General features: G+C 44.4%; 1 protein-coding gene across 1 annotated transcript; it reads right to left on the reverse strand.

Moving 5' to 3' along the window:
* Nucleotides 1–20,629: 20,629 nt before the first annotated feature.
* Nucleotides 20,630–72,911, reverse strand: ALCAM (activated leukocyte cell adhesion molecule). The gene is made up of 18 exons (XM_038766145.1): nucleotides 72,772–72,911; nucleotides 71,623–71,687; nucleotides 63,899–63,999; nucleotides 60,276–60,495; nucleotides 54,336–54,400; nucleotides 53,220–53,307; nucleotides 51,692–51,874; nucleotides 47,566–47,690; nucleotides 45,709–45,841; nucleotides 43,663–43,775; nucleotides 40,880–41,015; nucleotides 40,638–40,771; nucleotides 37,272–37,404; nucleotides 33,478–33,516; nucleotides 33,073–33,190; nucleotides 30,784–30,915; nucleotides 24,419–24,535; nucleotides 20,630–23,080 (listed from the first exon to the last, which is right to left on the reverse strand). Exons 1-17 carry the CDS (start codon nucleotides 72,909–72,911, stop codon nucleotides 24,448–24,450), a joined length of 2,013 nt encoding a protein of 670 aa, XP_038622073.1. The 3' UTR covers nucleotides 20,630–23,080; nucleotides 24,419–24,447.
* Nucleotides 72,912–144,179: the final 71,268 nt, after the last annotated feature.

Consider the following 144,179-nt stretch of genomic DNA (forward strand, 5'->3'; position numbering starts at 1 on the left):
GGAGTCACGTCAATATCCTACATATAAATCAAAGGCTAGTTCAGCAGAAAGAGTGGTGGTTCACAAGCACTTAGAACAGTGCTTGGTGCTTTAAAAATACCATAAAAAATCTTATGGCAGTCCCCAAGTTTTACTGTCTAGTCGGTTCACTGATAGCGTTGCATGGACTGACGGGTAGAAAATACAATTAAAAAGGCCAGCAGAGTTGGGGAGAGGCTTCAAGGCAGAGCAGGACAACCCCGCAGCATCAAAATCCATTGCAAATAGGCGGTGGATAAATCAAAAATGCATACTCAGCATGGTGTCCATGCTCACAAAGCATCAGGGCAAGATTAATAATAATAATAATAATAATAATAGCAATGATTGTATTTGTTAAGCATTTACTATGTGCAGCACTGCAAAGCACTGGGGGGATGCAAGGTGATCAGGTTGCCCCACGTGGGGCTCACAGTCTTCATCCCCATTTTATAGATGAGGGAACTGAGGCACAGAGAAGTTAAGTGACTTGCCAGAAGTCACACAACTGACAATTGGTGGAGCCGGGATTTGAACCCATGACCTCCGACTCCAAAGCCCATGCTCTTTCCAGTGAGCCACGCTGCTTCTCTAAGATTACCAACCCCAAGGTCTGGAATGCGGTGAAATCACCAGCGTTGAAGCAACGCTCGCAGCAATGTAGCTCCACCAAAAAAATCATGCAAGAAGGATGGTAACCATCACAATATCCAGGCATCTGCTGTGTGGTGAATTGGAAAGGGGGCGGCTCGTGCCAGCTGGGAAGGTCAGAAAAACCATTTCAAGACAATGGAGGGCAGACACAAGTGATGTAACATAGCTTTGGACTGTTGGAAGATCACTGTAATGAGCAGTTTGGTGGGCAGGAATTGGGAGAGGTTACCTTCCCTTAGTAAAAATGACACAAGGAACTAGGTTCCAAATGGCAGGGCTGAAAACAGTTCCTGTTTGGCACAGATACAGCCAATCAATAAGAATATATGCATATATTCTTATTTATCCCTCTAGATAAATAAGCTCATTGTGGGCATCTACAGCTCTGTTATAATGTATTCTCCCAAGTGTTTAGTATAGCGATCTTCCCACAGTAAGTGCTCAAGAAATACCATGGATTGATGTGCCAACAAAGCAAGGGAGTGCTAATCAAGCCTCTCACGCAAAGTTGTACACCATGGATCAGGTCTCACCATCATCCTCAAAACAGTACAACTACATATACTTGAATCACGGATTTTGCCCCCACCATTGCTGGCCAACACATTTCAGCTAGTGGTGCTCTCACTTTATAAAAAGGAGATTCCTCATGGCTTCCTTTCCCAGGAGGACAGTATTATTGATGGAGACAGCCACCACAGCAGGGATTCCCCTGCCCAACTAGCACTTTAGATCGTAGAGTATTATATTATCGGGGTAGGCCGCCTATGTGTCGTGCCTTATCGCTGTCTGAGAGCCTTTTCAAAATGAATCTTTGGTTCAATGCCAGAGTCCTAATGCCAAAGCTGTTTGTTTTCATTTGCCTAATTGCCCGTGCCAGCCCACCGCTGGGGGCCAGGACGTACCAGGTAATTAAAATCAATACCCAGGAGACAAAAAAAGGAATGCCTCTCAGTGACTAAGGAGGCCAAGGCGGCAGATGTCAAAGGGGGGAAGAGCGGAAGAAGTGAAGATAAATGTTATAGAGGCTCCAGATATATTAGGTCAGGAAGGGAGATTTGTAATTGCCTTGGGGACCCTAAAGGGAATTTCATGGCGGTAAAGTGGACTTGATGGAAAAATGAATTGCATGAAAAGAACCTGCCAGGGAGATTTTTCAGAGGGTAGAGCTGGGTGCTTGGAGATGCAGTTTTTCTACATAGGAGCCCTCCAGGGTGGTGAGGCCTCTGTTTTTCATTTTTTAAATGGAGAAACTGAAAGGCGAGAAGATGTTCCTGTGAGACTAGCTAAAGGAGTGCTGATTGGCCTAGTGGAAAGAGTGGGAATCCTTTGGGAGTCAGAGGACCTGGGTTCTAATCCTGGCTCTGCCACTTAACTGCCGTATGACCCTGGGGCAAGTCACTTGACTTCTCTGTGCCTCAGTCACCTCATCTGTCAAATGGGGACTAAGATTGTGAGCCCCATGTGGGACAGGGGTCCAACCGGATTATCTTGTAAAGTGCCTGGCATATAGTAAGCACTTAACAAATACCAAAAAAAAAAGGAGTGGGATTTAAGGTTCTGAAGATTTCAATCCATGCCTTCAACCCTGCTTTTTCTGCCTTTGGATTTCAACTGCTTCTGGTCCCTGGGACCTGTTTTGTGGCCACCTATGTGAGGAAGCCCCCTCTCTAAGTCCTCCGCTCCACCCTGGGAACAGTGAGATCCCTCTTCCTGTAGCTCAGGGTTCAGTCGGCTACTCTTCTTAGCCCCCGCAGGGTGAGCCGGGTGAGGGAACAGGGTGCGTGACACACCTAGGGACTTGCAGAGAGGCCTTTGAGTCAAGTCCAAAAAAAAGAAGTCGCAAGGTATATGTGTGCTTGTTTTCCACTCTTCATTTGGTTTCAAATTGTGGTGCTTCTGGGTGTTTAGTTCTTTGGCACTCCCCAATAACAATAATAATAATGCTTATGGTATATGATAATAGTACTTGTTAAGCATTTACTATGTGCCAAGCACTGGGGTAGCTACAAATTCCTGCCCCACATGGAGTTCACACTCTTACCCCCAGTTTACCGATGAGGTAACTGAGGCACCAAGAAGTTAAGTGACTTGCCCAAGTTCACAGAGCAAACAAATGGCAGAGCTGGGATTAAAACCTAGGTCCTTCTGATTCGCCGGCCCGTGCTCTATCAACTACGCTATTTAAGTGCTCACTATGTGCCAGGCACTGTACTAAATGTTGGGGTGGATATCAGGTGATCGGTTCGGACACAGTCCCTGTCCCATATGGGCTCACAGTCTTCATCCCCATGTTACAGATGATGTAATTGAGACACAGAGAAGTGAAGCCACTTGTTCAAAGTCACATAGCAGACAAGTGGCAGAGCCAGGATTAGAGACCAGGTCCTTCAGATTCCTAGGCCCGGGCTCTGCCCACTAGGCCACACTGCTTTGTCAGATCACTGGGAGTCCTTGACACCAGAGAGTCGCCTTTCCTCCAGCTTGCCATTTCTGTGGAGGAGACCGTCCTCCAGGGCACAGGCTGGCTGGAAAGTGGGATGCAGCTAGTTTATCCTGCCTGAAAGCATGTCTATATCATGAATAACTGAATTTTCAAGTATGTTCTCCCATCGACTTGTATTTCCACCTGTTATTTAATCACTACTGTGTGCAGAGCACTGTACTAAGTGTCTACTCCAACTGCCGTAGACTCAATGACCCAGGACCTCTGGATAAGTGAAATTCCTCCCACTTTATCATTCCCCCTCGGAGAAGCAGCGTGGCTCAGTGGAAAGAGCACAGGCTTTGGAGTCAGAAGTCATGGGTTCAAACACCGGCTCCGCCAATTGTCAGCTGTGTGACTTTGGGCAAGTCACTTAACTTCTCTGTGCCTCAGTTACCTCATCTGTAAAATGGGGATTAAGACTGAGCCCCCAGAGGGACAACCTGATCACCTTGTAACCTTCCCGGCACTTAGAACAGTGTTTCACACGTAGTAAGCACTTAATAAATGCCATCATTATTATTATTATTATTCTACACCCACCACTTTCCCTCTTCCTTGAGCTTTCCTGTCCTCTGCACTCTACACTCAACCACCTCGTGAGTGCCTGTGTTTTGATGATTGTGGTATTTGTTAAGTGCTTACTATGTGCCAGGCACTGTACTAAATACTGGGGTAGATACAAGGTACTTTGATTTATTTAGTTTGACCTTTGGTCAACCAGTCGGTACTCAAAATAGAAGGTTGGCACCCTTGCCAGTTGTTGTTCTAAATTTTACCATTTCCAATCTGTCCCCAGTTTGATCACGTCATCTTTTTTTTTTTTTAATGGCATTTGTTAAGCACTTGTGAGGTACCAGGAACTGTGCTAAGTATTGGGGTAATTACAAGCTAATCCAGTTGGACACAGTCCCTGTCCCACAGAAGGGCTCACGGTCTTAATCGCCATTTTACAGATGAGGTAGGTAACTGAGGCACCCAGAAGTTAAGTGACTTGCCCAGGGTCACACAGCCGACAAGCAGGAGGGCCGGGATTAGAAACCAAGCCCTTCTGACTCACAGGCCTGTGCTGTATCCATTAGGCCATACTGCTTCTCTGCAACAGAAGACCAGAACAAGTGTCAGAATATGTTTTGCTGCTCAAAGAAACTGTTGCAACTCTGGCTCGTGAGTATCATTGCAAGTCTTTGAGGAAGCCTTCCAGAGGCTACTGCCTAGTGGCTCTGGAAGTTTATACACAAGAAAACATACAGATGTTTTTGAATTGCTTTGCAGTTAACACAGCACCACAACTTGAGAATAAATTTATTGACAGTGTACTCCCCAGAGCATTTAGTGTAGGGCTTTGTACACAGTAGGTGCTCACTAAATGCTACTAATCGATTAAAGAGCTGACGTTGCATATCACTTTGGGTGTCAGACTGTCCACATAGCCAAATGTTGCATTTAGCACCTCAGCTTAATGCTTTGTTGAGTGCTTAGTACAATGATGATAATGATGATGGCATTTATTAAGCACTTTGTGCAAAGCACTGTTCTAAGCGCTGGGCACTGTTCTATGGTGCTTTGCACCCAGCGCCACATAAATATGATTGAATGAATGAATGAATTCTACTACCTAGAAAATACGCTCTCCAAAGAATTGGAAAATCAAATCAAGGTCACCCTCTACAGAATTTTGGAACATTGAAGGGACATTGCAACAACGAGGCGCTAAACTTTGTCCCAAGATGACATTCTACAAAACTGTGATGGTATCAAATCTTATGACATTTTTTGAGTCTTCCAAGCCTTCCTGTCTTGGGTCCAGGCTTCTTCCAGTTTCCACCCTTCCGTGGGGTGGAAAACAGGGAATTGGAATGGTGATGGAGGGTGACTTTTAGAATTCAGACTCCAGGCTCCAGCTGCTGCACTCTAGATCTGCTTAACCCCACCATCAACAATAATCACGGTAAACATTTCCACTTAAACATTGGACTTTTTTATTTTTTGCTCTGCTTGTATTTGCGTGGCGTGTGTTATAGAAAAGATAGGACACTTTTTAATCCTGAAAGAAATTCCTGGATGTCCTCTTGTAATTTCTTCCTCTTTGGAGAGGCTATGCCATTTCATAATGATAATAGTAATAATAATGGTATTTAAGTGCTTACTATCTGCCAAACACTGTTCTAAGCCTTGGGGTAGATACAAGATCACCAGGTTGGACACAGTCCCTGTCCCACATGGGGCTCACAGTCTTAATCCCCACTTTCCAGATGAGGTAACTGAGACACAGAGAAGTCAAGTGACTTGCCCAAGGTCACACGGCAGACATTTGAGATCCGGTTGAGAGATTTGGTGATCGGGGTGGGAGTTTATTGGGGGTTCTTTTATTTTCCTTTGATTTTTCTGGAGCAGTTTGGCTAGCGGGTCTCCTCTGTTGTTAACAACCTAAGCATTTGTTTCCTTGATTAAATGAGAAATAATAGTGCGATGACAAATATAACTATCCAAGTCATAACTAGAAATAGTCAGTTGAAGTGTAGGTACCAAAGAACTGCAGAGAATGGACCTGTCTCTGATACAGAGAGGTGGTCACATCTAGCTCCTGGTTTGTGGTAAAGAAAGACACAAATTTTGAGCTATTAGAGAAGAAAGTTTCCTATTGTAATTGAAGTTGCTAATGTTATAAACTTTATGTTCATCTACTTCCATTGGAATCAATACAGTGGTCAATACAGGGCCATTTGAGGTGGCATTTTTCTTTGTTACCTTGACTGTAGGCAGCAGCAGTGGGTTTCTGTTTCTAATTTTAATGGATAAGCGGATCTCCTTCACCCAGTTATTGAACTCTAAATGGCTTAAGGTCTTTCCAGTTTTCAATATGATTTTAGTGCAATTGAAATGAAATGATCAATTGGGGTTTTTTTTAAAGTGTGGTGCCTGGGTTTCCAGAGAGAGGTGAGGGCATAAGAAGTTGATTTAGTGGATAAATCCGACGGAGTACCTGCCGGGCTATTCTCCCCATGCCTGCCTCCCCCCACTCCCCAGTGAGCAGAGGACGGAAGGCTTTCAACTTGTGCTGGGAGAAACCAGAGGGATGGGATTTCAACAGAGTGGTTTCTTTAGGAATTTGAGAAATTTCGACAGAGAAATTCCTAAAGTGAGTACCAGCTGACCTAGTGCTTTGAAGGCTGTGTCTTGTGATTTTGGATTAAATAAGGGACCCAAGGGGAAGAAAGGTCCCCACCCAGTAATGGAGCCGGATGTGATGCAAATGAAGCAGGGCTGCCTAGTGGATAGAGCATGGGCTTGGGAGTCAGTAGGACTTGGGTTCTAATTCTGGGAACCAGAAGGATGTGAGTTCTAATCCCAGCTCTGCCACTTGTCTTTTGGGTGACCTTGGACAAGTCACTTCACTTCTCTGTGCCTGTTACCTCATCTGTTAAATAGGGATTAAGTCTGTGAGCCCCATGTGGGGCAGGGATTGTGTCCCATCTGATTAGCTTGTATCTACCCCAGTCTTAACACAGTGCCTGGTATATAGTAAGCACACAACAAATAGTAAATAGTAGTAATAATGTGGGGATATATTTCACCATCTGTGTGCTAGTAGTTCATTTATTCACTTGTGTTATCACTTCTATCTGCTCTCTTGCTTTTTACTGAGTATTTTCTTCTTATGTATTGGCCTGTTTCCCCATTAGACTGTAAGGTCCTTGATGGTAGGGAATTCTGTTGGTCAGTTCTGTGTAGATTTCATACAGGAGGTGGTGGTGATAGTGAAGTCCTTTGAGATTCTCGGACAAAAGATGAAAATGCTTAATAACCATGGTCCTGAGAGTGATTCTCTCCTATTTTGAAGGCCTCGAAGTGTAGTTCAGTGGGATCACATCAGACCAAGGAGGAGCAGTGAAGCCTACTGGAAAGAGATGGAACTCAGGCAGGAGGCCTGGGTTCTAATCCTGGTGTGCCCCTTGTCTGCTGTGACCTTGGGCAAGTCACATAACTACTTCGTGCCTCAGTTCCCTCAACTTTAACATGAAGGTAAGATACCTGTCCTTCCTCCCATTTAGACGGTGAGCCCCATGTGCAACAGGGACTGTGTCCCATCTGCTTATATTGTGTCTACTCCAGGACTTAGAACAGTGCTTGGCATGTAGTAAGCACTTAGCAAATTCCACTACTGTCATTATTATTGTTACAAGAACAACCAAATCAATCATATGTATGTTCAAATCTAACATTCTGTCTCCTAGTTCAGTCCCTGAAGGGGCTGCATTATGCCTTTAGTATATTGTCTGGCACACAGTGAGTGCTTAACATATACCGGTATTATTATTATCATTATTACTCTCTCCCAGGCATCAGGGCCTCTGATCAGCCCCTGCCCTGGGCCCAGAGTTTTGGTCTTTCAAATAGGATATGTACCTTCCAAATCCTTGTGAGCCCAGTTAACAGACACTTAAACAAAAATCAATAAGGATCCCTAAGCCGTTGACTTTTCTCAGCAGGCTCTGCTCCAGCAGGGCCTGAATGTTGAGGGAACAAAGTCAAACCAGTTGGAGGCCAGAGTCAAAGCAATCCACCTGGCTTCTCTTTCCAGACTGAAAGGTAAAGGCACAGGAGACTGCACAGTGGTGCAGAAGCGGGGTTTAGGAAATGGCAAAGACCCTGTTGGTCACATAGATAACTCTGTTTACTCATAAGGATTTTGTTAAGGAAGTTAGAGAAGCAGTGTAGACTGGCGGATAGAGAGCACAGGCCTGGAAGTTGAAAGGACCTGGGTTTTAATCCCGGCTCCGCCACTTGTCAGCTGTATGACTTTGGGTAAGTCACTTCATTTCTCTGTGCCTCAGTTATCACATTCATTCATTCATTCAATTGTATTTATTGAGCGCTTACTGTGTGCAGAGCACTGTACTAAGCACTTAGGAAGTACAAGTTGGCAACATATAGAGACGGTCCCTACCCAACAACGGGCTCACAGTCTAGAAGGGGGAGACAGGCAACAAAACAAAACATGTGGATAGGTGTCCAAATCGTCAGAACAAATAGAATTATAGCTATATACACATCATTAACAAAATAAATAGAATAGTAAATATGTACAAGTAAAATAAATAGAGTAATAAATCTGTACAAACATATGCAAGTGCTGTGGGGAGGGGAAGGAGGTAGGGCGGGGGGATGCGGAGGAGGAGAGGAAAAAGGGGGCTCAGCCTGGAAAGGCCTCCTGGAGGAGGTGAGCTCTCAGTAGGGCTTTGAAGGGAAGAAGAGAGCTAGCTTGGCAGATGTGTGGAGGGAGGGAATTACGGGCCAGGGGAAGGACATGGGCCAGGGGTCGACAGTGGGATAGGTGAGAATGAGGCACAGTGAGGAGGTTAGCGGCAGAGGAGCGGAGGGTGCGGGCTGGTCCGGAGAAGGAGAGAAGGGAGGTGAGGTAGGAGGGGGCGAGGTGATGGACAGACTTGAAGCCGAGAGTGAGGAGTTTTTGCTTGATTTGTAGGTTGACAGGCAGCCACTGGAGATTTTTGAGGAGGGGAGTAACATGCCCAGAGCGTTTCTGTACAAAGGCAATCTGGGCAGCAGAGTGAAGTATAGACTGAGGTGGGGAGAGACAGGAGAATGGGAGATCAGAGAGGAGGCCGATGCAGTAATCCAGTCGGGATAGGATGAGAGATTGAACCAGCAAGGTAGCGGTTTGGATGGAGAGAAAAGGGCTGATTTGGCGATGTCACGGAGATGAGACCGGCAGGTTTTAGTGGTGGATTGGATGTGTGGGGTGAACGACAGAGCGGAGTCGAGGATGACACCGAGGTTGCGGGCTTGTGAGATGGGAAGGATGGTAGTGCCGTCTATAGTGATGGGAAAGGCAGGGAGAGGACAGGGTTTGGGAGGGAAGATAAGGAGTTCAGTCTTGGACATATTGAGTTTTAGATGGCGGGCAGACATCCAGATGGAGATGTCCTGAAGGCAGGAGGCGATACGAGCCTGGAGGGAGGGAGGGAGAGCAGGGGCAGAGATGTAGATTTGGGTGTCATCACCGTAGAGATGATAGTTGAAGCCGTGGGAGCGAATGAGTTCACCGAGGGTGTGAGTGTAGATAGAGAACAGAAGGGGACGAAGAGCTGACCCTTGAGGAACCCCTACAGTAAGGGGAAAAAATAATCTGGAAAATAATAATAATAATGGTATTAGTTAAGCATTTACTATGTGCTAAGCACTGAAGTAGATTCAAGATAATCATGTTGTCTCACAGTTTTAATCCTCATTTTCCAGATGAGGTAATTGAGGCACAGAGAATGTAATTGACTTGCCCAAAGTCACACAGCTGACAAGTGGTGGAGCCGGTATTAGAACCCTCAATCTCCGACTCCCAAATCTGTGCTCTTTCCACTAAATCACACTTACTGTGAACCCAGTGTGGGACAGGGGCTGTATCCAACTCAATTACCTTATATCTACCCCAGCACTTAGTATAGTGCCTGACACATAGTAAATACTTAAATACCATTATTATTATTATTATGTCATTTCAGTTCTCTGTGCCTCAGTTACTTCATCTGTAAAATGGGGATTGACTGTAAGCCCCATGTGGAACATGGGCTATGTCCAATCCAATTAATTTGTTATCTATCCCAGAGCTTAGTACAGTGCCTGGCACATAGTAAGCACCTAATAAATACCATTAATAATAATAAAAAAGTGCTGTTAGGGCGGCCTTCCCAACTATTTGGTTAGTAGTTTAGATTTTTTTTTTTCCACAAGGATGATATTTCCTTCTGGGGCTAAGCAGCCTCCTTTTAAACCACAGATCTCTCCTAGGATTCTTTAGCTTGAAGCAGATCCAATTCCCTTCTGCTGGAATCTATTTTTTCTTTCTCAGTACCGCAGACGAGTGAGCTCACGGTTTCTTAGCAATCTGAATTTAGACAAAGTCGAGCGCTAACTTTGACTTGCCCCTGTTCCCTCCCCACCATATACAGTCATTTGCATTAATCACATTAATAACGAAGGAATTAAAATTGCTAGGTTCTAAAGGAGGACATGTCTGTGGTATTAAATGCCGCGTCTCTAATCATCGTGCTCGCATGTTAATTACAAGCTGCCTGAGATGACGGGAGAAGTTCAAGGGAATCATATCCTCGCTGCGTGTTATCATTTTAATTTTGGCAAAGCTCCCCATAATGCAGGATGCCATCTCATCGCAGTGCAGTTTTGTAATCGGAACATGCTCTAATTTAGATAGATGACCCCCCAAAGTCTCTAAATTCACCCCTGTTCGCTGTAATTAGAATGATTGGAGAAGACTTTGTTTACTGAGCTACCTATCAGGGCACAGCAGAAGATGGATTTGTTTACAAAAACTAATTTGTAATTGTATACAATGAAAAGCTCATCTCATTAGTTGTAATGGCGAGCTGTTAATTTGTGTCACCCTCAATTTTGGGGTTTGGGAAGGGGATTTAGAGGAGGAGAAAAAGGGAGGAGGGTGGGAAGGAAATGACTTGCAAATGTAGTTTTCATCTGCACTGGGCTAATTTCTTCAGGCAGGCCAAATGCTACCATTTAAAGGACTCCTTTTCGCAGATGGTCATTTTTGTGTAATAAAGCGCAAGAGCTGGAAGCCAAGCCACGAGAAGAATATTGTGAGCCAACTCTGGAAGGAAATGAAGTCCACTGGGGCAGATTAGTGATTCGTGTGGCTAACCAGGCTGTCCGTTTAGGAAAGAGCTCTTGGTCAGAGGAGTTGGGTCGCGAGATATTTATGAAGAACAACCCCAGTAGAGGCCCGGAATCACCATAACTGCTTAGCTTAGTAGGGACATGTTGAATGCTGGCTGGGAAGCAGCTTGAGCTGGTACCACTGGTTCTCTCAGAATTTCAAGCCAAACTGAGCGAGAAATGTGAAAGCCTACCTGGGGGCCTGCGATGATGCCCCTATTTTTCTCTCCACCCTGCTCCAAGCCTCGGGATGAAACTGCCCACCAGCTCATGAAACAGTCACAACCGTCATGATAATGACAATTAAAGATGATGATAATAATAATAGCATTCATAAAGAGAGATCTGGTGGGGCCTAGTCATCGAATCTGCTCCTCTGACTAGGTAATAGTAATTGGGGTATTTGTTACGAGCTGGGCTAGAGACCATCAGATCGGACTTAGTCCCCCTGCCCCTAGTGATATTTATTGAATGCTCAATTTTTTTTAAGGTGTTTAAGTGCACTCTCTGTTCTAAAGCACTGCAGGAGAGACAATTTAATCAGGTCGGATTTAGTTCCCCATCCTACGTGGCGGCTCAAGCTAAATAGGAGGGAGAACTGGTATTTATTTCATCATGGTCCGAGAGGCATAACAACATGGCCCAGAGTCACAGGACCAGGGTTCTAATCCCGGCTCTGCCACTTGTCCCTGTTTGACCTTAGGCAAAGTCCCTTCACTTCTCTGCCTCAGCTCCCTCATCTACAAAAATGAGGATTTAATATCTGTCCTCCCTCCTACTTAGACTGTGAGCCCCATGTGATGATCTTGCATCTGCCCCAGTGCTTAGTACAGTGCTTGGCATATAGTAAGCGCTTAACAAATACCACAGATAACAAATGCCACTGCATTATTATCACTCCATTGAGCTTTGCTAATTTGCTCAAGATCCTTTCATTCTTTCAGGGAAAACTCTCTCATCCCGGACCGACAAGAAGCGAGTGACTTCTAATCAGACTAATGCAGCATTGTAGGTAAGTTTAAAAACAACAAAACTGTAGGGCTCCACATATTTTCCTGCTGTCACCTCACAAGTGTCTGACCCCTGTGATTCCTTGCCTTGTTCATCTTCTCACTGTTTGGCATGAGCCTGAACAAGGAGAAACCAAACTATTCCCAACACAAAGGCTAAACCAGAGAAACTAAGTGATTCCCTTTCTTTCCAGGCTCAATCGATCAATCAATCATATTGATTGAGTGCTTACTATGTGCAGAGCACAGTTTAACTTCTCTAATAATGATGGTATTTGTTAAGTGCTTACTATGTACCAAGCACTGATCTAAGCGCTGGAGTAGATACAAGGTTATCAAGTTGGATGCAGTCCCTGTCCCACATGGGGGTCACGGTCTTAATCCCCATTTTAAAGATGAGGTCACTGAGGCCCAGAGAAGAGAAGTGACAGTGGCCAAGGTTACATAGGAGACAAGTGGTGGAGTCAGGATTAGAACCCAGGACCTTCTGACTGAAGACTCAGAGTCTAATTTACTCACAGTCTAATTTCTTCAAGGTTCTCAACCTAATTTTCTCAACGTTCTCAGCCTAATTTCCTCAGACTCACTCTAACTAATTTAGGGCTATCGGTCTAGGTTCTTTAAAGAGTCCAGTCTAATTTCTTCCCAGTCTAATTACTTTAAGGCACGTTGCTTGAATATGTCCTATGCATGGATATAAGCTATTTCCAGGATTGCCCTAATGACCACTGACATTAGTTACTAAAATCCAATTAAACTTTTTGAGCAGAGAGGATTTTTTTTTTCACAAGGCTGACATTTGGTGAGAAGTGTGGTGTCAGCGGAACGTTCCAGCTTCAATATCATTTCCACTTTGGGAAAACTATTGGCATACAAGTGTGAGGTCATGTGCATATGCAGACATTGTGTCTGCCTTGGATGCAGAATTGGAGTCAGCTCAGACCTCAGGGGCAGAAAGGGAATTTAGAAAAAAATGTGGGAGTTGCTTCTTATTCAAGGGTCTACTCACTTTGGGAAACAGTCTCTTCCAGGCCATCATGTCTTTGAAGACTTGAATTAGCAACTCCGCTCTGAATATAGGATGTCCATGATGAGTGCCTATATATCACTTAGTATAGTGCTTTGCACACAGTAAGCGCTCAATAAATAAGACTGAATGAATTCACCCACATACAGCTCTCCAGGATGTATAGGTTGCTTTCTTCCCAAATCCTGGAGTAAAGAAAGCTTGTACTCACCCCTTTTGATTCCCTCTAGACTGTAAGCTCATTGGGGGCTTACATTCCTGTTTATTGTTGCATTGTACTCTCCCAAGTTCTTAGTACAGTGCTCTGCACATAGCACTCAATAAATGACTCTGTACATACAGGAGTCCAAATTGTTCTGACATTGCAGTGCATCTCATTCCCCAGACTGGTTTTGTTGGACAACTCCTGCCTCAAGACTGTAAACTCCTCATGGGCAGGGAGCATATTTCAATGGTATGTATTCGGCACCTACTATGTGCCGAGCACTATACTAAGCACTTGGGAGAGTACAATGCAACAGAATTAGCAAAAACTTTCCCTGTCCATAACAAGCTAACAGTCTGCCTACCAACTCTGCTATGTTGTGCTCTTCCAAGTGTTTAGTGCAGTGCTCTGCACATAGTAAGCTCTCAATAAATGCCACTAATTAATGGATTGGTCAAATATTCCCCAGTTTCCTAACGCTGTTCTAGCCAAAACACAGAGTGCAAACACCCACTCTGGCATAAGCGAAGGTTATGTATTTGTGTTTACATACACACAAACACAGAAAGTTGTCCTTCAATTGTGTACAGGTAAACCCCATGATAATGACGAGAGGTATTCTTTGAAAAAGGCAATGGTCTATTGTGCAGGACTTTTTCCTCATGGACCTACAGGTTACAAATTGGAATTCATTAGCAAACCATTGGAAAAATAATGACATGCGTTTATGTGCTATCTACTGTTATATTAAGCATCACTAAACGATCATTGAATTTTTGCCAAGAAATTCAAAGCACATTATCCAGACTTTAGCTAAATGGGGAGTTTTAGTTTGTAAGCTCTTAGAACAGTGCTCTGCGGAGTAAGAACTCAAATAAATACCACTGATTATCTTTGCAGGAGACCTGAAAAGTAGACCTTTGTTCTGCTGATTGGGCTACTGGTTTTCCAACTTTAGTGAAGAGTTTGTCCAGTTTAGATTAACAATAGCTCTCCATTAGCTGTGCCCACCTAATGTTGATCATTGGCTCCAGTCTCTTGTCCAGACTGCTTCTCCATACCTAAAACTGTCCTGGTGATGGTATTTGTAAGCACTGTTCTAAGCGCTGGGGTAGATATAAGCTAATCAGGTTGGGCACAGTCCCTGTCCCACATAGGGCTCACAGTCTTAATCCCCATTTTACGGATGAGGGCCAGAGAAGTTAAGTGACTTGCCCAAAGTCACACAGCAGACAAGTGGCGGAGCTGGGATTAGAACCCAGGTCCTTCTGGATGGCCATGCTCCTTCTCTTCCTGCTCCACCAAACTTGTATTCTCCACCCTCCATAAGTGAACCTCACCAATCCACATACTTGATTCTCCAGGTTCATTCAGTCCATCAGTCGTATTTATTGAACGCTTACTGTATGCAGAGCAGTGTACTAAGCACTTGGAAAGTACAATTCAGCAACAAATAGAGACAATCCCTATCCAACAATGGGTTTACAGCCCAGGTCCTATCTGAATGTTTTTCTCCCTTTCCAGAGTTCTCCCAGACATCAACCTTCTTTTTAGACCTACTAAACGCCACCTCTTGCAGGCTGCCTTCTCTGATTCATGAGTCAGAGGTCATGGGTTCGAATCCCGGCTCTGCCACATGTCTGCTGTGTGACCTTGGGCAAGTCACTTAACTTCTCTGAGCCCCAGTTACCTCATCTGTAAAATGAGGATTGACTCCCCTTTTAGACTGTGAGCCCACTGTTGGGTAGGGACTGTCTCTATATGTTGCCAATTTGTACTTCCCAAGCGCTTAGTACAGTACTCTGCACATAGTAAGCGCTCAATAAATACGATTGATGATGATGATGATTCATCTCCTTATTACATAATGAACAACAACTCTGTCACCTGCTTTATGTATTTCTATCATTTAGGCTCAGGCACAATGGTACAACTGGTTTGTCACGCTTGCATCCCTCCCTTGAAGGGAAGATCTGGACTTTTTTTTCATTTTGGATATATCTCTCCTGGGACGAGCACAATGCTGTGCACAAAATAAATGCTCAGCAGATACCATCAATGACAATACAATACTGAATAGATATTAAACATTGTTATACATTTAAGTCCAACATTCTTTCAAAGCATCTGATGGTCTCGTTTCTATTCTCCAGAGACAAGCTGGTTAGCTCTCCTGAATATTTTCTCCTGATTCAGGAAATAACGTACTTCAGCTTGTCAAGACTTTCCAGCGTTCTTTACCTATCAGTATACTGACCAAGTTGCTTAACCCGCAAATATGAAACAGTCAGCTCTGTTGCTCCCCATCCTCTTTCATCTACCTCATCACCTTTTCCTGCTCTGTAAATTCTCAAAGTGACTGGCCATTTTCTCTTCCCTTTGGCAGAAGAAGAGAGGAGAACTGGAGGTTGAAGATAAGGCTCTAAGAGTGAGTATCTGCTTGCCTGAGTGAAATGTATATATGTTTGTACATATTTATTACTCTATTTTACTTGTACATATCTATTCTATTTATTTTATTTTGTTAGTATGTTTGGTTTTGTTCTCTGTCTCCCCCTTTTAGACTGTGAGCCCACTGTTGGGTAGGGACTGTCTCTATATGTTGCCAACTTGTACTTCCCAAGCACTTAGTACAGTGCTCTGCACACAGTAAGTGCTCAATAAATACGATTGATTGATTGAAAGTCAGTGAATCAATAGTATTAGTGGAGTGGGAGAGTATAATGGAATTAGAAGCTACAATCTCTATCCACAAGGAGCTTATAGTTTAGTGTACCATTCAGATTTAGTAGAGTGCTCTGCATCCAGTAAGCGCTCAGTAAATAGGATTGAATGAATGAATGAATTTAACCACTTGGGTAAAGGAGAGAGAGGTAGGGGCCAGAGGGCATGTGGATTGAATAGACTTAAGACTCTCCTGGTTTACGTTCATAATTCCACCAAGAGTTGGAGGTGGTAATAATGATGATAATAATTATAGAGATATTGGTTAAGTGCTTACTATGTGCCGAGTCTTGTACTAAGCACTGGAGTAGATATAATAATAATGATAATGGCATTTGTTAAGCGCTTACTATGTGCAAAGCACTGTTCTAAGCACTGGGGAGGATACAAGGTGATCAGGTTGTCCCAGGGGGGCTCAGTCTTAATCCCCGTTTAACCGATGAGGTAACCGAGGCACAGAGAAGTTAAATGACTTGCCCAAAGTCACCCAGCTGACAAGCAGCACAGCCGGGATTAGAACCCATGACCATTATATGAGATCATCAGGTCAGACACAGTCCCTTTCTCACAGTGTAAAGGGGAGGGAGGACAGGAGTTTCATCCCCATGTTGCAGATGAGGGAGCTGAAGGACAGAGAAAGACTTACCCAAGGTCACTCAGCAGAGAAGTGGCACAGCTGGGATTAGAACCCAGGTCTCCTAACTCCCAGGTTCATGCTCTTTCTACTTGCTTTTCAATGGCAATGGGTAAGGAAAAAAAGAGAGCTAGAGACAGGGAATGACTTTGAGAGTGGGAAGGTAGGAAAATTGATGTTTCCTTGTGAGTGTTTTTCCCTTGATTTTATCAGCCTGCAAAAGGCTTAATGTCAAGCATCAGATTTCTTGGGTTTCCGTATCCCTATTTATTCTTGTTTTCCTGCCCAAGGAATTGAAAGTTAGGATGTATCCATCTCTTCATATCCGCTATTTAATTTAGCAGATGCTAGTGCCATCTCCTTAACTGAACAATTAGATGAGCAAAAATGAGTCTGAAGGACAGTGTGGTTTTAAATTAATTAGCCAATTAAATAAATGTGGTATTTTAAGTGCTTACTGAGTGTACTGTACTAAGTACTCGGGTAGATACAAGGTAATCAGGCACGGTCCCTGTTCCCCATGGGCCTGAGTCTATGTAGGAGGGAGAGCAGGTTTTAATCCCCACTTCACAGAGGAGGAAACTGAGGCACAGGGAAGTTAAGTGACTTTCCCAAGGTCTCACATATAAATGATGGAGCTGGGTCCTCTCTGATTCCCAGGTTCACTCTCTTCTAGGTCAGACTGCATCCTACTAATAATTGTGGTATTTTTAAGTGTTCTGTACTGGAGTAAATACAAGATAATCAAGTCCCACATAGGGCTCACAGTTTACGTAGGAGGGAGAACAGATATTGAATCCCCATTTTAAAGATGAGGAAACTGAAGCACAGAGAATTGAAGTGACATGACCAGGGTCAAACTGAAGGTATGTGGCAGAGCCAGGAGTAGAACCCCAGTCCTCTGACTCCCAGGCTGGTGCTCTAATAATAATAATAATAATAATAATAATGGCATTTGTTAAGTGCTTACTATGTGCAAAGCACTGTTCTAAGCGCTGGGGAGGATACAAGGTGATCAGGTTGTCCCCGGGGGGCTCAGTCTTAATCCCCATTTAACAGATGTGGTAACCGAGGCACAGAGAAGTTAAATGCTTGCCCAAAGTCACCCAGCTGACAAGCGGCAGAGCCGGGATTAGAACCCATGACCGCTGACTCCCAAGCCCGGGCTCTTTCCACTGAGCCACGCTGCTTCCCTCTAACCACTAGGCAATGCTGATGGAGTCCTGGAGTTTCTGTCCTTTCCATGCAGGTGCAGGCTGAGATAGATGCCAAGTGAGTCTTTGGCAATGCTGGCTATAGCTCAGCACACTCTCCAGCATCATCATCATCAATCGTATTTATTGAGCGCTTACTATGTGCAGAGCACTGTACCAAGCGCTTGGGAAGTACAAATTGGCAACATATAGAGACAGTCCCTACCCAACAGTGGGCTCACAGTCTAAAAGACTCCTCCAGAATGGGCTTGCAGGAATGAGTGAGTCTTCAGAAATTCTTTTTGGCTTTGGAAGCAGCGTGGCTCAGTGGAAAGAGCACGGGCTTTGGAGTCAGAGGTCATGAGTTCGAATCCCGACTCTGCCACGTGTCTGCTGTGTGATCTTGGGCAAGTCACTTGATTTCTCTGGGCCTCAGTTACCTCATCTGTAAAATGGGGATTAAGACTGTGAGCCCCACGTGGGACAACCTGATCACCCTGTATCCTCCCCAGCGCTTAGAACAGTGCTTTGCACATAGTAAGCGCTTAACAAATGCCAATTATTATTATTATTATTATTACATGCCCCAGAGGCAGCAAACAACTATTGGCGGTTAATGGCAGAGCACTTCACAAAGCCCTCAGATGGAAAGCTCTTTATGGGCAGGGAACGCGCGTCTGCAATTTCTATTTACTGTATTCTCCCAAGCGCTTAGTACAGTGCTCTGTACTTAGTAAGCGCTCGATAAAACAGAGTGGCTTAGTAGATGGAGCGTGGGCCTGGGAAACCAGAATGACCTGGTTTTTGAGCCCAGCTTCACCACACGTCTACTGTGTGATACTGGGCAACTCACTTAATTCTCTGTTTACCTCATCTGTAAAATGGGGATGAGGGCATTCTGGGCTTTCCGGGCTCCTTCACCCCACTTCTGACAAGAGCAGCATCACAGCCGATCCCAAAGTCTAGGCTTCCCGATGGGGATTCATTCATTCAATTGTATTTATTGAGCGCTTACTGTGTGCGGAGCACTGTACTAAGCGCGTGGGAAGTACAAGTTGGCAACATATAGAGACGGTCCCTACCCAACAACGGGCTCACGGTCTACGTAGCTGCCAACAAGATGAACGGCACAGCCTCTTTGGAAAGAGTCCAGGGCAGGGACTCAGGAAACCTGGGTTCGAGTCCTAGCTCTGCCACTCACCTGCTGTGAGACCTTGAACAAGTCACTTAACCTCTCTGCTTCATTTTCCTCATCTGTAAAAGTGGGTACTAAGGTCTGTTCTCTCTCTCCCTTAGACTGTGAGCCGAATATGGGACAGGGACTGTGTCCGTTGTAATAATGATAATAATGATGGCATTTATTAAGCACTTACTATGTGCAAAGCACTGTTCTAAGTGCTGGGGAGGTTTCAAGGTGATCAGGTTGTCCCACAGGGGGGCTCACAGTCTTAATGCCCATTTTACAGATGAGGTAACTGAGGCCCAGAGAAGCTGTGACTTGCCCAAAGTCACACAGCTGACAATTGGCGGAGCTGGGATTTGAACCCATAACCTCTGACTCCAAAGCCCGGGCTCTTTCCACTGAGCCACACTGCTTCACGTTGTGATTATCTGGTATCTTTTCTTGCTCTTGGTACATGGAAAGTGCTTAACAAAGGCCATTTTTATCATTGGCAGATGGACTTCTGGGCAAATATTCACACCTTCACGGACCTCAGCCCATTCAGAAAGTTGCAACAGACAGAAGAAACTAAATGGAAAATGAGGCTGTGTCCGTTAGCACCATGAAGAAACAGGTTGGTTCAGGAGATTTATTTTACTATTATTAATAATAGTAATAATTGTGGTCTTTAAATGCTTAGTCTGGGCCAGGCACTGGACTGAGTGCTGGGATGGATACAAGCAAATTGGGTTGGACACAGTCCCTGTCCCACATGGGGCTCACAGTCTTAATCCCCATTTTATAGATGAGGAAACTGAGGCACAGGGAAGTGAAGTGACTTACCCAACGTCACACATTAGACACAGCAGGATTAGAATCCAGATCCTTCTGACTCCCAAGCCCCGGCTCTATCCCTCTATCCACTAGGCCACACTGCTTCCCTTTTCAAAGAGGGTCTGCCTTAGCCTGTGAGGGGCCTCAGCAAGAGGCTCGGAGAGGGAAGTACAGCACTTGACACATACTAAGCGCTCAATAAATACCATTAAGATAAAAAGTGGAGGGTTTTTTTTTGGGTTTTTTTTGAGGTCATGACCTCTGCCAACCTCTACATCACCAGGACTCTCCTCTCCCACCCCCTCTACCTCGGGTCCAAAACTTTTAAGGGAAGCAGTGTTGCCTAATGGCTAGAGCATGAGCCTGGGAGTAAGGAGGACCTGGGTTCTAGTCCCCACTCTGCCCCTTGTCTACTTGGGCACGTAACTTCACTATGCCTCAGTTCCCTCATTTGTAAAACGGGGTTTAAGACTGTGAGCCCCTTGCGGGACATCGACCGTGTCCCAACTGATTAGCCTGTATCTCCCCCAGTGTTTAGTACAGTGCCTGGCACAGTGTAATAATAATAATAATAATAATGATGACATTTGTTAAGCACTTACTATGTGCAGAGCACTGTTCTAAGCGCTGGGGGGGATACAAGGTGATCAAGTTGTCCCACGTGGGGCTCACAGTCTTAATCCCCACTTTACAGATGAGGTAACTGAGACTCAGAGAAGTTAAGTGACTTGCCCAAGGTCACACAGCAGACATGTGGCAGAGCTGGGATTCGAACCCATGCCCTCTGACTCCGAAGCCCGTGCTCTTTCCTTAAAGGGAAAGAGCTTTAGCGCTTAAAGGGTAAGCGCTTCACAAACACCGATCACCGTCCCCAAGGTTGCATAAAGACGTTCAGCGCCCTTGCAACCTACAGAGATGCGTTACGGCACTGGAGACTTTGAAAATTCTTTCCGGGAACTAAAAGGGGAGACAGGCATGTGAAGACAGACTTCGGTTTTATTATCTTTTAGGCACAGACGGGCATGTTAATCCATTTCCACACACGCACACACACAGTTCCTGCAATCGCTGGCAGGGACTGGACCTTGAACTGGGAAACCTGCCTCCGGTTGCCAAAGTGGGTTATATTGAAGAGACGATGTAGGAGAAGCCCCAGAAGGTGAGGACCGCATCCGATCTTCCTCCTTAGCACTGTGGATGGAGCGAGGACGGGGCCGGACTGTTCATTTTCTTCCTCCAGTCTTCCTTGCCATCTCTCTGTGTCTCTCTCGTCCTAGACTGGCTCTATTTCTGACGGTCTGGTCTGTAGGTGCGGACGGCTATTCGAGCATTGAGTTAACTATCCCAATATCCCAAGCCAAAGGATTCCACCATCACCCCATCTTTTCAGTGCTTTCTGCAAATGTACCTCAGCGCTCGGACTTTTCCGGCCTTTCCCCACCCCGAAAGGAAAGAATGTATTTATATATAAGTAATGGGTGGTGGTGGTTTTTTAGTGTTCACGGTTTATTTTGGAAAACAGGTGTTTAAAAATTTAGAATTTTTTTAACAAAATTCTAAAAAGAAAGGAAAAGGAAAGAATCACAGTATTTACAGAGATAACAGAATGGCTTAGCCATGCAGAACAAATGACTTTGGTTCATTTCCCCTTTCACTTTGGTTTAAATGTCGATTGAGATTCAATTTACTTGTTGGTTTTTTTTTCCTGTCAAATGAAACTTGAACAAATCAAAGTTGAGAGGCAATATAATATGTTTTCTTTTTCTTCCCTAATATTTTATACAGCATAGAGTGTATAGGACATTTTATGTATTTAATCCATACCAATGCACTACAGGAAGCTTTTATTAAGACATCAGTCACTACTGCCCAGACATTTCACATTTTACAAATTTACAATAAATGTGTTTCTAAATAATGCAGAAGTGGCAAAATATCATTCCCAATTTCCACCTCCCTTGAATCTTCCATGTGTTGCACCAACTTCTCCTTCTCATTCCACCAGTTTATAAAAACATCACACCAGTTTAGTATTTGTTTTTCCAGATCCTTATCCCGTGAATGAAAATCTATTGTTTGGTTCATTTTACAAAGTTACTGAACCACTGGGATAAAAAAATGGCTGTGTTGTGTTCTCCCAGAAACCAAGCTTCTGCTTGAAAGAGGAAAAGTTTAAAAGTCTAATCACAAGAACACTACTGTCCCATAGTCAGCCTACCTCAAAGTGTCTCCATTTACACTACCATCCTAGAAATTTCCTCAAGCGCAAAACGTGTTTATAAAGTTACAAATTCATATGTAACTAAAGATACGTAGACATTTCATTGTTACACTTCCATGTACGGCTTTGATAAATTATGTACCAGTTAAAAACACTAAATTATCTCAAGGTGCATTCAATATCTGTAGCGTAGTTAACAAAAACACACACGAAAAAAATATATATTCTATTTTTTGTGGAAAACAATGCAGCTTTGATAGTGACCACTGTTATAAATCTCCAATTCTGACTGATATCCTTTGGAATGGAGTGAAGATGTTTCGTAGATAGTGGCTAGAGCGAAGAAGGATTCGAGACGAGGTGAAATTCCAGTCACTCGTAGTGTGAATCGTGGACCTGTGAGAGCAATTTACGGTTTCCAAAACTTCCATCGCTGAATTGGCCTCCCTTTCGGGTTTTGAAAGGAAAATGCTTGGCAGCTTTCTATCGACATAGGTGCTGCCCCAAATTCTGCGGTAATGGTTTTGATGAACGATTGCACTGGTGTGGGGTGGGGGGAGTGCAGATAGCTGAGCGGGACAATGAAAGGACCCTGGGGATTTGGATTTTGGAGCAACCCACTTGTTGCAGATACCCCAAATTTTAACTACCTATTCTGCTCCTCCAACCTGACTCTCTTTATTTACTTTTTTTTTTTTTAGCTGTGTTACAATACCTATCACACCTCCCAAGCCTCCGGCACCTTTCGGTTTTCAGGTCCTTGTGACAAGATTTGAGGCATTACTGATAGCAATCAGAATCAGATATGTTCCTGATCAGAGTGTCATAAAAACAATGGAAATAAAAACATTACACTATACATCGGATTAACAGCAACTCCCAGAACAAAGCCTTACAGTGTATAAAAATAGCTACGTAAAAAATTTACATAAAAGGCAAACCAAAAAAAGAAATCCTCAGTGCAGACATTTACAAAAAAAATTCATACAGAACACTACATGGTGACCTATTATCATGGCTGCCAAAATTTTTTTTTTTTTTGGGGGGGTTTTATTTTTTTAACTTGAGATAATTTTGTCTAAAATCGTGTGACAGCTTGGTAGAATGAACTGCTTAATACTTGAACCATGAATAGCTGTCATGTCTTTGTATGTGTCTTAAATACAATCCACGTTCATGCTTCAATTGGTCTATATGTTTTTTTCTCTGCAAATGTGGAGAAAGAAAAAAATTAATTTATGTAAATGACCACAGGAATCATCAGTTCCCCAGACAACTGTGGTTTGGCACCCAAACATGTAGAAAAAGGCCCCTTCCCTAAATTCCCTACTTATATCTCTCCTGTGATTTTTTTTTTTTGAGATCGTTTTTCAAGTTGGTGAGAACGTTTTGTGAAAAGGCTGTTTTGACCAAATTTCCCCAAATTAACCATTTTATATTATTTCTGCTGAAACTGCTCTCCAGAATCTTCAATGCCTTCATCGAGTGAGACAGTCAGATAAAAGTTAGTGGTCTTTGGGTTACAGCCAACTTGTAAGCTCATCTCTAGACTGTAAGTACGTTGTGAGCGGGGCATGTGTCTGTTTATTGTAATATTGTACTCTCCCAAGCACTTTGTACAGTGCTCTGCACACGGTAAGCTCTTAAGAAATAGGATGGACTGACCTTTCCCCTTGTTTGGGACTGGTATCGGGGCTCAGAATGGGGTAGCCACAATCTCAGCAGGCCCTCCCTTTATTTCTGTCCCTGCCATTTTTTGTTTTGTTAACCACCTGTGGAGGATCTAGAAGATCATTTCACTGTACAACCATCACTGTCTTCTATCCTCTCCTCCTACCCCACAAACAACCTTCCTGAATTCTCTCTTTTCTTTGCCCTTCACCCCTCTTTCTCTCTCTTGCTCTTCTATGTCATACACATCCTCTCCTCCCCTTATCGACTTCCACATGACCTGACTTCTGTTGTCCGCTCTTACTGGGCTCTACACTGTCCATGGGTTAATATGGGCAACTGGCCTCACCGGATTAGTCCCACTGGATGTGAACACACCTTTACCTTTTCCTCTCAAGGTTACTCCCAACGCTTAGCAATGTCTAGATACATCATAAATCATTTAAGGAGATATCTTTCTGGCACCACCTCAGGTGTAGGACAGCAAAGACGGCTTTACGACTACAGTAGTTTTGACTGCACCAGAAATCAATTTTTAAAGATGAGGTTTGGAAAGGTCAAAGCAACTGGAAACTGCCTTTTCAGTCTTACTGGGCTTTCCCTTTGGGCAACTTATTTTGGCTTCGGGATCAAAACCACCATTTCAGTGCTTCAAAACCTTTAAGAACTATCTGTCAGGTGGAACTGGGTTCTTTCCCATTGAGATTGAGGTGTTTTCCTTAATCCCAATATCATTCACGATTTTGAAAGACAGGGTCACAAAGTCAGACTCTTGGATGTCTAACTCAGGGAAGGGAATTTCTCATTACTTATCCGCAAGCTACATTTTAGAATCGTCAATTTTTACAAGTCTGCCTAATACGATCCACCTACCTGGAGCAACCACTGGAACAATGCCTCTTTTAAGCTTCTGATTTGTGGTTGTTTTCTTCGAGCTTCTTGTTTTCCTCCAGATTTCCCAGATCTTTGTTTACGTGCTTGGATGCTGTCCTGAAGGTGAAAGAAAGTGAGTATTGTCACATTTGCCCAAATTTTGCTCCACTGTGAAATTAGGAGGTTGACTTCTAGGCATTTCTGAAACCCACAGTGTTTTTAGGGCCCTATTACTGGCAGAACTTTGGTATGAACAATGTCACGGTCATGTGGCTTGACAGACAAACGGAACCCTTTGCACAGAAATTAGGCCGGGGGGAGATCTTCATAATGGGCACATTATAAGGAAGAGCAATTTCAAATACTTTTGAATATTGCGTATAATATTCAAGTAGGTCAGGTTTTTCTGGGGCTTTTTTTTTTTTTTTGAGGATGGAGGTGGTCTTCCTGCTTTTGGTTCACTCTTGTTCTTTGCAGATTGCTGCTTCCAGAGGACCCCATACCCCAGTATACTCACCTGGACAGCGAGGTGGAAAGGGTCTCTACCTGGACCGAAACCTCTCTGGTTCCCCCCTCTCTTCCCCCACAACCCCGGTGACACCCAACTTGTCCTTTCCATTTAGAGCAAGGACAGAATTCTCTCCCCAATCACTTACTACAGGAAGTTGTTGGGGGATAATGGGAAATTGGGGGATGTTGGACAATTCACCCTTAACCATTAAGCTGAATGCCCTGGAGGGCAGCTGCACAGGATTGCTCCAGGGGTCCTTCTGTCCACTGTCTGAGACAGAATGCTGGCTGGGCCGGTCATGGCTCTGTCCCGGGCTACCATGATTTAGTTCACCAGAGCTAAAGCATTGCTCTAATTTGCCTTTCTAGAAAAGCTGTAAAAACCTCTGGTACCCTCGGATGAAGGAAACTGAAACTGCAGGACCATTTCAGCCAACTGTTTTTCTGAGCCTGCACACAGTAAGCACTCAATAAATACAATTGATTGATTGAGCCTGAACAGTTTTTCTGGAGACCCTCTGTTGAGATGCAAAGCTTTTCTAAACAACAGGAAGAGGTGGCATATGGGTAGCGGAGAGTACTAAGATGAATTCCTGATTTTAAAAGTTATCAGCCACGGCCTTCCACTAAATGAACAGGAAACCTCAAACTCACCCACATGAAAGATGGCTGCCACAGCATAATTTTTGAAGGCCACATGCCATTTCAAAATGCAGATGAGGAAATGTTGAGTGTGACTATGACCAAGTCAATTCCTTGTTTCAGAACTCTCGGTAAAGATGTTTCCTCAGTGGGGGAATTCCTTTTTTATTGTAATGGTAGAGTTCTGGGGGTGATCACCTCATTCACCCTTCCATGGTCTCTTCAGGGAAAGGAAATGATGAGGCAAACTGATTTCTTAGCCCAGGAGCCTGATCTTGATTCAAGCTAGGCCCTGCCAGTGTCAGCAGTCTTTGCCTAAACCTTTGCCCATGTTCCCTAGGTGATGGCTGCCTTCGAGGACTCGTTAAGAGCCTGAGAGAAGCACCCCGACTTTTCAGAATGGAGCAGGCCTCAAGGCCGGCCCTGGTCCCACACATGCCTGGCCCAGGATGACAAAAGGGTGGCAGCATGGCGAATTTCCACAGACTCCCTTGGGAATCCGATGGAGTGTCATCTGGGGAAGAGACACCTGCATCGCAGAGCGTCGTGAAATCGGTGAGCTTTGAGGATTTCTATGGCTGGGATCTAGACTTCCAGTTATTCCTTTGGGGCAGGTTCAGGGGTGAACCGTGGCTCTTACCCAGGCTGCCGTGATTTGATTCGCCAGAGCTAAAGCGCTCTTCTAATTTGGCTTTCTAGAAAAGGTGTGAAACCTCTGTAGCTCTCGGTTGGAGGAAACTGAAACTACAAGACCGTTTCAGCTGATTGTTTTTTTCTGAGTCTGAAAGGTTTCTCTGGTGACCTTCTATTGAGACTTTTCTGAACAAATGGAAGAGGTGGTGTATGGGTAGAGGAGAGAAAAAGCACAGTGCTTCATTCCAGGTAGGACGGAACAGGTAGAATGATGAATTCTTGGAATGTGTCTGTTTATTGTTATATTGTACTCTCCCAAGTGCTTAGTACAGTGCTGTGCACACAGTAAGCACTCGATAAATATGACTGACTGACTAATAAGGTAATAAGAGCTAGCGGTAGTCAATTGGCTGGGCATTATTCTTTGGGGGCAGGTTCTTCTCTGGAAGTTCCCCTGGGAGGGGGAAATTCAGGAAAAAAATCCTGACTTTAGACAAAGACAGTAGAGAGCTGCACATTCCCCTGCCCCTCAATTTTTCTGCAGGTTGGGGTGAAGGCACACAAAGATCACTTTCCTTTTTTTTTTTTTGGTTAAGCGCTTACTATGCACCAAGCATTGTACTGAACGCTGGGATAGGTACAAGGCAATCAGGTTGGACACAGTCCCTGCTCTGGACCTCTTGGAAGAAGTTACTTAGGCAGAACTCTTAGAAGGGTCCAAGGCAGGAATGGTGAAAATAAGAGGCCAGAGGAAGACTAGTGGTATTCTGACCGGACACCTTTTAGTGTCTTATCCACCTCTCCCGCCTGGGACATTGAAGCTGGAGGTCTTGTCTGGTTCCCTAGGATCCAGAGGCGTGGCTGTTCCCACACAACCCAGCCTGGTGGCTGTGAAAGGATCACCACTTCTTCCTCTGTATAGTCATGATACGGGCTGCATTTCCAAGTAAAGAACAGAAGATGAAGGAAACCAGAAGTCAGGGAACTTAGACAATGAAAGAAATTCTCTGATCTCTCTTTCTTCAGGAAATTGAGCAACAATATGTGGCAGCATCTACCAAACTCTGTTGCATTGTACTCTCCCAAACGCTTAGTACAGTTCTCAGTAAGTACCCTTGATTGATTGATTGATTTGTGTGATGGCTAGATCATGCCAGAGTCGAGAAGAGCTAGCTGGTGGGTTGCTTGGAATGCTTCCTGTCCCTGAACTTTACTAAACCCTCTTCAACCTACTGATAGTTGGACTAAACAGCATTTTACAAATTCAAAATTTGGGTGGCACAGGCAGATGAAACTAAATTGTGAGTGTTAAGGTGCACCATTCTGTTTCAAAATATTATCTGAGGGAAAAAACGGACATGAACAAATAGGGCATTTAGGGAAATACCAGAAGGAGGAGGTATTATGATGAGGAACGGTATCAGAAAGGAGCTTCTCCCAGCCTCAGAATGATAGTTTTCTAGCTGTTGTGACCACCAGCCAATTAGAAAAACTGCTGGTGGTTTTTCTCAGGGTCAGGAAGTTGCTTTTTAGTTCATTTTTTTTTAGAGTGGCTTGCTGGTTTCTCTCAGACTGCACTGAGGCCCAGTAATATGTTTTGAACCTGACACCTGCTTGGTGCCAGCTGCAGACTTGGCGGTAGGGTTGTTTTTCAACCTTTTACTGGTTACTCCGAGTTCAGGACTTTTCATTAAAAAGGTGGACTCCCCTCTCCTTCAATGGGTATTCATCTTGTACTTTCCTGTCATTCTAGTCTGGTTTGAGAGTCTCTCACTGAGATCAAGAGTCTTTGCAGAGTCTGGGAGAGTGGAGCGAGGAGGCAGGTAAGGGCTGGAGTTTGAGTCTCCAGGCCCTGATCATCTAGCCGCTGGCTACTGTGCCTCTGGCCTCTTGCTGCCACTGCATAAGACCGAGCCACTGCTTATCTGCCCCTCTTCCAGTGGGTAAACCGATGTAAAACTCAAAACAGTCACTTCTGAGGTTTGTTTCCAGCTTTAGGTTTGGTGGGAGAGAAAATAGAAAACTAACTGAATAAAATGAATCCACCACCTGGGGATTCACAATAGTCATATCAGACTTGTCTCCCCTGATCAGGGCAGGCAGCAAGTGTCTGCTCCCTTGAGCTACCTCAGAGAATCAATCAATGGAGCTTTTACTCTATGTGCAGAGCACTGTACTAAGCGCTTGGGAGAGGACAATAACTTGGTAGGCCATAGCCCTGTTGTCAAGGAGCTCGGAATGGGGTTTTGTAGAAAAGATTCAGGTGACACAGTTCCGCTTGGCAGGCCTGCTGGGGTGGAGCAGGATCAACAGCCAGCTTCCCTAAAAATAATACTAACAATAATAATAATTATGATATTAAATGCTTCCTATGTGTCAGGCACTGTACTAAGCGCTGGGGTAGATACAAGCTGATCGGGTTGGACACAGTCCCATGTTCACAGTCATAATCTCCATTTTACAGATGAGGGACCTGAGGCACAGAGAAGTTAAGGGATTGCTCAAGATCAATCATCAGAAAAGTGACAGAGCTGGGATTAGAACCCATGCCCTTCTGAAGCCCAGGCCCATGCTCTATCCACTAGGCCACACTGCTAAAAAGGTTGAAAACTTTGAAGGATAAAAATGAAAAGATTTAAGAGTTGGCTAGTGAAAACTCCAGAAGTCAGGACTCCGGGGGTGATCCACTCCTTCCTCTTAAACTGAGAGGTTCAGGGGGTGGGAAAAGAACTTTACAAAACTTCTCGAGGTTTCAGTACGCGTGTGCCTGAAATAGATATTGCAACCCATTACCCTGCAGGCTCACTGAGGGCAGAGACCGTGTCTTTTAGTGCATGCCCTCAAGGGTCCCTGCACCCAGCAGGCACTCGTGTTGATGAGCATATGAAAACGCCTACTTCACAGCAGTTATTCTGAAGCTCTGAGACCTGCGTCACAGTAGTTTTATCATTAAGGTCAACGATTCTGCTGATTTTTCAATGAGTGTGGGGCCGATGTGGGAGTAGGGGCTTTAGGGGGACTGAGGATTAGGAAGGGATAAACATCAGCGTTCATAATTAGGGTCTTTTCAACCCCACCTAGAAAATGCTCAGGTCTTGGCAGAGATTTGGGGATGCGCAACTCTGGAAGTGAAAATCTGTTTCGAGTTTCTCTCGTGTCATTCCAATTACAGTCTCAGTGCACAAACGGTTTTGTGAATTTTACATTGGCTGCGTTGGGGAGAGAGTTCTGATTTCTGATTTCATTTCTGATGTGTGAAGCTCCAGGGAGGCAGAGGAAATGGTGTCTAAGAGACAGGGGGCCCATTTAAACCACGTCCCCTCAGAGTGATTCTGTGTCTTTGGACAAGCAACAGTGTTTACTCCTTTACTCTCAGGGGCATGAGAAGGCTAAAATTCCAGAGTCCTCTGAAGGGTTATGGTGAGGATTACTTAAGATTGTAAAGATCTAAGCAAATATAAAGGGCTGTAGAAATCCCACTGCTAATGATAACTATGGCATTTATAACTGCATGCACCAGGGTAGAAGGAGGGTTAGTCTCTGATCCAGTCTCTGATCCATGTAGGATTTCCTGGCTAATCCCCATTTTAAAGGTGAAGAAATGGGGTCACCAAGAGTTTAGGGTGACTTCCTCAAGGTCACAAAAGCCAACTAGTGGCATTAGTCTACTGGCTCCCAGTGCTGTGGTCTTTCCTCTCTTATGCATACCCAAACCACGCTCTGCCCATTATATCAGATACTTGGAGTCGATTTTTTTTTAATGATCAAAGTATTCAATTCTAATGCAATCCAATTTGGGGGCCCTTTCAATTAGGGGATATTTATTTGGGATGAGTAAGCTTGTGGAAACCAGAGGAAGATGCACTTAATCTAATGATGAACTTGTCAGAAAGGCATAGAGCTGGAACATATTACATAACCAAATGTGCTGTATTTAGAATGGGATTTGTAATTTTCAGTTGCCGTACGGTAATAATCCATGAAGTGATAGGAAGAAATGTTGAATTCTGCTAACCATAGAATGGCCAACCACTGATGAGGAACTAGCAATTACAGACGACTGATTAACAGTCTCGGGCCTGCTCCGTACATTTGATCACTGGGTAGATTCCTGCAGTTTAATTTTCAGCTCCATTCAGATTGGGGGTAATTCGTTTTAACCTCTGAATGCATTTGCAATCTGCCACACACCAGTGGCTGTACACGTCCGTTTGAGAGTTCTGCACCTTTAAGTCTGGGTGGCAGAAGAGGGAATCAAAGTTTGATTTGACTCTCACGATTCAACTAAGGCTCCAGATTTTCTGGGATCTCTGATCTTCCCTGAATGGATACTTGGGTAGCCTTCCCGGGATGGGTCCCGGAAATCACAAGGGCCGACGGATTTTGCTTTAGAAGACAACGTTCACAGGGAGGAGTGAGGCATGCACCGTTTGGGGGGATTTTGACAAGGGGGTGAGGCTGACTGACAGCTCTGATCAAGACTGGACACAGAAGGACCCTGGTCAGGCCTTGCTCGGCCGGTGGGAGGGGAAGTGCATCAACCACAACATACAAAAAAAAAAGAGAAAACGTTTTCTTGCCTCACGAGGGTTTGCAACTTCTGAACCGCGGCCTTCTCGGACTTTCCATTGATGTCACTTTGGGGGCAGGGCTTAGGTGAGAAACTGTTGGAGGGCGGGTTCAAACAGTGAATGACTGTTCGAGGGAGTGGCCTGCGTGGAAAGGGAGGTTTGTGATTGGACATGGGGAGTGTCAATAAGGATTTCAGCACTGCTCAGTGTTTTTGTGAGACTGTGGGCTGAAACCAGACTTTTGGCATTTAATCCGGATATGCTGTGATCGCTGTTCTAATTTACTGCACCAAAACATCAGGCCTGCTGCCGTCAGAGATTCAGGTGGAATGAGACAGTTCATCTGAAATATGATAACGGTAGAAAATGCCCTCACAAATATATCAAACAGCAAGGAGGATCTGCATAAACGTCTCAGGATCTAAGCCGTCTTGCTATAGTTTAACGATACCTCTTCCATCGGTGGGTATTCTTGACCTACATCTCCCAATAACACTCATGGAGCTTAGGACCGTGATCATTTCAAGCATAGCTCATTAGATTGCCCTGGGCTGTCTTTGATGTTGGTGAAGGGCCACAGATGTTTAGAAATCAATACAATTGCAAAGCACAACTAGAAATTTGACTCTAGAGGATAGGGGAGTGGAGTGCTTACTGTCCATCACTGTCCCAGTCCACGCCATGACCCCAACAGCATTGACTGGCTGATAGAGTTATAGTCAGCAAGGCAAATCTAAACTAGGAAGATCCACTTTCTGGGTGTTTGCGCTGTGCAAAGCTCAGCTCTCAGTTCAACGAGACTAGGCCTGGAGGGAGAGGCCACCCAGCCTTCTATCATTCAGGACCTGCCTTGTAGCTGTTCATCGGCTTTGAGTCTGTCAGGATGCCCCAGGGTGGATTTATCAAGCCATGTTATTGCCCGTCACCCCAAAGCCCTCCCAGTGACAGAACAGAGGGGACCCCTTCTGACTCTCTTCTAAGAGAAGCAATTCCTCCTAAAGTGTTTCCTCTCTTGTTTGCAGATTTCCTTCGGAAGTCACCTCCCGCCCACCAGGCATGTGGGATACTGGACCTGCTAAGCTTCTTGGAGGCTAGGTAAGAGCGGTGTGCTTTTGAACACCCTACTTAAGTCCTGTACAGGAATTACAGAAGAGGAAAGGAAGACAACTGCACGATGCAGGAAGCAAAAAGGTTGGTTGCCTACATTTCCCCGAGGTCACTGGGGCTTTTTGGTAGGAATTGGCATGCACTGCTGGGGGTGGGGGGGCTATTTTTTTTAAATAATGGTATTTGTTAAGCATTCACTCTGTCTCAAGCACTGTTCTAATCACTGGGATAGATACAAGCTAATCAGGTTGGACCCACTCCCTGCCCCATATGGGGCTCCCAGTCTTAATCCTCATTTTACAGATGAGGAAACTGAGGCTCAGAGTGTGGAGTGGCTTGCCCAAGGTCACACGGCAGACAAGTGCCAGAGCCAGAATTAGTCATTAGCTCCTTATGATTCCCAGGTCTGTGCTTTTTCTACTAGGCCTTGATGCTTCTCTGCTTCTTTAGGTCACTACTAAGAGGCCAAACCTCTCTGCCACCTGTCTCCTTGGTTCAACATGAGAAAATCAGCCTAAGCTTTTCTCTTTTCTCTGACCTTTGGGGAGTTTTTCCTCTCTATTTAAGCAGTACCTAGGATTAAATAAGCTAGGGACAGAAAGTTGTCCTTTTGAGATTTGTAATTACATCCCTTTTCCAAGAAATCACCTTAGAGTAGAGTCACATGTGCTTTACATACCTTAGCCTCAACTAAGGTATGATGAGAAGCCTTTACAATCAGGCACTCGGTCTTTGCTTAGGCAGCTTTAAATCTGCATGGTTTTCCATCTCCTTTTGGCACTATTTTCTACTGTAATATTAGTAAATTTTAAGTACTGGTCTACCTTCTGCTTGGGAAACTATCTCAGGCATGATCACCAGGGTTTTTGTAGGGCGGTTTTGAGTAGGATTTGGCTGGGCTCCCTGCCCCCTTTCTTCCTTTTGAATGACTTCTGAGCAGGAGGGTTAGTGGTTTGTTGCAAGTCCAGGCATTCTCAATCTCACTGGCCACCTGAGTCTAACGAGTACAAATACATCGGTGCCATCATACTGCTTGGGAAATCAACCCCTGGCTCAGTGAGCTTTGAGGAAATCAAGTCTCACGCTGCATATTTTTCCTGGTTGTGCGGTGGAAATCCAGACACCCAAATCTCACTTCAGGGACACGCTGCACTCTAAGGAAACGAGCAAAAGCTAAGACGCGGCTCTTACTTTGATTTCTTCATGTACAGCCAGTAGACGATCCCGGCTACCAGGGCCGCGAGGAGGAGACCCACCACGATCCCCACTATTAGCTTGGCCTGGTCGTTCACCTTCTCTCTGTTTTCATCTACAACACAGAAGACAAGTCCCCCCACGATTATAGCCAGTGCTGGGGCCCATTTAGACTTCTAAATCTACTCACAAGCAGCCCAGAGCCGTTTTCCAAGGTCACATGCAAACTTGAATTGTGTTTTGTAGGGTTTTTTTAACGGTCATCTTTTTTTTCCCCCAACATTCTTACTCCCTCATCTTATCAGCTATTTAATTCGAGTCAGATGTGTGGGAATTAATCGAACAGCAATAATGCTGGAGCTGATAGAGACAGGGAAGAGAAGTCTGCAACAGAGTACCTACCACTTATATCGTCTGTCTCATCTTGTTCTGGAATACTTACTGAAATGAAAAATGTTCATATGAAATTAAAAACAAAATTCTGTTGATAGCGAGCCAGCAGGACGGAGCCCCTCTCCACTCCCCCCCATCCCTCCATCTCCCCACTTCTTCCCCCATAACCAGCCATATGTTCCTGGCACTGGCCACCCTCTGTCTCCCCCCTCCACTCTGACCCCAAGTTCTACCGCTTCTTCCTCAGTGAATGCTCAAGAGACTCATTCACTGTCTCTGCTCTGTCTGGTTCAGGATCTAAGCATCTAAGGACTGGATTATTGTCACTGTCTTTCAGTCGGTCTTCTCTTCCAGCCTCCCCCTGCATTAGTCTGCTCCATCCAGAGCTGCCAGAATCAAATTATGTTCTGCTTCTGCCACCTCTCCATTTATGAGGCTTCAGTGGCTCCCGGGAACCACCATATCCCGTGAAAACCTCTTGCCCGGAACTTCAAGGATCTCTTTCCCTCGGTCCAACCGTTAACTCCTCTCATCTATCCTTCTGCTTCTGCTCCAGCCAAGTCAGTCATGCCCCACATGCTCTCCTGCCACCTGTAATGTGCTTCAGAACTCATTGCTCCTCTCGTTTTCAGTTTCGTTAAACGCTACATTCTCTGGGAAACCTTCGTAATCATCTCCACCTGAGCATTTCAATTTCTCCACTCAACCTTTGTTCACCTCCATCAATTATGCATATGGTTTTCTGTTGCTTGTTACTGACAGGCTATGGATTTGTAGTAATGTTGTCTTCCCCACTTGGCGGTAAGCCCCTTGAGGGCAAGGGCTATGTTGCGTTTATTCCCGATAACACCCAGTACAGGGCTCTACACACAGTGAATGCTCAGTAAATGCTGGAAAATGAACAGATGGAGGAACGAAAGTCACCACTACATAATGGTAATAATTAGTCTCGATGATAAAATGAGGAAAAAATGCATACTTATTGCAATGAGCTACATTACAAAGAAATTGCCCTTATCTGAAAACAGTAAAGTGTCTTGCTTAATCATTATAAGGTTCCATCTTGAAAATATGCACCAATAGTAGTGTGCAATATCATTATAGCCTCACCTGGGCTTTGAATTGCCCTTCCTTCCCAACTTTAAGAAGGTTTTTAGCGTGTACAGAAGCTAGGACTAAGGCTCAGACTAAACTCCAAACCACCGTGGGATTCTAAGAGAGACATTTAACCTCTCTAAATCACGGCTCGGACTTTTTTTGTGGTATTGGTTAAGCACTTACTATATTTGTACCAGGCACTGTCCTAAATGCTGGGATAAATACAAAGTGATCAGGTTGGACACAGTCCATGTCCCCCATGGGACACACAGTCTAAATCTCCATTTTACAGGTGAGGCACAGAGAAGGTAAGTGACTTGCCCAGGGTCACACAGCAGACATGTTGCATAGCTGGGATTAGAACCGAGGTCCTTCTGACTCCCATGCCCTCTAGTCCATGCTGCTTCCTAGGATTGCTAGTGAAAACAGCTAGGTTAAAGGAATGGAAAAGACAAGGCAGAGAAATTGGAAAATACTCTGAACCCAACAGTGATTTAGAGCAAGAAGAGGCTGACTGCCCAGTTTAGTGCTCTTAGAGAGGGGGGCATGGCTGAGGTGAAACAGCATGAGACTTGGGAGTCTTTAGGACTAGAATTCTAGTTCTGGCTTCACTACTTACCTGCTGTGTGACCTCAGACACTTCACTTATCTTTTCTGGGTCTCAGCTTCCTCATCTGTTCAATGGGAATAAAATCTCTGTTCTCCATCCTTTTTAGCCTGTGATCCCTGTGTGGCACAAGGACTGTCTGATCTGAATATCTCCTATCTACCCCTGTGCTTAGCACAGAGTAAGCAATAAATACAATTATAATTACCAGGGATCAAATCCCAGCTCTGCTACTGACATGTTGTGTGACCTTGGGCAAGTCACAACTTTTCTGGTCCCTGTTTCCTCATCTATAAAATGGGAGTGAAGAGAACTGCTCTCCCTACTACTTTGAGTGACCTGATTACTTTGTATGTACCCCGGCATTCAGAGTGCTTATTACATAGTAAGCACTTAATAGATACCATCTGCAGATGATGATACATTATAGGCACTTACAGCACAATTATTTCTGCACAAGTCATTGGAGGGTGGACAGTGAGGAAGGGACTGGTAGCCAGTCTCACTGGGCTAGGTATTAATAACCAAGGTGAGTGCTAAGCTCTGTACTAAGGACTGGATAATAATAATTATAATAATTATGGTATTTGGTAAGTGCTTAATATGTGCCAAGCTGCCATGAATCGGCTAGTAGCTGAGACTGAATCCAGCGTGGCCTAGTAGAAAGAGCACAGGCTTGGGAGTCAGAGATGTGGGTTCTAATTTCAGCTCTGCCACTCATCTGCTGTGTGACCTTAGGCAAGCCGCTTAAGTTCTCTATGCCTTAGTTAACTCACCTGTAAAATGGGGATTAAGACTGTGAGCCCCATGTGGGACAACTTAACTACCTTGTATCTACCCCAGTGCTTAGCACACAGTAAGCGCTTAACAAGTACCATCATTATTATTATTATTGTTAATTCAGATAACCGATCCCTCTGTCCAAATCACACCCTCAGCCACCTCCCCTGATCCCCATTAAGGCAGCTCAGGAAAAGAAAAACATTGCCATCCAGACAGCAGCATCATCACCATCAATCTAATTAGCATCTACTGTGTGCAGAGCGCAGGACTGTGCACTCAGAGGAATTGCAAACAAAAACCTTGCGGTGCAGTCCTCCCCTCCCACCTGCATTCAAATCCCCACATCCGTGCAGGCACACACATCTACAACCATGCAAATAAGGACGAAGAGGATGAGGGGAATGAGGGAGAGGGCTGTGGAGGAGAGAAGCGGGGAGGTATCCCTGGATGTGCTGAGGGTTTTGCCGCTCATTTGGGGTCCCTTGGATGGATTCTGAAGCCTGGACCCCACAGAATCTTTCCCAAAGGCACATGGTACCTCTCCCAGGATCTCCCACGAACTCCTTCCATTTGGGTTAGTCACTTTCAATGTTCAGACAGCAGAAGAGGAACAGACCAGGGATCAGGGGGACATAGGAGTCTAGGGTCAGGGTTTATGCCCATAAAATACCCAGCTATGCAGTGTGCCACTTGTGGGCAAGGAACGTGACCACACTTTCCAAGGACTTAGTGCTCTGCACACAATAAGCACTTATTAAATACGATTGATGGATTGACCACATCAAGTGGTCAAGAGGGTGGTCAACCCTCCAGAAGATTTGGGTCACACGTGGAGGACAACAGGCTCTTAAAGTCCATGCCCCGCCCCATAAAGCCGAACCCAGTGACCTGGCTAAGTCAAAGGTCATGAACCTAGACTTAGGGATAAGTGACTGGATGGGATCTAACGGGCTTAAATCAAGCAGAATGGGCAGGGATAAGGAAAGGGTTTTTTGAGTGGGATAGATTGGAGAAAACTTCACTGCATTCTACAATTTATTTTATTGTCCATCTCCCCCTCTAATCTGTACACTCCTTGTGGGCAAGGATCGTCTATACCTACTCTGTTGGATTGTGCTCTCCCAAGTGCTTAGCACAGTGCTCTGCACACAGTAAGCACTCAATAAATGCCATTGATTGATGGATGATGCTGCTGAAAACAAAGCAGTTACCACAACGCACAACACAAAAATGGAATTAAGGAGTTTGATGGAGGAAGGGTAACTGTAATACATGTTTTTTTCTTTTTGTAAAAGGCCAGAAATGAAATACTCACTAGCAGAGACATTCAAGGAGTTTACAGTTCTTTCCAGCTGGTTTTCCGCTGCACACGTTAATGTAACATTCTCTTCAGGGGAAATGATAATTTTACTGTAATACTTGCCATTGACATAGGGGGATTCTTCTGTCTGCAAATGGAAATGAGGAAATTCATTTAGAAAGGAAAATTAATGAGACTGAAAACACACGCCTCGTTCTTAGGGTATGTGTGAGGAAACATCAGTCATTTTGGAAGTGAGAATCATGCAAATATATTTACTCCGTTTTCTCACAGGTAATCTGGTATAATGCACAAAACACACGATTTCCCTTTTGAAGTGTTTCAACGTTTAGCTGTTTTGTGCATTTCCTCAATCCTTTCGAGATTGGTGATTATGGAGTTCAATGTTCAGGTGCTGAGCTATTCGACATTTGCATGATTTGAAGAAACTATATTCCCAGATATACTTCGTTGGAAAAAAAAATTAGAAATGAAACCAAGGATTCTAAATTCACAGTTGCTCTGTGGAAGAGGGACCTACGTTAGCCACTGGTTCCAATCAGAAATCCTTGGGCGACTCTAGACTGTAAGTACGCTGTGGGCAGGGAATGTGTCTGTTACATTGTACTCTCCCAAGTGTTTCGGGACATTGCTCTCCACACAGTAAGCACTCAATAAATATGATTGATTTATTTTATTTAATTAAGGAAGGCCTGAGGCTGATGTTTCCACTTAGTACAGTGCTTTACATACAGCACTTAGCACATACCATTGATTGATCTGGGCAATTCTCTCACAGTTGACAATTATAATTATAACTGTGGTATTTAAGTGATTCCAAGCATTATACTGAGCAGTGGGATAGATAAGATCCCACTACATGTTGTTTGGCCATTCTTCCCAAAACTCCGAATCATTTCTGTAGCTCAGTCTCACTTTTTTTTTTAAGCAGGGGAGATATGATTCCAAATGACTTGCTGGTTATCTGCCATACCCTCAAACACTCCCACTTCCCAAAGGAATATTTCCTCTCCTGGGCCTTGTTTGCCCATGATGCACTGAGTCAGGATGTTAACTTTTCTTTTCTTATTTCTAAATTAAATTCCCAAGCCCTAACTCATTTGTGTTTCCCTGTGATTGCCTCCAATTTAATGGCATCCTTTTGGAAGTTAATTGTCCAGAACTAACTGCAGCTGAACTCGATCTTTTCCTCAACATGTTTCACATACATACACACACTCTCTCTCCCTCTTTCCTCTCCCTTTTGCCATTCACCTCTATGCCCTCTCTGTGTCCACTGGTTCTTTGCATTCTGTCTCATGTTTTCCCTCAGGCTTCTTGGCTCTGAACTCGTCAAGACTGAATTTAGCCTCTTTTCCAATCTATATTATCATCCTATAAAGGTTTCCTCTGCTCTCACTTATCATTTAGCTGAACTGGAGAGGGAAACGTAATCCACAGTAATGGAAATACAGCGTAACAAGGATCGGTTTTCCAAATGAAGCAAGGGAGACAAGGAAAATTGGAAAAATGGTGAAAAGGAGGTCATTAATGTTCATTTTTGGACACTGAATGAGTTTAGCAGCATCTTCTAAACCTGCTTAACCTTCTTCTTAAATCTTAAGGTTAAATCTTCTTAACCTGCAAACTACACACTAGCTACCCTAGTGATAATAATAATGGTATTTGTTAAGTGCTTACTGTGTGACAGGCACTGTACTAAGTGCTGGGGCCCGCTGTTGGGTAGGGACCATCTCTATATGTTGCCAACTTGTACTTCCCAAGCGCTCAGTACAGTGCTCTGCACACAGGAAGTGCTCAATAAATACGATTGAATGAATGAATGAATACAAGCAAATGGGTTGGACACAATTGCTGTCACATTTGGGGCTCACAGTCTCAATCCCCATTTTACAGATGAGGTAACTGAGGCACAGAGAAGTGAAGTAACTTGCCCAAGGTCACAGAGCAGACAGGTGGTGGACAAGTATACGCTACTAAAAGGAGGCTCTTTAAGCCCTAGAGCTTAGGTCAGAAAAGCCTCAAAAGTCGAATAGCCTATTTATTTTATTTTGTTAGTATGTTTGGTTTTGTTCTCTGTCTCCCCCTTTTAGACTGTGAGCCCACCGTTGGGTAGGGACTGTCTCTATATGTTGCCAATTTGTACTTCCCAAGCGCTTAGTACAGTGCTCTGCACATAGTAAGCACTCAATAAATATGATTGATTGATTGATTGATAGCCTGAAAGACTTTCTGTTTGAAAGCCAAAAGGGCTGACCATTTCAGAGGTTTACGATCTTGAACCCTCAACATTGGGCTGGAGGCTTGTCCTATGTAATGAAAGCAAGCCACAACCTATGGCCAAATATTTGTGGGAAGAGGGAGAAGAGAAGAAGAAACCAAGGAAAGGGGGAGGCAGGAGGAAAAAAAGGGAAAGGCAAGGGAGAGGGAGGAGAACAGAAGATAAAATGAGGAAAGGGGAGAGCAGCAGAGGAAAAGGGAAAACTTGTTGTGGGCAGGGAATATGTTTGTTCATTGTTATTGTACTCTCCCAAATGCTTAGTACAGTGCTCTGCCCACAGTAAGTGCTCAATAAATACAAGTGATTGACTGACTGATTGAAAGGTGATGAAGGAGAGGGAGGGGAGGAGAAGAGGACATGAGGAAAGGGGAGAGCAGGAGAAAAAAACATGTCCTGGATGCAGAGACTGAGCCTCTGACACCAGGCTCAGAAAAAGGGGAAACCCATGGACAAATGGGTGGGTTCAATTTTCCATCTCCTCTTTCTTCCCACTTGGACCCACATTCTGGACTATCCTCTGCCTAGCCTCATACTTTGGCTCCAGCATACACAGACATAAGCTTGATGGCAGTAACTAACTGCTCTATCCTCCATTAGAGAACAATTTCAGATAGGAGGCTTCTTAATGTAAAGGGGCCTCTCACTATATTTTAATGCACAGGTTTATGATGTGGAGAAATGTCTGCCTAAATGGGGACACCAATTGAGTTTCTGGAACTGGTGAACCTGGAACAACTTCCTTTTGCTTTCTTTAGAAAAAGATCATGAGGGAGCGCTTGTCACCCTGATACCTCTTCCTTCCTGGGTTCCCCGAAAGAGAGAGAACAGCCAATTTCCTGAATGACCTTAGGTAAGTCACTTAACTTCTCTGGGCCTCAGTTACCTCATCTGCAAAATGGGGATTAAGAGCGTGAGCCCTAGGCGGGACAGGGACTGTGTCCAACCTGATGAACGTGTATGTGCTCCAGCGCTTAGAACAGCGCTTGGCACATAGAAAGAACTTAACCAGTACCATTATTATTTCCAATTTAATTCTCCGCTTCGGTCCTCGTCCCATGCAGGGGAACGGAAATACTCGCCTTGTTTTTGACGCTCCCGCTGCCTGTGATTGTCCACTGTACTGCCGGCTTTGGAAAACCCTCCACGTGGCAGGTAATGGTCTTAGACAATCCGCTCGGATCTGTTTTCTTTGTCATTTTGATTTGAGGCTTTCCTAAAAAGAGCAGCAGCATCATATTGAAAACGTTGCGGCGGATGACACCCAAAGCCCGTTCCCGGTGACTTCTGCCAACTCATTCCCCCCCGCTGCCGTGAGGATCACCTTCCACGGTTAGGGTCAGTGATTCCCTTTTCCGTAAGCCCTCCACCTCCTGGAGGATGGTTTCACAGACGTAGAGTCCGGCGTCCTGGTAGTGGAGACTGGAGAAGGACGGGCTCGTCCGCAGCCTGGTGTTATCCTGAGGTAAACGGAAAGTTGATTATTTGGCCCAGCTCAGTTGACTGGGTGCCTCTTTACGCAAGAATAATTAAGATCTCATGTAATAGTTCTTGACAGGCTAACGATCGATTACAACGCCCATCTGTGGCATGAAAACCCAAGGGTATGCCTTGCCCTAAAGGAGGTGTTCTCCTGAGGAATCAAAGGAAGGAAAGGGGTGGACATTAATGGAGATAATAATAATAGTGAGTGGGATTTGTTATGTGATTACTATGTGCCAAGCACAGTCAGTGAATCATATTTATTGAGCACTTACTGTGTGCAGAGCACTGTACTAGACATTTGGGAGAGTACAGTATAATGAGACACATTCCCTACCCATAATGAGCAGGGAGGCAGACATTAATATAAGTAAAGATGTAATAAATTGCAGCTATAATAACAGTAGTAATGATGGTGGTATTTGTTAAGCACTTACTATTTGCAAAGCACTGTTCTAAGTGCTGGTGGCGATACAAGGTGATCAGGTTGTCCCACTTGGGGCTCACAGTCTTAATCCCCATTTTACAGATGAGGTGACTGAGGCACAGAGAAGGTAGGTGGCTTACCCAAGATCACACAGCTGACAAGTGGCGGAGCTGGGATTCGAACCTGTGACCTCTGACTCCCAAGCCTGTGCTCTTTCCACTGAGCCACGCTGCGATAAGCACTGGGGTAGACACAATCCACTCTGCCGGTCTTAGAGCAGCGTGGCCTACTGGAACGTGCACGGGAGCCAGTGGACCTGGGATCTAACCTTGACTCCACCACTTAACTGTTGTGTCACCTTGGGCAAGTCACTTAACTTCTCTGTGCCTCAGTTCCCTCCTCTGCAAAATGGGGATTCACTAGCCATTCTCTCTCCCATTTAGATGGTGAGCCTCATGTGGAACCTGATTATTTTGTATCTACCCCAGTGCTTAGTTTGCACTTAACAAATAACACAATCATTATTATCATTGTTATTATTAAAGGCTTGCAACCAGAAGGGAGAGGAGGTAGGCCCGGTATACAAAACACAGTGCCCATGCACAAAAGGGTCAAACCTTGGTCTCTGCTGAACTTGGTTCAGCATTACATTAATGTAATTAATGTAATGTAGTCTTCTAGACTGTGAGCCCGCCTTCTAGACTGCGAGCCCACTGTTGGGTAGGGACCATCTCTATATGTTGCCAACTTGTACTTCCCAAGCACTTAGTACAGTGCTCTGCACACAGTAAGCGCTCAATAAATACGATTGAATGAATGCATGAATGTTTCCTGGGAAGTTTCAAACCCTTTTCACTTCAACTAATGCAATTATGTTATTTGTAATCTTAACCCCCAGTTTACAGAGGAGGTAACTGAGGCCCAGAGAAGTGTAATGACTTGCCCAAGGTGACACTGCAGACACGTGGCAAACTCAGGATTAGAACACATGACTGATTCCCAGGCCTGTGCTCTTCCTTCAACTGTCAAAGGGGGATTAAGACTGTGAGCCCCACGTGGGACTGGGAATGTGTCCAACCTGATTTTCTTGTACCCACCTCAGTGTTTAGAAAAGTGCTTGGCACATAAGGGCTTAACAAGTACCCCAATTATCATTATTATTACTTCTGTGCTATGTGACCTCAGGCAAGTCACTCAACTTCTCAACTCCTTCATCTGTAAAAACGGGAATTCAATCCCTGTTCTCCCTCCTACTTACACTGTGAGCCCCATGTGGGATCTGATTATCGTGTGTCTACTCCAGCGCTTGGTACCTAGTAAGTGCTTAACAAATGCCACAATTATCAACATTATTATGATTCTGCATCCTCTACGAGCAGCCAGAGTGGCTCTGGTCCTCCTGGCCAGGTGGAATTAGCACTGTTGGGTAGGGACTGTCTCTATGTGTTGCCAATTTGTACTTCCCAAGCGCTTAGTACAGTGCTCTGCACATAGTAAGCGCTCAATAAATACGATTGATTGATTGATTGATTGATTAGCACTGCTGACAACTATTTAGCTGGGAGCAAGGGTTAGGGCTCTTCCAGCCACCACCCTGCTGCAAGCCAGGAGTCACCGATATCTTTAATAACAATAATAACGGCATTTCATCATCAATTGTATTTATTGAGCGCTTACTGTGTGCAGAGCACTGTACTAAGCGCTTGGGAAGTACAAGTTGGCAACATATAGAGACAGTCCCTACCCAACAGTGGGCTCACAGTCTAAAAGGGGGAGAAAAAGAACAAAACCAAACATACTAACAAAATAGAATAAATAGAATAGATATGTAAAGCACCAGGGTAGATAAAAGCTAGTCAGTTTGGACACAGTCCTTGTCCCACATGGGGCTGGCTCCCAGTCTTCATCCCCATTTTTACAGATGAGGTCACAGAGGCAAAGAGAAATCAGAGACATTTCAGAGCCAGTTGTGGGCCTAGTGTGGCCATCCCCTAAATTAAAATTCAGAGCAAATGTGATTTCACAGTGCAGCGATGTTTCTCCAAGGACTAATGAAGGCTCCTCCTTCGAAAGGATGAACACACACATGCAGAGAGGCAGGTGGCCTCAGCCTTCTTTCCTGGATGGGGCGAACTATGAAAAGAGGGGGAGAGGAGGGCGGTTCGAGGAACTGGCTGCTCCAGAGAAAAGGATCTTACTTTCGTCCAGGTGACCGTGGCGTTCCTACTCGAAGATATGGTGCAAGACACAGGCAAAGCGTCGCCGAGTTGCTTCGTGACCGCCCCGCTGGGATTTAGGGACAAATCCAGATCTGTGAGGAAGAGGAATCGTGTGAAACTCTGAGGTGAGGAGAACTGCAGATCCATTTTGGGGGGAGGGGAGGGTGAGAACCCACAGAGATCGATCAAATTGAGAAGCAGCAGAGCCTAATGGCTAGAGCACGGGCCTGGGAGTTAGAGGACCTGGGTTCGAATCCCAGCTCTGCCACTTGACTGCTCTGTGACCTTGGGCAAGGCACTTCACTGCTCAGTGCCTCAGTTCCCTCATCTGTAAAACGAGGATTCAGAGTGTGAGCTCCACGGGGGATATGGACTCTGTCCAATCTGATTTGCTTGTATCTACCCCAGAACTTAGTACAGTGCCTGATTCATAGTAAGCGCTTCGCAAGTATCATAAAATAATAAACAAAAAAATGGCAGGCTGATTTTGAAACCTGGGCATCTTCTTCTTGGAAGTCTTGAAGTGTGTGCTGGAGATAACGGAGGCAGATAAGTGGGGAAAGTCTCCCACTAGGTAGTAATGGTTGAAATTTGGAAATCAGGAATAATCAGACAGCCAACAGTAGGCTGAAGAGAATGGCACAGTCTGATATTCCTTTTGTACAGCACCAACTGCCAAGAAGGAGCTTGCAAGGAGGGTTTTGCCTGTGAAAGATTAGCTACAGAAGATGACCTAGTCATCAGAGAAGCAGCGTGGCTCAGTGGAAAAAGCCTGGGCTTTGGAGTCAGAGGTCATGGGTTCAAATACTGGCTCCACCAATTGTCAGCTGTGTGACTTTGGGCAAGCCACTTAACTTCTCTGTGCCTCAGTTCCCTCATCTGGAAAATGGGGATGAAGACTGTGAGCCCCTCGTGGGACAACCTGATCACCTTGTAACCTCCCCAGTGCTTAGAACAGTGCTTTGCACATAGTAAGCGCTTAATAAATGTCATCATTATTATTATTATTAGTCAGCATGTCATTGTTTTAATATGGAAGAGAAATCTGGGTGTTGGGGGGGGGGTGTCCCTCCTTGCTGCTTTACCTACCCCCACAAGCCCAGCCTGTTGGCTTTAAGGCACTTAGTGAGCTCTCCCCCTCCTACCTTACCTTGCTGATTTCCTACTTCAGTCCACCCCAAACACTTGGCTCCTCTAAAACCAAACCTACTCACTGTACCTTGATCCCATTTATCTTGCCACTGACCCCTTTCCAACTTTCTCCCTCTGGCCTGGAACTCCCTTCCTGTTCATATCCAATAGATCACCACTCTTCCTACATCCAAAGCTTTATTCAAATCCCATCTTTTCCAAGAGGCCTTCCCTGACTAAGCCCTCATTTCCCTTCCTTCCTCAATCCATCAATCAATCGTATTTATTGAGCGCTTATTGTGTGCAGAGCACTGTACTAAGCGCTTGGGAAGTACAGGTTGGCAACATATAAACTTTGTTAGCAACAAAGTCCTCCCCCTTTTGGGTCACTTGGATCTGCGACCTTTGGACATTAGGGGGAAGGAACACATGACAGAGTGAATCCCACCCTTTGGGGGTCTTTTTTTATGGTATTTCTTATGGTAGATCCAAGTTTATCAGGTCCCTGTCCCACGTGGGACTCGCAGTTTAAATACAAGGGAGGAGGACTTTTTACATTTTACAGTTGAGGAACCCGAGGTACAGAGAAGTCACGTGCTAAAGTCTGGGGTTCAAGCCCCAGTAATACCTCTCTCTTACCTTGTGCCCAATAACACTATCGAATCCTCATAAACATACAGAAACCAAGACACTGTTCTTCATGAAGAGAGGCTCTCTGGGTTGTTACCTTCCTCATAGTTAGGAACTGATATACCTTAATTAGGTTGGGCACAGTCCCTGTCCCAAAAAGGGCTCAAGGCTCTGATGGGAATCTTTCAGGCTGTCAGAAGAAACCTGGGGTGAGCAGGTCTGGGAGATCACTCCCCCAGAGCTCCTGCTTGGTGCTGGACTTACAGTGCACAGTGATGGTGGTGGATGCAGTCATGCCTTCTTTGTCCGCCAGCGAGCACCTGTACTCTCCCGTGGCATTGCGCCGCACGTCCATCAGCAGGAGGGTGTCTGAGCTCCTTATCCCATCCGGCTGGCCCTGAGGAGAGAGTCCAAACAGCTGACGATTCATTCCCCCGGGGCGCTAAGCTCTGAGCTTAGCATCCTGGACTGCCTGCGGCCCACGGCCCTCGCTTCTGAAAACGGGAGACCACTTTGAGAAGGGACGGGGGATCGCTGGGTGAAATTTGGAAACAGTTTTTTTTTATAGCTTCCTGTGCTGCTGTTTTCAGAGCCAGCCCCCTGAGATTCTCAGAGAAGTAAATATGTGGGGACCCCGGTTTGTGAGGGGAGAGGACAGGAAGGAGCCCCACTAGAAGTGGGCTGACTCCCCAGGCTCAAGAGATGGGGGCTTCCACTACTTTCACCTTCCAGGAGAGCAGTGCCCAGGGGCTTCTGCCCAGTTTCCAGCTGGGGGAACCACATCCAGTAGTACTGGGTTCGAGTCTCCCTACCAGAAAAGCAAGAACAAGACTCTCGTCCTTTGATTTATGGCCGTTGATCAGCTCTCTCCTCTACCTATCCTTGCCCAATAAATCCCAGCCCACGCATTTTGCTCCTCTAATTTCAACCTACTGACCGTTCTTCCCTCTCATCTCACCAACAATCCCTTCCTCATGTCGTCCCTCCCCCTTCACATCCGGCAGACCACTGCTCTCCCCAACTTCAAAGCCCTTCCGAAGGCACACCTCCTCCAGGAAGCCTTCCCTGAATTAACCTCTCATCTACCCAGCCTATTCACTGGCCCTCCTCCCGTGTCATCTACACACTTGGGTCTTTCAGTACTTTGATACTCACCCCACCTCACTCATTCACATCTCCTTATATTCTCTGCTTCCCCTACCTGTAATGTATTTTCACATCACTTTCCCCCACTAGTTTGAAAGCTTCTTGAGGGCACAACTGTATTAAGGTTTCCCAAGCTAATAACAGTAATGATATTTGTTTAGCACTTACTGTGTGTCAAGCACCGTTCTAAATGCTGGGGTAGATACTCAGTCCCTACCCCAGATAGGACTGACGGTCTTACTCCCCATTTTACAGATGCGGCACTGATAAGTGACTTGCCCAAGGTCACACAGCAGGCGGAGTCAGGATTAGAACCCAGATCCTTCTGACTCCCAAGCCATGCACCCAGTAAGTGCTCAATAAATACCACTGATTGCTTGGCTGAATTCCTTTTCTTCATGAGGTGATGTTTTTGGCCTTCTATGAGCAGCAAAATCATTTTGGTTTTTCAGAAACTCCCGCTTCTCTGTGATATTTTACTGATAGCAGTATAACTTTTGTCATTTTAGTGAAGGTATAGGTCCCAGAACACAGAGTGTCAATAATAAGAAAGCCTACACTAGATCTCACAGAATACCCCATGGCTGTTTTAAGACCAGGCACAGATCGGGAGGGATTTTCTCCGGGTTTCTCATGACCCGACCTCATTTATTGTACTCTCCCATGAGCTTAGTACAGTGCTTTGCACACAGAAAATGCTCAATAAATACAGTTGAATGAATTTATGTTCCGTAAATACATTCAAACCACCCCATAAGGTGCTTGTCTGACCACTGGAAGTGGTCATGCTCAGAGTTCCTCAGACTGCAAGCCCCACATGGGACAGGGACTCTCTCTACCCTGATTATAGTCCATCTATTCTACTACTCAGTACAGTGCTCGACACAAAGTATGCACTTAAATACCACAATAAGCATTATTATTATCACCACTATTATTATTAGTTATGGCCAAGTTGGAATAAGGACCACTTACCGGAAGGAAAAACAGATATTCTTCTGGAGGAGGGTTGCCATTTCCTAAGCATTTCAGGGTGACATTATCCCCTTCCTTGATGATATTTTTGGGTAGCACCTGAATGGTCACCTTCTCTGTGGGATCTGAGAAAATAATGGAACCAAGTTAACTCCTTTTTTTCTCAAGGACCAAATCATTCTACACATTCAATATAACTGACAAAATTATACCCCATTTTCTTAAGTCGCAGGAAATGGTAATTGCTTAAATATATCTTATTTTAGAAAGATTGAAGTTAATAGGTACTTTCCATAGTGAGAACTAAACCTGGTTAGAACAAACTACAAAGAGAACCAGTTATATAAAAATCAATTTCTTCATAGCAAAATTTCGCTAACTGGAGCGGGAATGACCGTAATTATTTTATGTGTAAAATACCAGTAGGAACAATCTCCCTCTATGATTTCATTAGAAGAGAATTTAACCATATTGTGTAAAACACCGCTTGGAAGTTCTCAAACAGCCACGCAAATCACCTAAGCTCTTCGAGCCCCAGTGCACTTGGAGTTTTTTTTAATAAAAATGGAACTGGCATTAAACAGCACAAAAAGGTGTGCCAAAGACTAGCCCGCTTTCTGAAAGATGGATATCATGTACAAAGATAGACCCACCATGCAATGAACAGAACTGGGTGTAATATAATTCTGTCCCATTCAGTGGAGCCAAGACATAACTTTCATTCCACTTTGGTCATTTTTCCCTAGAAAATAGGACTAGAGGGTATTCTTTAATATGTGCTGCCGCTCCCAAGAAAAATGCTCAAGGCATTCAAAGGCAGGGTACCACTGACCAGATCTTGAATGGAGACCAAGATGACGTATATCAAAATTTAAAAAAGAAATGACTTTCGAAAACTTCATGCCATCTTTCCAACTCTCTCAAATAGTCTGAGGCATATATCCTCACTTATCACATCTGAATGGGAAATCCCACGAGGCACAGGGTGGGTGGAAAGAATTATTTTAGCATTCCAGAATGGTGAAGAGATTGGGGACCCAGTGTCTTGGGGGTCCCTGGAAGGTTTGCAGGTATGAACATCAGCTAAGGGCAACACCGCCATCATATTAATGAACCAGTAAACTCACCTTCCATGTCCTTCTGAAATCAAACCTCCTCCAGGAGGCCTTCCCTTGTTAATTCCTAATCAGTCAGTCAGCACTTACTTTGTTCAGAGAATTGTACTAAGCATTTGGGAAAGCACACTATACACAATATAAAAGAGACATTCCCTGCCCCCAAAAGAGTTTACAGTCTAGAGGGACAATCCTAATCTACTTTATATCCCCAACAGCTATCTCAGCACCCCCATGCCAATTAAACAACTAAGTATTCACAACTCCCTGTAAGGCATATGTATGAAGCTTTTTTTAAAAAAAAAATGGTATTAAGTGCTGACTATATGCTAAACTCTGGGTTGGACACAAGCTGATCAGGTTGGACTCAGTCCATGATCCACAAGGGGCTCATGGTCTTAATCCCCATTTTACGGATGAGTTAATGGAGGCACAGAGAAGTTGTGATTTTTTCCCATGGTCACACTGCAGATAAATGGCAGAGCCGGAATTAGAACCCATGTCCTACTGATTTCCAGGCCTGTGCTCTATCCACTAGGCAACTCCTCTTCCCTATTCAGAATGAGCATACAGCTACAGATAAACCCATCTGGGTCTAATAACACTAATTATGATGTCATATTAATTAAGTGCTTCCTCTTTGCCAAAGCACTCGGCTACGTCCTGGGGCAGATATGGACAATCAGTTCAGACACAGTCCCTCTCCTATATGCAACTCACAATTTAAGAGGTGGGGAGAACAGTTATTTTATCCCCGTTTTACAGATGAGGAAACCGAGGCTCAGCAACTGGCCCGAGTTCAGCCAGCAGGCCCTCCAGTGTTTTGGTCTTCTGTCATTTTCTTTGCCTGGCTCTCCCCATTGCAGTCCCTGCTCTCTCTCACCGACCTCTCTGGCCATTTACTGCCTCCCCAGTTTTCCTCTGTCCTGAAAATCCTTCCGCTTCCCTAACAGATTGCAGCTCTCTGCTCCTTGCTTTCCCTCTCCCATGTAATCTCCCCATCCCAGCCATCCTACAAGCCTCCTTTCCCTCCTCAGTCTGCCTTAGCCAGTTTCCGAGAGCTTCATTCTCTCCCTAAACAACCTCTCTCCCCTATACTGCATTGGTACCAGAAACAGACTGATCTGTGGAGGAAACTTTGTCTCACACAGCTGTTACTTAGACTACTGAGAAAGCATTTCTGCGATGGAGACAGTGCCATCAGGGTTTTCAAAAACAGCCCCACCAGGATACCCAAAGGGGATGGCCTCACTGGTTAGTTTAAGGCACAGGACAGAGGGTCCAGGACTTTCCCCATGAGCACGGGGAGTCAGAAGTTCATGGTTCTAATTCCAGCTCCGCCACTTGTCTGCTGTGTGACCTTAGGCAAGTCGCTTCTCTTCTCTGAGTCTGTTACCTCATCTGTAAAATGGGGCTTGAGACTGAGCTCAAGCCTGTGAGCTCTGTGACTGTGTCCCATGAGGGACAGGGACTGTGTCCAACTCGATGTCCTTGGATCCACCCCAGTGCTTAATACAGTGCCTTGCACATATTAAGCACTTAACAAATTCCATAAAAAAAAAGACAACATTGCTTGGGAGGCATGGTTCCATACCATAACATGGACCCTTTGAGGGTGTCTGAGATAAGCAATCCACTGTCTCAAGCAGAAAAAGGAATTAGGGCAGTCTGACCCACAGGCAAGAAGCAGTGTGGCCTAGTGGAAAGAGCCCGGGCCTGGGAATCAGAAGATCCTGGTTCTAATCCTGGCTTCTACTCTTGCCTGCTGTGTGACTTTGGGCAAGCCACTTCGCCTCTCTATGACTTGGTTTCCTCTTCTGTAAAATGAGGATTCATTACCTGTTCTCCCTCCCCCTTTGACTAGAATAATATAATAGTGATAATAATGGTGGTATTTGTTAAGCACTTAGTATGTGTCAGGCAAATTGGGTTGGACACAGTCCCTGTCCCTTGTGGGGCTCACAGTCTTAATCCCCATTTTATAGATGAGGTAACTGAGGCAAAGTGAAGTGACTTGCCCAAGGTCACACAGCAGACAGTGGTGGAGCTGGGCTTGGGGAAGCAGCGTGGCTCAGTGGAAAGAGCCCGGGCTTTGGAGTCAGAGGTCATGGGTTCAAATTCCGGCTCTGCCAATTGTCAGCTGTGTGACTTTGGGCAAGTCACTTAACTTCTCTGGGCCTCAGTTACCTCATCTGTAAAATGGGGATTAAGACTGTGAGCCCCACGTGGGACAACCTGATCACTTTGTATCCTCCCCAGCACTTAGAACAGTGCTTTGCACATAGTAACTGCTTAATAAATGCCATTATTATTAACCTATAATTCCCAGGCCCATGCTCTTCCCACTAGGCCATGCTCCTTCTCAGGGCCCCATGTCTATAAGCCCCACGTAGGACAGAGAATGTATGTGTTAACTAGTAACTACCTCAGAACCTCAGAGCTTAGTATAGTGGTTGGCACATAGTAAGCAATTAACAAATACCAGAATTGTTATTAATATTACCTGTTCATTAGGAGGGAGAGAAACAGGCTGCCAGATAATTTCCTGAACACAGGGGGACAGCTAGAACTTCTGTTTTCTCTTAAGCCATATTTACTCTTTCTTTTCTTTTAAGAAATGAGGTTTACCTGTCTACCTTTTATTCACCTGATCCCAATTCAAATATTGAAGTGAGAAAGTGAGGTGGAAAAATGTACTGTACTTTCCCCAGTGCTTAGTACAGTGCTGTGCACATAGAAAGCTCTCAGTTAAAACCACTCATTGATTGAAATGCTGAGCGTTTTTTTCCAGGAGTTGATCCTTAGAGGTCTTCAGAATAGTGCCATACCACCCCTAACTCACCCTCCCTAAAATTTAAACAAAATTCTCCCATCCGCCACCCATCAATCTCATAACTTGGCTCTCCAACAGACCGGGCTCTCGCGTTTGGCCCATCCCCTTCAAATACCCCTCACTTGGAGAAGACTCTCTGGGTGAAGGTATTCCGGGCAAGCAAGTGCGAACAACTTACAGTAAATATCAAAGACTGCCGGGTCGGACTGGATTGTTTTCCTGCCGGAAGGCCCAATGTAGGAGATGGAGCAGGTGAATGGAATCTTAATGTCGCCTTTCGTAGTCTTGTACTGCAGAGTGGAAGTCACGGTGTGAAGCTGGGTTCCTTGGTCCACGTATTTGTGTGTATCGATGACCACAGCTGAGAAGACAGAGGGCACCTGCTTTAGGCTCGCTCACCCACCTCGATTACTGTAGCAGCCTCCTTGCTCACCTCCCAGTCTCCTGACTCTCCGAACTCCAGTCCATATTTCCCTCTGTTGCCCTGATCATTTTTCTACAAAAACGTTCAGGCCATGTTTCCTCACTCCTCAAGTACCTCCAGTGGTTACCCTTTTATCTCTGCATCAAACAGAAATTCCTCACCATTGGCTTTAATACATTCAATCACCTTACCCCCTCCTACCTCACCTCACTACTGTCCTAATACAACCCAGCCTGCATATTTTGCTCCTCTAACGCTAACCTTCTCAATATACCACCATCTCATCTATCTCTCTGCCAACCTCTTGCCCACATTTTGCCTCTTCCCTCCCTCCTCACACCCGACAGATAATTACTCTCCCTGCTTCAGGGCCTTATTGAAGGCACATCTCCTCCAAGAGGCCTTCCCTGACTAAGTCCTCTTTTATTCACCTCCTTTCTGCATTGCCCTGATTTGTTCCCTTTATTCATCCCCCCTCCCAACCCAACACCACTTATGTACATATCTGTAAATTATTTATTTATATTGTCTGCCTCCCTCGCTAGGCTCTAAGCTCGTTGTGGGCAAGGAAGGTGTCCATTATACTGAACTCTCCTAAGCACTTAGTACAGTCCTCTGCACACAGTAAGCACTCAATAAATATGATTAACTGACTCTCAACCTTCCTGTGCTCCTGACATTTGGGGGAGAATGTCTCTTTGGGCTTGGGGATTGTTCTGGGGTCCTCCACTGTCCCTCACCCACCTTCAGGGGGGACCAGGGGAAAAGCCCAAAATTATGGCTGTGGTTCAAGCAGACTACCTGTGTATTTTCTCCCAGCGCTCAGCACATCGTAAGTACTTAATAAATGCTATTGTTCTACTACTATGCCAGGGACCTCGGGCTGGATCCTGAAGCACAGGAGTCTCCCTACCGTCAGCGAGGTCACGTCTCTCTTGGGAGGCTGGCGTTCAGCGTGAGTTGTCACGGGGAAAAGACCTCTCCCTTTCCAAACCTCTCACCCCTCTTGTCTGGAAGACCCGTGGAGAGGAAGTGGAAAGATCAGAAGTTGTGACATCCTATCCTTTCCGATGAACGCCTACGCTCCTGCCCCAAACACAAATGCTTTCCCCATCACCCTCCTGGGGGAGCACAAAACCCTGAAGGCGACCTAGCAGACATTCAAATAAGAGTGCGTGAATGTGAATCCAACAGGATACCTCCTAAAGGAACAGGAGGAACTTGCAAAGATTACCAACCGCTGCAGTGTGTCGGAAGAATTTTGAGTGCATCTCCAACTCACCTCCTTCTAAAGGATACAGGACTTTCCCGTTCCTGTACCACGTGATGTTGCCTTCGGGATAACTTTCTCGTGAAACACATTCCCCTAGCTGGAAAACAGAGAGGGTTGCAGTCAGCTAGTTTATTTTTGAAATAATCAGTGATTCGGAGGAGAAAGGGAAGAGGGGCAGAGGTCCTAAATCAGGACTTGCTGTGGGCAGAGAATTGCATGTTATAATGTATTCGCCCAAGCACTCAGTCCAGTGCTGTGCACACAGTAAGCACTCAGTTGTCCTACTGCTCCAGAGGGGAGTGTGATATATCTTGACAGGCAGTGCTGGACTCAGTCAAGAGGCTTAGCAGGGAGGAGAGGAAAGAAGAGGATGGAGAGGGATACAGCAGCAAAGAATATGGCCTCTCGTGGATTTCTTTCTTCCAAACTTAAAGTTCATTCTCCATTAAATTATTTAGACCGTGAGCGCCTTGTGAGCAGGGATCGATCGATCGATGGTATTTATCGAATGCTTACTGTGTGCTGAGCACTGTATCAAACACTTGAGATAGTACAATAAGAAAAAGTTGGTAGACACTACCCCTGCTCTCAAGGAGGTTAGTTTAGTGGGGGGTTATGTCATTTACTTTTATTGTCCTCTCTCAAGTACTTAGCTCAGTGCTCTGCACAGAATAAACACTTAATAAATAGCATTGATTGACTGCTTCTGCATCAGGTGGAGATGGGCATGTGGAATGTTTCCCATTTAGAATCCAAAAGGGGCACTGAGTTCGGGTCAAAGAAATCAGTCTTTTTGGGCTAGGGCTTTGGTTTTGGTTAGGGACCAACTCAGATAGATCTGTTTGGATATAGCCTTTAAGGCCAGGACTGTGTCTACGCTATTGTGCTTGCCCCAGCGTTGAGTACAGCGCCCTGCACACAGTTAGCACTCAATAAATACCACTGATTCAATGGCTGCAGAGACAGAATGAAGCGGAAACAGCCAGCCAGAGGCTTTTGACAAAGTCTGAAAATGGCAACCAGAGGTCACAGCAGGATGCCTGCCTCAACCCAAATTTGGCCAGTAACAGGACTCCAAGAGAGGCTGCCACAAGGAGACAAATTGATCGGGAGACACGGCCTTACCATTTTCAGCTGTTCTGTCTCCAGGAACTTGGATTGGTTGACAATTTCAGGTTTGGATGGAGGCTCTGAAAGTTTTACAAAAAAAGGAATGTCCATCAATAAAATGCAAGTCGGCAAACCCCAAAATGTCCCTCCCCACTCCCAGCCCCCACCCCAACAACTAAGCCAATAACTGGAGGGACTCCAGGTTGCACCTGGCCATCCAGCCAGGCTGTATTTTGAAACACCACCTTCACCTTATTCATTTCTGATGCCCCTTGAGAACGGGCATCATTTCTACCAACTCAGTTATATTAATGTAGGAGCAGGGAAGCTGGAGTGGAAAGAGCATAGGATAGGAGTCAGGAGACCTGGGTTCTAATCCTGACTCGCCACTTGCCTGTCGTGTGACCTGGGCAGGTGCCCAGACTTTCTCTGTCCTTAATTTCCTCACCCGCAGGACTGAGATTCAGTATTTGTCCTCCCTCCCCCTTAGACTGTAAAATGGGGATAAAAAAACCTGTTCGGCCTCCTGCTTAGACTGAGAGCCACATGTGGAACGGGGACTGTGTCCAATCAGATAATTATTTACTTATTTCTTTTAATAATATATATCAAGCATTTACTACGTACCAGGCACTGTTCTAAGTGTGGGAAGATACAAAATAATCTAGTCAGACACAGTCCCTGTCACCCCTTAGGGCTCACAGTCTAAGTGGGAGGATGAAACAGGTTTTTTAATTCCCATTTTACAGATGAGGTTACTGAGGCACAGAGAAGTTACGTGACTTGCCCAGGTCACACAGCAGGCGAGTGAAAGAGCCGGCATTAGAACTCAGGTCCTCTGACTCCCGAGCCCATGATCGTCCACTAAACCATGCTGTTTCTCTCTTTCACGTCTGCTCTGGTACTGAGCACAGTGCTTGGAATACTTGGAATACAGAAAGTCCTTGATTCATACCATTATCGTTATATTAATTATCCAAGATCAGCACTGTACTAAGTGCTGGGGTGGATACAAGCAAATCAGGTTGGACGGTCCCTGTCCCACATGAGGCTCACAGTCTTAATCCCCATTTTACAGATGAGGGAACTGAGGCCCAGAGAAGTGAAATGACTTGCCCAGGGTCACACAGCAGACAGGTGATGGAGAAGAGAGCCTCATCAGTGAATCTGCAAGTAGTTACAGGAGGCATCCAGCTGACCCCATGAGTCTGTTTTTCTAATGGTTGAATGTCCAGGGGTAATAATAATGATAATTGTGGTATTTGTTAAATGCTTACTAAGTGCCAGGCACTGTGCTACGCGCCTAGCCTTGTTGGCACATAGGAAGCCCGGAGCACATGGCTGAAGCAAGTGCAGTGAGAGCAAAGCCCTCCTTGTCTCTCAAAGCACAGAGACCAGAGAAGCAGTATAGCCTAGTAGAAAAAACATGAGCCTGCGAGTCAAAGGACCTGAGTTCTGATACTGACTCTGCTATTTACTTGCAGTGTGACCCTGGACAAGTCACTTAACTTCTTATGCCTCAGTTTCCTCAACTGTTGTCCCTGACTGTGAGCTTTACTGTGGAACAGGGACTGTATTCAACCTGTTTAACTTATATCTACCCCGGTGCTTAGAAGAGAGCTGGACAGACAGTAAGTGCTTAAAAAATACAATTATAGTAATAACAATGATGAGAAAAAAGAATAACACTAAGGGGATGTTCCCATTTTCCACATTCCATTTATGTCCCAACTAGCCTTTGGGAAATCAAGCAATATTGACCTCCTTTTCGTATAGAGGGTCTGTGTGGGGGAAGAGGGGTGGAACTTGGAAGCTGGGCTTTTCCCTTCCCCTGGCACTAGCCCACAGAGACTAGGCTGAGAGACTTCTTTGTGCCCACTGGCTGGTGGGGCAAGAAGGCCAGGAGCCAGCTCTCAGGGAGAGTCCAAGAAGTAGCCAGAGGGGGCAAAGGATCTTGGCCGGTTTCCCCACTGGAAAGCACAGCTTCCATCTGTGGGGTTAACGCCCCGCGACTGGATTTCCCGCTTGTCGCCTTCGTTCTCCCTCCCAAGGGACCCGCAGCAAAGGGTGCTAAAGCTATTTATCAATCCCGACTGTCAGCTGGAGTTTGAGGCTGGTCCTTATTTTAGCACATCTCCTTGGCCCGGAGCGGAGTCATCAGCGCTCTGCCCAGGGCCCGGGGAAGACAGAGCAGATTCTGCTGCGGCTGTGGATTTCTGCCTGCATGTTGCTAGGAGACTGAGCGATGAGAAACACAGGCCTGATTGATGTGCCCGGTGACTCTCGGTTTGCCTGCCATCTAGACCCCGCGTCACATAAAAGCATCCCTGTCGCAGCTGGCAGTTTGACCAGAATGGTGGAGGGTAAATGCAGTTTTTGAAATGCAAAAGCTCCTCTCAGCCCCAGCAAACTTCACCTGCATCGAGGGCAGCTCCCTGTCCTCCGCCCAAGCCGGAGGGTCTCCCGGCTGCCACTATAAAGCATCCTTTTCTAGAGTGTGTAGCTTGTCTATTTAAATTCTCTGGCCTGCAGCCAGGAATGCAAATTCTGTTCCTGAGAGTCACTTTGTTTGTCGCAACATTCAAAGTGGCTGGGGGAGAAAAATTTGTTTTCCCAATCCGAGAAATTCTCTAGTCTCCACGAGCGGCTTGCAAACCATATTTAACGGGATGGACTGAAATCTCTTTGAGGATAACTTGCAAAATTATCTCAGAAACTTTTTCACAGATTACCAGAGACAGAGACCTTGGCGGTCATGTCCGAATGCGTCCCTTGTTCGGTCACGGTATTTCATCAGTTATCTAAAATGGGTCCTTTGCCATAACTGATGGATTTCAGTAATTCCACAACTCCCTCCCTCCCCCACCCCTTCTCAAATTTGCCTGTCACCCCTCAGAGTCTGGTTGTTTTCATTTTATCCTGACAGGGTGCCCAAATGATTCTTTATTGCTTTATACCCCAAAGCTGGGTTTTCTACCACGGGTTTCTTAACCTCCCACCTTGCATCCATCTTCCTTGTGGACAAACAGCAGCTCGAAATGAAAGAGGGAAGGTGGAGTTTAGGGCCGCATTTTTCTACTAACTGGTTCCCAAGGCCATTGGGTTCCAAGTGGGGTCATGGCCTAGTGGATACAGCCTATGCGTCTGGGAGTCCATAATCCCGGCTCCACCACTTGTCTGCTGTGTTACCGTGGGCAAATCACTTCACTTCTCTGCACCTCAGTTACCTCATCTGTAAAACAGAGGCTAATTTTGGGAGCCCCACGTGGGACAGGAACTGTGTCTAGCCGATTATCTTATATCTACCCCAGCGCTTAGTACAGTGCCCGGCACGTAGTAAGCGCTTAACAAATACGACAACAGTGGGTCAGCCTGGTCACCGCCAGGACCGAGGAAGGCAAATGGCCAAAATTTGATCTATGTCAGTCCTGAAAACCATTTGAACATGAATCGGGGCTGGCATTTGGACAAGGCGTGATAAAATGAATCAATTTGAAACAATGTAATTTATTTTCCCAGGTCCTTTCTGGACACAAAGGTTTCCTTTGTTTGTATAAATCCAACTGAACCCCCATAATGAGTAAGCTTACAGAGCCTCAGGCAATTTCTGTCTGGTTCTATGAACCTGCCCCTCCGACTTTCTCTCTATTTATTCAGTAACCCTGAGGTGTTGTCAAATCAGAATCCCCAACTGGTTGCTTTCCTATTTCAGAAAGCCACTTAGGCCAATCGGCATTCACAGAGACCTTTTCCTAAATTCCTCCGAGGAGATCACTGTGACGTGGTTTTATTCAGAGTCTAGAATTTAAAATGGTTTCTCCTGAAACTGAAAGCTTCTGGATGCGCTCAGCCATTCCCACGGGCAGTTTCAATCCCACACTTCTCTTCTGGAGAGACTTTGGATGGAATTAAGAGAACAGATAAAGCCTGTGACACTAGGCTTGGCTCTCCTTTGCTGGTGTCTTGAAACAGCCAAACTCACATGGAGAGCTAGAGTCCTCTGCCTCCTAAATACTTAATTCTGACCTCTCAGGTGTCAGCTCATGTCTTTTCGGCTGGGACCATGGCCACGAAAAATGGCAGCTAGAGAGTACCTCTTCCTATTTACCTGTGACAATAAATATAAAAACTGTGGTGCTCCATAGAGCTCCCAGTCAAAAAGGGAGGGAGGACAAGTATTTAATCTCCATTTTACAGATGGGGGAACTGAGGCCAGGAGAAGTTAAGTGACCTGCCCACAGTCACCCAGCAGGCAAGTGGCAGAGCTGGGATGAGACTGCTGATTCTCTGACTCTCAAACCTGTGCTTTTCCCACGAGAAGACCACACAACATCACCTATATTCAGGAAATAAGAGTGTAAGATCCTATTGTTCTCTCCTAAGTGCTTAGTGCAGTGCTCTGCACGCAACAAGCGCTCATTAAATACTGCCGATTGATTGGTTTTCCCATATTTGGTGAAGAAAAGTTCCAGTCAGTCCAAGTTCTGAATGACTAAAAGAGCTGCCCCAGTGAACAACAGTTTGCTAGTCAGAAAAGTGGTCATATGTGTGGACGTCCCTTGTCCAATATAGCTATGCCAGTCAGTCACTCAGTCAATTGTATTTACTGAGTGCTTACTGTATACAGAGTACTGTACTAAACACTTAGGACAATAAAATGATAAATGGACACATTCCGTGCCCACAACGAGCTTACCATATAGAAGACTGTGAGACCTCTAGACTGTGAGCCCGCTGTTGGGTAGGGACCGTCTCTATATGTTGCCAACTTGTACTTCCCAAGTGCTTTTAGTACAGTGCTCTGCACACAGTAAGTGCTCAATAAATATGATTGAATGAATAGAAGGGGAGACATTCATATAAATAATTATAGATACTGTACAACTGGGAAGGGGGATGAAAAAAGGGAGCAAGTCAGGGCAATGCAGAAGGGAGTAGGAGAAAAGGAAAGGAGGGTTTAGTCAAGGAAAGCCTCTTGGAGGAGAATTGCCTTCAACAAGGCTTTGAAGAGGGGGAGAGTAATTGTCTGCTGGATATGAGGAGGGAGGGTGTTCCAGGCTTGAGGCAGGTCATGGGCGAGGGGTCAGTGGAAAGACAGACAAGATCGAGGGACAGAGAGGAGCATTAGCATTAGAGGAGCCAAGTGTGTGGAATGGGCTGTTGTATGAGGCTAGCAAGATGAGGTAGGAGGGAGCAAGGTAATTGAGTGTTAAAGGGGCTCTCGTAGGGTTTATGCAAAAGGCTCCTGGAAACTGTAGTCAGCTTGACTTTGCCAGCCGCCTCTCTGCTTCAGGAGGTCCAGAAATCTCCTGGTCCCTGAAAGCTCCTTTTTATTCTTTAAATGGTATTTTTTAAGTGCTTCCTGTGTTCCAGGCACTTTATCAAGCACTGGGGTAGATACAAGATAATCAGGTTGGGCACAGTTCCTGCTCCACACGTGGCTCATGGAATTAGTCTCCATTTTCCAGATGAGGTAACCGAGGCCCAGAGAAATGAAGTGACACAGCACAGCATGCAAGTGGTGGAGCCTGGATTTGAACCCAGGTCCTTTTGATTTCCAGGTCCGTCGTGCTCTGTCCGCTACGCCATGCTGCTTCTCGAGGAAGTTACACAAGGCAGAGCAACAGCAAACATCTCATCTCTTTACCTCTCCAACTCCTGGGCTAGATGGGTAGGTGTTTTGTTTTCAGAATCACCGGCACGGGTGAGTGGAATTGCGTTTTTTCAGAAGGCTGGCCTATGGACGCTGAAGAGAGTCTTCAGAATATAATTGGGGAGAGTAGCTACTGTTCCCACCTGACCATTATAATACCTCACCCCCTGGACTGTAAGCTTCCTGAAAGCAGGGACCATATCTACAAACTCTGTTGTACTTTACAAAGCACTTAGTACAGTGCCTTGCACACAGTATGTGCTCGATAAATCCTATTGATTGATTACATCGAAACCACTTACTGTACACCTTGACGACTGTGGCTGCCTCAAATACGTTGTCCTCGGTCACCAGCATGCACACAAATCTCTTTTCATCCCCGATCCTTGCATTATTGATGGATAAGGTGTAGTCCTCTGAGAGAATTAATCTGTCTTTGTATTCCGGCACTTCATCGTACTGCACATGTTTCTTCGTAGAGGATCTGAAGGCGATGAATACTGGGGTGCCATCCGATCTTTCCTACAAAAATAAAAATTCAAAAAAGTTTTCAGAACTTTGGGTCCAACGCAAGCATAAGCAGACATTTTGGAATCATATTTGGGGCAATCTAATTTCTTAGGGCACTTTCTGCTTGCTAACAAATTGTAGTTTCAGTGAAAGACACCAGTCGATCCATGGTATTTACTGAATGCTTACTATGTGCAAGAACACTTTATTCAGCAGTTGAGAGAGTACAGTATAACAGAACTGGTAGACAACTTCCCTGCCCACAAAGAGTGTATGATCTAGAGGGAAACTAACAAATGATTTCTGAAATCATTCCTTTAAGAGGGCAACTGACTTGTGTTCTTCTACAGATTTGGGCTGGCTCCCTCAAGAAGAGGCAAGGGAACACCTCCATACACAAAAGCCTTCCCTGAAGCTATACAACAGGAGCCAAGGCTCTGCACATAGTAAGCGCTCAATAAATATGACTGAATGAATGAATTTGGGAGATAAGAAGGGCTTGTTCTGTTTTCAAGAGAGAGAGACCATACAAAAGGGAGTTTGGAGCCCCAGCTCTGAGGGGAAATGCCAAGGCACCCAGCTTCTTTCTCCTCAGAGTTTAATTGTCTCCACTCAGATCGGCTTAGCAGGTTGGCCTCTCACTGAAGCATTTAGGAAAATGTCTTCAGGGCTGGTGAGAGTGATTATTTTCGGATGAAAATCTACTGCTGGGGGCATGGTCTCCACCTCCAGCATCTGAGTTCGACCAGGGAAACTCTCAGATGATAAGCTTCATTGTCTTATACTATCAGATGCTGACTTCAACCCTCCAAAAATGCTCCTAACCCAGAACAACGCATTAGTCCCCACGATGGAGCGCCAATTCCCAGGCTTGGGGGGGGGGGTTGCAGTAGCCTGACCTGGGTCTTTCCAACTTTCCTTTCTCCCTTTCCCTCTGCCGTGGCTGGCACAGAAGAGATGGGGCTGGGAACGTCATTTTTTAAAAAAAAATGCTATTTGTTAAGTGCGTACTAAGGGTCAAACTGTTCTGAGCCCTGGGGGAGGTACATATTAGGTTGGGCACAGTCCTTGTCCTGCATGGGGCTCACACTCTAAGTAGGAGGGAGAAAAGGTAACCCCATTTTACAGTAGAGGAAACTGAGGCACAGAGAAGTTAAGTGGCTTGCCCAAGGTCACACAGCAAGCAACTGGCAGACCCAATTTCTCATTGCTTCCCCCCAACCTCCTCCCCATAATCCACACTGACACCTGGGAATACTTTTAAGCCTGGGCCATAGCTCAGCTTGGAAGAGGAGAGGGCAGAGAGGAGGGGAAAGGAGGGAAGCGAAAGGAGGGAAGAAAAGAGGGGAAGGGAGGGAAAGGAGAGGAGAGGAGGGGATGGATGTGGGGGGAGAGGCGCTCTAGCAGGGCACCCACTTGGGTGCCAGGGATGGCTGCCCCTCTTGCCCTCTCCTTGGCACCCTCCCGCCCGCCAACTTTTAATGAGGTTTCCAGTGACCACTCTCAATTCCTGATCAGTCAAACACATGTGCAAGCAGGGGGTATGGCAGAGGGGTAGGTGGATTAGGAACTGGGCTGAGGAAAATGCCACGGATTCTTCGGGCCACCTGTTTCCCTAGACTTCAGAGCTGACGGCTGCTGTTGTTTCTGAGCCCTCTGTTACCGGCTCAAGGGAGAATGATTAGCTTCCTGAGCCTGGGATTTCCCTCGGCTAAAAACCGACTCATCAATCAATCCATCACAGTTAGTGAGCGCTTACTGTGTGCAGACCACTGTACTCAGTGCTTAGCGAGGGTCTTCAACTGCTTTGTTTATCTCTATCTCCGGCTATGGGATGGCAAAATGAGGAGGGCTTCCAGTAGTTTCTCATCATGCCTTCAGAGGATGCCATAAGTTAGACTATAAGCTCGCTGTGGGCAGAGGAACCTGTCTACCAATTCCAGTTATATTGTAATAACGATGGTATTTGTTAAGCACTTACTATGTGCCGAGCACTGTTCTACTCTCTGAAGAATTTAGTACAGTGGTTTGCACACAGTAAGTGCTCAGTAAATACCACTGAGAAGCAGCGTGGCTCAGTGGAAAGAGCACGGGCTTTGCAGTTAGAAGTCACGGGTTCAAATCCCAGCTCCGCCACTCATCAGCTGTGTGACTTTGGGCAAATCACTTAACTTCTCTGTGCCTCAGTTACCTCATCTGTAAAATGGGGATTAAGACTGTGAGCCCCACGTGGGACGACCTGATCACCTTGTAACCTCCCCAGCGCTTAGAACAGTGCTTTGCACATAGTAAGCGCTTAATAAATGCCATTATTATTATTATTATTATTATTATTATTTATTGACTGATGGTGGCCAGCCATCAATCTCTGGGGCTAATCTGATCTAGGAAATTTGCCAGTAGCCTTTGTGTATGTGTGTGGGGAATGGATAGCCTTCAAAACTCCAGGAATTGTTCCAGTTCCCCATTTAGTAGACTAGTAATACCTCCCTGTGCCAAGAGGAGGGGAGGGCAGGGAAGAGGAAGACTGTGAGCCCGTTGTTGGGTAGGGATTGTCTCTATCTGTTGCCAAATTGCACTTTCCAAGCGCTTAGTACAGTGCTCTGCAGACAGGAAGCGTTCAATAAACATGACAATGAATTGAATGAATCTCCTCCAAGAGGCCTTCCCTGACTAAGCCCCCTTTTCCTCTTCTCCCTCTGGCTTTTGCATCGCCCCGACTTGGTGCCTTTCATTCATCATCACACCCCCAGCTCCAAAGCACTTATGTACAAATCTAATTTATTTATATTAATGTCTATCTCCCCCCTCTAAACTATAAGTTGAAATGGGCAGGGACTGTGTCTATTATTAGATTATACTCTCCCAAGCACTTAGAACAGTGCTCTGCACAAAGTAAGTGCTCGATAAATACCAATGAATGAATGAAGAAGCAGTGTGGCTCAGTGGAAAGAGGCTTGGAAGTCAGAGGTTATGGGTTCTAATCCCGGCTCCGCTGCTTGTCAGCTGTGTGACTTTGGGCAAGTCACTTAACTTCTCTGTGCCTCAGTTACCTCATCTGTAAAATGGGGATTGAGACTGTGAGCCCCATGTGGGACAACCTGATCACCTTATACCCCCCCAGCACTTAGAACAGTGTTTTGCACATAGTAAGCACTTAACAAATGCTATTATTATTATTCTTGTTATGATGATGAAGGAAGGAAAGGGGAGAGGGAGGAGATGAAGAGAGGGTAAATCTGGGCAAGTCTGAAGCTGCCACTCCCAGAAAGGTTCTTACTGCTCCAAGAAGAGGTAATAATAATTACAGTACTTGTTAAGCGTTTAATATGTGCTAAGCACTGTTCTAAGTGCCGAGCGCTGCTGTGAGCACTGACAAGGCATTATCGGCGAGGTCCAAGAAGGCTCCACTTACGTATTTCCACTTTCCAAACATGAGACTCTGAGGTACTTCGAGGTGGCAAGGCATGTTAATGGTATCTCCGTACACTGCATTTACAGTGTGCACTCCACGGCCTGAGTGGGGAAAAAAGAGAACAGAGAAAAATGTTAGTCCTTTCCTACATCCTGATGCAGGGTCCAAATGAGTGTTGGCAAAGTGGGTTACTTCCCATTAGGGAAATTGTTTTACCAGAACGGCATTAGTATCGGGGAACAAAATACTGACTGGGTTTGCTATTCAAAATGAAAAGATGTTTAAGGTTTTGAAAGTGTGTTAGCTCTTATTCTGTTCATAGTATAAGTACCGTTGATTGGTTGATTAACCAGATTGAATCAGCATGTAGCTGCAGAATCCCACAGGCTGTTCATACCTGGAAACAAATCAATCAGTGGTGTTTATCAAACGCTTACTCTGTGCAGAGCACTGTAGTAAGTGCTTTGAAACCAGGCTTGAGACCAGGCTTTTTGTAGAGAGCAAAGACAGGAAGGTATTCACAACTTCTCAAAAGTGTCTTAGTCTTTGCAAACCCCCTACGAGTGTGGTCTGCGGGGGTCTTCTGAGAACAAACAGCTACTACAGTTTCAACAGGAGAAGCTACAGCTCATGTGTACTTAAAGCAGAAAAAAAAAAACTGGGAAGAAAAAACGCACATCAAATAAGAGAGGCCATTCCAATCCCACCATCCCATCTTTGTTTCTGAATAATGGCAAGATATATGGTTAGAACAAGCTAAGGATCTCCCTTGCTGTATTGTACTCTCCCAAACAGTATGGTGCTCAGCACACAATAAGCACATCATAAATATCAATGTTTCATTGTTTGATCGAGGGTTTAGCTCTGGCTAACTAAAAATCAAACACCCTGGTGGGGCCACCATGAGTCAGTCAACTGTATTTACTGAGCACTTACTGTGTGCAGAGCACTGTACTAAGCGCTTGAAAGACTACAGTACGACAATATAACAGACACATTTCCTGACCATAATGAGCTTATAGAGAGGGAGAAAGACACTATATGAATAATAAATACTATAAATAAATGATAAACAAGTGGTGGATAGAAAGAACTTTGGTCAATCTAATTCAGAGTGTTCAACTCGATTTGCATGAATCCACCCCGGCATTTAGCACGGTGCCTGATGCATAGTAAGCACTTAACAAATATCATTATTATTATATAACGGAAGAAAATAGAGTGAAATGTGTTTAAGTTGACATGCCAACAGACACAAGAACACACCATTTTTATAGTACTGGATTTTGGAGCGGGAGGGGCAATTGCAATATGGAACCCTCATTGAGGGCAAGGAATGTGTCCACCAACTCTGTCATATTGTACCTTCCCAAGTGCTTAGTACAGTGCTCTGCAAACAGTAAGCGCTCAATGAATGCCACTGATGACTGGTTGATTGGAACCCCCATCTGGCATCGTGGCTTGCCTCCATTATGACAATTAAAAGGGCTACGATATATTAAAATTAAGCACAGCCTGATTAGTAAGCGCTCAATAAGTACGATTGATGATGATGACTACCAGGCCCGTGCCCCAACCCCATGCAGCAGACAAATGGCAGCAAACCTTGTGACTCCCAGGCCCATGCCCCATCCCTATGCAGCAGAAAACTTGTGACTACATTTTAGACTGTGAGCCCACTGTTGGGTAGGGACGGTCTCTATATGTTACCAACGTGTACTTCCCAAGCGCTTAGTACAGTGCTCTGCACACAGTAAGCGCTCAATAAATACGATTGATGATGATGACTACCAGGCCCGTGCCCCAACCCCATGCAGCAGACAAATGGCAGCAAACCTTGTGACTCCCAGGCCCATGCCCCATCCCTATGCAGCAGAAAACTTGTGACTACATTTTAGACTGTGAGCCCACTGTTGGGTAGGGACTGTCTCTATATGTTACCAACGTGTACTTCCCAAGCGCTTAGTACAGTGCTCTGCACACAGTAAGCGCTCAATAAATACGATTGATGATGATAACTACCAGGCCCGTGCCCCATCCCTATGCAGCAAAGCCTTGTGACTGCATTTTAGACTGTGAGCCCACTGTTGGGTAGGGACTGTCTCTATATGTTGCCAACTTGTACTTCCCAAGCGCTTAGTACAGTGCTCTGCACACAGTAAGCGCTCAATAAATACGATTGATGATGATGACTACCAGGCCCATGCCCCAACCCCATGCAGCAGACAAATGGCAGCAAACCTTGTGACTACTAGGCCCATGCTCCATCCCTATGCAGCAGAAACCTTGTGACTGCATTTTAGACTGTGAGCCCACTGTTGGGTAGGGACTGTCTCTATATGTTGCCAACGTGTACTTCCCAAGTGCTTAGTACAGTGCTCTGCACACAGTAAGCGCTCAATAAATACGATTGATGATGATAACTACCAGGCCCGTGCCGTAACCCCATGCAGCAGACAAATGGCAGCAAACCTTGTGACTACCAGGCCCGTGCCCCATCCCTATGCAGCAGAAAACTTGTGACTACATTTTAGACTGTGAGCCCACTGTTGGGTAGGGACTGTCTCTATATGTTGCCAACGTGTACTTCCCAAGTGCTTAGTACAGTGCTCTGCACACAGTAAGCGCTCAATAAATACGATTGATGATGATGACTACCAGGCCCGTGCCCTAACCCCATGCAGCAGACAAATGGCAGCAAACCTTGTGACTCCCAGGCCCGTGCCCCATCCCTATGCAGTAGAAACCTTGTGACTACATTTTAGACTGTGAGCCCACTGTTGGGTAGGGACTGTCTCTATATGTTGCCAACGTGTACTTCCCAAGCGCTTAGTACAGTGCTCTGCACACAGTAAGCTCTCAATAAATACGATTGATGATGATGACTACCAGGCCCGTGCCGTAACCCCATGCAGCAGACAAATGGCAGCAAACCTTGTGACTACCAGGCCCGTGCCCCATCCCTATGCAGCAGAAAACTTGTGACTACATTTTAGACTGTGAGCCCACTGTTGGGTAGGGACTGTCTCTATATGTTGCCAACGTGTACTTCCCAAGCGCTTAGTACAGTGCTCTGCACACAGTAAGCGCTCAATAAATACGATTGATGATGATGACTACCAGGCCCGTGCCCTAACCCCATGCAGCAGACAAATGGCAGCAAACCTTGTGACTCCCAGGCCCATGCCCCATCCCTATGCAGTAGAAACCTTGTGACTACATTTTAGACTGTGAGCCCACTGTTGGGTAGGGACTGTCTCTATATGTTGCCAACTTGTACTTCCCAAGCGCTTAGTACAGTGCTCTGCACACAGTAAGCGCTCAATAAATACGATTGATGATGATGACTACCAGGCCCGTGCCCCAACCCCATGCAGCAGACAAATGGCAGCAAACCTTGTGACTACTAGGCCCATGCTCCATCCCTATGCAGCAGAAACCTTGTGACTGCATTTTAGACTGTGAGCCCACTGTTGGGTAGGGACTGTCTCTATATGTTGCCAACGTGTACTTCCCAAGTGCTTAGTACAGTGCTCTGCACACAGTAAGCGCTCAATAAATACGATTGATGATGATAACTACCAGGCCCGTGCCGTAACCCCATGCAGCAGACAAATGGCAGCAAACCTTGTGACTACCAGGCCCGTGCCCCATCCCTATGCAGCAGAAAACTTGTGACTACATTTTAGACTGTAAGCCCACTGTTGGGTAGGGACTGTCTCTATATGTTGCCAACGTGTACTTCCCAAGCGCTTAGTACAGTGCTCTGCACACAGTAAGCGCTCAATAAATACGATTGATGATGATGACTACCAGGCCCGTGCCCTAACCCCATGCAGCAGACAAATGGCAGCAAACCTTGTGACTCCCAGGCCCATGCCCCATCCCTATGCAGTAGAAACCTTGTGACTACATTTTAGACTGTGAGCCCACTGTTGGGTAGGGACTGTCTCTATATGTTGCCAACTTGTACTTCCCAAGCGCTTAGTACAGTGCTCTGCACACAGTAAGCGCTCAATAAATACGATTGATGATGATGACTACCAGGCCCGTGCCCCAACCCCATGCAGCAGACAAATGGCAGCAAACCTTGTGACTACTAGGCCCATGCTCCATCCCTATGCAGCAGAAACCTTGTGACTGCATTTTAGACTGTGAGCCCACTGTTGGGTAGGGACTGTCTCTATATGTTGCCAACGTGTACTTCCCAAGTGCTTAGTACAGTGCTCTGCACACAGTAAGCGCTCAATAAATACGATTGATGATGATAACTACCAGGCCCGTGCCGTAACCCCATGCAGCAGACAAATGGCAGCAAACCTTGTGACTACCAGGCCCGTGCCCCATCCCTATGCAGCAGAAAACTTGTGACTACATTTTAGACTGTAAGCCCACTGTTGGGTAGGGACTGTCTCTATATGTTGCCAACGTGTACTTCCCAAGCGCTTAGTACAGTGCTCTGCACACAGTAAGCGCTCAATAAATACGATTGATGATGATGACTACCAGGCCCGTGCCCTAACCCCATGCAGCAGACAAATGGCAGCAAACCTTGTGACTCCCAGGCCCATGCCCCATCCCTATGCAGTAGAAACCTTGTGACTACATTTTAGACTGTGAGCCCACTGTTGGGTAGGGACTGTCTCTATATGTTGCCAACTTGTACTTCCCAAGCGCTTAGTACAGTGCTCTGCACACAGTAAGCGCTCAATAAATACGATTGATGATGATGACTACCAGGCCCGTGCCCCAACCCCATGCAGCAGACAAATGGCAGCAAACCTTGTGACTACTAGGCCCATGCTCCATCCCTATGCAGCAGAAACCTTGTGACTGCATTTTAGACTGTGAGCCCACTGTTGGGTAGGGACTGTCTCTATATGTTGCCAACGTGTACTTCCCAAGTGCTTAGTACAGTGCTCTGCACACAGTAAGCGCTCAATAAATACGATTGATGATGATAACTACCAGGCCCGTGCCGTAACCCCATGCAGCAGACAAATGGCAGCAAACCTTGTGACTACCAGGCCCGTGCCCCATCCCTATGCAGCAGAAAACTTGTGACTACATTTTAGACTGTGAGCCCACTGTTGGGTAGGGACTGTCTCTATATGTTGCCAACGTGTACTTCCCAAGTGCTTAGTACAGTGCTCTGCACACAGTAAGCGCTCAATAAATACGATTGATGATGATGACTACCAGGCCCGTGCCCTAACCCCATGCAGCAGACAAATGGCAGCAAACCTTGTGACTCCCAGGCCCATGCCCCATCCCTATGCAGTAGAAACCTTGTGACTACATTTTAGACTGTGAGCCCACTGTTGGGTAGGGACTGTCTCTATATGTTGCCAACTTGTACTTCCCAAGCGCTTAGTACAGTGCTCTGCACACAGTAAGCGCTCAATAAATACGATTGATGATGATGACTACCAGGCCCGTGCCCCAACCCCATGCAGCAGACAAATGGCAGCAAACCTTGTGACTACTAGGCCCATGCTCCATCCCTATGCAGCAGAAACCTTGTGACTGCATTTTAGACTGTGAGCCCACTGTTGGGTAGGGACTGTCTCTATATGTTGCCAACGTGTACTTCCCAAGTGCTTAGTACAGTGCTCTGCACACAGTAAGCGCTCAATAAATACGATTGATGATGATAACTACCAGGCCCGTGCCGTAACCCCATGCAGCAGACAAATGGCAGCAAACCTTGTGACTACCAGGCCCGTGCCCCATCCCTATGCAGCAGAAAACTTGTGACTACATTTTAGACTGTGAGCCCACTGTTGGGTAGGGACTGTCTCTATATGTTGCCAACGTGTACTTCCCAAGTGCTTAGTACAGTGCTCTGCACACAGTAAGCGCTCAATAAATACGATTGATGATGATGACTACCAGGCCCGTGCCCTAACCCCATGCAGCAGACAAATGGCAGCAAACCTTGTGACTCCCAGGCCCATGCCCCATCCCTATGCAGTAGAAACCTTGTGACTACATTTTAGACTGTGAGCCCACTGTTGGGTAGGGACTGTCTCTGTATGTTACCAACGTGTACTTCCCAAGCGCTTAGTACAGTGCTCTGCACACAGTAAGCGCTCAATAAATACGATTGATGATGATGACTACCAGGCCCGTGCCCTAACCCCATGCAGCAGACAAATGGCAGCAAACCTTGTGACTCCCAGGCCCATGCCCCATCCCTATGCAGTAGAAACCTTGTGACTACATTTTAGACTGTGAGCCCACTGTTGGGTAGGGACTGTCTCTGTATGTTACCAACGTGTACTTCCCAAGCGCTTAGTACAGTGCTCTGCACACAGTAAGCGCTCAATAAATACGATTGATGATGATGACTACCAGGCCCGTGCCCTAACCCCATGCAGCAGACAAATGGCAGCAAACCTTGTGACTACCAGGCCCATGCCCCATCCCTATGCAGTAGAAACCTTGTGACTACATTTTAGACTGTGAGCCCACTGTTGGGTAGGGACTGTCTCTATATGTTGCCAACGTGTACTTCCCAAGCGCTTAGTACAGTGCTCTGCACACAGTAAGCGCTCAATAAATACGATTGATGATGATGATGATTAGGATTGATTACTTTCTAGAGGCTGGGGGCCGAAGGAACAGAAGACAATCCACCAGATGGAGCTCAAGAAACGTAAGCCGAGGTCACTAACACAGTTTTTTTTCAATAGAAAAGTAGTGTGTCCTACTGAAAAGATCAGGGGCCTGGGGGTTAGGGAACCTGGGTTCTAATCCTGCCTTTGCCCCTTGCCTCCTCAGCGACCTTAGGCAATTCACATTACTTCTCTGTGCCTCGGTTCCCACATCTGTAAAATGGGGACTTGTTCCCCCTCCCTCTTAGACTGTGAACTCCATGTGGAACTGGGCCTGAATCTAACCTATCTTGCAGCTCTTCCAGCACTTGGCTCATAGTAAAGGCCCAACAAATATAATAACAATAACAACAGTAATAATCATCCCAACACATTGTTATTATTATTATTGTGGTATTTGTTATTATTATTATAATTATTATTTGCCAGAGGGTAAATGGGCTTTTTTTAAATGGTATTTGTTAGGCGCTTACTATGTGCCAAGCATTCATTCATTCAATCATATCTATTGAGCTCTTACTGGTGTGCAGAGCACTGTACTAAGCACTTGGGAAGTACACATCGGCAACATATAGAGACGGTCCCTACCCAACAACGGGTTCACAGTCTAGAAGACTGCACTGTTCTAAGTGCTGGGGTAGATACGAGGTCATCAGGATGTCCCACGTGGGGCTCACAGTCGTCATCCCCATTTTGCAGATGAGGTAACTGAGGCACAGAGAAGTTAAGAGACTTGCCCAATGTCACGCAGCTCATGCTCTTTCCATTCAGCTACACTGCTTCTCATAGGGCTTAAATTTTTTATCTCATTACACACAATCCAAACTTTCAAGGGTGGAGGGAACAGAAAATTGAGGGGAAAACATGTGCAGAGTTCTTAAATCCCCATTTTTGTTTGTTGCCAGAACACTCCCCTATCTCTGTCCTTTTCCCTGAGAATGAAAATCAGCAAAGCGTCTTGCTTTTATGCTTTTATGTCAAGAGTCATGATCTCGGGATTTCACACTGCAGTTAAACCCACGCACAATCAGCTCTTAGAATAGAGTTGAGACCTGATTCCACAGGAGGAAGCTAAGAGATCTCTCTGTGGGCCCTTCATTGCAGTACGCTCTCTTTCCCTGGGAGACTCACATTTCGGGCCCCTGAGGATTGCCAAGGTAACAAACATGAACCTCCAAAAATTTAACCAACAAAAACCAACCACTTTAAGGAGTGGTGATGAATAAACTGCTTAACTGGCTTTAGATATGGACTGCTCTCTCATGCCACAGATCACACCTTACAGAATCTTGGAAGAAAGGCTTATACATATATTGGTAAACTAGTAAGCGTAGCATAATGAAGGAAACTTTCTACAAAGGAAAGTTTCTTTCCTAAAGACTGTATACCCCTCTTTATACTGTAAGCTTCTCCTCTAGACTGTAATCTTGTTGTGAGGGAGAATGTGTGAGGTAATTCTGTTATATTGTACTCTTATCTTGTCTTACGTTGTGGAGTCATCTCCAAACCATAGCCACTTCACAGACACATCTCTCTCAGAACGCCCTGCTCTCCATCTGCAATCCTTCTAGTAGTGTATCCACATAGAGTTTTCTTGGTAAAAATATGGAAGTGGTTTACCATTGCCTTCCTGTGTGCGGTAAACTTGAATCTCTACCCTCAACTCTCTCCCAAGCCGTCGCTGCCCCGCACAGGTGTGTTTTGACTTGTAGGAGATTGCCTGCCACTTGCTCGCCATTACCCAAGCTACGAACAGAATTGGTATGCCTCTGCTTGACTCTCCCTCCCATTGCCAAGACTGGTAGATCACTGGAAACTCTCCAGGTGCAATCCTGAGAGGGAATATTGTACTCTACCACTGCGTTTGATAAATACCACTGATGACAATGAAGATTATGCTTGACACATAGAAAGCATTTAAATGCCAATATTATTATTATTGCCACCCAAAGGCTTTCTCCAATCACACCTCCTCCAGGAGCCCTTCCTTGACTAATCACTTATCTTCCCCTCCCCACCCACCACTTCAACATTTCTGACCTTGGAGTACTTATAACCCTCCCCAGCCCTTCTTATCATTTTCTCCTACTAGTAATTGATTTTAGTATCTGGCCCCCTTTTGACATTGCAAGCTCCTTGAGGTCCTTCCTCTAGACTGAAAGCTTGTCCTCTAGACTGCAGAGCGGGGATTAGAACCCAGGTCCTTCTGACTCCCAAGTCCTTTAGGCCATGGTGGCCAATTGGGGCCCACATCACCTCTCATCTTCAACCTGCCTTAGCGCCACTTCTACCAGAGAAAAAAAGGGCTTGTTGATCCCAGACTCCTGGCCAAGCCATAGTTGGGGAATTGCCTTTTCCAGAATTCCCCCTGCAATTTTGTTGGGTAAATTATTCATAGCCTCGCAGAGTGAAGACTGTCGGGCTATACTGCTATCACTGTCACATCATCCCCCTTGAAGTAGCTACATTTCAGTGGAGGTGAAGTGTATGTATAGTCTCTAAACGGCTGGAGAATCCTTCTATACTAAAAGTGTTCCATAAATGTGAGACGTTCTTATTAGTTATTATTATTACTACCACTGCTATCAAAATGTCAGGGCAGGCAATAAAATGTGGAAAGGCATTATACTTTAAGAGAAATACGTAATTATTTAAGTATTCCTACACAGAGACATTAAGCCAAAGATGAAGAAAAATACAGCCTGGAAAACCCAATAGGAGAATTCAGTTTCAAGGCAACAGGGGAACCATAGGAGTCAAGCCAACCAAATGGGCCTGAATGTAGACGTGGAATAAACACCTTCAATCCCCGATATTCAGATATGTGAACATGGGCCATTCCCAGCCATGAGAAAACTATTGGAAAGTAACCATATTCAGGGGACATCTCTCCCACAGTGGGGATCATTGGAGCGAGCCGACAGGGAAGAATGCAGTTTGGGGAGTCTGAAGACCTGGTTTCTGATCCCAGCTCTGCCATTTGCCTGCTGAATGACCCTGGGCAAGTCACTTCAATTTTTTCATCTATAAAATGGTGCTTTGATACCTGCTCTTCCTCCTACTTAAGACTGTGAGCCCAGTGTGGGACAGGATCTGTCTTGGACCTGATTATTTTGGACAAGTGCTTGGCACATAGTATGAGTTTAACAAATAACAGAATCATTATTATTATTATTCAATACTCATAGGTTTTTTTTGCTTCAAAAAAAGGCTAAGGACTTGTTAACTTTCTGGACAGATCTTCACGGGGAGGAAATGCTGGGTCCCAGAATCCCTGGAATGCTTCGATGGTGGGGTGAGGGTGTGAAAATGTGAAAGGACTCTTTAAACAAACAATCTCTCCTTTCTTATTGCTTGAAGGCAGTGGCCTCTGTTTCTCTGCTGTTGACTACTAGCTGTCTATGAAGCCCCGGCGGAGTGGTTTTATTAATTCATTCATTTAATGGTATGTACTGAGCGTTTACTGTGTACAGAGCACTGTATTAAGTGCTTGGAGAGTACAATACAGCAATAAAGAGAGACAATCCCTGCCCACAATGTGCTTACAGTCTAGATGGGGGGAGGCAGACATCAAAACAAGTAAACAGGCATCAATATAAATAAATAGAATTATAAATATATACATAGGTGCTGTGGGGTGGAGAGTCCCCCCAAAAGCAAGCAAGAGACACTTCGTGTGGATGGGATGACTGCCATTATTACCAACAGCCCTTATACAGGAAAACAGGTTCTACAACATCTGTAACGTGCCTGCTTATTAAAGGCTTTCTCCAGGGAATATCGGAGTTGGATAATGGGCCTACAGTAACTGCTCGGTGGTGGTGTGTATGGGCAGAATCCAAGAAGCCAGAATAAAGCCAAATTCTCACGAGCATTGTAGTCGGATTGATTCCCACCCCATTTATAAATGAAACCCCCACCATCCAGGCACACAGAGTTAAACAGGTATGTCCATCCCGCCGCCCACCACCAATTCCCCAACCACCATCATTTACAATCAAAGATGATCAACGCTGATGGAGACAGATTTGTGAAGAACAGATAAACACCAACCTGATCGATCGATTACACAAATTGAATTAGCGGAAGGTTTGAAGCTCCCCATATGACTCAGACAAAATGGGAGGCTTTAATTGTTCTATTAGCAGAGAGGGGATTTTTCCCGCTACTACGCTGGATTGATATTTCCTCAGAAATCTGGGGCGAAAAATTCCATTTCCTGAGGAGGAAATGGCGGCCCACAAGGAGAATCGAGGGCTACGTGATACGTCCAGCCCTGTGCTCCAACTCTGTCTTTGACAGGGGCATCGGGAAATCCAAATGGGATAATTCTTGTTGGGATCCAGACCCCTTCTCTAGCAGAAGAGGGGTCTAATGATGGCCAGCCTCTGTTACTTTGCAATGTAAGCTGCCTCACCCTCAACCTCATTCATTTTCCTACTCTTCGGTTAGTTTCACACACTCAGCTCTTCAAAGCACACGCAACCACCTGCATCTAGATAAAGCACGGGCCTAGGAGACAGAAAGACTTGGGTTATAATCCGCTACTTGCCTGCCACGTGACCTTGGGCCAGTCACTTCACTTCTCTGTACCTCAGTTACTACATCTGCCAAATAGGGATTAAGGCTGTGAGCCCCACGTGGGATGTGGATTGTGTCCAAACTGATTAGCTTGTATCTACCCCAGTATTGTGCCTGGCACATAGTAAGCACTTAACAAATACCATTTAAAGAAACAAAAAAGGCACCTGCCTTTAGTAATAAGATCAAAAGGAATGTGAATGAATGTGAACAACAAATAAATTTCTGTTCCAAGATTCTGAATATTTCCCTCAGCCTCAATGTCCAAATGTTGGTATTTAAGAGTGCCAGGCCTGATTAAACAGAGAATAATGTTATTTTTTTTTCCACCGGCATTTTACTATGCAAGTTGCCTAGTAGTCTGAATGCATTTCAATTATCCTGGCCAAAATAGTATTTGCACTGTATTCATGAAAATACTATCATCAACACTACAGGCATGATATTTCACAAAAGACTCTAATTAGGTCTTCTGAAACTCTTGGCGATCCTCACTGTCTTCAGAAAGCAGACAGTTGGGCTACTATTAAATTTGGTTCCCACAAATTATTTCATGCTAACAAATGACATCTTGATCCCATTTTCCTACTCGGTATATGCTAACCAATTCGTTTAACAGTGCACAAGTTCAGAGATGCCTCGAAATCATTTCTGATACCCTTTGGTTCTCCCCTCTCCCGCCTCTGACCCTCACCAAGCAAGCACCTTTAGGCAGCACTGTCTTATCTAATGATCATGATAATAAACCAACAGTGGGAGATGGCATTATCTTTGACTCATCTCTTTCAACCCTCATATTCAGTCACAAAATCTTGTCAACTCTACCTCCACATCACCACCCAAATTTGCTCTTTCTCCATCCTAACCGCTACCACACTTGTCATTTCCCACCTTGACTAGTATATTAATCTCCTCACTCCCTGTCTCCAGCCTCTCCCCTTTCCAGTCCATACTTCAATCTGCAGCCTGGATCATTTTTCTAAAAAAAATTCTACGTGTGTTTCCCCTCTCCTTAAGCTGCTGCATGGATCATTTTTCTAAAGAAAACTTCTATGTGTTTCCTCACTCAAGCTGCTGCCTCAATCACTTTTCTAAAAAAAAATAAATTAAAAAAAAATCCTTCTATGTGTGTTTCCTCACTACTTAAGCACCTCTGATGCTTGTCCAATCATCTCCTCCTCCTCACCTTCGGATTCAAGGCCTCAGTCGGCTCTCTCCCCCTTACTTATCCTTGCTCCTCTCCCACAGTCCAGCCTCCAAAGCTTGAGTCCTCTAAAACCAACCTACTTATCTTCTCTTCATCTACCACTGACCCCTTCCTGACACCCTCACTTCTGCCTGGAATTCCCACCCCCTACACATCCGACAGACTGGCATTCTCTCCATCTTCGAAGCCCAACCAAAATCATGTCTCCTCCAGGAAGCCTTCCTGGACTATACTATCATCCCTCCACCCTACTTCCCCACTCCAACCCTCACGGCACTTGCATTCTTACTCATACTCAGTTGCTTGCTTTCCCTGAAATTCATTTTAACAACTGTTTCCCTTATTAGACTATAAGCTCTCTGAGGTCAGGGATCATGTCTACCAACTGCATTGTGCTCTCCGAAGCACTTAGTGCAGTGCTCTGCACACAGTAAGTGCTCAATAAATCCCATTTGTTCACTGACCGACAATGCCAGGAATTAATGATTATTAACGAGGAAGTCACAGTTCTACCATGGGTTAATTGTCCAAGGAATGGCCCCCTCACCCAAACCTTCCCATCGTCCTTTGGCGCCTCCCCCCAAGGCTCTGGGGGCCATCAATCTGATCCACTATCGGCACAGCTCATGACCTTCACTTCTTACACTCTAAAACCTTTGCGTTTGGGTTGGCTGATTTTTAAGCTTATGCTAAGGCCCTCTGTATCCAATTCGCCTATCATCCATCATAGCTCAGGGTGCCAAGGCACTATAAAATATTTACATCAGTTAAACAAGCCACTTGGCCCTTTCTCCAACCACACACCTGTTACTCTGAGCCCTGGTGTCAGAACAATCAAACTCGTTACCTCAATCTGGGCTAGGTTTAGTGCTAAAGCAGTTTTAATGAAAATCAACGCCGTACACCACATTATCCAGAGGTTATCTGGGGTAGAAGCAGTCTTGCCTAGTGGAAAGAGCACAAAGCTGGCAGTCGGGAGACCTGGCTCCACCTCTTATCTGCTCTGTTAGGTTCGTTCCCTCACTGGCAAAATGGAGATTAAATACATATTTTCCCTCCTCCTTGCACTGTGAACTCCTTGTGGGTCAGGAGGCTGTGTCTAACTGCACTGTATCTACTCTTGCTCTTAGCACAGAGTAAGTGCTTAACAAATGCCACCATTATTATTATTTCCCTTGAGACTGAACTGGAATGTGTCTAATGCTTAACTCACAAGACAGCCGCTCCCAGGGAAACATGGCCAAAGTTGTGAGTCAAGGGGAAAGTCAACATCTCTGACTGGTCACAAGGGGAGACGGTGCTAAAGATCTGGGGGCAGTTTGGTCACCCATGTTTCTCAGGACCAGAAGGAAAATCGGAGAGTTGGGGCCTGAGGAATTTGGCAGATTCCTCTTTCGGGTTCAGATTCCTTGACATTATTGGACCCAAAGTTCCTGAAGTCGAGGGAACCACCTCAAGGCGACATACGAGATGATGCTGGGGAGGGTAGGGGGGTTCAACCGTCTCTGGGAAAGTGAAATGGCCATAAATAATAATAATAATAGTGTTGGCATTTGTTAAGCGCTTACTATGTGCAAAGCACTGTTCTAAGTGCTGGGGTAGGTACAAGGTAATCAGGTTGTCCCACGAGGGGCTCACAGTCTTCACCCCCATTTTACAGATGAGGGAACTGAGGCCCAGAGAAGTGAAGTGACTTGCCCAACATCACACAGCTGACAAGTGGCGGAGCTGGGATTTGAACCCATGACCTCTGACTCCAAAGCCCATGCTCTTTCCACTGAGCCATGCTGCTTCCCCTGGTTTCTTGTTTCCTCAAGTGTTTGTAGTTCTCTTCATTGCGACAGATTTATTTGTGTGGTTCAAAGTTTCCGAACCTCAACATCATTCTGTCCCACCCCTTCTCTTAGGTCCAAGGGATGAGGATCAGCATCACCTATGCTCCTTGAGGGCAGGAGGTGTGTGTAGTAACCCTAGCTGTACACTCCCAAGCACTTAGTACAGTGCGCTGCACACAGCAAGCGCTCAGTACATAACACCAACTGATCTAATTTGATCTGTCTGCCTCTCTAAAATGGAAGCATGTTATGGCCAGGGAATGTCAGCTAATGCTGTTGTATTGTACTCTCCCAAGTACTTAGTACAATGCTCTGCACATAATAAGTGCTCATCAAGTACGACTGATTGATTGATAACCATGTTTAGGGGAGAGGGAAGTAGATGCACCACTCTCAAATATACCCGATGACTCTTTGCTCACCTGGAAGTAACAGGCAAATGCTACAAGTATAAAGCAGATTAAGCAATGTAATGTTATACAGAACCTTTTGTGGAAATAATGAGTGTGGCATTTGTTAAGCACTTAGCATATGCCAAGTACTCTACTAAATGCCAAGAGAGGTGTAAGTTAACAGGGCCAGACACAATCCTTTCTTTCTTCCCTTCAAAGCCCTACTGAGGGCTCACCTCCTCCAGGAGGCCTTCCCAGACTGAGCCCCCTCCTTTCTCTCCCCCTCCTCCTCCTCGCCATCCCCCCCGCCTTACCTCCTTCCCCTCCCCACAGCCCCTGTATATATGTATATATGTTTGTATGTATTTATTACTCTATTTATTTACTTCATTTGTACATATGTATTCTATTTATTTTATTTTGTTAATATGTTTTGTTTTGTTCTCTGTCTCCCCTTTCTAGACTGTGAGTTGGGTAGGGACCGTCTCTATATGTTACCAACTTGTACTTCCCAAGCGCTTAGTACAGTGCTCTGCACACAGTAAGCGCTCAATAAATACGATTGAATGAATGAATCCTTGTCCCACATGGAGATCACAGTGTGAGGGAGAATAGGCATTTAGTCCCCATTTTAGAGATGAGGAAAGTGAGGCCCAGAGAAGTTAAGAGACTTGCCTAAGGTCACACAAGCAGGCAAGTGGTGGAGGCGAGACTAGAACCCAGGTCCTCCGCCACCCAGGCCCAGAAGTCCAGAAAATCAGAGCATTTCAGCAGGGCTTTGGTGGTGAAAGGGAAGGTGGGGGGTCCTGGGTCCCCTCTCCCTCACTCCACAGCCATATTGCTCCCCTCCCAGAGTCTAGCTCCACTCCCGAACCCCGGACCTTGGAAACAAGCACTCCGGGTGGGTGAGGGCTGGGGGTTTCACATGAAGAAGCAGCGTGGCTCAGTGGAAAGAGCCCGGGCTTTGGAGTCAGACGTCACGGGTTCAAATCCCGCCTCCGCCAATTGTCAGCTGTGTGACTTTGGGCAAGTCACTTCACTTCTCTGTGCCTCAGTTCCCTCATCTGCAAAATGGGGATTAAGACTGTGAGTCCCACATGGGACAACCTGATCACCCTGTATCCCCCCAGCGCTTAGAGCAGTGCTTTGCACGTAGTAAGCGCTTAACAAATACCATCATCATCATCATCATGAAATCGATCGACTTAAGGGTGTCCACTGCTGAATCCGAGCCAGGCCAGCTCAGAGCTGGACAAATGGTCATCCCAGCTGGGAGGCGGCGCGTGAGTCACCATGACCCAGCTGGACAGCAGGGTTTGAAGCACTGACGGGGTGTTGGGGATGCGGGGAGGGAGGGAAAGGGGGAGCAAGGCTACCTGCTGTCTCGGGACAATCTCACCGAGAGCCCATGACGATCGGCCTCCTGCCACGAGAGAGCCCAGAGCCAAATGCCACCTTCCAGCCGCCCTGGCCCACAGTCCACTGAGATAACCACCCGGGAAGTTCTCCACAGGCGGCCTAGTCGTCTAATCAGGGTGAAGTCTTTGGGGCCCGATGTGTGCCTGCATGCCTACGTATGTGTCTCTGTGTGTGTGTTTGTGAGTTTCAGGACAATGGTACATTCCCATAATTCCTCTTGTTCATCCCACTGCAGAGGGGCTAATTCACTCAGTCCATCTTTCCGTCAAAAGGGGAAAATTCTCTGACGATGAGTTCCCGCTCATTGCTCTGCCTGATATCGACACATCTCCAGAACCCTGGCGCTTAAAAAACGTGGCATTTCCTCTTTACCAAACATGCTGAAAAGAGCAGAGGCAAACAACGGGGGGGCTGCTGATGGAAACAAGAGTCCCTCATTTTTCCACATTGAAAAAGTGACTCCAGGAGGGCTGACCTGTTTGTTATATGAGTTACTAGATGTTTCCTTTAAGAATCTCTTCTCTGTTTTAGATTTGAAATGTTCCTCTCATCTCCTCCCCTCTCCAATTAGCAGATCAACAAACCCAACAGCCAAAGAAAGGACAAAGGAGGAATCAGTCAATCGTATTTACTGAGTGCTTACTGTGTGCAGAGCACCGTACTAAGGGCTTGGGAGAGTCCAAATATAACAAGTCACTTTACTTCTCCGGACCTCAGTTACTTCATCTGTAAAATGGGGATGAAGACTGTGAGCCCCAGGTGGGACAGGGACTGTGTCCAACCCAATTTGCTTGTATTCACCCTGGTGCTTAGTGCAGTGCCTGGCAATATAGTAAGCCAATTTTGCCAATGCCAATTTATGTTGCCAATTATGTTGCCAATTTGTACTTCCCAAGTGCTTAGTACAGTGCTCTGCACATAGTAAGCACTCAATAAATACGATTGATGATGATGATAAGCACTTAATGATGACAGTATTTCCTAAGTGCTTACTACGAGCCAAGCACTGTTCTAAGCACTGGGGTAGATACAATGCTACCAGGTTATCTCACGTGGGGCTCACAGTCTTAATCCCCATTTTACAGATGAGGTAACTGAGGCACAGAGAAGTGTAGTGACTTGCCCAAAGTCACACAGCTGACAAGTGGCAGAGCCGGAAGTTGAACCCATGACCTCTGACTCCTAAGCCCGTGCTCTTTCTACTAAGCCACACTTCACTAACACCATCATTGTCATCAACAATATCACAGAGTTCACGTTCCCTGCTTAAAACAAGGAAAGTGTGGACGGAGGAAAGAACTGAAGGTCATCTTAGAGTTGGGGCTGGTAGTTTGATTCAAAGCCCAGTATGGTGCAGACAGTTGCCCTTCCATTCATTCGGTGGTATTTACTGGGCGCTTACTGTGTGCAGAGCACTGTATTAAGCGCCTGGGAGTGTAACAGTCAACAGACACATTCCCTGACCACCATAAGCCCGTCTGTAGCCATGGGACAACTCCAAGGCAGCACTATTCACAGCTTGATGTGCTTTTCTGTTTTCCCTCTGGGTTCGACAGAGCATAAGAAACAGAATGCTTCCCATGTCTCCCCCATTAGGCAATAAAGATTTGTTCAAATAATCAGATCACGAAGACAGGGCTCGTGTCAGATGAACATCGATTTCTTTGCTAAATAAATGGACACCGGTAAATTACTAACTACCTAGGGAGGGATGAGAGAATCGCCTCAGTCTGCTCAACTGACGTAGGGGTATTTGGTCCAGGAAATAAGGCAGAGATTATTATTATTATTATTATTCTTAAGTGTGTTTGATCGGTTTGAAACATTTGTGGTGTTAGGAAAGACTACAGGCGGGGCAGGAATTGAACACAAGCAATTAAAAATATACACAGTACCAGAACGTGGGCCATTATAATATAATTTAGAGAAATTCCACTCAAATAACTGAAGATACAGTTTATTAGAGCTAGTGAGGAAAATTTAGAACATAGTTGCACACTATAAAAGGGATTTGATAGTAACATTCTTGATCACAGACTGAATAAGCGCTTAGTACAGTGCTCTGCACACAGTAAGCGCTCAATAAATATGCTTGAATGAACACTTTTTCTACACAATATTTTGAAGACAACATTATTGTATTTCTTAAGTGTTTACTAGGTGCTTACTATTTACTTGAAATGCAGAACTATTCATCAAATCTTAAAGTTTCTAACCAACTTCTTGGGCAATGGCACCTAAAAGGACTGTTCTTTGACTTCATGTCTTAAAACCAGAGATTTCGTATCTCCTACAAAAAACAGTGGCTGTGACTGTTTACACAAAGGGCAGCTAATACTGGAACTTGGCAGAAACACATCAGACCCTGTGTGAGAAATCACAAACCTGCCAGGCAAACAGAAAGGCTGCCTTTCCATATTAACTCTAGTACAAAGCTTGAGACTAAATAAGCAGAGACCAGGGAAGGCAAATATTAACTCTTGTGATGTTAGGAGTCCGAATTTCAAAGCCTAGTTGGCTAATGTAGAGTGGATTTTGATATTAACCCACGCTGGCCCTTACCAAGCCCACCGTAAATGCAGAGGGAAAATACCTAAACTACAGCCATATAGATTACAAAGCACGCTGCTTTTTCTGTTTTACAGTTGGTAAATTTCTGAATCGGTTTTAGAGCAATTTCAAAAAGAGTGGGGGAACCAGAGCTGAACAGCAGGTTTAGCAAATGGCAACTTTCCCGAGAAAATTCCCCGGTGAATTTCTCCAGTCAGCACCTCTACCACAATGGTTTTGGCTACGTGGAGAAGGCATGCGTTTCTGAAGACAGTTTTTGCACAGAACAATGCATTTTTTTTGCCTGAATCGGCATATAGCAAGCCTATTTTTTATGGCATTTGGTACGTGCTCACTATGTGTCAAACACTGTTCTAAGCGCTAAGGTTAGATTGGCCACAGTTCCTGTCTCACATGGCGCTTACAGTCTTAATCCTCATGTTACAGACGCCATAACTGAAGCACAGAGAAGTGAAGTGACTCGCCAAGGTCACACAGCAGACAAGTGGCAGAGCTGGAATTTGAACCCAGATCCTCTGAATCCCAGGCCTGTGTGCTATCCAATAGGCCACACTGCTTTCTCTCCCTGCTCGGCTACCCTAAGAGGCAACCCCACAGAGCAGGGAGAAGTAGCATGGCCTAGTGGAAAGAGTTCAGGCCCGAGAGGCAGAGGACCTGAGTTCTAATCCCAGCTCCAACACGTCTGCTGTGTGACCTTGGGCAACCCACTTCCCTTCTCCGTGCCTCGGTTCCCTCATCTGCAAAATGGAGATGAGACCGTGATCCCCCTTTGGGATGTGGACGATTGTGAGCAAGCAATGGGTCTACCAATTCTATTACACTCTACTCTCCCAAACATTAGAACAGTGCTCTGCACACCACAGGTGCTCAATAAATGCAACTGATTGACTGATGTTAAATACCATTTAAAAAAAAAAAAAAGCACTGACAAACTATTACCTCTCCTGCAATGCTGGCTGCGAATATGGGTGATCCGCTCACCTCACGGGCTAGGAATTCTGGGCTTTTCCATGCCAAACCTGTGTGCCCTCATCCCTCTGCTGTCCTGGATCGCCTTAGGGCAACCCTCCAGCTGAGACAGCCTAGGAGAAGGGTGAGAACGGAGCCACAGCATCACACGACAATTTACAGTGGATTGCAAATTGTTTTACTCTTGTCCTTTCCTCTCAAGTGCCCAGAAATGGCGGCTATCCAGTTCAGCCCTCTGGCATGGAGGGCATCTAATATAGTCCTCTGAACACAGGGATGGCCCAGTAGAGCCCGCTGGATTTGGCGAACCCCCAGTACAGCCTTCTAAATATGCCAGGTGCCCAGTGGAGCCCCTGAACATGCCAGATGCAGGTTCATAAACAGTAGGCACCCAAGGTTGTGTCCAATACAGCTGTCAGAATATGGCAGATGTTCAGTACAACCCTCAGAACAAAGAGTCCAGTACAGCCCCGCTGAATATGGCTAGGGCTCAGTTCAGCCCTCCAAAAACAGCGGACACCCAATACAGCTGTCCAAAAATGGCAGACGTTCAATACAGCCCTCCAAAAACAGAGGGTATCCAATACAGCTCTCGGAAAGCATGAGGAGCCCAGCACATCCTTCAGAACATGGCATGAGCTCAACTGAGCTCTCCCAAAATGGTGCCAACCCAATACAATCCCCTGAAAAGAGCAGATGCCCATAAATCCCCCTGAACACAGGGGGCATCCAATATAGCCCTCAGAAGATGGTGGACGCCCAGGTCAGCCCTCTGAAAACACAGGGCAGCCAATATAGTCCTTGCACCCAGCACAATCCCACATCTCTGTAAAGATCTGAAAGCTTCCAGTATAGATTGAAAAAGCCCAAAATGACAGCTCTCTGGCCAACTAACGCTTTGAAGCCTATTCCCCTCCCAGGCTCCATCTCTCCTAAAATCACCAGCTCTTCGACTGGAAAAGTTGCCACCCAAACTGATGACCCATCTGAAATGGGATTTCATTTTTTTACGGTCCTTGTTCAGCGCTTCCTATGTGTCAAGCACCGCTCTAAGCGCCGGATAGATACAAGCTAATCAGAATAGACACAGTCCTTGCCCCACATGAGACTCCTGGTCAAAGCAGGAGGAAGAGGAGAAAACTGAGGCACTGGGAAGTGACTTGCCCAAGGCCACAAGGCAGGCGGGTCACAGAGCTTGGATTCGAGCCCAGGTTCACTGGCTCCCAGCCCCGTGCTCTATCCACTAGGCCACACAGCTTCTTGGGGGGGTTCTGCAGCTGCAGTTCTTTGTCAAGCAGTGAGAAGGAAGGCCCGGGTTGCTCATTCCAATTTCCACGTACCCTAATTTGGACCCGAAGCCTCCGATGAGCGTGTCATCAGGCAGGGAGAGAATGAGCCAAAACTTGGCTGACATTCAGCTTCGCATAAATCAATGGAATTTGGGCACCGAAGAGCTTGATGCGCCACTTGGGACTTATTAAAGTTTACAGCGATGGCGTAGCCTGGATCTGATTTTGTAATATCAGTGACCACCATCACGTCCTGCCTTCTGCCAGGGTTCAGGGGTCCCGAGGGCCCCGAAGCAGCAGAGCAGGAGATGGCTTCTGCTCGCACAAGTGCCCGCTTGTCCTTGATCCAACCCGCTTCTTGGAAATCACTGAGGTGGCTCAGTCCGGATTCTTAACATTTCACAGGCTCTCGCTGTCTCTCTTTGGTGCTCTTTTAGACTGTGAGCCCACTGTTGGGTAGGGACTGTCTCTATATGTTGCCAACTTGTACTTCCCAAGCGCTTAGTACAGTGCTTTGCACGCAGTAAGCACTCAATAAATACGATTGATTGATTTGGTGTGACTCAAAAGCGTCCCTCTTGCTGTTAGAACTTGGGGCCCCGTCTCAAGAGTTCACGCAAAGAAGGATAAATGCATGATTTTTGCATTTCAAAATTATTTGCATCTCCCATAAAAAAATGGTCACCTAATGAAGTCAAGTCTAGACTGTGAGCTCGTTGTGGGCACGGAATGATGATGATGGTATTTGTTAAGCGCTCACTATGTTCCCAAGCACTGTTCTAAGCGCTGGGGTAGATGTAAGGTAATCAGGCTGTCCCACATGAGGCTCACAATCTTAATCCTCATTTTACAGCAGAGGTAACTGAGGCACAGAGAAGTTAAGTGGCTTGCTCAAGGTCACACAGCAGACAAGCGATGAAGCCAGGATTAGAACCCATGTCCACTGACTCCCAAGCCTGTGCTCTTCCTACTAAGCCACGCTGCTTCTCCAGCCACGCTGTGCTGATGTTTTACTATACTCTCCCAAGCACTTAGTACAGTGGTTTGCACATAGTAAGTGCTCAATAAATACAATTAATAATTACTTAATGAGTCTTTGATGTCTTTTCCCACTCCCTTCTGCATCACCCTCAATTTAGATTTGCTTCCTTTTTTACCCCTCTCTCAGCACCTGCGCCAATCCATAATTTATTTATATTAATGTCTTTCTCCCCCTCTAGACTGTAGGTTCGTTGTGGGCAGGGAATGTGTCTACCAACTCTGTTATAAGTGCACTTTCCATTCATTCACTCAGTCATACAGAGCAGTGAACTAAGCTATTAGGAGAGTACAATATAACAATAAACAGACACATTCCCTGCCCATGAGTGCAAATGCTTAGTACAGTGCTCTGCACACAGTAAGCATTCAATAAATATGCTTGTTTGCTTCACACTCTGATCTCAGACAGCGGGGCAAAAGTGATGTTTCAAAATAATTAATCACAGTAATTGAATGCTGACTGTGTGCAGAGCACTGTCCTAGGTGCTTGGAAGAGTTAAAGCCAAAAAACTTCGAGATACACATTCCCTTCCTACAAGAAGTCTAGAAGGGAAAACAGAAATCAATACAAATAAATAAATTATGGATACGTACATATATGCTTTGGGGCTGAGGTTAGGGTGAATAAAGGGTAAAACTCCAAATCTGATGGATGGAATCTTTACAAGCTATAATGTGGAAATGCACTGTGACCATTTAACAAAAAAGCCCTTTCATTAAGAGGTGTGTCGGAAAGATTCTCTTTCCCACTGTACTTAGTTTGGAAGATTTTTATCAGCATTTTCCCCACCGTCAATTCCTCTCTGTAAACTACTAATTTTAAGGAAAAAAACTATAAAAATGATTGGTGAATGCAAAGCTCAGCTTTCAAGTACAGGAAACGTGGCTCAGGATAAATTAGCATTGGACTTCCACTTCCTAAAACTAAGGGAAGAAATTAAATTCTGGATTACCCTGGCTAACGCAATATAAAACGGAGAGAAACAGTATGATTGTATGAGCGTTTTATACCTCCCTACCCTTCACAAACCTAAACAATTCTTTTAAATAATCAAATAGCAATTTTTAACTCAGGCAATGGCATTCAGACAGCCGCTTGGACTAGTGGTAAAAACACAGTTCACAGAGCCAAGAGATCCAAGTTCTACGCTTAGCTCGGTCACTGATGCTGTGCGTTCTTGGGCAAGTTACTTAACCTTGCTGTACTTCCATGATCTAAGCCATAAAATTGGGCTAAAGTAGTTGTCTCTACCTCAGAGGGATGGACTGAGAATAAAGTTGGGGATGGCTGATGTTAAATCACCTTGAAAATGCAGTACACTGTTTCATTATCTTCAAGCTGTTACCTAAAATGAGCAGAGGAGGATGTCAGTGATGTCGAGGGCTGGAAAAGGGGAAAGAAACTTTCCTTGGCAAACCAGTAGAGTAAATTTCTTGGGATGTGGAAATCATCTAAAATATGATCCCTTACTTGGCAGAGGGCTGGCTATATTGGGAGCTCATTGGGAAAGATACACCTCTGGGTTGGTATTCAGTATTGCAGTGGAGCCTGTTAAACGACTTTGATGGGAGAAAAATGAGCCGACAATTTACTGATGGACTTTCAGCTCTTTAAGATGTCTCAGATCAAGAAGATTGCAATTACTACATTTTGATTCTTCTGAGGGCCAGGGTCTATGTCTAATTTCCCCCTGTGCATTCTTAGTAGTGTTCTGCTCACAGTAGGTGCTTAATAAATGCTATTACTACTAATTATCAGCCATGTGCCATAGATCGAGAGCTGGTTTCACAGGATTATTGGGATTAAAAACCTGAGAACAATTCATGGGACCATCAGATATTTCCAAAGACACTTAGAACTTGAGCAATCAATCAGTGGTATTTATTTGAGCCCCTCACTATGTGCAGAGCACTGAACTAAGCACTAGGGAGAGTACAATACAATAGAAATAACGATTGATTGAATTAGTAGATGCTTTCCTTACCCATAACAAGCTTACACTTAGTCACAGATCATCATCATCAATCGTATTTATTGAGCGCTTACTATGTGCAGAGCACTGTACTAAGCGCTTGGGAAGTACAAATTGGCAACATATTATAGTTTACCGCATAATAACCACTTAGTAAAATTAAATAATAACGACATTTGGTAAGGTCTTGCTAAGTGCCAGGCCCTGTACTAAGTGCTGGGGTAGATGTATGATAATCGGGTCAGAAACAGTTTCTTTATCACATGGGGCTCAGAGTCTAAGTGGGAAGAGGAACAACAGGTACTGAATGTCCATTTTACAGATGAGGAAACTGAGGGACAGAGAAATTCAGCGACTTGCCCAAGGTCACACAGCAAGCACCCAAGCTCCGTGACTCCTAGTGCAATACTCTGCACATACTAAGCACTCAATAAATACGATCAAACTGATGGATTGGCTCTGAGCATCTGCGCGGGACATTAAGCAAGGCTAGAGATGAATCCCAGCAGGCCAGAAGAGGAACCGGAAAGCCAGCTGAAGTTCCTCTGAAAGACACCATCCAGTTTGTCAACTGGGCTCTCGTTCCCAGGGAAATCTGGGGAAAATAGGTCTCTTGCAGTTTATGCTCCAAGAGTAAGATTCCTGCTTTTCCCTTCAGTCTATAGGGGCTCAGTTCTGCTTCCAGTAGAAAAGCAGCAGGCCTAGGAGTCAAAAGACCTGGGTTCCAATCTTGATTCCACCATTTGTCTGCTCTGTGACCTTGAAGTAAATTACTTAACTTCTCCAGGCCTCAGTTACGTGATCTATGAGGATTAAGGATGTTAGCTGCATGTGGGACAGGACTGTGCCCACTCTGATTCTCTTGTAGCTAGTCCAGTTCTTAGAAGAGTGTCTGGCATACAGTAATAATAATAGTAATGATAGTATTTGTTAAGCGCTTACTATGTGCCAAGAACTGTTCTAAGCACTGTGGTAAATACAAGGTAATCAGGTTGTCCCAGTGGGGCTCAGTCTTAATCCTCATCTTAGAGATGAGGTAACTGAGGAACAAAGTAAGCACTTAACCAATACCGTAAAAAAAACCCAAACAATTTAGGGACCTGAATTTTGTCACAACCAGGTTCTACCTACATTTCCCTTACTTGAGATCTGGTTTCTAACACAACAACACTCCCTGCCTTAAGGAAACTGCCCCAATTTAATTACTTCAATATGCCCTGTTTTTCTTTTTCTCTTCAAATCAATGATTCCTGCCGAAAGTCAACTTGGCTCCTAGGCAGCAGATGTTAACCCAAATCTTCTGAAATCTGATGGCGGGAAGAATTCCCAGAAAGCAGCAGCAAGGCCTAATGGGTAGCGCAGGGTCATGGGTTCTAATTCTGGCTTCACTAATTGTCTGCTTTGTGTCCTTGGGCAAGTCACTTCACTTCTCTGTGCCTCATCTACCTCATCTGTAAAATGGGAATTGAGACTGTGAGCCCCCGGTGGGACAGGGACTGTGCCCAACCCAATTTGCTTATATGCATCCCAGTGTTTCGTACAGTGCCTGGCACATAGTAGGTGCCTAACAAATACCACAATTATTATCATTATTGTCAATTCGTGGATGGAAGAAAGCCTTTTAAGTTTTTTCTTCAGGCCCTTCAAAAGGATCCCCTTGTAGTTTGACATATTTGGGGCTTCTTTATATTTGTTCTAAATTTAGCTTTTCCAGCCCTCCTCCTTTACCCTTAAACCACCTACCAGGTTTTGATTTTCTAACTCGAGGGATGATTTCCCTGACATCACCCTGTAGAATCCTACAGGTTTAATCATTCATTCAATCGTATTTGTTGCGTACTTACTGTGTGCAGAGCACTGTACTAAGCGCTTGGGAAGTACAAGTCGACAACAGCCCCATGAACCAGATAAATGATAAAAAAGCCTATTCTTGAGAATGTGGCAGACCGCAAAGGTACAGGCTGACATAAGGCAGTACTCTGAGGGGTCACTAAGGCCTAGGGTTACTGTCCTCTAACTCCTCCCCAATGCCCTTGCCTAGAGGGAATACACAACTGCCGCTTGATTGTTACTGAAAACCCCCCATCTTCTTTATCCGCCTCGGCTGATGGACTGAAATGACTCCGAAATCAACCAAACAAGAAAATCCATCTTGAATGAGGGTCAAATGAATACACAACTGCCACTTGATTGTTACTGAAAACCCCTCATCTTCTTTATCCTCCTCGGTTGACAGACTGAAATGACTCCGAAATCAACCAAACAAGAAAATCCATCTTGAATGAGGCCCTCCCCGAAAATGGTATCCAAGGGAAAGAAAGAGGAGGCTAAAAGAATGAGAAAATCAGCGACGGGCCATTTCTCTATCCAAAATATTCTCTCTCCCAAAGAAAAACACCAGCTAATTAGGACAGATCTCTTGCAAGACATCAAGTTAATCAACAGTCTATTTCATGAACAGAGGAGACACCTGAAGCATTAGGAAACTAATTAATCTGATATCACCAAAGCTGGACCTTTCCTTTCAGTTAAAATCACAGGTTGAGTTTCCAAAAATATCGAAACACTTACACTTCTTAAAACTCATTAATAAGCTAAACCTCGGCTGGAAATATTTCCGAATGGCTTGGAGTACAAAAGTGTTTCAGAAAACCCTCCTTTGGCAGATGATGCTTCCATAGCAACTGTTAACCTTTGCTAGACCCTAACCCCACCCAAAATGTGAAAAAAGCGGCCTGTCACTGTCAGATAAGTAGTGAACAGGAAGGAAAATCCATAATGAAATGTTTCCAGAGTCAAAAACATCCTCTAAAATTAGGATGAATTTGTCTAAAACAAACCAAAAGGTCTAGTGGACCCGAAAATATCGGTCAGTTAAAGGGTGGTGGTGAGGACTCCAATATTTTGATTCTAATGTTCCTAGATGCTCACTACACCGAGACTCCTCTTGGACTTGGCATACCCTAGCATGACTCCTTCTTCAGATACCAAGGGCCAAAATAAATCTCGCTCCATTTTCTACGGCCGCCTTATGACCGGATAGTCAATGGCTTCTACTCTCTTCCCATGACTGGAATCCGCTTAGCCACCACCACTGCCTTGGGGAGGGAAATCCCAGACTCTGGGTCAGCCTAGAGTGAGTGAGGGGCCATCTCCAAATTAGGGAGGAAAGCGAAGTGAGAGGGAAAGCAAGAAGTAGACTGAGGTAGAAGAAGAAGATCGATCCATCGACCAATTGTATTTATTGAGTGCTCATTGGAGGCGGAGCACTGTACTACGCACTTGGAAGAGTACAATATAACAGAGTTGGTAGACACATTCCCTGCCCACAGAGAGCTTATAGTCTAGTGGGAAGAGGAAAAGAGGAGATCAGGGGGTGGGGCAGAGAAGGGAAAGTGGAGGAAAAAGAGATGGAGGCAGAATAATTGGGGAGAACAGAGAGAGGCAGGGAAAATAGAGAGCGGAGAAGGAGGAGGTAGAGGATGCTTCCTGTTCATTTGCCACCAGGAGAAGTCAGAACGTGGAGTCAGAGGGAGATATGAGAATAATAATAATAATAATTGTGGTATTTGTTAAGCACTTGCTATTTACCAGGTGCTGTTCTATAGATACAACATAATCGGGTTGGAAAATTATCACAGTCTTCATCCCCATTTTACAGATGAGGGAACTGAGGCATAGAGCAGTTAAGTGGCTTATCCTAGGTCACACAGCGGGCAAGTGGCAGAGCCGTGATTAGAACCAGGACCGTGCTCTATCCACTAGGCCATTCTGGGCAGGTCTGGTTCCACTTAACAAATATCATAATAATAATAATAATAATAGTGCACTTAATAATATTAAGTGCAGAATATTGTCTGAGGCACACAATAGATGTATAAGGTTTTAATCCTTCACCTCAAGGAATTAACAATACAGAATGGGAACAGATCACATCATAACAAAGAAAATGCTGTTTTACTCAATTTATCATCCCACCCAACATTCACCCAATTAATTAATTCCTGCGGTTAGGTATGCAAGGCCAATTAGAGCAATCACATCTAGGAGACCAACCCAGTTTAGGCCAATGCGATGTGCAAGCTAGAAAATTAATTGGCTCGAGAAATATACCACCAGAAAAGAAATAAAACTTGCTTTTGGCTGGCTAATCGGAATTAGGGAATTCACGCATCTTCATCGAGTTCAGTTCGGAATTCAAGTTTGGAGAACTATAACTAAACTATTTTATGTCTTGGAGCCAGAATTTGGAAAACTTGAAAAAAACCCTCACCTCTGCTGTAAGAGAAGGGTGATTTTTTTAAAAAATGGTATTTGTTAAGCGCTTACTATGTGCCAGACACTGTACTAATTTGCTGGGATAGATACAAGCTAATCAGGTCGGACACAGTCCATATCCCACATTGGACTCACAGTCTTCAACCCTATTTTACAGATGAGGTAACTGAGGCACAGAGAAGTTAAATAACTTGCATGAGGTCACACACCAGACAAGAGGCAGAGCCAGGATTAGAACCCATGTCCTTCTGACTCCGAAGCCCGTGCTCTATTCACTAGACCACACTGTTTCTGTGACTTTAGCATCATTAGTACAAACATTCCTAAAGAATGCAAAAACCAAGAGTTACTGTGTGTGAAAATCTTAAATTTCAAGCAGCACGGACTAGTGGAAAGATCTTGGGCCTGAGAGTTAGAGGACCTGGATCCTAATCCCGACTCTGCGACTTGCCTGTTGTATGACCTTGGGAAAATCACTTAACTTGCCTCTGTTTCCTCAACTGTAAAATGGGGTTTCAATAGCTGTTCTCACTGCTACTTGAACTCTGAGCCACATGTGGGACAAGGGACTGTGGCCAACCTGATTAATTTGGATCTACCCCAGAGTTTAGAACAGTACTACTACTACTACTAATAATAATAATGGCATTTGTTAAGCAGTTACTATATGCAAAGCACTGTTCTAAGTGCTTGAGGGATACAAGGGGGTCAAGTTGTCCCACGTGGGGCTGACAGTCTTAATCCCCATTTTACAGATGAGGTAACTGAGGCTCAGAGACGTGAAGTGACTTGCCCAATGTCACACAGCAGACATGTGGTGGTCGGAATTCGAACCCATGACCTCTGACTCCAAAGCCTGTGCTCTTTCCACTGAGCCACGCTGCTTCTCTAGTAAGTGCTTAACAAATATAATGATAAAAATAGCAACACATTTCACTTCATTCCCCCCCGCTTACCCCCTTCCCTTCCCCACAGCACCTGTATATATATGTATATATATATATATATATATATATATATATATATATGTATATATATATGTTTGTACAAATTTATTACTGTATTTATTTATTTTACTTGTACATATCTATTCTATTTATTTTATTTTGTTAATATGTTTTGTTTGGCTCTCTGTCTCCCCCTTCTAGACTGTAAGCCCACTGTTGGGTAGGGACCGTCTCTGTATGTTGCCAACTTGTACTTCCCAAGCGCTTAATACAGTGCTCTGCACACAGTAAGCGCTCAATAAATACGACTGATTGATGGATTGATTCAAAAACATCTGATTTATTTGGAATCTACCATCAGTATGTTCCGGGAAGGGAACACGTCTACAGACTCTGTTACATTGTACTCTCTGGAGTGCTTATTACAGTGCTCTGCACACAGTAAATGCACAACATGTATGATTGATTGTGTTGGTGTCATGGGCATTTTTCCCACTCAAGGAACAAAGGATGCCAAGGGCTCTGTAAATAGTGACCCATTTAAAATAATAATAATAATAATAATAATTTTGGTATTTATTAAGTGCTTACTGTGTGTCAAGCACTGTTCTAAGTGCTGGGGTAGATACAAGGTAATCAGGTTGTCCCATGTGGGGCTCACAGTCTTATCCCCAAGTTACAGATGAGGTAACTGCGGCATCGAGAAGTTAAGTGACTTGCCCAAGGTCACACAGCAGACATGTGGCGGAGCCAGGATTAGAAACCATGACCTCTGACTCCCAAGCCCATGCCCTTTCCAATAAGCCATGCTGCTTCTCAACAGAATCCTCTCTTAAAATGTGGCTTGCTGTAGTAAGTGGATCTTCCTGTCTTCCAATTTTATTCATTCATTCTTCAATCGTATTTATTGAGCACTTACTGTGTGCAGAACACTGTACTAAGCACTTGGGAGAGTATGATATGATGATAAATAGACACATTCCCTGTCCACAACTAGCTGACAGTCTAGAGGGGGAGGCAGATGTCAATATAAATAAATAAATTACAGATATGTACATAAGTGCAGTGGGGCTGGGTTTGGGGGGTGAATAAAGGGAGCAAGTCAGGGTGAAGAAGGGAGTGGGAGAAGAGAAAAGGAGAATTTTAGTTAAGGGCCATCAAAGAATATGCTCTAAGCAAATTTACTATTAGCTTATTTAGAGGCGTCGGGGGCTACTAATTAGAATCCAAGGAACATTTCTTTAGGGCGAAGAACAGTGACATGGTAACTAACTTCAGGGAGCCTCTTTCCACAATCTTCACTCAAGAAATAAGACTCCTTCCGCTACCTCAGCAGCAAGCGAGGAGGCAAGGTTCTAAAACCCACAAGAAGGCCCAGGAACAGAGCATGGCTGTAACCCGGCACCAAACTTAAGACAACTGAAAGTCTGCCAGGCACAGAGACTCCAGGGCAAGATAATTTCCTCAGGTTTCTTTCCGGGGAAAATGGCTGTGATCCAGCCACGCACACTGACTGGGAAGAGAGAGAGCCCCCAGCAGTGTTCTGAGCAATGAGCGAAGGGGAAGGTTAACACCACCGGCTTGGGAGGAAATGGAAGTCAGCATGAGAGCCAAAAAGCTGTTTCACAGTCCCCCCGACAGGCTGCCGATGTGCCGGCGATGGAGAGACCCAGTTGGATAGTAAAGTTCAGCCTACAGCTATGTGACAACATGACACCCAGCTGCGGGGTTGGGGAGGTGAGAGAGCTGGAGAACGTAGACTCCCAGCCTTGGTGAGAGAAGAGGAAAACTCTCCATTTGAAGCTAAGCAAAAGTTCCACTGTGCAAGAAGCACTGAACTGTTTCTGGAAGCAGAAAAACAGAATTCTACATAATCAAGTCCCAGGGTGGGTGGGTAGGAGGGGCAGCACATTGGGCTCAATTACTACCTCTGGGTGACATTCCCCATTACCAACTTCTGGGAATGACTTTTACCAACAGGACAAATGAAAAGTTCTCACTTCCAAACTTCTCGCTGATGGATCACGGAAGGAGTGCAGCCTAGTGGAAAGATGCCCTGGGTTCTAATATGGAGCCTGCCGTGTGACCTTTGGCAAGTCACAACTTCTCAGTGCCTCAGTTTCCTCATCTGTAAAACGGGGATTCAAAATCTGTTCTTAGTTTGCAAACCCCATTTGGGACAGGGACTATGTCCCACGTTGATTATTTTTTTGAATCTACCTCGGCACTCAGAACATTGCTTGACGTGCTTGGCGATTATTTTTATTATGATTAATAAGCAGCTGGTCAGACTCAGCACAGACTTGATTTGCAAAAATCATTCTGTCTTCGGCCACCATGACACCCAGACACCTGTCTCCCCCATCTTAAATGAGGCAAAGATACCCCTGAAATTCCTCCAGCTGCTATCCCAGCCCCTACCCATATTTAAAGATATGCAGATAATTTTTCTGGGATTTAGAGGTGAGTCACTCTGGGTTGTCTTTGGGGAATGACAGTGATTTTTATGGACAGGTGGCAACCCTGGAGAGAAACACATGCCACAACCCCTGCACCCTGCCCCTTTCCCCCAGCCTGGGGAATCCCCACCAGGACAGCTCGCTTGGCTACAGAAGGACAATGGCTGTTTCACATCGACAAAGAGCTTGTGCTCCCAGGACCAAGAAAACATGAGCCATAAAGTGATTTTTCCGATAAAGGGCGCAGGCATAATTCTCTTTTTGATTCCTGTTAACTACACTGGGGGTGGATTCTGAATTAACGTTCATTTTCAACTCAGGAGAGGCGAAACCTTTTAATGTAACTTCCAAGCGTTGCTCGAACTGCAGGAAAATGCTTCTGTCTTCAGGTGCCTGGAGTGATGGAAATTCCATTCCCCAATATATTCTTTGACCTTTTTTTTATCCTTCTCCTCTGTTGAGAATGATTCATTGTTGTCAAAAAATATATAAAAAAAGCTCGATGGTGCTTTTCTAGATTCAGGTGGGAAGAATATTTTATGAGAGTACTTTTCCTCCAAAAGTACTGTACAACTTTACTTTCCTGACTATTACTTTTAGAAGTTCAGCAGAAGAGGGATAGCTTGCTTCTCCATCAATCTATGGTATTTATTGAGTGCTTACTCTGTGAAGACTACTGTACTAAGCACTTGGCAGAATACAATGCAACAAACTTATACCTGTTAGAAATAAACTAAAATAGAAAGACTAGAAAAAAAGTTAGACTCAGCCTATTTATTCCTTCCATAACTACAAAGACCTAGAATAGAAGCAAAAAAATAATTTTAATCTTCTTGTGGGCAGGGATCATGTTCTGCTTAGCACAGTGCTCTACATACAGTAAGTGCTCAATAAATACTATTGATTTTTTTAATGGATTTTTTTAAGTGTTTAGCATGTGCCAGGCACTGTATTAAATGCTGGGGTAGATATAAGATAATCAGGTTAGACACGGTCCATGTCCCATATGGAGCTCACAGTCTTAACCCCTATTTTACAGATGAGGTGATTGAGGATGACAGAAGTTAAGTGACCTGCCCACAGTCACACAGCAGACAAGCGGCAGAGCTGGGATTAGAACCTAAGTCCTTAGACTCTCAGGCCTGCTCTCTTTTTATCAGGTCACACTGCTTCTCTAAATAAACAAAATAAATTGCTTGTGTCACTCCCCTACCCAGGACAGCTTGCCTATTCTGCTTTGCCCAACCACCCCATCCCTAATAATAACAATTGTATTATGAGGCACTTAGTATGTGTTCAGTGCTCTACTAAACATAAACACTGGAGTAGATACAAGATAATCAGGTTGTCCCACATAAGATCCACGATCTAAGGTGGGGAAGGAGAACAGATATCTAATCCCCGCTTTTACAGATGAGGAAACAGTTAAGCGACTTCACCCAGGTCACAGAGCAGGTAAGAAGTAGAGCCTGACTTAGAACCCAGGTCTCTTGATTCTTGGGTTGACTGCTCATTTATCTCTTTCCTCGCCTGTATATAAGTTTGTATATATTTATTACTCTATTTATTTATTCATTTTACTTGTACAAATCTATTCTATTTATTTTATTTTGTTAGTATGTTTGGTTTTGTTCTCTGTCTCCCCCTTTTAGACTGTGAGCCCACTTTTGGGGAGGGACTGTCTCTATATGTTGCCAACTTGTACTTCCCAAGTGCTTAGTACAGTGCTCTGCACACAGTAAGCGCTCAATAAATACGATTGATTGATTGATTGATTTCCTCCCCTTTCTCTGAGTGAGCTGAGCCACACCCTGTTTTATGTTGGGTCTGTACCCTTTCACTCTGCCTCCTTCTTTGAGACTTTCTCAAGCTCTGACCTCTATTTTTTAAATGGTATTTGTTAGGCACTTACTATGTATTAGTACTGGGGTAGATACAAGCTAATCAGAATAATAGATACAAGATAATCAGGTTGGACCCAATCCCTGTCCCACATAGGGATCAGCTTAAACCCCATTTTACTGAAGAAGTGACTGAGGTAGAGAGAAGTGAGGTGACTTTCTCAAGTCACCTAGCAGAGAAGTGGCAGGGCCAGCCTTGTGGTTAATTCACTAGGTCACGTTCCTCTCACATCTTCCCCTCTGACATGCATAACCCTTCCCGACACAGCCCATAATAATAATGTTGGTATTTATTAAGCGCTATGTGCCAAGCACTGTTCTAAGCGCTGGGGGGGATACAAGGTAATCAAGGTTGTTCCTCTTGGGGCTCACAGTCTTCATCCCCATTTCACAGATGAGGGAACTGAAGCACAGAGAAGTTAAGTGACTTGCCCAAAGTCACACAGCTGACAAGTGGTGGAGCTGGGATTTGAACCCATGACCTCTGACTCCCAAGCCCGGGCTCTTTCCACTGAACCACACTGTTTCTCTAGCCCATCACTAGCCAAAATCTCCCAGATCAAAGCCTACCTCAATAAACCTCCCCAATACTTCCCTTGAGTGGGGAGGAATAGAAGCAGGTTTTTTTTCTGTCACAACTGCTCTACCTCTCCAGTTGAGACTGCTTACAGGAGTGATCCAGCGCTTAGAACAGTGCTTTGCACATAGTAAGCGCTTAATAAATGCCATTATTATTATTATTATTATTATTATTTGCAAAGAACCTACAGTTTGTGGACTGATCAACATTCCAGTCTTCAGGAGACATTTACATTTAATGCTTACATAAAGAGTAACTACTACTACTACTACTACTACTAATAATAATAATGGTATTTGTTAAACACTCACTACGTCCCAAGCACTGTTCTAAGCACTGGGGTATATACAAGTTAATCAGGTTGGACACAGTCCCTGTCCCACATGGGGCTCACACTCTCAATCCCCATTTTAGAGATGAGGGAACTGAGGCCCAGAGAATAATACTGATGGTATTTGTCAAGCGCTTACTTTGTGCAAATCACTGTTCTAAGTGCTGGGGGGGATACAAGGTGATCAAGTTGTCCCACATGGGGCTCGTAGTCTTAATCCCCATTTTACAGATGAGGGAACTGAGGCACAGAGAAGTTACGTGACTTCCCCAATGTCACACAGCTGACAAGCGGAGGACTGGGATTAGAGCCCATGCCCTCTGACTCCGAAGCCCGTGCTCTTTCCACTGAGCCATGCTGCTTCTCAAGTGAAGTGGCTTTCATTCATCCATTCATTCAATCGTATTTATTCATTCATTCATTCAATCGTATTTATTGAGCACTTACTGTGTGCAGAGCACTGTACTAAGCGCTTGGGAAGTACAAGTTGGCAACATATAGAGACGGTCCCTACCCAACAGTGGGCTCACAGTGTGAGAGCACTGTACTAAGCGTTTGGGAAGTACAAGTCGGTTGCCCAAGGTCACACAGCAGACATGTGGTAGAGACGGGATTAGAACTCAGGTCCTACCGACTCCCAGGCCCAAGCTCTATCTACTAGGCCCTGCTGCCTCTCAGTCCACGACACCTGCCTACAGCCTGAAAATCAAAAGCTCAGGGGGTAAAGGGAGGGAGTGAAAGGAAGGGGATTAAAGGCCTAAAGAGAAGAGAAGTATCAGAGAGGAGCTGTTACAAGGAGAAGAGATAAAATGGCTTAGCCTAACTGCAGTCAGCAGATCTTCCTTAAGGAGCAGCAGAAACTTTTCAGTGTTAATATGGTTCCCTGTAACCAGCCGGAGGAGACACAAAATAACTTCAATCACCATTTCCCTCGAGCCTCCCGAGAGTACGGGCTTCTGAGTTTATCCTTTTGTAGGGCTGGGATTAAGGACTTGGTCCCCTCTGACTGGGAAACTGTAGAACATTTGGGAAATGAAGGAAGAGGAGGAGGAAATCCCCCCACTCCCCATGTGAGGGAGGGGACGGCTCACAATGATAATAATAAAATTATGAATAATAACATTATACTGACAGTGTAAGATCATTACGGGCAGGGAATGTGTCTGTTTATTCTCTTGTACTGTACTCTCCTGGGTGTTTAGAACAGTGTAAGCACTCAATAAATACCAATGATTGATTGATAGATAACGGTGGTGTTTGTTAAGCACTTACTATGTGCCAAGCACTGTACTAAGCATTAGGGTAGTTTGTTAGTATGTTTGGTTTTGTTCTCTGTCTCCCCCTTTTAGACTGTGAGCCCACTGTTGGGTAGGGACTGTCTCTATATGTTGCCAACTTGTACTTCCCAAGCGCTTAGTAGAGTGCTCTGCACACAGTAAGCGCTCAATAAATATGATTGATTGATTGATTGATAGGGTAAATATAAAATAATCCGGCCAGACACAATCCCTGGCCCACATGAGACTCAGTCTAAAAGGGGAGGGTAAAAAAAAGTATTGAATCCCCATTTTACAGATGAGGAAACAGGGGCCCAGTGAATATGTCCAGGCTCACGTAGCAGGGAAGCGGCAGAGTTAGAATTAGAACTCAGGTCCTCTGACTCCCCGGCATGGTCTCTTATCTATTCCGCTCAATAAATACGATTGATTGATTGACTAAGCACCAGAATGTGCCGAGATGACAACCATAACCTCAACCACCACTGCCTGCAATGTCTGCAAGTGTTCTCTCTAATCTATTTCTCTCTCCCCGTGTCTCTCTCCTCTTTCCTACCTTTTTCTCTCTAATCCCACTCATGCTCTCCCCAACTCCCATCTCTTCCAAACTCAAGAAAATGTGTTGGCCTTATTAACACTCTCTAAATGTCTGCAATACAATCGCTGGTGTCCTCTCTAAAGACCAGGGCAAGTCCTTAGCTTAGTGTTTAGTTTTCAGTGATGCTCGATAAATACTGCTCATTGCAGGAACATTAGATACAAACACTTGCTGTATGAGGCAAATATCTTCACCCATTTACTGGAATTTTGAATACTAGCATGAAAAAAAAATAAATACATAAAATCAAACTTGCTCAGGGGCTGTCCAGAGAGATAGCCGAAGAATATTTCGCTGTTAAAAATAAAGTATTTCCAAAGCATAGGCTCGTTTTCAAAATATAATTTGCCCATTGGAAAAATAGTCGGACCTTCTGGTGGCCAATTTGAAAGTAAAGTTGAAAGATAAATGGAAACTATTTCCTGAAATAATAGTTATGCTATCTGTAGTTTTGGGAATGCCTACATCTTAGCACTTAGGTAATTGTTGGACCTGAATTTACCAAAAGCACTGTCAGATGTAATGAGAATTTTAAGGGACATATTTTCATCTAGTTGCATAGAAAAACACGCACGAAGATAAAAATCTCACTGCCAATAGTGTCCCCTAGAACTGTAGGGTCAGCTCCGCGCCCATGCAGCCCACTTCTGGGAAATATGCAAGGTGAAATTATACCTTCTTGTCATGGGGAGAATCCCATTTGGGTGCTGAAGGACCTCATTTCACAGAGAGAATAGTTCTTTCCTCCTCTTCCCTGATCGACTACCTCCTCTTAACTCCTCTCCCCCTAATTCATTTTTTAGGGTATTTATTAACCACTATGTGCCAGGCACTGTACTAAATGCTGCGATAGATACATGATAATCAGGTTGAACGCAGTCCCTTTCTCACATGGGTCTCACAGTTGAAATCACAGGGAGGAGAATTTAAATCCCAATTTTACATACGAGGAAACTGAGGCTCAAAGAGGTGAAGTATGGTGATGTGCATATAGCTTTAATTTCATTTGTTCTGATGATTTTGACACCTGTCTACATGTTTTGCTGTCTGTCTCCCCCTTCTAGACTGTGAGCCTGTTGCTGGGTAGGGACCATCTCTATATGTTGCCGACTTGTACTTCCCAAGCGCTTAGTACAGTGCTCTGCACACAGTAAGCACTCAATAAATATGATTGAATGAATAAATGAAAGTATGGGCAGGCAATGTGTCTGTTACATTGGTATATTGCATTCTCTCAAGCTTTTAATACAGTGCATGAAGGAAGTGCTCAATAAATATGATTGTCTGACTAAACAGCCCAAACCGGGGCAAACATCATTTAGAGAAGTTGAATTTGAAAATACGGTGGCTCTCGGATAACAAAACATCTTTTCGGCACTCTGTTCACAGAAGGAAACATGGCTGCATAATGTAATACAAATTAACATGAACTTTAAGTTTGTTGAACTTTCAGTTGGGGCCAGAGAAAGGTTGGAACTTGAACATTTGCCACACTCTGACTGCTTTAGAATTCTTCCATTTACACAAAAATTCTCCAGAGAAATGCAGAACCACAGACAGCGACAAAAAATACAGCCCATAAGAGTAGAATAAAAAACAAGTGAAGCTGATCTTTAGCCTGTTGCTATTTAGATGTCTTCACTCAGGGAAGCGGAGTGCATCTCTCTCAGTGGGATTATCACTGTAACGATGCTCTCCAGCTGAGATTCTGTTTTATAATGAAGCTAAACTCAGAAATGCTATCTGAAAACAGTTAGTCCAAAAATTCCAGAGTCGCTGATGCATTCCATAAATTGTATTCTAAAAGTATATAAATTTAGAGAACAGATGATCCACCAGTGACTTCACAAATCCATTTCAGAACAAAAAAGGTTGATCCTGTCCTTAGTTTGTTCACAGAGTTTTTGAAGAAGGGGATCTTTGATTCAAGATAATTTGTTATCCTTCTGTAAACAGGTACTCTGGGTGCTAACTCAGCTAGGCTAACCTTTGGTCCTTTATTCCAGTAACCCTCCTCAGCAGTCAATATCTACCTGTTTATTTTGTATTTGTTGATTATTTGGGTGTTTTGTGAGTCCCTCCAGGGACAAGGTCTGTGTCTAATTCTCAATTGGATATGCTTCCCCAGTGCTTAGTACAGTGCCCTGCACACTGTTTAACAACTACCTTTTCTCCCTCCAACATAGACTGTGAGCCCCATGCTCTGCACACAGTAAGAACTCAATAAATACAACTGAATGAATGTGGAAGCTGATTATCTTGTATCTGCTTCAGTGCTCAGTACATAGTATATGCTTAACACATTATCATTACTAACTACTTATTATTTTTATTAACAGTTTCACTCTCAGCTAATGTATATTAATCAACACATGTCTACTCAATTCCCCACTGGACTGTAAGCTCCTTGAGGGCAGGGAACACTTTTACTGCTTCAACTCTAAGTTTCTCCAGCTCCTCCTTCTTCCTCTTCTCTGTATACAGCAGGTGGTCAATCAATGCTCTTTAACACTGATATTTACGTTTATATAAATTCCTTGTTTTCTTAAATATTATGATTCTCGAACTAACATTTCTCAATACAGGATGAAACCACAGATCAATATGAGCATTTGGAGACTGTCATTTTACTAAGAGTATGGCCATTCCGGGCGGTTAAGTGGCGATGAAACTCGGCCCTCTGCGGTTTGCTATGCCAAAGCAGAGGGTTGGGCTCACTCTGGCTGCCCAGAGAGAAAAGGCATCTTTCTGAATCTAAGACCATGTCATTAGTTATTCTTGTATTACCTCTCCAAAGTGCTTAGCACAGTGCTTTGCACACAGTAAATGCTCAGTAAATAGGACTGACTGAATGGACAAACAAATGAAAAATACTGCTTGGAGAAGCAGCGTGGCTCAGTGGACAGAGCACGGGCTTTGGAGTCAGAGGTCAGGGGTTCAAATCCTGGCTCTGCCAACTGTTAGCTGTGTGATTTTGGGCAAGTCACTTAACTGCTCTGTGCCTCAGTTACCTCATCTGTAAAATAGGGATTAAGACTGTGAGCCCCTTGTGGGACAACCTGATCACCTTGTAACCTCCCCAGTGCTTAGAACAGTGCTTTGCACATAGTAAGCACGTAGCAAATACCATTATTATTATTATTACCAGCCTTCACCATGGGGCAATGGGCCTTAGTCTGAGCTGGGAATAGTTAGCTTGGCTCATTGTGGGCAGGGAATGTGTCTGTTTTTGGTTGTATTCTTCCAAATGCTTACTACAGGGCTGTGCACAAAGTAAGTGTTCAATAAATATGACTAAATGAATGGATCCACCTACCCAACCCCCTTTCCTAACAATGTCTGAGTTCAAGCTTCACACCTGTCCATACCAATATAACCCCAAGGTCTCCTCCATTAGATTGGGAGCTCCTTAAGGGTAGGGACCATGTGTCTTGTTTCTTTCCTTCCTCTCCATACATGCTGCTATCATGTTAACCCAGGAATTTATCCTATCCCACCTTGACTACTGTATCAGCCAGGAGCTGACCTCCCTGCCTCCTCTCTCCCCGCTCTCTAGTCCATACTTCACTTTGCTGCCTGGTTCATTTTTCCACAAAAACAATTGGTCCACGTTTCTCCACTCCTCAAGAACCTCCAGTGGTTGCCCATCCACCTCTTCATAAAACAGAAACTCCTCACCACTGGCTTTAAAGCACTCAGTCACTTTGCCCTCTCCTACATTATCTCCCTGATTTCATATCAGCGTGACTCAATGGAAGGAGCATGGGCTTGGGAGTCAGAGGTCATGGGTTCAAATTCCAGCTTTGCAAATTGTCAGCTGTGTGACCTTGGGCAAGTCACTTAACTTCTCTGTGCCTCAGTTCCCTCATCTTTAAAATGGAGATTAAAACTGTGAGCCCCACATGGGACAACCTGATCACCTTGTATCCTCCCCAGTGCTTAGAACAGTGCTTTGCACATAGTAAGCGCTTAACAAATGCCATTATTATTATTATTATATCACAATCCAGCCCACTTTGCTCCTCTAACGCTAAGCTAGTCTCTCTATAATAATAATAATAATGATGGCATTTATTAAGTGCTTACTATGTACAAAAGCACTGTTCTAAGTGCTGGGGAGTTATCAGGTAATCAGGTTGTCCCTCGGGGGGCTCACAGTCTTAACCCCCATTTTACAGATGAGGTAACTGAGACACAGAGAGAAGTTAAGTGACTTGCCCAAAGTCACACAGCTGACAATTGGCGGAGCCGTGATTTGAGCCTATGACCTCTGACTCCAAAGCCCGGGCTCTTTCCACTGAGCTATGCTGCTTCTTTTCTCTATCCCACCACTGACCCCTTGTCCACATCCTGTCTCTGACCTGGAACATCCTCCTTCTTCATCTGTGATGGACAATCACTCTTACCACCTTCAAAGCTTTATTAAAAGCACATCTCCTCCTTGACTTAAGCCCACAATTCCTCTTCTCCCACTCCCTTCTGCGTTGTCCTTACACTTGGCTTTTACCACCCTCAGCCCCTCATTGTTTATGTACATATCCATAACATATTAATGCTGCCTTCCCCTCTACACTGTAAATTCGTTGTGGTCAAGGAATGTGTCTATCAACTCCTTTATATTGCAATCTCCCAAGTTCAGCGCTCTGCACACCAAAAACACTCAATAAATATGACTAATTTCTGTTGCACTCTCCTAAGACCTTAGTAAATTCATTCAGGCCCCCCAATTCTCTGGCAAATTCAGCAAGAGCAAAGACCTACGAGAGAAAAACCACAAGCTTCCCAGAACCTCCAGATGAGTTTCGCTGGGCCATTAGAGAATTCCGGATGACGAAGAATCCAAACCAGTCCCGATAGTAACTCACGATCTCTCTCCGTGCTACAAACAAAACTCAAAAGCAAAACCTCGGCTGATTGCGGGACGAACAGAGAATCAGTGAGGTCTTCCAGGAGGCTGTTTGCTTATAGTCAATCCCATTTATTGAGTGCTTACTGTTTGTAGAACACTGTACTAAGCGCTTGGGAGAGTATGATACAACAATAAACAGATACATTTCCTTAAAGGCTAGCCTGACCGTCAAACTTGGGGATGTTACCAGACATAGCTCTGGAATGAGGCTGTGCCATCTGAGGCAAATCACTTCATTTCCCTGTGCCTCAGTTTCTTAGTCTGTAAAACGGGGATGCAATACCTGTTCTCCCTCTCCCCTAAGACTGTCAGCCCATGTAAGACAGGGACTGGATTGTTTTTAATGATATTTGTTGGGCATTTACTATGTGCCAGGTACTCTACTGAGCGCTGGGGTAGATACACGCTTATCAGCTTTGACACAATCCTTGTACCACACGGGGCTCAGCTTAATCCCCATTTTACAGATGAGGAAACTGAGGCCCTTCTCCGTGAAGTAACAGCTGACAAGTGGCTGAGCCGGGATTACAGCCCAGATCCTTCTGCCTCTCAGTCCCGTGCTCTACCTCCTGGGCCATGCTGCTTCTCTGACTGGATCGGACCTGATTATCTTGTGCCTCACCCCAGCACTTAGAACAGTGCTTGGCACCTCGTAGGCATTTAACAAATGCCTGAATTCTTATTGTCATTGTTGATAGGGGTGAGTCAGATCCAGGAGCTGGGGCTGTAGGCTCTGCTGTGATTCTTCAATCCCACCTGGCTAGGCTGAGAAGCAGAGCCACTCTGCTCTGGTGCCATTTCAGAACATTTCAAACAATTGGAGGATTCACGCATGCAAGCTAAGTGACTCACATTTGGAGAAGAAAATGTCAGGACGTAATGCTGGAATTCCTTGGACTGGCACCTAGCTGTTCATTCCTTTTCTTAGGAAGCCCAAAATGTCAGGATGTAATGTTGGAAATCTTTGGACTGACACCTAGCTAGTCATCTGTTCCTTAAGTATCCCTCCTTAGCTTCCTCCTTCTGTGAGTCTGTGAGCCTTCCTCCGACTGTGAGTGGCCTGAGGACAGGGACTCTGCTCTGGTGATCCTGGCTCTGCCCTAGTGCTTAACACAGTGCTCAGCTCCCAGTAAGTACTTAATAAACACCACAATAAATATTATTAGTAATAACAACTGGGCAAATTGAATAAGGGAAGCGATTTCATTCTGGGGGAGAATTAACGTATTAATCAGCAACTGGCGTCATCCAAATCTAGAATCCAAAGCACCAAAGGCTTGAGTTGACAGTGATTTTTCACGAGCTGTCAGGGAGGGCACCGATCCCTGGGCTTGGAGAAGCAGTGCGGGCTAGTGGATAGAGTGCCTGGCACAGAGTAAGCACTTAAATACTATAAAAAAAAGTACTCCTGGGATTTTCTGGGTGTGGTTTCCTCTCCAACTAGAAGGTCACAACTCATCTAGAAGCGCTTTATCAATCGACCTTACTCCCTGGCTTTTGGGCTTCACAATTTCCATCAAAGGCTGGTCCTGTGACATCTGCTTTGAATATTTCATCCTAACCAAATGACGCAGCCATGCATTCTTCCATTCCATCCGTTGGTGTAACAGGTGTTCACAGGATGCCATGGGGATCTCTTCTGAGACTGGCTTTAAATTGCGCAAAGTGGCATTTAACAAGCGTGTTAAAGAGCCAGGGTAAACGTCTGATTGCTCTGGGGCTTGGGTTGGGTCAGATTCAGAATGGTGCCATTCAATAGGGCTGAGAGTTTTCAAATTCAACACACCCGAGCAGGAGATGTGGGTTCTAGCCCTCGCTCTGGCACTTGTCTGTTTAGCCTTGGCTAATCCAACAGTTCAGACAGATGGGGCATGACCTGTTGAGTTTTCCCTGCCTTCATCTGGACTCGCTTACTATTAGCCAAAGATGTTTGGTTTAAGGCAGTGTGTTCTTTGCCCTGTACACGCTTTGATTTCAACACATGGTAAACTTGCCCTGTTCCCAATCAGCGTGGCCTAAAGGGAAGATCACAGGCCTGGGAATCAGAGGACCTGTGTTATAATACCAGCTCTGCCAAGTGCTTTCTGTATGACCTTGGTAGTTTCCTCTGTAGTTTCCTCATCTGGCAAATGGGAATTAAACAGCTTTTTGCCCTCCATCATAGACGGAAAGCTCCACGTGGGACAGGGACCATTTTGGATCTAATAATCTTGAAACTACTTCAGCACTAGGAACAGTGCTTAACATGTAATAAGTGTTTAATACATAAAATAACCATAATACTAATTCTGTCCCCTTTGCTAGGTGTTCCATACTACTGCCACTTTCCCAGTCAAACTGTTGGTGGTTTTAGCCAATTGGTCATTTTTGGTGCTTGGTTTGGGGGCAACGATGAGGCTTTACTAGGCAATATGTGGCTTCTTGGTCCCTAGAAGAATTTTATCATTCTTCTCTCCTAGATAGGTCCACCATTTGGATTTGACCTTCCTTGATATCCACCTTAGGGTTGGCTTTTGATGACTGTGCCCTAAGTACTCTGAACGGGATCACCAAATCCCCAGGAGTAACAATAATAATATATGTGGTATTTGTTAAGCGCTTACTTTGTGCCAAGTACTGTACTAAGCACCGGATCATCAGATTGGACACAGTCCCTGTCTTACATGAGGTTCACAGTCTGACCAGGCACTGAATCTCCATTTAACAGATGAGGAAACTGAGGCACAGAGCAGTTAAGCAACAGGAGGCAGATGGCAGAACCGTGATCAGAAACCAGGACCTTTGACACTCAGGACCATGCTTTTTGCACTAATCCATGCTTCTTCTCCCAAGACCCACAAGGTCTCCTAGGAATTGAAAAAAAAAAGTGAACCAAGAACTTTCTTAGGTCGTGGGCAGGAATGTGCTTGTTTATTGTTATACTGTACTCACTCAAGCACGTAGTACGGTGTTTTGAACACAGTAAACACTCAATAAATATGACTGAATAATTCTTCAGTGTGTTCCAAATAAGCTCTTCTTTCTCCCCACTGAGGAATTCAGCTTGACAAACACTGGATTATTTGGGTGATGACCCATTCAACAACGCTCCTGTCATTTGCCCTTAGTGTTCATTCAACCGCATTCATTGAGCGCTTTATTAAGTGCAAAGCACTTGGTGCTTTCTTTTTCTTTTTTTGAAGCATTTATCCAGGTATTATAACTGCTTCTACCTTTCCCACTCACCTACACTGGCAGACAATAGCACATTTCTTCCCTTTGGATTGCAAGAGTACTTAGAGATGTGCTCATGTCACAGGTTAACATTTTTCAGGTTAGAAGACGTGTGGAGCAGGGTGGCTAATGGAAAGAGCCCAGGCGTCAATGGATCTGGGTTCTATTCCTGGCTCTGCGACCTGTCAGCTGTGTAACCTTGAGTAAGTTACTCAACTTTTTGGTGTATCAGTTATCTTATCTGTAAAATGGGGATTCACTACCTGTTCTCCTACCTACTTAGAGTGTGATCCCTCTGTGGAACAGGGACTGTATCTGATTATCTTGTGGTGCTTAGAACAGTGCTTTTTTATGGTATCCGTTAAGCACTTACTATGTGCCAGGCACTATACTAAGCGCTGGGGTAGATACAAGCAAATTGGGTTGGAAACAGTCCCTGTTGCTTATGGGGTTTACAGTCTTAATTCCCAATTTATAGATGAGGTAACTGAGGCACAGAGAAATGAAGTGACTTGCCCAAGGTCACACAGCAAGCAGGTGACAGAGCTGGAATTAGAACCCAGGTTCTTCTGACTCACAGGTTTGTACTCTATTCACTAGGCTATATTGTTTCTCCGCATAGTAAGCACTTAACAAATACCACTATCATTATTATTATCATCATTAATAGTGCAGACGGTGGTCCAAAATTAACAGAATCACCAAATAAAAACTCTCTCTAGCTCACTATCATCATTATTTGCCCCATAAAAGCCTAGGAATCCTATGGATGCAATTATTATTTTGACAGTGATAATCTAAAATAGTTTCCCTATATAGTGTTTAATACCACGTTCTAAGGATTATTAATTACAACAATTGCAATAATAGTGGTATGTTTTTAATGCTTGCTAGGCACCAAGCACTATACTAAGCTCTAGGATAGAAAAAAGATAATCATGTCAGACACAGATCCTGTCTCACACAGGGGTTTTAAGGTTGTAATTTTTGGTTGTAAGTATAAAAGAACGGGGAAATATATATCCAGCTGCTGGGAGGGAAGGCAAACTCTACCCCTTTGCATTTTATTTACTTTTTCTGCTACACAGATGTATATCTCTGTTCAACAAAGCTTTCCTTTGCTTTGGACAGGTAAGTTCTTTTCAGGTAACTTTTCACGCTACCAGAACAGATGCAATTTTTCTCTCTTTACTGAATCTACAGAAAAGCATAGCTGTTTCCAATCTTTATTAAATTGTCAGAATCTTGTCAAAAAGATTCAGCAAGATCAAGTGATTCAACATGGCACATAGAGCTTTTTTGTCTCTAAGCCACACAGCTGATTCCTGCCAAAAGCTGCCTGTATTCACCCTCTGTTTGGGAGCCTGCATCCCAAATGAATCGGCTGTCTTTATTCAGGTCTTCAAAGCTCACATCCAGATGCCCAAATCCTTATGACATCCTCTCCTCAGACACCTGGCCCCTCTTACAAACTCATCCATTTACCTGTTTGCAATTGGTTTAGTTGTTCATCTGGGTTCATTATTCATAGCCACGTGCGTATTCTTTTTTAAATATCCTTCCTTTCAGGCCTACTTGACTTCAACTTCCTTGAGGAACTTGACTTTCTCTCCCTTCCCAAAAACCTACATAATGTTCTGCACCCAGTAGAGGCCCTGTCAGTATTGATGATGATGAAGAAGAAATACTGTCAGGAATTACTTCCAATAGGTCATGGTATCAGCAGAGGGGTCCAGAAAGTAGCAGGGGATTAAAGCTAATTTTAAACCAAATTTTGGAGTGAGGGTACCTAGATATCGGTGATTTCCGATGTGAAAACTCTCCCCACATAGGACTCCAAACTCTCCACCTGTCACCTTCCACACATCACATTCCACATCTTGAGGAGCAACATATTTACGATCCCCCAGGCAATCCCAAATGTATTTGATGAAATTCACTGGGGATTCTGAAAGGACGACAGATCTACAGCTTACATTACAGATGCTTCAGTCTTGTTTGTTTGTGGCATATTGGATGAAGGTTTTACCAATATGGACTTTCAATAGTTTTCTGTGAAGCACTGAAGACAAGGAGTCAGGAGGCCTGGGTTCTAATCCTAGCTCTGCCACTTACCTGTTGCAGGACCTTGGGCAAGCAGACTGTAAACTCCCTTTGGGCTGTTAAAATCTCTCAAGCACTTAGTACAGTGCACAAGGTAAGCACTTAATAAATACCATTAATTGATTGGCTGAAGTCACTTAACCTCTATGTGACCCAGTTTACTCATCCATCAAATGGGGATTAGAATACATATCTGTTCTCCCTCCTACTTAGACTGTAAGCCCTGTGGGGGCCAGGGACTGTGTTTAGCCTGATTATAGCTAAACCAGTGTTTAGTACAATGCCTGGCACATCTCAAGCATTTAACAAAAACTACATTACAACTACTTTTTTCAATACACTACGATGATAATAATAATAATGGCATTTATTAAGAGCTTACTATGTGCAAATCACTGTTCTAAGTGCTGTGGAGGTTACAAGGTGATCAGGTTGTCCCATGGGGTGCTCACAGTCTTAATCCCCATTTTAAAGATGAGGTAACTGAGGCACAGAGAAGTGACTTGCCCAGAGTCACACAGCTGATAATTGGCAGAGTCGGGATTTGGTGAAAGGGTATGGCAGAGTTTCTGTTCTTAAAATTTTCTAAATAAAAAAAACTGTATTTTTTGCCCTTAGTAAATTTCCCTCTTTATTACAGCTTCTGAAACTCCGGATTGGCATCTTGCAATTCAATAGCTCTCCAGAATGCCTACCGAACTGTCCATATTAATAATAATGATGATAATACTACTACTAATAATAATAATTGTTGATTTGTTAAGTTCTTACTTTGTGCCAGGCACTGTACTAAGCACTGGGGGGGATACAAGTAAAACTGGTTGGACACCGTCCATGTCCCACATGGGGCTCACAGTCTTAATCCCCATTTTACAGATGAGGGAATTGAGGTCCGGAGAAGTGAAAGGACTTGCTCAAGGTCATCCAGCAGACAGATGGCAGAGCTGGGATGAGAATCCAGATCCTTCCAACTCCCAGGGCTGTGCTCTACGCACTAGATCACGCTGTTTTCTATAAAAATCCGAAGCTTGACTAGCTCTTTAGCATCAGCATAACCTATTCAATTCACACCTTCGAGCAAGACCGGAAAAATGGGAATACTGGAGGATTAAGGTGAGGGAGAATTACTGTCTCTGCTCTGCCTGCCTCTGATCGCTCTGCTCTGAGTCTCCTTGGAAGCCAACCCGCGAGGAGCTATTTGGATTCCAGGGCACAGCCCCAACCTCTCCCAACCCACCCACTGCATTCAGCATCCTGTGATGCTCCTCCCTGCCTCCCCCCATGCCCTCCCACCCTTCCAATGGAGAGAGGCTGCGACTGCTTAGAAAAATCTATTTAGGAGTCAGATAGCAGGTTAGATTGCTTCCCAAACCTGCAGGTCCAGATCAGTCCTCTCCTCTGTTAAAGGGGCACAATCTGCATCCCGTTTTCCCTGTAGGGATTTCAGACTAAAGGGTGTGGGGTGACAGACCCTGGACCTGTTAGTATCTAGCGTGCAGCTCTGGCTACAGTTTGACATCCAAAGCAGTTCAGACCTGCACTACCTAAAAACAGAACAACTAGAAGAGGAGTTTCCTCAACTGCAGCGATTCTGTTCCCCCTTATACTAGACTGTGAGCCCCATGTAGGGCAGGAACTGTATCTGGGGAGGGAGGAAAAAGAAGGCAAAGGGAGGGAGAAGAGAGGGAGAAGGGAAAGAGGAGGGAGGGAAGAAAGGATGAAGGGAGAGAGGGAGAGAGGAAAGAAGGAAGTCATCATGACGGAGATTTCCACAGCCACAATGGACCCATTGAAGCCTCACTGGATTCTCTGAGCCAGAAAACACTAATATGCACGATCATTCCACTGCAAGTGTCTATAATACACAATCTATCACCTGAGACGTATTGAGTCAATGACCAATCGTATTTACTGAGTGCTTACTGTGTGCAGAGAACTGTACTAAGTGCTTGCTAGAGTACAACAGAATTAGCAGACTTGTTCCCTGCCCGCAACAAGGTTAATGGAAATTTTATATTCCAGATTTCAAATCCTGAAGTCTTCCATTCAACATACGATGACCAACTAGAGCTCACATTAATTTTCTGAGACTGCCAGAAAACATGCTGGGGAATTTTAATTTGGGCTGGAAGAACAATACATCACCTAGAAATTGTGTTCTATTTTAAGTCGCTCCTTACAGCTATTGTGGAGAAGCAAGCACACAAAGAACCCTCTTCCTAGGCAGCAGAAACTGTAAGGCCCCAAGACACACTGTGTGCCTTTAACCTGACAGGAAGGACATCAGACAAGCAAGGCTATCCAGGTTTTCGAAGAGCCACCGGCTAGACAACTGCTGCATGGATCGACTGCAGCTGGAGACCAACGTATCCATCGCTGCAGACCTGGGCTGAAGCTGGCACTGGAGCCCGTAGCTCCACGAGAGTCAGAAGGCCCGGATTACCACACGTATTTGTATAACTGCCCCATTTAGGACATCATTTTTATAACATTAAAATGGGTAGGGCTATTACTCATGGCCAAACAGAAATTAAGTCTAACAAAAAGGGGAGAAGGAGAAAAAAAGAGTAGGGAAGGATAAAGAGAAAGGTAAGACTGCATCTAAGACTGTGTCTCTTCTAACGAACTCATCCAAGTTCTGCATACACTAGGCCTTCCAGTTCTCTATTTTCCTTCCTTCCTTGGAACTGGTCCATTTCATAGAAGAAATTTCCCAGTTGCCAGAATTAGCTTGTCTTACCCGCTTCAAAGAAAAACTACCCTCCCCCTGCTATCACTGCTTATATGGTGTGGTCCAAAAAAACCAAATCTTACTTTTATTTCCTCCTCAAAAGATTAGAGGGAGGAAATAATGTCATCATAATGAGGAACTATGGCTTAGGCCTGGGCAAAGGTTTGGAGATGGGGGCCGAAAAAGGTAGCCTCGTTTTGCAACTGAGTCAGGAAGTACCCAGAAGATGCGGTTGGGCAGAGTGAGGAGGCATTGCGAAGATGACAGAGCAGCTCATAGAATGTATTCAGGGAGAAGATGGCAAAGTGGAAGTCTCTCAAACTTAGCCAAGCAGAGGGAAGCCAGAGGAAGACAAAACGGCTGCTGTCAGACAGGGACGGATCAAAAGATGTCCTAGCTTCCACACGACTGAGAGGGGAAAATTGAGATTCCATGTTTGGGTTAAGGGTTTATTTAGTTTTTATGGTATTTGTTAAGCGCTTACTCTGTGTCAAGCACTGCTGGGGTATATCCTTATTCATCAGGTCAGGCACAATCCCTGTCCCACATGGGGTTCACAGTCTAAATAGGAGGGAGTAAAATTTAATAATAATAATAATAATAATAATGCCATTTATTAAGTGCTTACTATGTGCAAAGCAGTGTTCTAAGCACTGGGGAGGTTACAAGGTGATCAGGTTGTCCCATGGGGGGCTCACAGTCTTAATCCCCATTTTACAGGTGAGGCAACAGGCACAGAGAAGTTAAGTGACTTGCCCAAAGTCACACAGCTGACAATTGGCAGAGCCAGGGTTTGAATCCATGACCTCTGACTCCAAAGCCCATGCTCTTTCCACTGAGCCACGCTGCTTCTCATTTAATCCCCACTTCACGGTACAGGTACAGAGAAATCATGTGCTCAAGTCTGGGGTTCAAGCCCCAATAGTACCTCTCCATTATCTTGTGCTCAATTATATTATTGAACCCTCAAGAACAGGTAGAAACCAAGACACTATTCTTCGTGAAGAGAGTCTCTCTGGGTTGTTACCCTCCTCATGGTCAGGAATAGACAAAGACATGGGCAACTTGTAACCTTGCTCTGTCTTGTACATATGAATGAGCCATTCGTCTAAAACTCTGATTGAACACATAGGTCTCCTTCTCAAACACCGGTAGCTTCATATTCCTTTTTCACGCAAAAGAAAGTCTGTTGGTTTTCAGCTTACAGGCTTTCCATTGGTTACCCTCTCCCGCTTTCCATCCTCCCCCAAACCCTACTTCCTTCCCCTCCCCACAGCACCTGTATATATCCTGTATGTATGTTTGTACAGATTTATTACTCTATTTTACTTGTACATATTTACTATTCTATTTTGTTAATGATGTACATCTAGCTTTACTCCTATTTATTCTGATGACTGACACCTGTCCACGTGCTTTGTTTTATTGTCTGCCTCCCCCTTCTAGACTGGGAGCCCGTTGTTGGGTAAGGACCATCTCTCCATGTTGAAAACTTGTACTTCCCAAGCGCTTAGTATAGTGCTCTGCACACGGTAAGCACTCAATAAATACGATTGAATGAATGAATGAATCTCTCCTCTTCTTGTTGCATAGCTGACTCTACACTCTTGCAAAGCAAAGAGAGTCATCCCTCATTCTCAAAATCACCTCCTCCCATCTTTCTCCTTACTGTAATGGCTGCTACCTTCACTTTTCCAAACCACCTTTAAAGTCCTCCTAATAGGCAATCTCCTCTTGGAGGGATTTCCACGACCCTTTCCAGTCATGACAATCCACCAGCCAAATCAGCATTGACCACTGATTTTAAGGCACTCAATTACCTCTCTCCCCTCTACTTCTCCTTCCTCCTTTCCCACTAAATCTCAGGCTGCATGCTTTGCTCAGGCCAACCGATTACCTGCGACTCATTCTCATCTTTTTCACCCCTGAACGGTGCCTTGAAGAGCGGAAGCACTCAATAAATACTACTGATGGATTGATTATTCTCACTATTTCGCTCTGCCAAAAAGCTCTGTACAGGAAGTGAAAATGTTAAGTGAAATAATGTCCAATTATTGTAATAAAAAAATTCTGGACGTGGATGCTAATATCCATTTTTATGGTATTTGTTAAGCACTCATTAGGGTAGATTCAAACTAATCAGGTTGGAAACAGTCTTTGTCCCACATGGGGCTCACAGTCTTAATCCTCACTATTACAGATGAGGTAACTGATGCACAGAGAATTTAAGTGATTTACTCAAGGTCGCTCAGCAGACAAGTGGTAGAGCCAGCTTTAGAATCCAGGCCTGTGCTCTATCCACTGGGACATGATGCATCTCAGTTTTAATATTATGAGATCAATATGTTCAAGTTCAACTAGGTAAGAGACATCTGTAATGTACTCCTGTGAACTAACAGACACCGAGTTCTTCTTTAAGTCGTCAGGGATAATGCTGAGCATAAAATTTACAAGAGGTTCTGCAGAACATGTGGAAACAACTGGTAAGAGTTAGTCTAATAATGGGAGTTGTTGCTGAGAATGAACTTTATATGTGGTGGTATTTAATGCTCATGAATTCACTGACAAAGATTTATTTTTTTAATTATTAAGTCGACGTAGTTAGCCTGCGACCCATTAATGAAGAGATGCCAGCACATTCTGCCTGCTCAGCAAGACCGGTTAAATGGTTAGGCTGGTGGGTTTATTTTTTTCCTCTTAATGAGCTTCAGGAGACTGGGTAAGCTGAATAAGGTAAACAGGGTACAATCAGGTAACTTAGTGTTTACTTTCATCTGGACATTTCTCCCCTTGTATATCAATCATATTTATTGAGCACTTACTGTATGCAGAACACTGTACTAAGGATGTGGAAGAGTACAATATAACGGACACATCCCCTGCCCACGGTGAGCTTACAGTCTAGAGGGTGCATGGTAATGTTAAGTAAGCTTGTTATGGGCAGGGAATGTGTCTGTTTATTGTTATATTGTACTTTCCCAAGCTCTTAGTACACTGCTTTGCACACAGTAAGCGCTCACTAAGTATGACTGAATGATTGAATGGACATGGACTGTGTCCAACTGGATCAACTTGTGTCTAACCCAGCGCTTACAACAGTGCTTGAAAAACAATCAGCACTTAAACACCATCATCATCATCATAATCATGTCAGATACAGTCCCTGTCCCTCAAGAAGTAAGTTTATCGGATAGACTCCGATAACCACCACCAGACTGTAAGCTTATTGTGGCCAGAGAATGAATCCTACCAACTCTGTTGTATTGTACTCTCCCCAAATGATCAGTACAGTGCTCTGCACACAGTATGTGCTCAATAAATATGATTGATCAAAAATAACAGAGGCCAGCCAGGAGCTTGGGTGCTACGCTGCTCGGGGTTCTCCCAAAACCTCCCCAGCATTCACGCATCCATTCAGTTGGATTTATTGGGCGCTTACTGTGAGCAAAGCACTGAACTAAGGGCACACTTCGATGCCCACAACGAGATTACAGTTAACGTAGGTGGGAGAACAGGTTTTGAACAGCGGCCAATCATTCTGCCCCAGCTCCATCTATGATCTTGCCCAGTGCCTACTCTCCTCTAAGAGACCTTCCCTCACAGCACTTCCTTCCTCTTCTCCCACTCCCTTCTGGGTCACCTCTCTTTAGCACCTCTCAAGCACCTCTCTTGCTCTCTTTATTCATCATCAATTGTATTTATTGAGCGCTTACTATGTGCAGAGCACTATACTAAGCGCTTGATCATCCTCTTGCCCAGCCCAACACTTATGTACATACCTGTCATTTGTCTACGTCTGTCTCCTCCTCTAGACTGTTAAGCTCGTTATGAGCAGGGAATGTGTTTGTTATATTGTTGCACTGTACTCTTCCAGCACTTTGTAGAGCGCTCTGCCCGGAGTAAGTGCTCAATAAATATGTCAGACTGACTGACTTTGATGGTGGAACTGAAAAGCAGCCCTAACTGAGCTGAAATCCTTTAAAGTGGGCTTAACTGAGCCCTGCTTCAGGGAATCCTCATGTTACTGTATTCACCCCTTGGCCGATGCCACAAATGTGCACATGACAATTTCTTACAGAACCACACTGCAATGGAACCAGACAATCACACTCCACGTTAGAAGTGACGTGGCCTAGTGGAAAGATCAAGGACTAGGGAGTCAGGGGACATGGGTTCTAAGACCGGCTCCATCGCTCATCCGCTGTGTGACTTAATTTTTCTGTGCCTTAGTTGCCTCATCTATAAAATGGGGATTAAGACTGTCAGCTCCATGTGGGATATGGACCTTGTCCAACAACCTGATGATTTTGTATCTACCCCAGTGCTTAGTACAGTGCCTGACATATAGTAAGCACTTAAATACCATTAAAAATCCCCAATTCTGCTACTACATTCTATTCAGATATGGAGTAAAAACACGAGTCCTAGCAGAACCGATATTTGTATTCCTCATGAAAAATATACCAGCAAGGAAAGTTATGGTACAAGAAATGACTATACTTTGTTGGAAAAGAGGACACCAAAGAGAGGAATATTTTTAAGAGAACAACGCCTTCATATCAATGTCTCTACCAGATAAAATACACTATCATAATTTTTACTGCCAATGACCTCTACCTTCATCATTATCTGAGAAGCAGATGGCCATAATTTTCTGTCCCTGCATGAAAGGGGCCAACATTAATTTCCAAACAGGAAAGATAAAGCATCTTTTTCTCCAGTTCAATAGAAAACACTTAAATCTTCAGGTTTCCATGTCACTGAATGCAGAGCTACTTAGCAAATTAAGCCCAGTTTGCATTGAATAATATATGTAGGCTTTAAGTCCATTGGGTATTAACTTTGTGTTCCAGAGACAACTTAATCTGATTGGGGACAATCTACTATGGAAATATGGGAAAGAACTTCACATAAAATTTCCTACATCACACAACTCCCCAATGACCTATGACTATTCCATGTACATATGAATTAATATTTGTAATCCTGAATAAAACAAATGTGTGTACCTGAGTAGCAATAGTTCTGCTTAGTGATTGATTACAGTTTTCATTCAAAATTATTTGTGGGAAAATACAAGATCAGCATCATAATTTCTTAAAATCCCGAGAGTTTATTTGCTGTTGCAGAAAAAACTATATACGTTTTTGTTATAGCTAAAACTGAAAACATTGCTTTTCCAAATACCAGACAAGCTAATTAAATAATTCAAAAAATAACTACCATGCACATCATACAAAATCATATGATTTACTGTATAACACCAACACTACTACTACTGATAATACTACTATTGATTATAATTATTGTGGTATTTGTTAAGCGCTTACTACGTGCCAGGCATGGGGGTAGATGCAAGATAATCGGGTTGGACGCAGTCCTTGTCCCACCTGGGCTCAAAGTCTTAACCCCCATTTTACAGATGAGGTAACTGAGATACAGAAAAGTGACTTGTCCAAGGTCACAGAGCAGATAAGTGGCGGAGTTAGGATTAGAACCCAGATCCTCTGCCTCCCAGGTTTGTGTTCCTTCTGCTATGCCATGCTGCTACTTCTAAGTACACCCTGTTTCAAATGAGAACATGGAGTTAAAATGGGGAACGATTCTTCCTGCACATATGCACCAACTTCCAGATCAATAATAAACCCCTTGTAAGGTGGAGAAAACCAACATGATCACACAGCTATCTCTATGCACGTAATCGTATCTATTATTAAGTTCAATTTTCCCAGCAAGAAATGCTTACCCTTGTGGAAAGCATGCGGTGGGTTGAGGCGCTTAGTACAGTGCTCTGTACACAGTTCAGTGCTCATTAAATATGACTGAACGAATGCACTGAAAGATCCCTTAGTACAGTGCTCTGCACACAGTAAGCGCTCAATAAATACGATTGAATGAAATCCCTAGCTGCTGAAAATGTTGATGCTTTTACCCTAATACTTTGTTTGCTTCCATAGTGTACCATTTAGGCTGTAGTGGCGTCAATGAAAAGTAGCGTGGTCTAGTAGAAAGAGCCTGGGATTCATGGGACCTGAGTTCTAATCCCATCTCTGCCACTTGCCTGCTGTGTGACCTCGGATAAATACTTAAATGACTTGTGCCTCAGTTTCCTCATCTGCAAAGAAGGGATTAAACCTGTTGTACCTCCTACTTTGCTGTAAGTCCCAAGTAGGGCTTGATTATCTTATACTTACCCCATCTCTTAGTTCAGTGTTTAACAAATACCACCATTATTAGCATCATTAGTGAAACTGAGTTCAGTATACTCACCGTTTCAAATGAGAACAGAGTTAAAACGCGGAACGATTTTTCCTGCACATATGCACAAACTACCTGAAAACTCACACTTTTGAGCCTCAATACAATTCTACACCCCTAGGAAATGCCAACTTCCTTGCTGTTGCCTGTTAGAGAAAATTGGCCTCATCTACCCCAGTGCTTAGCACTTCCTGTGGGCAGCTAATGTGTCTGTTTAATGTTATATTGTACTCTCCCAAGCACTTAGTACAATCATCATCATCAATCATATTTATTGAGCGCTTACTGTGTGCAGAGCACTGTACTAAGCGCTTGGGAAGTACAAGTTGGCAACATATAGAGACAGTCCCTACCCAACAGTGGGCTCACAGTCTAAAAGGGGGAGACAGAGAACAAAACCAAACATACTAACAAAATAAAATAAATAGAATAGATATGTACAAGTAAAATAGAGTAATAAATATGTACAAACATATATACATATATACAGGTATATACAATATATATATACATATATACAATGCTCTACACGCAGTAAGCAGTCAATAAAGACGATCGAATAGCAACTGCTTAATACATTATTAATATTATCATTATTATGAGGAATCAAAAACAACTCAGTAGCTTCTCTCCCAGTGAGTAACCCTTGCCCTTCACTGTCTCCAGCTTGTATTAATCAATTGTATTTACTGAGCACTTAGTGTGTGCAGCACTGTATTAACCACTCGGAAGAGTAAAATATAACCGAGTTGGGAGATGTATTCCCTGCCCACAAACGCAACAGGGATTAGATGGGGTTGTCATCCCTGCTTTTGATGAAATTGAACTGATACTTGTCTGCTGTGTGACTTTGGGCAAGTCACCTAACTCATCCTGGCTCAGTGGAAAGAGCCTGGGGTTGGGATTCAGAGGTCATGGGTTCTAATTCCGGCTCTGCCACGTCTGCTGGGTGACCTTGGGCAAGTCGCTTCACTTCTCTGAGCCTCAGTTACCTCATCTGTAAAATGGAGATGAAGACTGTGAGCCCCACGTGGGACAACCTGATCCCTTTGTATCCCCCCCCAGCGCTTAGAGCAGTGCTTTGCACATAGTAAGCACTTAAATGCCATCATTATTATTCCCTGTATTTCAGTTTCCTCATCTGTAAAATGCAGTTAAAATCCCACTCCCTCCTACTTAGATTCAGAGCCCCAAGTGGGACAGGGACTGTGTCCAGGCTAATTACATTGTGTCTACCCTAACGTTCAGTCCAGGGCTTGGAACAAACTGTTTAACAAGTACCGGAAAAATAAATATTCCAGGTTTTTGCTCAAGATGGTGGAAGCCAGCCATAGATCGGGTCTGCCACACATCAGAAGAAGATAATTGACTACAGGTAGACTCCACTTCAAGAATGTGCAGTTATTCCATTTACTGTGTTATCTTAGAAAGTCAGGCTGTGCTCTAAAAACTTCTCTTAGTAAATCCACATGACAAAGTGTTTTGCCCATTAGGCACATTTTCCTTGCAAACTAAGAACAACTTACTAGCTCTGCTGCAGAATTTCAGACTTGGAAAACATCTCCATTTTATTGTTTACGTGGCCTCTCAGATCCCTTAAGAACCATCCATAAATTAGCTCGACAATCATTCAGAATATGAAAAATACAGTTTCCCTCCTTTTTCTAATCTGTCTGCTTTTAACCTTCTTTGTGCAGCCAAAAAGATGGAAAAACTTGACCCAAGATGTTCTCCTTAAAAGGAAAGACAAATATTGTGGGACATAAGTTTGGGTCTGAACCAAAAGAATACATCCCTGATGAGGAAATCAAACCCTTTACTCTCTCAGTGTCATTGAAGCAGAGCATTTATTTATAGATGAGAGCTAATAAATACTGAATCATCAACACTTGACTCTTTGCCAGAAATTCTTTGTGTTCAGAATAGTACAGTACGCATATTTGACTAAATTAATGTTACTTATCCCACTAACATATTTACCCTCAAAATCTGATTTAAAAAAAAAGTTTCCTGAATATATGTCACTCATTCATTTAATTGTATTTATTGAGCACTGTGTGCAAAGCACTGTACTTAGTGCTTGGGAGAGTCCCCAGGTAAACAAACAGCGTGGCTAGAGAAGTAGCATGGCTTAGTGGAAAGAGCCCAGGCTTGGGAGTCAGAGGTCTTGGGTTCTAATCCCGGCTCCACCGCTTGTCTACTGTGTGACCTTGGGTAAGTCACTTTGCTAAACTGTACCTCAGTTACCTCATCTGTAAAATGGGGATCGAGACTAAGCCCCACATGGGACAACCTGATTACCCTGTATCTACCCCAGTACTTAGAACAGTGCTTGGCACCTAGTAAGTGCTTATCAAACACCATCATTATTGAGAAAGCAGCATGGAGTAGTGGTTGGAGCACAGGCCTAGGAATCAGAACGTCATGGATTCTAATCCTTACTCCGCCACCCTTCTGCTGTATGACCTCGGGCAACTCACTTTACTTCTCCGTGCCTCACTTCCCTCATTTGTAAAATGGGGTTTGAGACTGTGAGCCCCACATAGGACTGGGACTATGTGCAACCCGATTTACTTCATCATCATCATCATCAATCGTATTTATTGAGCGCTTACTATGTGCAGAGCACTGTACTAAGCACTTGGGAAGTACAAATTGGCAACATATAGAGACAGTCCCTACCCAACAGTGGGCTCACAGTCTAAAAGGGGGAGACAGAGAACAAAACCAAACATACTAACAAAATAAAATAAATAGAATAGATATGTACAAATAAAATAAATAAATAGAGTAAAAAATATGTACAAACATATATACATATATACGGGTGCTGTGGGGAAGGGAAGGAGGTAAGATGGGGGGATGGAGAGGGGGATGATGGGGAGAGGAAGGAAGGGGCTCAGTCTGGGAAGGCCTCCTGGAGGAGGTGAGCTCTCAGCAGGGCCTTGAAGGGAGGAAGAGAGCTAGCTTGGCGGATGGGCAGAGGGAGGGCATTCCAGGCCCGGGGGATGACGTGGGATGGGGGTCGATGGCGGGACAGGTGAGAGCGAGGTATGGTGAGGAGATCAGCGGTGGAGGAGCGGAGGGTGCGGACTGGGCTGTAGAAGGAGAGAAGGGAGGTGAGGTAGGAGGGGGCAAGGTGATGGAGAGCCTTGAAGCCCAGGGTGAGGAGTTTCTGCCTGATGCGCAGATTGATTGGTAGCCACTGGAGATTTTTGAGGAGGGGAGTGATATGCCCCGAGCGTTTCTGGACAAAGATAATCCGGGCAGCAGCATGAAGTATGGATTGAAGTGGAGAGAGACACGAGGATGGGAGATCAGAGAGAAGGCTGATGCCGTAGTCCAGACGGGATAGGATGAGAGCTTGAATGAGCAGGGTAGCGGTTGGGAGGGAGAGGAAAGGGCGGATCTTGGCAATGTTGTGGAGCTGAGACTGGCAGGTTTTGGTCACGGCTTGGATGTGAGGGGTGAATGAGAGAGCGGAGTCGAGGATGACACCAAGGTTGCGGGCTTGTGAGACGGGAAGGATGGTAGTGCCGTCAACAGAGATGGGAAAGTCAGGGAGAGGGCAAGTTTTGGGAGGGAAGACAAGGAGTTCAGTCTTCGACATGTTAAGCTTTAGGTGGCGGGCAGACATCCAAATGGAGATGTCCTGAAGGCAGTAAGTCCTGAAGGCAGGACTTACTTGTATCCACGCCAGCGCTTAGTACAGTGCCTGGCACAGTTAAGCACTTAAATGAAATAATAATAAACACACACACAAAGGTATACCAAACTTGGAAAGAATACCTCCAGACGGATAAACATAACCTAGTCTGTTTCCTATAAAAGAGACGAATAACAGTCATAATGCATGATTTCACTGTGTATTTTGTATAAAGCATTACGGTACTAGGAAACCCTATTCAAAAAATTCACATCTGCTTGGCTATATTGTGATTCATTCATTCATTCATTCAATTCAATCGTATTTATTGAGCGCTTACTGTGTGCAGAGCACTGTACTATTGGGAAGTACAAGTTGGCAACATATAGAGACGGTCCCTACCCAACAACAGGCTCACAGTCTAGAAGGGGGAGACAGACAGCAAAACAAAACATATTAACAAAACAAAATAAACAGAATAGTAAATATGCACAAGATTGCATCACAACATTGTGATGCAATGTTGTGCCCATTTATTGTTATATTGTGCTCTTCCAAGCGCTTAGCATAGTGCTCTGCATACGGTAAGCACTTAATAAATATGACTCACTGCCCGGAAAAACACTGTTGTGTGTATACACACAGCCTCATCAAGACAAAAATACTGCAACACAATTGCTCCTCAACAAAAGGTCTTCAAGAACACAACTACCCTGTTTAAGGAGAGGTTGGCTCAACTGTGTGTTTGTCATTTATTTGTACTGTCATCTCTCAAGCATCTAGTACAGTGCTCTGCAAGTAGCTGCTCAATCGTTACTCTTGAGTGAATAAACATTTCTAGTTCATTCATGTTAGTCTTGTTAGCCTACTCAGGGACTTCATATGTTTATTCAGGGAACTTTTTTAAAAAAAATCAGACTTTGAGGGTAAATGCATCTGTGGGATAAGTACGATTCATTTTGTCAAATAATTATACTGTAGTATTCTGGATATAGAATTCTGGCAGAGCGCTTAAGGGCTGATGATATGAAGTCTGGTCTTTCCTTTGGCCAGTTTGTCAAGAAAGCTGCCGGCTCATGATGGACATTCTTTGGAATGGGATCGATATCAATACTGAACTGGACCAGAAGGAGAAATTCATTCTGCTCAAAGGTCACGGAGCAGTAGCCTGTAGATGAGACCAGAAGTTAGCCAACCGGATGTCAAAACTGCTGAGATCGTGAGCCGAGATTCTGAGAATCTAAAGTGCTTCAAGAATGAGATGTGGTTTTTGAGAGATAAAAATGGAACCATCTAAAAATATCTATATGCCTCTCCTTCAAAAACAATCAATTGATGGCATTTAGTGAGTGCCTACTGTGTGCACAGCATTGTACTAAGTGTTTGAGAGACTACAACAGAGTAGAATAGATCCCTGGCTAGAAGATGATTTTGCAGACTAGAAATAGCTTGAGGTTGGTGGTAATCTCTTATAGTCAGAGAGGCGTACGGCAGAGAAAATGTTATAAAGTCCTCTTTCTCTCCGGAAAATTTCTCGCTGGGAGGAACTGGGGTTTCTGGATCAATCAATTAATTGATCGGTTTGAGTATTTATCATGTGATGGATCAGTGCTGCCACTGACAGAAAAAGTAGACGATAAGTGCCCCAGCGTCAATTTTCGTACTTCTAATCCTTGAGGAGTCATCTGATATCCGTGGCATTTTTTCATTCTAGATGGATCTACCTAACATCAGACTCAGCGGCTTTCAATCTGTTGCCTGCTGAAATCCAGGTGGTTTTGACTACTCACGAGTGGACTCTTGACTGACTGGAAATGGGGTGCAGGGTACGATTAGCATGGCCAGCACAGATCGATTCTGAATCTCTTTTAAGCACCCAACTCGATCCTCTCCCTCCTCAGAAGCCTTAGGGCCACTAGCAAGTGGCAAAATGGACCCATTTCAATTTCCACAGGGGCGAAACACCCAAAAAGCAAAGGGAAAATTGAGGGATTGTGCTAAAGCAGAGCCTGCCATATCATTAAAATCTTCCTTTCTGCACATCCTGGGGGTGGGGGTGGGGATATGCACTGTGTTTTCCTGTGATTTTGAAGGGGAAGAAAGTCCCACTGATTAAAAGAGAAGCAGTGTAGCCTAGTTGATAGGGCACAGGCCTGGGCGTCAGAAGGACCTGGGTTCTAATCCCAGTTCTGCCACTTGTCTGCAGGGTGACCTCAGGCAAGTCATTTAATTTCTCTGTGCCTCAGTTACCCAATCTGTCAAATGAGGATTATGACTGTGAGTCCTATGTGAGACAGGGACTGTGTCCAATCTGATTAATTTGTATCTACTCTAGTGCTTAATATGGCATCTGGGACATAGTAAGAGCTTAACCAATACCATAAAAAAAAAATGGAAAATAAATCAATCTGAAAGATCCTACAATCAATCAATCAATCATATTTATTGAGCGCTCACTGTGTGCAGAGCACTGTACTAAGTGCTTGGGAAGTACAAGTTGGCAACATATAGAGACAGTCCCTACCCAACAGTGGGCTCACAGTCAAAAAGACACAGACACAATCAGACATGATCAGACACAAACTAAATAATAATAATAATAATAAGAAGAAGAAGAAGAAGAAGAAGAAGAAGAAGAAGAAGAAGAATAGTATTTCTTAAGCACTTACTAGGAGCCAAGCATCGTTCTAAGTGCTGGGATGGATACAAGGTAATCAGGTTGTCCCATGTGGGGCTTACAGATTTAATCCCCCTTTTACAGATGAGGTAACTAAGGCACAGAGAAGTTGTGACTTGTCCAAAGTGACACAGCTGATAAGAGGTAGAATCGGTATTAGAAGCCACAACCTCTGACTCCCAAGCCCGGACTCTTTCCATTAAGTCATGCTGCTTCTCTAGAATGGCCATTGTAGAGTTGGACAGGAGCTGAGGGGATTGTAGGGACTAAAGAGGGGGAGATGGGTGAGGCCTGGAAGTGTTTTTATTCAAGTCTGTGAAAAGGAGGGTTGGATCATTCAGTGTGGAGAAGGTTGTGGGGAAGTTAGAGCCAGTAACTGTCACATCAACCACTATTCCAGAGGCTGGATTGGCAGAGCAAACGCCACACTCGGATGTTTACGACATTCACCCCTGCTCAGCGAAGCTTTCCTTCACATTCAAAGCTCATTTTAATGGCTTCCCATCTCTTCCCCATAAGGCTCAAATGGCTAGATTGTTTGGGGCGAGTGCTTACCAGATGGTTTGCACGACTCATGCCAATTTGGAGGGGATATTTTGCTGAAAATATTGATCGCCTAATCAAGGGGCTGGGAGTCAGGAGGACTGGGTTCTAATTCTGGCTCTGCTGCTTGCCAGCTGGGTAACCTTGGGCAAGTCAGTTCACTTTGCCTCAGTTGCCTCTCCCCTATGCTGTGAGCCCCATGTAGGACAGAGACTGTGTCTGATCTTACTGTATTGTATTTACTGCAGTGTTTTTTTTTTAGTGGTATTTGTTAAGCACTTTTTTTAATGGCATTTGTTAAACACGTATATGTGCCAGACACAGTCCATGAACCTCACTGAACTAACAAACTTAACCCCCATTTTACAGTTGAAATGAATGAGGCACAGATAATTTAAGTGACTTGCCCAAGGTTACACAGCAGACAGGTAGCGAGAAGCAGTGTGGCTCAGTGGAAAGAGCCTGGGCTTTGGAGTCAGAGGTCATGGGTTCAAATCCCAGCTCTGCCAATTGTCAGCTGGGTGACTTTGGGCAAGTCACTTCACTTCTCTGGGCCTCAGTTACCTCATCTGTAAAATGGGGATGAAGACTGTGAGCCCTATGTGGGACAACTGATCACCTTGTATCCCCCCAGCACTTAGAAAAGTGCTTTGCCCATAGTAAGTGCTTAATAAATCCCATCATCATCATCATCATTTACTGTGTAAAATACTGCTTTAAGCGCTGGGGTAGACATAACAATAATAATGATAACAATTGTGTCATGTCTTAAGTGCTTACTATGTTCCAGGCACTGTACTAAACAGTGGGGTGGATACAAACAAATCAGGTTGGACACAAGTGAATTAGGTTGGACACAGTCCCTGTTCCCCATGAGGCTCACAATCTAAGTAGGAGAGAAACCAGGAGAACTGAGGCACAGAAAAGTTAAGTGACTTGCCCAAGGTCACACAGCATGCATTTGGCAGAGCTAACATTCGAACCCAGGTCCTTCATTCAATCGTATTTATTGAGCACTTACTGTGTGCAGAGCCACTGTAATAAGTACAAGTTGGCAACATAGGTCCTTTGCCTTTCAGGCCCCTATTCTTTCCACTAGGTCATGCTACTTAGCACTCAGCACCTAGTAAATCTCAAAATTATTATTGTTTTTCTGACTCGGGGCAAAAATACCCTAAACCAGCAGCTGCTGGTAGGCACCACACCGACAGATTAAATAAACCCTGCTCATCTCTGTTCTGCCCGACACATCCACCAGCTGTGCTGGGGAGAAACTCCAGCACTTCTGTCTGATTGACAGATGGCATTTCAAGCTATCCTGGGCCAAACGGGGTCACCCTCAGGGCAATTCCCAAAGCCAAAAACCTGCTTGGGCAGCAGCTGTCAGTCAATCGGACTTCTGGGCCAATCACACGCCAAAACAAAGTCCCAAGGCCAGATCAAATGACTATCAGCCCACCGCTGCCAAACAGGAACGGTCACACATTCCCTAGGAAAAAGAAATGGACTGGAAACTTTAGTGCTGGTAAGAAGTAAATATTCGTGCCGTGGGCCCCTCTAGACTGGAAACTCATTGTGGGCAAGGAATGTGTCTACCAAGTCCGTTGCATTGTACTCTCCCTAGCACTTAGTACAGTGCTCTCAGAGCTTAGTAAGGTGTTCTGCACACAGTGAGCATTCAATAAATAGCAATCGTTGACTGAATTCCTGTAATAGCAATAATGATGATAATTCTGGTATCTGTTACTTTGTCCAATCAATCAATCAATCGTATTTATTGAGCGCTTACTATGTGCAGAGCACTGTACTAAGCGCTTGGGAAGTACAAATTGGCATCACATAGAGACAGTCCCTACCCAACAGTGGGCTCACAGTCTAAAAGTCTGTGACACTGGACTAAGCGCTGGGGTGAATACAAGCATATTGGGTTGGACACAGTCCCTGTCCCGACCTGCGCCAGGTTCACAGTCTCAATCCTCCTTTCACAGGAGAGGAAACTGAGGCCCAGAGAAGTGAAGTGACTTTCCCACGGTCACACAGCAGACATGTGGGGGAGCTGGGATTAAAACCCGCAACCTTCTGACTCCCAAGATCATGTTCTCTCCACTACGCCATGCTGCTTTCCATATGGTTTGCAAACCATCCAGATAAGCTGTACCAGCTCATCAGTAGAGCTGGTAATAATAATAATAATGAGGCACTTATTAAGTGCGTGCAAAGCACCATTCTAAGCTGGTAGCCTTTAACAAATAATTATTTAAATAATTAAATAAATATAAGTTTATTTCTATCAACGTCTGTCTCCCCCTCTAGGCTGTAAACTCACTGTGGGCAGGGAATATGTCTATTTATTACATTGTACTCTCCCAAGTGCTTAGTACTGTGCTTTGCCCACAGTAAACCCTCAGTAAATACAATTGAATGAATGAAGGAATACTCTCCAAAGTAAACATTAGGCTTTTCCTATCCTTTAGAACTTCCTTTTCAAATTCCCACACCGGTTCAAGCTTTATCCTTCTAGTCATTGGACTGCTTTCCGCTTACAGTGAAATTGTTTCAGGAGAGGAATATTCCGACATCAAATTGGAAAAACATCCCCCACAGTTCTGGCTATAGAAATGCTAAATCGGTGCCAAAGGGGAGAAAACGGCTCCCTGTTATCTGCCCACTATTGTAAAACTTTACAATAATTAAGCATTTCCCGACAGAGGTGTGGAAGAATGCAGTGGCGGAGTGTTAGAATCTATATCTAATCAATGTCTTGCCAGAGGTGGAATGTCCCAGGAGGGCTTCCTACCGGTAAGGCCTAGAAGCTCATTAACGGGAGTAAATACTGCCTGTGTGTGTCAACCTGAAGGGATTTTTTTGGCATTCAAAGGGTTCTCCTGGAGCGAGAATTCCTGGGTGATGCTGTGCACTCTGGATTCTCTCCTGTTTCTGCTTCTATTCTATCAATTGACACAGCCACTCTCAGTTTGGGTGTGCATGTCACTGGCAATGCTCCATTTAATCTCACAATCATTATTATGATTCATTCACTTCATATTTACCGGAGCCTGTGATGAGCAGATATTTTTCATCCTGTTTTAACTTTTTTTTTTAATTCCCCCAAGCGCGTACAAGTTTTCAGTGCCTAGAGGAAGCTGAGGTCAAGAGCGGTTAAGTGACTTGTCCAAGGTCACACAGGAGGTAAGCGGCAGAGGTGGGACTAAAACCTGGGTCTTCTGCTTCCCAATCTCATGCTCTTTCTGACAGGCCATAGTGCCTCGCCATACCTCTCTTGATCTTATCTTCATCCTATGGGAAGCACCATGGCCCAGTATGGGAAGCAGCATTGCCCAGCGGACAGAGCACGGGCCCAGGATTATCTCTATTGCTGTATTGCGCTATTGCTTAGCGCAGTGCTCTGCACACAGTAGGCTCTCCATAAATACAATTGATTGACAGGGAGCCAGAAGGTCATGAGTTCCAATCCCAGCTCTGCACTTGTCTGCTATGTGGCCTTGGGCAAGTCGCTTTACTTTTCTGTGCCTCAGTTACCGCATCTGTAATAAAAGGATTAAGACAGTCCCAAGCGGGACAGGGACTGTGTCCAACCCGATTTGCGTGTACCCACTCCAGTGCTCAGTACTGTGCCTGCCACATAGTAAGCGCTTAACAAATACCATAATTATTATTACTATCTCAGCTTGCATCACTGTGGCTTTTTTTTTTTTAATAGACTGCAAGCTCATTGTGGTCAGGAAATGTGATTGTTAGACAGTGTTATACTGTACTCTTCTAAGTGCTTAGTACAGTGCTCTGCACACAGTAAGCACTCAATAAATACAACTCAATGAATGAATGAGAGTGGGAAGACTGGGGAGATGGGGGACCAAGTTCGGATTGGGTGAAGGGGTCAAGGGAGTGGCCAGAACAAAGGAAACCATGGGATAAGGGGAGGAGGCAGGGAAGATATTGACTTTTCACAGTGATTGGATGTACTGTTGCGTGTGGGCTGACATCAAATTGGCAATGAAGCAGCATGACCTAACGGAAAGAGCACAGAAGTCAGAAGATCTGGGTTCTAATCCCTGCTCCACCGCTTGGTTGCTGTGTGATCTTGGGCAAGTCGCTTCATTTCTCTGTGCCCTAGCTCCGTAATCTGTAAAATGTGGATTAAGACCGTGAGCGCCATGTGAGACAGGGACTGTGTCCAACCTGATTATCTTTTATCTACCCCAGCGGTCAGTACAGTGCCTGACACATAGTAACCGCATTTAACAAATACCATTAATCAATTGCAACTATTGAGTGCTTGTGTGCTGCACTGTGCATGCTAGGTGTGCTTTGTATAGCAGACTACGATAAATTCCAATTTTATGTACTCATACTCTCACTTTCTCCTCAGAGTGCACAGCCTATTGATGATCTATCTCACCACCTTTGCTGATCAAAGTAACCTTTGAACAGCACACTCCCTGATAACAGGTGGGACTTCGAGGAGGTGACTTTTGACCTCAGTGGCCCATTTTCACTCTCTCCTGTCTCTTTCCTGAGCCCCTCTGAAGGGAGTATGACATTCCTGGTTCATCTGGGTCTGGGAATGAAAAAGTGCTGCTGAAATCCAAGAGTTTATACCATATCTGGCAACTGAGAAGCAGTGTGGCTTAATGGAAAGAGCCCGGGCTTTGGAGTCACAGGTCATGGGTTCAAATCCCAGCTCCGCCAATTGTCAGCTGTGTGACTTTGGGAAAGTCACTTAACTTCTCTGTGCCTCAGTTACCTCATCTGGAAAATGGGGGTTAAGACTGTGAGCCTCCCGTGGGACAAACTGATCACCACGTAACCTCCCCAGTGCTTAGAACAGTGCTTTGCACATAGTAAGTGTTTAATAAATGTCATTATAAAAGGGTGAATGGCAAGAATGATATCTCTTTACCAATAGGTTTGGGAATTAACCCTACAGTTCAGTTTACCAAGCTAGAATGGAAATCCCGCTTGATTGATAGTGTGCATATGTAAGATGGCTGAATTTTCAACGGAGTGAGTATAGCAAATGATACCGACTGGAGAGCAAAGAAATCTCGCCCAAATTGCATTTTTACTCGTCAAGCAGGATCTGCTCAGGAAAACATGCTTTTCTAGAAGGGGGAAGCTGAGGGAGAAGAAATGCTAACACATCCCAACTTGCATCCCTTTTGGCTTTGAAGCAGTTGTTTTTTAATTAATCCAGGCTCACAGCTAAGAAGCACATAATGAATCCCTTTCTAATCAGCCAAATAAGTACAATATCATAGTAACGTGCTCGGAATTTCAGCCGATCAGGTTTGTCGCTTCACAGTGCAATTGGGGAACCTGTCTTGCTATGAAAAATCCCCTTCTTGTCAAAAGATGAGTCTAAAATTAAGTGACATTTATTGAGCTCTTTGAAATGCTGAATTTATCTTGCTAAAGTTGACTACTTTTAGTTAGACTCAATTTCCATTTACCATTCCCTTTACGGCCTAATAACCAGGCTTTTAACCCACTGAGAACTACTTAAAAAATGATGTTGTTTTTGCCTGTAAATTTCTCCTTTTCCTGGGTTGTTGTTTTTTTTTTCCTCTCCTCCAGCTTGGACCAAATGGGTTTTTGCTCTAATCTCCAGCAGAGGATGATTTCATTATCGAACAATAAAGAATCTTCTCATTTTCCCTACCGCAATTAGTCTCTTCAACAGCAGTAAAACCTTAATAAGCATTACACAAATTAGACTCCGTGAATGTGATAAACTGACCTAAATCTCCAGAAATAAGTGACTCCCTCTCTATTCCTCCCCTGTCTTTCTTGGAAGGTAAGAAGGTACAACTAATGTTGGGGTGAGAAAATTAGCAAAAGAATTACTTATTTTGTCCAAATACAGAAACCTTTGGCCTTTCAGAGCTTAAGCTCTTAGTACAGTGCTCTGCATCCAGTAGACACTCAGTAACTGCCATTTACTGATTGATTAAAGATGCTCTTGAGGAATAAATGTTAGGTAAAATCATAAGACATGTTAGTTCACCTTTCTGAATAAATACAATTAACTGAATTTACCAGTCCAGTTAACCAGCATTTCTTGCCTTTCACATTCATTCCATAACCCTATATTCACAGTCACACCTTCTTCTCTATGTGTTTAGATGGTGAGCAGAACCACCTATCGATTTATATGTATCACTAAGAGAGAAGGGGGAAAGAAACATGGCACGGAGGACAGAGCACAGACCTAATGAGTCAGAAGTTCATGGGTTCTAATCCCAGATCCTCCACTTGTCTACTGTGCAAACTTGGGCCAGTCACTTCACTTCTCTGTGCCTCAGTTACCGCATCTGTAAAATGGGGATTGAGACTGTGATCCCCACATAGGAGAGGGGCTGTGTCCAATCCTGTTTGTTGTAGCCACCCCAGCACTTAGTAAACTGCCTGTCACATAGTAAGCACTTAAATTCCACAATTATTGTTACTATTATTGTCATTATTAAAAGTAGAGGGAGAGTAAGCAAGAGTGAGGGAGAAGCAAACTATTGGGGGGGAGAGTAAGAAAGGGGAAAGGTAGAGAAAGAGGAGAGAGTCTGAAATGTGCAGTAGAGTGTGAACCCACTGTTGGGTAGGGACTGTCTCTATATGTTGCCAACTTGTACTTCCAGCGCTTAGTATAGTGCTCTGCACACAGTAAGCGCTCAATAAATACGATTGATTGATTGATAGGGGAAATGAGAGAAGTGAACCAGTGATGTTATAGGCATGTCAGGAACTGGGGGGTTCAGGGCTTCACTTTGGATATCACCATATTTATGGCATATTTCACCTCCCAAAGCATGAGGCAAAAGACGGGGACCAACGTGTGTGTGGGTGTGTGGGTGTTTGTGTGTGTTACTAGTGTTTCCACAGCTACCGCCCAATGGCTCCGTGACATCACGGAGGCATGACCTTTCGGTAGTGCTCAGTAAATACCACTGGGTGATTTACTCTGGATTCACAGAGCCTAAACACGGAATAGTGTCCTTGGGCTTCGCTCTCACAAGTGGGATCATCTTGAGAAAAAGAAAGTCAAAACCTGGAAGCCCCCTCATTTGTGACAAGGTACCCCAGCCCAGGGGGACATGATAAAGGCAGAGCCAAGGACCAAACAGAGAGGGAGAAAGAAAACTAGGAATTGGCGAACTCCCTGCCGAAAAGCTCAGTGCAGCATTTGGGAAGTGCAGGTAACCAATTCTTTATTCTATACTGTTCCAACTGCTTAGTACAGTGCTCTGCACACAGTAAGCACTCAGCAGATACAATTGATACAACTATCCAAAACCAGTGACCTGGGATGTCCAGACTACTCGCACTGAATAATGAGTACTTCCAGCAGAGTGCTAGAGAAGTCATCAAACTCATAGCTCATCCAACCTCTCTCCAAACTTGGAATCATTTTGGGCTGCCCATTGTTAATTAATGTGTGTTGGAAAAATGTTTTAAACAGCCAGGGTTTTGAACCTTTCCATTCTGGGAATTATTCATTCATACAATCATATTTATTGAGTGCTTACTTTGTGCAGAGCACTGTTCTAAGTGCTTGGGAGAGTCCAATATAACAAGTAACACCGAGGGGCCCCTGCACCTCTAGATTAAGCTGAATGGAGGAGTTACTATTTGAGTCTTCTAGACTGTGAGCCCGCTGTTGGGTAGGGACTGTCTCAATGTGTTGCCGACTTGTATTTCACAAGCACTTAGTACAGTGCTCTGCACACAGTAAGCGCTCAATAAATATGATTGATTGATTGATTGAGTGGAATTCTGGCACATGAAGATAGAATGCCACTGATCACGAAAGAAACCGATGGGGGAGAAAATAGCTAGAAAAATGATAGAGCAAAGGAATGGAGACAAAGAAACCACTGACCAAAAATCCTAGGCAAAGATCCCTGAATATAAGGGGAATGGTATTGAGCCCACATTATTATTATTATTTTTAAATAAGGTGCCACGATTGAAAAACAAAACAGTCTTTTCTCTGAATTCTGTCTCTAGTGGATGGAATGGCCAGTATCCCCTTTCAGAGCCCTCAGTCAGCTATTCGTATTTATTGAGTGCTTATTGTGTGCAGGGAGAGTACAACGTAACAATAAACAAACACATTCCCTGCCCACAACGAGTTAACAGTCTAGAGGGGGAGACAGAAATTAATGTAAAGAAATTACAGATATGTACTTAAGTGCTGTGGAGATGGGATGGGGGATGAATAAAGGGAGCAAGTCAGGGTGATGCAGAAGGGAGTGGGAGAAGAGGAAAGGAGAGCAGTTCTGGCTTTCCTAGGCAGTATTCAGAGTCAACAATAAAGACTTGATGAAGTTTACATGAACGTTAGACTTGTGTAGGCAGAGGCAATAACCACATGAGTAGGATAAGGAAGCCATGACCAATCAGTAAGAACTTGACGGTTCAAGAAGTGAAAACTGATCTTAGGGAGAATCGGAAAAATTTCTATTTTTACCGAAAATGCTGAGTCAATGAGCTGAGTAGAATGGAAAGCCAACCCTAAGGGGCTTGACTAATACTGCCAAAGTTCCCGCAATATGGAATTCAATCTAGAAAAAGCTGTACATTTCTTCCAAAGCTTTTTGCTTCTAATCAGTCAATGGTATTTATTGAGCATTTACTGTTTGTAGGACACTGTACTAAGGACTTTAGAGAGCGTACAATATAACGGAGTTGGTAGACATGATCCCTGTCTCCCGTGATGCCTATACTTTTCTACAGGGTCAAGATCACATTGTTGGTGATGCCAACCATCTATGCACATGGGTAGGGTGAAAAAGACTATGCCCAACCAAAACTCTGATATGGTGGGAACATAACAATAATAATAATAAAGGAATTTTTTTAAGCACTTACAATGCGCCAGGCACTGTACTAAGCACTGGGATGGATACAAGCAAATTGGGTTAGATACAGTCCCTGTCCCATGTGGGGCTCACAGCCTCAATCCCCATTGTACAGATAAGGTAACTGAAGTCCAGAGAAGTGAAGTGACATACCCAAGGTCACACAGCAGACAAGTGGCAGAGCTGGGAATATAACTCATGACCTTCTAAGCCATCTAAATACCCAACAGTGACAACACTAGCCACATGCCGTGCCTGGGTAACTGTAAGTCTCTGTTTATTGGCATCCTGATCTCTGCTCAAATAAAGTACACCCTCTCCTCCTTGCCACGCACCAGGTTGCTTCCCATTTTTCTCGCCTCACTCTCCACTCCGAGGGCGGTGGATTGCCAGTCACCCTGCCTCACCATTTTAGTTTGAGTATAGTTTGTAGGTGATTCATTCATTCAACTGTATTTACTGAATGCTTACTATGTGCAAAGCACTGTACTAAGTGCTTGGGAGAATACAACAACAGACACATTCACTGCCTACAGCTTAGACTCTATTATTTCCCCTACCCATAATCAATTTCAATGTCAGTTTCTCCCTGGAGACTGGAGACTCACTGTGGACAGGGATCTCTGTTATAATGCATCATCAACGGTATCACCAATGATATTTGCCGAGCAATTACCATGTGCACAGCACTCTACTACGCGTTTGGGAGAGTACAATAGTAAATAGAATTTGGTAGACAGATTCCCTGCTCTCAACAAGCTACCTTTCCCAAGTAAGAACAAATGCCTCTGATTGATTGTGTCTTCTGTGTACGGCTCACAATTTCACAGTCATAGAGAAGGCCAGACATTGCACTATTTAATGAGGTATTTCGGTGGTATCCACCAGTCAATCAATGATACATTATGTGCCATATGGACTGTCGATCCCTCAAAGGAGTCACTGGCTTTTGAGTGATAATAATAATAATTGTGGCATTTGTTAAGTGCTTACTATGTGCCAGGAACTGTTATAAGTGCGGGGGTGGATACAAGCAAATCTGGTCAGACACAGTCCCTGTCCCACCTGGGGCTCACAATCTTCATCCCCACCTTACAGATGAGAGACCTGAGGCACAGAGAAATAATAATAATAATTATTATGGCATTTGTTAAGTGCTTACTATGTGTGAAGCACTGTTCTAAGCGCTGGGGTGGATACAAAGTGACCAGGTTGTCCCACGTGGGGCTCACAGTCTTAATCCCCATTTTACAGATGAGGTAACTCAGGCACAGAGAAGTTAAGTGACTTGCCCAAAGTCACACAGCTGACAAGCGGCGGAGAGGGATTAGAACCCATGACCTCTGACTCCCAAGCCTGTGCTCTTTCCACTGAGCCATGCTGCTTCTCTTGGGCAAGAAATGGTTGCACAGCAGACGTGTGACAGAGGCCCAGATCCTTCTGATGCCCAGACCCATGCTCTATCCACTAGGCCCTGCTACTGTTATTATTACTGCTCTTATTTTTCTCAGCGTGGCTCAGTGGAAAGTGCACGGGCTTTGGAATCAGAGGTCAGGGGTTCAAATTCTGGCTCCACCACTTGTCAGCTGTGTGACTCTGGACAAGTCACTTAACTTCTCTGTGCCTCAGTTCCCTCATCTGTAAAATGGGGATTAAGACTGTGAGCCCCCCGTGGGACAAGATGATCACCTTGAAACCTCCCCAGTGCTTAGAGCAGTGTTTTGCACATAGTAAGTGCTTAATAAATGCCATCATCATCATCATCCTGGGATTTTGGGAAGACCTGGAAGATGGAAGAGTTGTGGTCTGGCAGATCTGAAGAGGGACGGAGCTCCAAGAAGGAGGAAGGACGGGAGTGGGGGGTCGGAGGGGTAAAAACAAGGAACAGTTAGAGGGGTGACTTGGGAAGAGAATAAACTGCTACAGCCCAAAGGGGTAATAAGGAGAGAACTTGGGGGAGGATTTGAGGGCTTGACGCAGAAGAAAATGGATCAATCGGGCCATGACCAGGAAAGTGGTAGATCAATATGCTGTCACTGGCAGCAATGATTGGGTTTTGCCTGGTTGCTCACCAGTACATCAGAGGAGAAGAGATGGTATGGCTCTTCCAAAATAACTACTTCTTGAACGACTGAGGGAAACATGGACATATTTTCTCAAATCACCTAGAATACCCGGAAATGATTAGCCAACTGGCAACATAACAATGGTTCCCTTTCATGCTACTTTCCGCCTCCTTAGCCTGAAAACCTCTAGTTCGAGAACCACCGTGCTAACAAAATCATTAAAATGTCCCATGATTTGTTTAGCCTCTACAATCACACCGGTTTTGTCTTCCTTTTCCCATGAAGAATTCTCTTGAGTGGAATTTTGGGAAGGCTGGGTACAGAAGTGTCAAGCGAAAATGCTGACGGAAAGGTAATCTGAGCGTCACCGACGCTATATCATAACCCAGGAGGAGAAGGAAAAGATGAGACCCCAAGCACTATAAAGCATCACTGTTCCAGGGACTACTTAGTGTTGATAAGGAAGCTGACAGATTTAATCCCACAGAGATCAGCAGATATTTATTTCATCGGTTCTGGATGGAGTAAAATAAACCACTATCGTACTTTGCTTGAAGAAAGGAGACAGAAATCAACCAGTTTTGAAAACTTTCTATGTGACCGATGCCAGTTTTGCCGATTGACAAGCCTCCAGATAAAATAAGCCAGTGTCACAGTGGAGTGCAATTCTTAACACCGGTTTAATGAGTCGAAGTCTTCAGTAACAGGATGGATGAGGAGCAAGTTCTCACTGGGTCTATAGGTACTTCTGAATCTTTGGCCTCGATAGGTTATAGTTAAATATCATTACATAGTCCACACAGAAAACACGGCCGACGTCTGTGCTATCTTGCTATCTGTGCTAACTCTACCCAAGAATTTTTGAGTAATTGCAAACTGTATGCCTCTCAAGAGAATTAGCCTCATCTTGTAATGCAGGGGGGCCCATTCTCTTTCTCCCGATTTCCCTAACTCCAACTTCAACATCTTGAAAGTACTTTTTTAAACCAGCTAGAAAGATGTATAGTGCATTAACAGTTCCAAATATGTGTTTTCAGTCCCTCAGTATTAGAAAAATCCAATTTTGAAAACATTAGCTAAAACCAAACTAGTTGTGGAAGTAACTGGAACTTCTTCCCACCCAGACATAAACAGCACATATTTAGAAATAGCCACATGAAGCAATACATTCCTGAAGATAAGAATTTCATCGAAGAGGAGGGAAAGGTATGCAAGAGAGCAAATCATTACTAGTCCAGACCGACCTCAGAATTTGGCCTGAGATAATGTTGTGCTGGGTTAAGTCCTACAGCAGACAACTTATTACTGAAATTCAAATTAAGGTATGATTCTTGTAGGTTTATACATTTTAATTTACATGAGTTTGGATTTCTTCCCCCCACCTTTCCCTCATTAAGATCTAGTTTATATGAAATGTGTTCTACAAAATAAAACGAGATGGCATATTTGCTGTGTGGTTTCCAAAGAAATATGGGGATGGGGTGGATTTTTAAAAATAATGCCACAGCATCAGCTTCAGGTTGCATTGCTGATACTTTGGTTTTCCTGCACATATGGCCCTTACTTCTTTAAATTAAAAGGTTAAATTTAGCAAGCGAACAGCTAATATTGTGGGCATCTTGGAACGGTGCCCAGAAAAAGGTTGAGGGAAATAAATGGAAGGGTTAGGCTGGGTGATAGTGGTTTCTGAACTGCATTTTGCAGAGCAATACGGGTTTTGGAAGTGCATATTTTACATTAAGCCTCACAAACCTTCACTGGGGGCTTTATTGGCATCATAGGCCCTGTTTGATGATGGTTTCTTAAAAGCAATATTGAATTTGAAGCTTCAGTACCAAGCATTTGTTAGCTTTATGTTCCGCAATTTACTTGGCTCTGTGACACGACCGCTCCAAAGTTTCCTATTACAGCACTTTGTCATATTTATTTATTAGACGGGCTGATGCTCTTTCAACATTTTGCTTGGTCCACTGACACACAGTGACATTTAAGTTATTCAGTCCTGTGGTTCATCTGAAAATTCAGCTAGCTTATTCTTCAGGGGCTACGATGAGAATTCTGAAGGTACCAAAGCAGTCAAGGTTTTTATACATCACTTATAGATTTGGAATGGGGGGTGATTTCATATAAGTGAACTGGAAGTGGGACCTTTTTTTTTTTTTTTAAGTTTTGTTACCTGCAGTAATTGTTTCCATGGCATTTGTTAAGCGCTTCCTACATACCAAGCACTGTACTAAGCAGTCGGGGGAGATACAAGGTAAGCAGTTTATCCTTGTCCACATGGGGATCGCACTCTGAGTACCTATACTATCTACAGTCCCACCAACCTGGGTCAGATTGTATCTGCCGGACTGTGCGATCCTCTAGGTCAGGGATTGCCAGTCAGTTGGTCAAGCATATTTACTGAGTGCTTACTGTGTGCAAAGCACTGTACTAAGCACTTGGGAGAGTAACAAACCCACTCCCTGTCCACAGCGAGCTTACAGTCTAATATAAATATATGAATTACAAATATGTACATAAGTGTTGTGGAGCTGGGAGGGGGAAATTGTCTCTACTTACTCTATTGTACTCTCCCAAGTGCTTAGTATAGTACTCTGCACACAGTAAGCACTCAATAAATATCAAGCAATGGATTGACTGATCCACATGTTTCTGAGGCAGAGATGCTCTGCACATGCACTTTTCATTTAAAAATCATCTTGTAAGCTTACCAGAAGGTACAATAGTTTCACCGGGATGCAGAAAAAAATGTGCCAAATTGAAAGTGTTCCCTTTGTTGGAAGAATGCCTAAAACCTCGTTTGTTGAGACCTTGCATGGACGTTTACTGAGCACTTGGAGTTCAGGAAACTGATTTCAGTGAGAGGAAGAGAAAGTGAATGAGAGAGAGAGAAAGAGAGAGAGAGCGTGTGTGTGTGCATGTGTGTACGCACTTGCATATATTCACATAATAAATACAATTGAATGAATGAGTGAATATTAAGGATAATCACAGACTTAGGTTTCTCTATATAGATCAGCAGACAGTGACAAGATTAGCTCTAATTCTAACTCTATTGAAACTTGCTTTGTTACCCTGGGAATGCCCCTTCCTTAATTTTTTCCTCAGTTTCCCCAAGTGTGTACCAGGGCTGGAAACTAGTCTCTCCCAATGATGGACAAACTAATTCTTCCAGGGTACTCTACATTCTGCAGAGCCAACGAAAAAACAATTTATAATTCATGTGAAACCTTCATCCTCTGTTCCCTGTGATACACATGCCATTGCTTTGTTGAGTCTTGTTACAAATGACTCAAGCTCTGTGGCTTCAACCATTTCTCTAAGGAAAAGTGCTACGGAAGGCTCCTGATTACAAAAGCACAGTCGAAAATGAAGGTTTATCATGTTATGTTCTCATTCACACAGGTGTATTTATCATTTTATGTGAGTGGACTTGTAAAGAAAATTATAGACTCCAATTATGTCCCTCCCTATGGAGTGAAGTATCCACAAGCTTTGATTTCAAATGCCCGGAACCAAATGGCACATTTTCAGTCAATCCTGAAAGGAGCTGTTTTAAGGCACAATGTCATTTTCCAAGAGCCTGCAAAATGGCTGTGTCAATTGAAGAAAAACTTAGTTACCTCAGAAAAGATTGGTTTACGCTCTGTCACCTTTATGTCTGTGTCTTGAGATCTTAGTTTAGGAAAGGAAAGCCATCAGTAGCAGTTGTAGTAATATTTGTTAGGTGCATACTGTGTACAAAGCACCGTTCTAAGCACCAGGAAAAGTACAGGGATGGGAATTAAACAAGGTTACCAGACCCAAAAGGGCTCCCAATCTAAGGATAAGACGATGTGCTCATTGTATATACCAAGTCTGTTACACTGTACTTTCCCAAGCGCTTAGTACACTGATCTGCACACAGTAAGCACTCAATACGATTGATAAGCACTCAGACACAAGACAAAGGAGAAATGATTTTCCTTTATGACATGACCCTCCATTTCACACTTCATAGCCAAGGAAAACAAAATTTTCTCACCTGTAAAATGGGGATTCAATCCTACTCCCTCCTACTTAAACTGTAAGCCTCATGGAGGACAGGAGCTGTGACCAATCTGATTATCATGTATCTACCCAGTGCTCAGAACAGTACCTGGGACCTAGTAAGCACTCAACAAACACCATTTTTAAAAAAAGAGTTGAAAACCATGAACAATGCAAGCAGAAGAACAGTTGAGGTCCATTGTAAAGTGTTTCCAGCAATGCAAATTTTATAATGTTTCTACTTCTGTTGTTACATCGTAATCTCCCAAGTGCTGAGTACAGTGCTCTGAAAAAATTAAGCACTCAATAAGTATGACTGATTGATTCTGTTGCTTGCCAGAGTGCAGTGCACTGAGCCACTTCAGATTTATTGCAAAGTGGGAAATAGGAAAAGTTTCTTTTGTTCGACTTTCCTTTCATTGCAGTCTGTTTTGCAAGGCACAGCTGATTTCCCAGTTCTTCCTGACTCCAGGGTTCAATAGGGGGCCATTTGATGGAAGACAGGTGGGATAAGGGGTCCAATAACTTTATCAAAAGGATGCCTTTTTAAAAAGAGCTGGATTTGGCTAATGTAGCCTTTGAATTGATTTTCATATAAAAATATTTTCCTAAGTGAAAAGGTTGTGGCTGTTTAAAATTTTATGGGCGTTCCATCACAGCACTGCATGAAGTTACTCAAAGGCTAGAGAAAGTTGGAGTTGAAAAATTATGAATTAGGTGATTTTCTGTTCCCTTTCTGTGCAGCCTGGTCAAGAAGAGGGAATGGTAGTTCTCTATTGATTTACATATCTTTTATCGAAAAAAATAATCTCTTATGCTAACAGATTTCAATTTTTATGCTGAGAAGCAGCGTGGCAAAGTGGAAAGAGCACGGGACTGGGAACATGAGGACCTGGGTTCTAATCCCAGCCCCACCACATCTGCTGTGTGACCTAGGGCAAGTCACTTGACCTCTCTTTGCCTCAGTTCCATCATCTGTAAAATGGGGAATAGAGCTTTGAGCCCTATGTAAAACATGGGCTGTGACGAACCTGATTATCTTCATTCATTCATTCAATCGTATTTATTGAGCGCTTACTGTGTGCAGAGTATCTTGTATCTACCCCAGCATGCAGTAAAGTGCCTGGCACGTAGTAAGCGCTTAATACCACATAAAAACAAAAAAACAGGTATTGGAAAGACCAGCTGGTGACCCCATGTGGTTCTCAAAGTCTTCCAAGGCATTACATTCAACTACAAAATAGCTTTTTTGTGGTACCCAGTATGCTGAGGTTAGAGGCTGATTAATAATTTACGTAATTTTTGTAAACATTTATTTAGTTTATATTAATGTCTGTCTAGGCTGTAAGCTCATTGTGGGCAGGGAATGTATCTGTTTATTGTTATATTGTACTCTCCCAAGCATTTAATACAGTGTTTTGCACATAGTAAGGGCCCAGTACGACTGAATACCTCTGCTTCACCCTTGCACTTGGATTTGCTCCCTTTATTCACCTCTCCCTCAACCCTACAGCACTTATGCACATATCTATAATTAATTTATTTACATTAATCTCTGTCTCCCCCTCTAGAGTGTAAGCTTTTTGTGGGCAAGGAGAGTCTCTACAAAAGCTGTTATATTTTACTCTCCCAAGCACTTAGTACAATGCTCTGCGCACATTAAGCGCTCAATAAATACAACTGATTGACTCAGTGAATGCTTTAAAGCCTTTTCAGAAACGTAAGAACAGAGGCTGCAGGCCTCCAAGTTTGACTTTGAGTATCTTTAAGGTAATGGCTCCAAGAAAGAGACAACTTTGCCTGAACCGCATTCACTAACATGAAGTGTTGGCTTAATTGTAGCTCAAAGTATGCTCAAACACAAAATGTAAACATGAACTGAAAAAGAACCTATGTGACCTCTCGCTAAGCCTTGCGAGCCACAGACAGAAGCTTGGAAAATTGGCTGTCTATACCTGCACTAAAAATCTCCTTCCTGAAAGTGCATAGGAAAAAGCAGCATGAAAGGCAAGTTTATGCCTAATTCACCCTAGAAATCATTCCTCAACAACTCATTTAATGAACAGTTGATCCACTGCAAGGCAGTGCCCATTTGCATTCTTGCCTTGGCAATTGGGACCAATTCAGGTTAGTTCATGTCAAAAACAGGACCTTTCAGGCCTTCCCTATCGATGGTTGGCCGGTCATTACTCGTTTTTACTACTTCTACCTTTTATTTCTTGACCTCTGGTGATAAATGAACTCCCCCCCTCCCCCCCCACGGGATCATGTCCTAGATGGAAATCTCAGTTAACAAATGGCCCCATGTTAATGAAAAGTTGTTCAGGCCTAGGGGAGGGGCAAGATGCCAGACTTTTCTGCTAATAATCATTATGAAATAGGAGGGCTTTCAGGAAACTGTACCTTTGATTGGCAATCACTTGCAATTCCTTTCCTGGCTTTACTAATCCACTCTCTTATAGTCCACCTGGAGAAAGCCATTGGAAAACTAAAACACCAAAGAAAACCAAACAGCACTCTCCTTTCAACATACGATCTAACATCACAATCCCTCTGCATTTTCCAGTGGATGGAGACCTCCTATGACCATTGACAGATATATATATACATATAGATATATATATATATATAGATAGATATATGGTATTTGTTAAGTGCTTACTATGTACCAGTCACTGAACTAAGTCCTGGGGTAAGTACAAGATAATCAAGTTGGACACGATCCATATCCCACATGGGACTCACAGTCTGAATCCCCATTCTACAGATGAGGTAACTGAGGCACAGAGAAGTTCAATCACACGCTGTACTATCCACTTGTTGACTTGGACAAGGTTACTCGGCAGACATGTAGACAGAGCCTACTTAAACTGTGACCCCATATGGGATGGGGACTGTGTCTGACATGATTAATTTGCAACTACCTCAATACAATGCTGGTTATAGAGAAATACCACAGTGGTGA

Source organism: Tachyglossus aculeatus, chromosome 24, assembly GCF_015852505.1.
Source record: "Tachyglossus aculeatus isolate mTacAcu1 chromosome 24, mTacAcu1.pri, whole genome shotgun sequence".
NCBI lineage: Eukaryota > Metazoa > Chordata > Mammalia > Monotremata > Tachyglossidae > Tachyglossus > Tachyglossus aculeatus.

Bases quoted from the DNA above. Each gene is read 5' to 3' on its own strand.
- ALCAM (XM_038766145.1), bottom strand. From the start codon at position 72,911: ATGAATAATTTACCCAACAAAATTGCAGGGGGAATTCTGGAAAAGGCA. The intron at 53,308-54,335 runs GTAAGGCCGTGT...TCTGTTTTCCAG, and splicing joins AGACAGAACAGCTGAAAATG to CTAGGGGAATGTGTTTCACG. The intron at 43,776-45,708 runs GTAAGTCCAGCA...TCTTCCTCACAG, and splicing joins CACCACCATCACTGTGCACT to ATCTGGATTTGTCCCTAAAT.